Source organism: Mustela nivalis, assembly GCF_964662115.1.
Source record: "Mustela nivalis genome assembly, contig: HAP1_SCAFFOLD_143, whole genome shotgun sequence".
Taxonomy (NCBI): domain Eukaryota; kingdom Metazoa; phylum Chordata; class Mammalia; order Carnivora; family Mustelidae; genus Mustela; species Mustela nivalis.
In genome coordinates, this window is record NW_028136478.1 from 1,444,002 (window position 1) to 1,588,180 (window position 144,179).

Genomic DNA, 144,179 nt, shown 5'->3' on the forward strand with positions numbered 1-144,179 from the left:
GTATAAAAAGGCAGGAAGAGTGGCAGTCTTACAGAAGGTAATAGAAGCTCTGTGGCCATTCTCCATACCTTGCCCTGTGCACTTCTTTATCTATCTATTGATTTAAATCTTCTATTATATCTTTCAATAAGCTGGCAAACATAAAGTAAGTATTTTTCTGAGTTTTGTGAGCCCCTGTAGCAAATTAAAAGAACGTAAGAAGTAGGCCATTGGGACCTCCAACCTGTAGTTGCTCAGTCACAAGCACAGGTAATAACCTGGGGCCTACAGTGAGACTGGCATCTGAGATGGGGTTGGAGATAGTCTTGGAGGACTGATCCCTTAACTGATGAAATCTTACGCTATGTTCAGGTAGATAGTGTCAGAATTTAGTTGAATTCTTGGATATCCTGCTGTTGTCTGAAAATTATTTGGCATTGTTGGTATGATGTCCTTGAAAGACCCCCCCCCCCCCCGTCGTTAAGTAATTAACTGCTCTTTTGTTGTGTAAAAGTACCCCTCCTCCCCTTGCAATGAAAAGACCCTTCCCCCAGGGTTGAATTCAATGTAACTGCTCTTTTGCCTTTCTGTAACCGCTTGGCTTTTAGGGCATGACACTTGACTCCTGTTTGAACAAGATACCCTCTCCTAATAGCCGGGGCATGGTCCCGTAGGTCACGTAGGCAAGGGGGCTGCATGGTCCCCTAGATCACGTAGGCAAGGGGGCTGCATGGTCACATAGGTCACGTAGACAGGATGCCTTTCTGCCCAGTAATAAGGTCAAACTTCCCCTCTTTGTTTCCCCTTCCCGCTTTTCTCTTCCCGCGAGGGGTGTCTTCCAGGGCCAATCGACTAACACCAAGTATGCCTTTTTCAAAAGTTCGAACTGTCCACCAATCAGTTGCGCCCCACCCAAAACTTGTTTGTACCTTCCTATAAAAGACCCCGCTTCACTCCGGTCGGTGTGCTCGGTTAGCTGGAGCTGCCGACCACCCGCCGGTACCTGCGTGACAATAAACCTCTTGCTGTTTGCATCCAGTGGCAGTGTTGGATTCTTGGGTAAGGGGATCCGCGGTTCTTTCATCCTAAAACCCAAAAAGATATAGCTACCTCAAAATAAGAATAAGGTTGACAGCTTATATATAATAAGTGAGTATATCAGGGATTTAAAATATACCCAATAAATAATGTAAGGAATTAAGGAAAGATTTTGAAATAATAACAAGAATAAGAACCTAGTGGTACTAATAGATTAAATATATGTAATCTAGTTGAATTAAGAATACAATGGATAGAATACGTAATGGATTCAATAGAGATAAGAAGTCACTTAAGGACATAGTCATCTGGATACCAGCAAAGCATTAAAATTATCAATATAAAAGAGGTGTAAGATGTAGGTGATACGTGTGGAACAAAAGCTAGAGAAAAAATTAGATTTCCTTACTACTCATAGCCTGTTGACAAGTCCTTGAAGTTCCTCTGGGGACTCAGCTGCTTCCATGTGGACACATCTACTCAGGGCAAAAAGCATTCTTAGTCCACCCCCCCCAGGATACTGAAAATCTACTTTCACATGTAAAAATTACTTTGGAAACTTCTTTATCTCTATTCCCCACCCCTGCCCTCAAGATATACATTGGCAATCATCTCCCAAGCATATACCCACTGATACACATCAGAAGAGTCTCTTCCCTGAGTTTTTACTAAATAGTAAAAAATGACCTTTCCCTAACAATAGCTAGCCCCCTCAAGGTCCTGGAAACCTTGTTTATAAAATACCTTGGAGGCTTGTGCTATCCCTAACCTCCTCCCAAATTGAAAGTATATAATCAGCCACTCTTCATGACCCTCTCTCTCTACTCCAAATAAATGAATAAATATTTTTTTAAATAAAATAAAATAAATGACTTTTTTTTTAATGAAAGAAGAAAAAGGAAAGAAATATTTGAATATTAATGTACATCTATTTCTCAAGCATAAAATAGTCAAGACACTGGATTAAAACTTAGATACAAAAAAAGAAAGAAAATATTCATAACTATAGTTGACTCTATGAATCCCAAACTAGGGCATACATACCAAAGACAAAAAAAAATTATAAGTGTTAGAGAGAAAAAAAATAATTCATTAATAAAGAAACAAGAATCCGACTGACAGAAATTTTTTAAATAACATCAGATATAAAAAAGAATGAAGTAATAGCTTTATTATTTTGAAAAAAATAATCACAAATGTAAACATTTAGATCCTTATAAAATGTCATTGGAATAGGAAGGCATAATAAAAAAAAAATATTTTCAGGAATACAGACCACAGATAATTTGCCTTAATTTGTGTAGGCAGCACTTAAATACTAATATTTTAACAGTTAAAATGTACTCTATGACCTATGGGGTGGGGTAAAAGAGGATGACCAAGTCATCTTGAAATAATTCAGTTTTATGAAAAAAGTAAAAAAGTAAAAAGATCAAAAAAAGACTTGAAGAAAAGAGAGATAAAACATATGCATAATAAAAATAAATAAATAAATAAACAACTGGAGTGCCTGGGTGACTTAGTCGGTTCAAGTTGTCTGCCTTCAGCTCAGGTGATGATCCCAGGGTCCTGGGAGTCTGCTTCTCCCTCCCATTGAGAAAAATAATTTGACTTATTTATTTGAGAGAGATAATCTTTAAATTTTACTTATTTATTTGAGAGAGAGTGAGAAAAGAAAAACATGCACACCCGAGGGGGAATAACAGAGGGAGAGGGAGAAGCACCCCACTGAGCAGGAAACCCCCTGCGGGGCTCTATCCCAGGACCCGGGTATTATGACCTGAGCTATAGGTAGACACTTAACTGACTGAGCCACTCAGGTACCCCAATGAATACAATCTTTAAAAATAATAATAATAATAATAAGTAACATTTCATATAGTATGATTTTTTTTAATGTAAGACTTGGTATAAAAACAGGATGACATACTTGTCTAATAATAGCAAAAGACTTTGATAAGTTTAGATGCAGTAGTACATAAAAAATTTAACTTCTTTCATTAACTGATAATTTAATTAGATTAAATTAAAAGACATCAAGGGCGCCTGGGTGGCTCAGTGGGTTAAGCCGCTGCCTTCGGCTCAGGTCATGATCTCAGGGTCCTGAGATCGAATCCCACATCGGGCTCTCTGCTCGGCAGGGAGCCTGCTTCCCTTCCTCTCTCTCTGCCTGCCTCTCCGTCTACTTGTGATTTCTCTCTGTCAAATAAATAAATAAAATCTTTAAAAAAAAAAAAAAAAAAAAAAAAAAAAAAAAAAAAAAAAAAGACATCAAAATTTAGAGAATCTAATAGTCCTGATCTATTAATAAATGTAGCCATCCTGGGATGTAGCCATCCCAAAACAATAGTCTTCAGTAAGTATATAAGCATAAGTTGAACATTTACACAAACAGGCCATTATTTAGGCCAGAAGTATATGCCAATAAATTCCTAGAGTTGAATATCAGGCTATATTTTCCAAGAATAAGGCAATAAAATTAGAAAACAATGACCAAAATATTAAATTCATATAATTGGAAGTTAACTTCATACCTAAAAAGAAATAATACAGCTAATTCAGAAATTTTTAGAATTACAGTACTTTGGTAATATCAACTCTCAAAATGAGTAACGGACAGGTGGGGCTAGGGAGGAAGAGATCCATAGGGAACTTTGTGAACAGGCTCTCAGAAATCCCCAAAATATGGTGTGGGAAAACCAGAGTAAAGAGATAAATTGGACCACCCTATCCCAGGGAAGAGCACCCTGATCTAGGCATGTGGGATGGAGGACCACCCTGCCCTAGGTGTATGGAGTGGGTCATGTGGGGTGGGTGTCTCTATGATAAACACCTGTAACCAAAAAAGAATAATCAGACCCTCAAAAGGAGGTAAGCCATTGCAGGAGTTATTGATAGAGATGTTAAAAGGATTAAAGTTGCCTGGTTACCTTTTTATAAAAAATAAACCCTGAAGGCACTCATTGTTAACTGTGTGGGGACCCCTCTTAGTTGTGAGAGCTTTTTCTATATATTCACTTGATAAACTTCTGTCACTTCCTCACTCTCCATTGCCCACGAGATTCCTTCTTTGACTCCAAGAGACAAGAACCTAGCTCTCCCACATCATTCCCTAGAGTTAAGTATCAGGCTATATTTTCCAATGATAAGGCAATAAAACTAGAATAGAATGACCAAAATATTAAGTCCATGTAACTGGAAGTTAACTTTATACCTAAAAAGAAATACAGCTAATTCAGAAATATTTAGAATTACTGTACTACGGTAATATCATTTGTGAAAATAAGTGACAATAATTAAAGGTATGAAAGAAATCTAAAGGTTTAATTGTATTAATTCAAAAGAAAAACAAAACAATACAACAAAAACACCAAAGCATAAAACAACAAAACAAAACAAAAAGAATATAAAGGCAAAACCTAAGAACGACAGCAGTCATAACAAAATATTATAGAAACAAGCAAATTTTTGGAATAGATTAATAAGAAAGATTTGACCAATGAGTACTGGTCAGGAATACTCAGAGATGATGAAGATAAAATAAAATACTAAATGAAATGTATAAAAACTAAATTATAGACCTAAGAGACTGATTAAAAATGCTTCTAGAAAAAGAGTCTCATTTGAAGACAATAAAATTAATAGCACCATAGAGAAAACTGTATTTGTGACATAGGGGATCAATTAGAGATGATAAAGTATTTCCTTGAATATCAAGATAACAATTAGACTCAGTGGCTCAGTCAGCTAAGCCTCTGCCTTCACCTCAGATCATGATCCCAAGGCCCTGAGACTGAGCTTTACTCCCTGCTTGGTGGGAAACCTGCTTCTTCTTTTCCCTCTCCCTCTGCAGCTTCCCCTGCTTGTGTTTGTTCTCTCTCTCTCTCTCACTCTCTCTCTCAATAAATAAAATTTTAAAAGTTAAAAAAAATTAAGAAATAAGCATCAAAGATTAATCCATAAGGTAAAAATATTTATTAAAGTGATTAATTAATTTATATTAAAATTAAATATTTCCTTGCAATTAAGTGCAGTGTGGAGAAAAAGTTAACAGACAACTGACATAGGAATGAACAATACTTAAAATATTTAAAACTGACAAGGAATTATTAGATTTAGACTCCATGATGATCTCTATGTATGTGCATATAAAACACCTTAAAATACTTTGTAGGAATGTGCTACAGGAAATTAAAGAGACAGGGAGATAAAGGGGGAAAAATAGCTCAACTTGAAATGACTAGTTGGCTGCCACTGTGTTTTATTTACATTTTCCACCACTTTTTTGGTCAATGAAATTATTTTACATGTATCTATTATTATCTTGTAGGACATGTTACACTAATATCATTATTAATGAAGTTGAGAATAAGAATATTATGCCTCATTTCATCATAATTGTTAAAAATTATCCCTAAGCTGGTAAATGCAGGAAGCCAGAAACAAACAAATAATAATTAGCACCAGTTCAAAAGCTTGTCCACCTGGAACCTGTAAGAAAATCCAACTAGATCCTGAAAATAATGAGTGATTTGAGGAAACTGGACAGGGATATAGATTTCCAGATGCTTTTTACTTATAATGGCAATAGCAACTTAGACAAGGTAATGGAAAAAAATCTATTAATTGGCAGTAGGAAAATTATTAAAAAAATATAAACCATAAGCCAATGAACTTGGAAAAATTATGAAGAATCTACATAAACATAAAATGAAACAATATATATTTGCCAAGGCACATTCACATTTTAAAAAATAAGTTGAAAGGGGAACAATATGCCATAATACATATATCAATGTTTTTCATAGAAGTTTAGTATAAAAAATAAACATTTTAAATAATTTATTTGGAAATTGATATCACATATCTGAAAAACTTGGAAGAAGAAATGGATAACCATGACTAAACAAATGTAGCAGAAAAATGATTTACAATAATAGATAAAAGCTATTCAAAAATGTAGTGAATATTGGCCAAAGCTTAGAAAAATCGATAAAATATAAAATGTAAAATGAATTCATGAATGAAAAACAGAATCCCATTAAATCTAATTTGGAAAGAACTAATATATTTTTTTTTTTGCCTGAATCTGCTCTGCCTTTCATTAGGTGGGACACTGACCAAGCCCACTCAGCTCCTCTCTCATGCCCATTAATAGAAAAGTCAGGAACATTAATTACTTCTGGGATGAATTTTAACCACTGTGGATAGGATGCAGAAGCCAGTGGGTTAAACAGATTCTTTCTTGTTTCAGGAAAATAATTCTGAGATGTATTCTGTGCATTAGGATTGATGCTCAGTTGTCCACAATCATAATCCACTCAGTCTGAACTCATATATGTTTCTCCTGGACCACTTAGCTCTTCTCATTCTCTCCTCTTCCACGTGATCAAATCCCAAAATAATTATTTAGGTTGTGTATGCAAGTCCTGATTTTGAAGGGAAACTCAGTTACAGAAAGAGATGAAAATAAAGATACAGGGAAAAAAATGGGGCACTTGGGTGACTCAATTAGATAAGCATCTGACTCTTGATTTCAGCTCAGGTTGTTATCTCAGGGCGATGAGATGAAGCCCCTTTAGGCTCTGTGCTGGGCAAGGAGGTTGCTTAAGATTCTCTCTTCTTATCCCTTTCCTTCCACCCCTCACCTCCCATGCTGTCTTTCTCTTAAATAATAAGCACTTCTGAACTATCTTAGATTCTGTACCTTCTCTCCAGTCATGAACCTATCACTGTCTTTAACTCTTGAAAACTTCATTAGACAAATTAATGTGATGAAGGAAGCAATATGAGAAAGCCTATTAATCTGATGAGCATGGAACTGAACAAACCCTATAGATACTTTCCCTTTGATTTCTAGCCTATCAATACCTACAGTGAGTCACATACACTCAAGATTATTGTTTTTATTGTATACTTCATATATTCATTAATTTTTGACTCATTATCATTTTGTTGAAGTGTTAAACTATGGTAATAAACAAACTTTTAATTAACTTTTCCTCCTAGGATACAAATATAACTTGCACTTGAGCTTTAGCTAATTTTATGTTCTAAAATTGCCAAAACACAATGATCAAGGTTTCTAGATTATTTACTGTATTTTCTACTATATAATATTGTTCTATCTCTTCTGTATAAAGAAAATGAATGCTTGGGGCTCTTGGGTGGCTCAGTGCGTTAAAGCCTCTGCCTTCTGCTCAGGTCATGATCCCAGAGTCCTGGGATAGAGCCCCACATCAGGCTCTCTGCTCAGCAGGGACCCTGCTTCCCTTCCTTTCTCTCTGTCTGTCTCTCTGTCTACTTGTGCTGTCAAATAAATAAATAAAATCTTTAAAAAAAGCAAATGAATGCTTGATAACTAAATGAATGCTTTTCTGAATAAATTAAATATGGCAATAGCATTTTATTTTATCATGCTTTACATATTAAACTATAATATTATATCACTAGTCTACAAATAATCTACTCACATAGTGATTTGGAAGCTTTTATTTTTTTTATTATTTTTTTTTTAGATTTTATTTATTTATTTATTTGACAGAGAGAGAGATCACAAGTAGGCAGAGAGGCAGGCAGAGAGAGAGAGGAGAAAGCAGGCTCCCTGTGGAGCAGAGTGCCCGATGCGGGACTCGATCCCAGGACCCTGAGATCATGACCTGAGCCGAAGGCAGCGGCTTAACCCACTGAGCCACCCAGGCGCCCGATTTGGAAGCTTTTAGCAAAAGAATTCTTCCTCCTGATTGTAGTATAAAAGCCACAGAAATATACAGAAGACTCCCAGGATAGAAAGTTAAATCCAGTTATCCGTGATGCCTTGAGTAGGACCTGACCTATGTATGTCCTGGGATGCACTAGTAACTGTTACATGTGATAGGATTATATTTAATATATACAGTTTCATTTACTTCACAAAGGAGATATAAATTTGAGAATAAAATATTTGATGAATCTATAAAGTCTATATCTATTTGTAACCAATGTGGTAGAATTAAGATGTTAATTTGAAAAAAAAATTTCATTGAACACATACACATATTCAATTGTTTTTATATATATAAACAGCATTATTTATTTATGTAAATAAATGCATTGTCAGTAAAATCCATTTACTTATCAATCATAAGGGTACTTTTAAGTACTAAGAATAAGAAATATGTGAAAAGATAAGTGTTCATGAGTGCAGTTTGTGGTAATTAATACAATATGATAGGCTCATAAAAAAGATATATTACTTGAACTTAAAAGCTTCTATAATTAAGCAATGACCACTTGAAATTTGTAATTAGTCTTGCTGCAGTTTTTCCTTGCACTTATTGCCCTTCCCCAGAAGTTCATTAAGAATTTCTGTAAATGTCCTTATGTTTAATCTCATTCATAGATTCCACTGCTGCTCACAAAACAAAGCCAAAAAGAGAGGTGACTCTATGTGGCACTCCATCCACAAGCAATACATTCATAAATAATTAAAAAGCTCTCTACTTCATTTGTTACCCATTCAGCTGATAATTTAAATGAGTAACTGAGGCCATTTTATCAGCACTTTTAATAGAATGCGACTCAGAAACTTCACAGTGTTATTTAAGAAGAAATGCTCATGTGTTAAGGTTTTTATTTTTTTTTAATCAACAAAATAATTTTCAAATATTAAAACCAAATGTCTCCTTTTCCTCCAAGTTTCCTTGCTACATCAAAGTTATAAATAAATACATTACAATCGTATTTTGAGTAGTAGATAAAAACAAATGTTTTGAGGGGCGCCTGGGTGGCTCAGTGGGTTAAGCCACTGCCTTCGGCCCAGGTCATGATCTCAGGGTCCTGGGATCGAGTCCCACATCAGGCTCTCTGCTCCACAGGGAGCCTGCTTCCTCCTCTCTCTCTCTGCTTGCCTCTCTGCCTACTTGTGATCTCTCTCTGTCAAATAAAAAAATAAAATCTTTAAAAAAAACAAATGTTTTGAAACTGTCTGTGGGTTGAGTGTCTGGGTTAACTTGTATAAATATCTGATCTCAATGTATTTAGACTTTATTAGATGGTTGTTTTTAGACTATTTAAAAATACATGCTCAGATAATGACAACATTATTTTATTTATTTTAATAAATAAATTATTTTATTTAATTATGTTTAGATATTTATTTATTAAATTAATGATTTAATATTTAACAATCTAAATTTGAAATATTTTAAATTCTAAAAAATAGTTATTTAATTAAATCGATATATTTAATATAAATATTTAATAAATTATTTAATCATTATTATAATTATGCAATACATTATGTATTGTGTAATAATTGCATTTTAATAAATAAATAAATAAATGTATTATTTACATTATTTTATTTTACTTTATTTTATTTAGTTGACAAAGAGAGGGAGAACGCAAGCAAAGGGAGCTGCAGGCAGAGGGAGAGGGAGAAGTAGGCTCCCAGCTGAGCAGAAAGTTCAAACTGGGGTTCCATCCCACGACCGTGGGATCACCACCTGAGTCAAAGGCAGATGCTTAACTGACTGAGCCATCCAGATGCCCAAGGCTTTGTATTCTTCGCTTCTAAATATTGATGCTGCTTCATCTCTGGAGTTAGTAAATTGATGCTGAGAATTCATATCAAAGAATTGATAGTAGCTGTTAAGCAGAAACATGTAATTTACGGGAAAAAAAAAGAACAGAATGAAGAGAAAGGCCAAAAGTCAAAAGCATATTAATATAAAATTTAATTAGATAAATAAAGCTGGTATTCCTGAAGGGGGCTAATAAAAGAGCTGCAAAGAGCTGATAGGATTAGGAAAATTGTCCACTCCTGGTCATTTCATAATTTTAAACTATTCCTTATTAATAAATATACTTAGTTCCAGAAACACAACCACATAAGGACATTTCCACCAAGTTTCCTCTAACAGCATTTACAAATTAGACGTTTAAACAATGTAGTTTTTTACATGTTGCATCTGTATCTTAAAGTTTAAACACTTTCTGTGACACATTTTCTAACAATGAAAATATATATATATATATATATATATATATATATATATATATATATATACCTTATCCCTAAATGGAAAAAAAAAATATATATATAGAAACCTTATCCCTAAATGAAACCTTTCTTTGTTTCTTAGCTTAAATAGGTAAATTAGCAACAACAACAACAACAACAAACAGCTAATATTATAGAGGTAGGAACAATTTACCTTTTCATTCATTGCTATTTTCTAAAAATTCCTATTTTATTTTTTCTCAAGTCTGTCATAATAATTTTCTAAATCTCCTGCCTTATTCAATTTTTTTCTTTTAGTGGAAATCTCTATTTCATATTTATTTTCTCTTCCTCCACTCTTTGCTCTAATAATTCAATGTATTATTAGATTTTCTGTTTTTCTCTTTATCCAGATATATCTTTTCTTTCTTTCTTTCTTTCTTTCTTTCTTTCTTTCTTTCTTTCTTTCTTTCTTTTCTAAATAATTTGATTTGCTGGCATTTTACATCAGTACATGCTTTCTTATGGATGTTAGAAATGTCTGTGGAACTTCTAGAAGAATAAACTTTTTACCTTTAAGAAGTTTACAGTCTAGAGTGCCTGGGTGGCTCAGTTGGTTAAGTGTCTTCCTTCAGCTTAGGCCATGATGCCAGGGTACTAGGATCCAGTCCTGCATCAGCTGCCTGCTCAGCAAGGAGTCTGGTTCTTCCTCTCCCTCTGCCCCTCCCTCTCTCTCTCTAATAAATAAATAAAATCATTAAAAAAAAGACTTACTGAAATCTGAGACTGAATTACTAAATTCAGTCTTAATATAAGACAGCTAAACAAAGCAATGATCACAACTGGAAAATTTATTCAGATCATGGTTTAACATTTTTGGTTGACACAGGACCTCTTTCAGTAACAACTTTCCCTAAATATCAATTTCTTTTTAAGGCAAAAAATTTTGACAAGAAATCCAGATCCTTCTCATCATTTTCATATCAATTTAATGTGACATCCTCGGAGTATATAATCAAATATGTAATTATTCTATCTGTTGCCTTGTATATTGCCTGTATCTTTTTCAGACTCAAAGTTCCATTGAGGTAGAGTTTTTTTGTTCTGTTTTTAAAGCAGAGATTTTTAAAGTGTTTGATATATACAAGATGCTTAATAAGTGTTTACAAAACCTATGTATTTCAGAAGCCTTAAACAGGCTTTAAAATAATGTAGGTGATATTAGTAGTCATATCAAACAATTTGTAGGTTTCAGTCATGTAAATAACTACATTTCTCAGAGACAGAGAAACATACAAATGATCTGGGTCCAGTAGGATAATGCTAGCATGTGTTGTAAATTCTCTTATATGACCTTATTCTTGCAAGAATTGGTTATGTGGCAGAAAAAAAGGTATCACTATCTTATACTTTATGATTTAAAGAGATTTATGGAAGTTGTTAATTTCTTACACTACCCCTTTGTTTCAGTGGACCCAATTTCTGTGGTAATGGTGAGAGGAAAGTAGGCAATTTAGGCAGCAGCAAAAATCTCCTACAAGGCACTATAAAATAAGGCTTGTTCTAGATCATGGGTCTGTCCAAAGGGGAATGTTAAGGGGTAGAATGGATGATGGATGCATTGTGGACTTATAACTATAAGATTAATACTGTTATGCCCCAATAATGGGTCTATGATTAAAGGAGCAAGACTGATGTAAAGCGAAGGTCAAGCAAAGCCTTATTTCATGCCAAGCATCAAGAATCTAACCGAACGTTCAGAGCCACACCTCTTATGAGAGAAGGCAACCCTTCACTGTTTCACAGTCTAGCTTTTAAGGGCAAAGGCCATGAAGTCAGGCCTGGCCACGCACAGGTGACCAATGAGATTTTAACACACACAGGAAACTCCACAGTGAGGCTAGGTGACCAATTGAGGTTCAATTTACCCTAGTATAGACATTTGACCCAGCCTATTACACCTTGATTAGGATTGGTGCCAAAACGGTTCCCAAAGGGCAGAGGAGTGGGGCATACTCCTTAGTATCTAGGGAGACAATATGCAAACACCGCCCCCCCCCTCCCGCTGATTGATGTCTCCACCTGGCCTGACCCACCCTTGTATATGGGCTTTGTTACCTGGAGCTGATTTCCAGGTCTTGTTTTTAAGTGAATCCCCTGGGGGAAGGGGAGCAAGGACAGTTTCAGGGTTAACCTCAATGGAAGCCTCTTGCTAAAATATAAAAATATAAAATAGGTCCTTACATTACAACAACTCAGTAGGGAAAGTCCCTGTGTGGTGATAAAAGAAGTGATGTAACTTGCATTGCACATTTTATTTTTAAAACGTGTAAGTTGTATTTTTCCCTGCCATGAGATCATACTTTATCTTCATCTCTGTCTACTAGTTTAAAACTAGTTAAACAAACTCAACAATTTTTTTAAAAAATATTTTATTTATTTATTTAAGAGCAAAAGCCAGAGAGAGAGAGAGAGAGAGAGAGAGAGAGAGAGCGCATGAGCAATATGGGGCTCGATCCCAGGACTCTTGAGATCATGATCTGAGCCAAAGGCAGACACTTAACTGACTGAGCAAATGAGACTCCCACAAACTCAACAATTTTATAAAATTTTTATTTGTTGGGGTGCCTGGCTGGATCAGTCAGTAAAATATGTAACTCTTGATCTTGGGGTTGTACGTTTGAAATCCACCTTGGGTGTAGAGGTTTTTAAAAATAAAATCTTTAAAAAAATTTTTTTTTCATTTTTATATTTAAGCCGTTGTATGGCAGTGTTGATCACTATATTGTACACCTGAAACTAATATTAACCTTATTTTAACTAACTGGAATTTAAATAAAAACTTTAAAAATAAAATAAAAATAATAATCATAAAAATAAAAAGAGGAAAAATTATTTGGCAGGCAATTTTCTTAATTGAATTATTATTTATTATTATCATAGTCTGTGTGTGTCGGTGGGAAGTGGCTGGTATTCCAGTGAGTTCCATATCTGTGTTACACTGAGGTCCATGTCTGTAGTCAGTCTTTTTTTTTCTTTTAATTTATTTTCAGTGATCCAAAATTCATTGTTTATGCACCACACCCAGTGCTTCATGTAATAAATTCCCTCCTTAATACCCACCACTGGGCTCACCCAACCACCTGCCACCCTCCTCTTCAAAACCCTCAGTTTGTTTCTCAGAGTCCACAGTCTCTCATGGTTTGTCTCTCCCTCCGATTTCCCCCAGCACACTTCTCTCCATCTCCCAGTGTCCTCCACGTTATTCCTTATGTATTGAGTCTTATAAAAACTTTTATTTCTTTCCCTATTCTGCTTTGCATATGCTTACCTTAGATGTTAAAATGTTATAAACCCTCCTGCCTGGTCCATTTTCTCTCTCTTCTCTCATGATTTCTCATGCTCTCCCTGCCAACCCCACATGCCTTACAATATCTGGATATGACTAATTTCTTCCTGAGCTACTTTATTCTACTCTGCCATATGGTTGCCCTTCCCTCTTCTGTACCATAACTTCTATCCCCTGCATTTGTGCTTTAACAATACCTAATTCTTTTCACTACATCTGTATCTTTGAGGTCAATACTCAGTAGTGCAATCGCTGGGTCATAGGCTAGCTCTATTTTACTGGAAAGAAGGGCCATATGCACCCCAGTGTTCATAGCAGCAATGTCCACAATAGCCATTCTGTTGAAAGAGCCAAGATCCCCTTCAACAGACAAACGGATAAAGAAGATGTGATCTATGGATACAATGGAATATCACTCAGCCATCAGAAAGGATGAATACCCAACTTTTGCATCAACATGGATGGGACTGGAGGAGATTATGTTAAGTGAAATAAGTCAAGCAGAGAAAGTCAATCATCATATGGTTTCACTTATTTGTGGAACCTAAGGAATAGCATGGAGGACATTAGGAGAAGGAAAGGAAAAATGAAGTGGGGGCATTGGAGGGGGAAATGAAACATGAAAAACTATGGACTCCAAGAAACAAACTGAGGGTTTTAAAGATGAGAAGGATGTGGGGATGTGTGAGCCTGGTGATGGGTATTAAGGAGGGCACATATTGCATGGGGCACTGGGTGTTTTACACAAACAATGAATCATGGAACACTACTTCAAAAACTAATGATGTATTGTATGGTAACTAACATAACATAATTTTTTAAAAAAGGAGGGGGACAATACCTAACACTCAATCTTTGCTAGTTTCTTGTTTACCTCCTTTTAAGAGTAAGCTCATTAGTGGTTTTTTGTTTGTTTGTTTGTTTTTGTCTCAACTAAAAGAAGAAAAATAATACACATTATTTTGAAAACTTTTTGAACAGTGTACAAACGTTAGTCAAGTCCACAATGTCTCATCTCTTCTTCCTCCTAACATGGCTAAGTTGAAAAACCCTTTATCTGGGAAAAGACCATTCTCCTGCCACCTTGTGTAAGATTTTGGCTTTAGCTTAGATTATCCTTTCTTTCCTTTTCTGAAAATAAGTTGAAAATATTAATAGCCTCAGTTTCTTTTTCCAAAATATGACTGCTTCTTTACCAAGTGAAAAAGCAACTCATTTTGACCATAGTAAACAGCTTGGACCTACTTTTTTTGGCTCACTGTTTTAGTGAGACAAGTGGAGTGAAGATGACACACCATTACCAAATGTATTCATAATTGGTAGACCATACTTCTAACTTGAAGTTTTGTTGCCATTAAACTACGACCAGAATCGCTATAATTACAGAGGTAAATTCTTTATATTTACTATATTTGAAATTACCATATAATACCAAAATAAAATTATGATTATGTGAAGAGTCTGTAATATTAAGAAGATGACTTTGAAATTATTGCTTATCTAAATGAAATTTCCCATTTTATAATCTTGTATAAGCTTCCGTTGTCATTTCCTATTTAAAATCTATTGGAAGGCACTCTTATTTTCCCTTAAGTGGGAAGTCAAATGTGGAACAAATTCATCCCAAAGGAACTGATTCTATATTCCACTGAAGACCAGGTGGCTTCCATGTGGCATTTTGCCTCTTGCATATTGTTCATCTCCTACAACAAATGGGGGTATGCTCTTTAGTAAACTAATTCAACTCAATTAGAGACATTGTCTTCAAGGGATAACATCATAGAGACTAGAATCAGAATCATACTTTTGGGAAAATTGGGCCCAGGTTTTTTGTTTTGTTTTGTTTTGTTTTAAGATTTTATTTATTTATTTGACAGACAGAGACCACAAGTAGGCAGAGAGGCAGAGAGAGAGGGGGAGGCAGGCTCCCTGCTGAACAGAGAGCCTGATGCAGAGCTCGATCCCAGGACCCTGAGATCATGGCCTGAGCCAAAGGCAGAGGCTTAACCCACTGAGCTACCCAGGCGCCCCTGGGCCCAGGTTTTGATGGCTTCTTTCCTCAATCTTATAAAACCTATTTGAACTCTACTGGATGCCAGTCTGCTTAAAAATATTTGGTCCCTTGTAATTTTAACCTTCCAGAGTTCAATGCACCTGATTCATGTAATATCCTATAGTATTTTTGTCAAAGGAAGACTCTCAAAGTGTGTTTCTTGGGAGACACTTTTCAATTGGTTGCTTACATTTCTGCATTTATTATTTGTTCTAGACCGTCCTTTGAAGATGGTTGTATTGAATAGACTTGGAGGACAGAAATAGTATCTTTTTTTTTAACTTAACCTGTTGTGTTTGCAAATATTATCTGCCTCTGTTTTGATTCTTCTTGTGGGAACTGAGGCTCAGAACTGATATATAACTCCCACCCCTACACACACACACACACACACACAGAAACACACACACACACAAATACTGTTAATATTCTGGCTACCTCTAATGCTGTGAATAATAAACTATATTATTTCTGAACCATGAGTCTGCGTCTTCTATCAACACCCAAGAAACCACGGCAGACTCATACACCAGCTTTCAAATAAGGGAAAATAATCTCAGATGCTTTATATTTTTTGATAGTGTTACCTACTTCGGAACATATGACTGAACACATATAAAGCTGGAGCCATGACCATTTAGAGCTTCTTCTGTGGAAGAACTATGCATTCACTAGTAAACAAAAGTAGTTTTATCTTTTTTTTTTTTTTCCTCCTGGACACCATTTCCTCTCTCACACTGTTGCTCAAATTGGATGGAGTCTAAGGTCCTTTGAGGAAATTTTTGTTTAATGACTCAAAATAAAATAGGAAGAGTCTAAAGTGCTAAAATTAATTCTAGATAAAAGGTATAAGTCATGCCAGAAAGGATAGTAATTTTATCTAACAACTGCCTGTTCACCCCTTATTTGTTCATTAACTAATCTCCAAATTCCTGACTAAATCCCTTTTGTAAGCCAGAATGTGAGCTAAAAACTGGGATTTTAAAAAATTTTCATTTGAAATCCAGTTAGTTAACATATATGGTTGTATTAGTTTCATGTGTACAATATAACATATAGCACTCGGTGCTCATCATGACAAGTGCTCTAATTAACCCCCATCACTTATTTAATCCATCACTCCTTTCAGATCCTCTCAAGTAACCATCAGTTTGTTCTCCGTTATGAAATGTCTGTTTCTAGCTTTGTTTCTCTTTCTATGTGTTATTATTTTCCCCTTTGCTTGTTTGTTTTGTTACTTTTATTCCATATATGAGTAAAGGTATTTGTCTTTCTCTGACTTATTTCACTTATTGCAAATGGCAAGATTTCAGTCTTTTTTATGGCAGAATAATATTCCATTGTATATACATACCACTTATTCTTTATTTATTCATCAATTGATGGATACTTGGGTTCTTTCCATATCTTAGCTTTACAAATAATGCTGCTATAAACATAGGGGTGCTAGCATCCCTTTGAATAAGTTTTCTTAAATTCATTGGGTAAATACACACCAACAGGATTGTTGGATCACAAAGGACTTCTATTTTTAAATTTTATGGACATTCCATACTGTTTTCAAATATGGCTGTATCAGTTTGCATCACCACCAACAGTTCACAATTGTTACTTTTTCTTTTTTTTAAGATTTTATTCATTTGACAGAGAGAGATCACAAGTAGAGAGAGAGAGGAGGGAGCAGGCTCCATGCCTGGCAGAGAGCCCAATGTGGGACTTGATCCCAGGACCCTGAGATCATGACCTGAGCTGAAGGCAGAGGCTTAACCCACTGAGCCACCCAGGCAGCCCCCACAAGTGTTACTTTTTCACATCCTCTCCAACCCCTTTTGTTTCTTGTAGTGTTGATGTTAGCCATTCTGACAGGTGTGAGGTGGTATCTCTTTCTAGTTTTGCTTTGCAATTTCCTGATGATACATGATGATGGACATCTTTTCATGTATCTACTGAACATTTGAATGTGTTCTTTGTGGAAACACTTGTTCATGTCCTCTATCCATGTTTTTATTGGATTATTTGTTTTTGGATGATGACTAAAAACTGGATATTAAGTAACACACAAGACAGGTTTCCTTGAGCTTAAATTTTATTTGCATGAGTATCATTAACAGGAAAAAATATGCATATGTGTATGTACAAGTGTGTTTATGTATACATCTATCTATCTATCCTCTATCCCCTGTCTTCTAATTGTGGTAAATCCTGTAAGGTGGGGAATGGGATAGTCTGAAGAAATATGCTGCTGGATATGTTGGGTAAGCAAATTTAATTGCACTCAGATGCATTGGATATAAGTGAATCACTCAAATGAGTTATTTAATATTATATAGAAACAAATTAAAATTTTATGTAGTTGAAAATAATAGGTAGTTAAAATAATTTTTGTTGTTTGTTGTTTTTGTGTCTCTTTTGTTTATATATACTATGGTGTGAATGTTTATGTCTCCCAAAATCATATTACAAAATCTAACTCTGGAAGTGATAGTATTAAAACATAGGGGCCTTTGGGAGGTGATTAGGTTATAAGTGGGATTACAGTCCTTTTAAAGGAGACCCCAGAGAGTTCTCTTGATTCATTCATCATGTACGTTTACAGTGAGAAGATAGCCATCTATGAGGAAGTGGGCTCTCCCTGGATCTGCCCATTCCTTAATCTTGAACTTCTCAGTTCTAGAACTGTGAGAAATAAATTCCTGTTCTTTATAAGCTATTCAGTCTATATCATGTCCGTTATAGCAGCCTGCATGCACAAGGACACTATGACCTAAAATGAGAGCAATAAATATAAAGTTTCAGTAAAGTCAGTTGGTACAATGTTTTTTTACTTAGAGAAGACATGCTGCTTCATGTTAAACCTTGATATTGTATATGTTTCTTGAAGGGCCACTTCTTACTCCTTTGTGTGTTTTCCACAAAGTCCAGGATGATGCCTTACATAAAGGTAATATTTTATAAATACTGTTGGAAATATATACTTCTCTAAAATCTTATTTTGCCTACAGATTACTTGGATCCACTTTGCCTTGTGTAGAATATTTGAAATATATTAAGAACAGAATGTCTCTCTAAATAACATTTAGAATCATCATTAAAAGATTGGTAGCAGACTGAAGGAAAAGTCCAAGAAGCTGGCAGAAGCAAAGGACCAAATTTTTGACCTGGCAGAAAAGGATTGGTAAATAAGGAAACAAATCCAAAGAAAGAAGGAAGAATGATGAAACATGACAATGAGCTTAGGAAAGTCATTGACTCCAAGGAATAGAAAGAGGTGCTTATTGTAGGAGAAGTAGGAGTGAGAGAAAAAAAAAGAGGGCTGAACATGGATTTGAGAATTCAGAGCTAAAACTGTCCCTCATCTGGGAGCAGAAACAGAGATCCAGATTCAGAGGCAAGGAGGACTCACATCACCATCCACAGAAGCATAGAACAACAAGACATAGTTTCATTCCCTCTGCAAAAGCTATCAATGGAGGAATTCTCTTTACCTAAATATACGTGGGAGTGTAGTTTGTACATAGCCAAGTCACTTACCTCAAGAGGACAAACTATACCAGCTCTCGAAGCAGGCCAGATAGCTCAAGCAACACCAGCCCAAGCCAAAATCCATTTCCCCTGCATTTGTGAACAATGACAGAGCAGTGGTTCACGTCTAGAACTAGGACGTATTCAGAAGTCAAAGATTGTGTCATGGATTGTGCCTATCAGTTCAGAGGCGGCCTTCAGCTCAACTCATGATCCCAGGGTCTTGGCATCAACTCTGTTCTCAGGTTCCCTGCTCAGGGGTAAGTCAGCTTTTCCCTCTCCAGCTCTACACCCTGATTGTGATCTCTCTGTCTCTCTGTCAAATATGTGCATGTGCATTGTTTGACAAAAAGACAAAAACATAACCGGGGTACAAGGATTGACTGTGGCCAGGGGATGTTTTCTTTAATTTGGACCTAGATCTCTATGGAAGGCAGCCAGGTTCAGAGAACCTCCCACCATCCTCAAATGCCAGACCTTCGCTCAGAGCTCCAATGTTCATTCTCCAGTTCCTTGTCTTCCTGAATATCCTCACCAACCTGTAGCATACGCTGTCTGTGGCTCTCTAATGGCCCTTTGTTGTCCCACTGTTCATCTTCTGCTGCCTTCATTAGAACACGCCCATCTTCCACAAGAGGCATTGTTTGCTTATCCCATGAAACCATTTGGGGGATGTTCATGAGAGGGTGAAGGCAGGCTTGTGCTGTCACATCTACATGTACTTCTCCAGAGGGTATCTGCAGGACCCTGTGGGAATGCTCCAGGTTCTTTGACATTTGAATCCTCTTCAATGCGTCCTTTTGAAGATACAAGTTGTCTTCCTGAAACGGGTACGGACGTCTTTCAGATGGCTTCTTGGGCTATGGGTCTTTTCCAACATGCTCCATGCTTGCTCCTGTGGACTCCAAGTACATGAGTCCATTCTGGACCTAAGGTTCTAGGATGTAGAATCTGCCTTTGGTACATCGTCACTTTTGAAGATTTGGAAGTCATTTTGGCTCGATTTCTAGAGACGCTACAAGTACTCGTTATAAGGGCCGCTAGGCCAGAGGGAGTCATTTTGTGTTTCAGCAGTAAACTTATATTGAACCCATGCAGTAAACTAAATTGACCCTACTCCTCCCAGAGGAGCTTACTCTCAAAGCCTAGATACAAGGGTGAATCAGGCCAGGAGAAGACATCCCATTAGAGGGGCACACATATATCTACTAGGGTAAATTGAGATCCAATTGTCCACCCATGTGTTACCTAGCATTTTTGTTTTTGTGGTGTAGCAGACTTAGCATGACTGTGCAGTTTTTTCTGTATTGTTATCTCATTGGCCAACTCTGTATAGCCTGGCTAAACTACCGCTATAAATGTTAGTCTGTGAGGCTGGGAGTGGTTGCCTCTTTGCAAGAGAAGGCCCTGACCGGTCAATATGATTCTCGATGCTTTGTGCAAAATTAACGTTTGCTTGAACTTCACTTTGTATCAGTCTCGCTCCTTTGAATAAGGACCCTATCTTTGGAGGGCCACCCGAATTCAAATGATGAAAACTGAAACAGCATTGGAATTTTTGGAAAATCCTCTGGAGGTAAGATCATGGGATCCTGCATGGAGCTGCAGGCTATGGCCCACTGGTAGAAGTTGGCAGCAGCCATGCTCCCCAGAGCTGGTGTGGATGCGGAGATGCCCCATCCTCTGCTGGTGGATCGTATGGGGGTTCAATTCCCCCTGGGTGGTCAGGGGGTTCGAGTCCCCCTAGATGGTCAGGGGGCTCGAGTTCCCCTTTGCGGTTAGAGGGGGTTCAAATACCCCTAGGTGAACTCCAGGGGGTTCGTCCCCCTGGATAGTCAGGGGGGTTCGAGTACCCCTAGACATTCAGGGGGTTCAAGTCCCCCTGGGCGGTTTGGGGGTTCGAGTCCTCCTAGGCGATCAGGGGATAAAGAAAGCCCCCACCAGTGGCAGGTTATGGGTAAGAATCGTTGGGCCTATGGTTGTCTTTGCCTGGTCCTTTTGTTGTCTGTTGTATTGTTTGTTATGATTGAAGGAATGGGGCAAGCAGAGAGTAAAGGGACTCTGACTTTCATCTCTCTGTTCTTCATAATAGATGTGAGGCTTCTCACTCACTCATTTCGTGTGTTAAGGGCTATGACTGTAACCAACTGGGGTTAGTCTAAGAGTGAGTTAAGGTGCCCATGCTGAGGCTCATTGGAGCTGAGCATGGAATATGAGTGCCTAATGGACCACTATTGGTAAGCAGAACTGGCACTGTGGGATGAACCGACCTTGAGCCAAAGACTTTAAAAAATATTCCCCAGCAGCTGCCGAAACCCCCTTTGTTTTGGGGAATTATTTGCCTTCTCTGGCCTGATGTGGACTGCCTAGCCCCTCCCCCTTGTTGGCGGGAGAGCATGGCATCTGAAGTGGAGATAGTTATTTGTCTGTCTCAAGGTTTTAATGGGTAATTGTTAAAGTGGCTTCCAAAGTCTTTGGTAACTTGAAACTGTGAAGGGTTGCTTGAATGACAAATGGAATTAAATTCGTTGGACATGTAGGTCTTAACCAAATGAGATATAATGCTAGACCATTAGGTCAAAATCTCATCTTGACCACCACACACGCTATCGCGGACCTTCGTAGACTCCAACTGACTGATGGATGGTGAACACCCGAGTGACAGGGTATCAGGCCCTCCTCCTCAACAAACCAAGAGTGATCTCACAGCCACAAGTGGTGCTAAATCCAGCTACACTGCTCCCAAAGGAGCTGGCTGAACATCCACACAACTGTGCGGAGGTCCTAAACCAAGTCACAGGAATAAGACTGGATATCAGAGACATGCTCTTCCCAGATGCAGACATGACTCTGTTCATGGAAAGAGGTATGTGAGGTATGTGAGGGCTGTGGTAGTTTATCCTGAGCAGGAATTCTGGGCAGCACCCTGCCACATGGAACTTCGGCACAACAAGCAGAACTGATTGAAATCACTAAGGCACTGCAGATGGCTAAAGGTAAAACCACCAACATCAATACGGACCACAGGAATGTCTTTGCTACTCTCCATATACATGGAGCTACTTACAAAGTAAGGAGCCTATTAACAGCAGAAGGAAAAGGAATTAAAACAGAAGAGAAATATTGGGACCCAAAAGAGGTGGCTGTTATGCATGTCTTGCGACACCAAAAGGGGACTGATCTGATTTCAAAAGGAAACCAATTATCAGATCGAGATTTAAAGCAAGCAGCCTGAGAAACAATGCAAGAGCTGGTTACACACCTGGATCTATCCCTACCAGATAAACTGGAGTATTCAGAGGAAGATTTAAAGTATTTACAAAAATGGCTAAATTATATTATAAAGGAGACTGGGCTAAGACTAAAAGAGGAAATTTAATTCTTCTTCGAAGACTAGGTAAGAAATTAGTAGACCAGATACATCAGGGTACTCACCTGGGGTCACTCAAACTCAAGGAACTTCCAGGCTTCTAAATTACAATGTATGGTTCAGGATATAGTTGATAGATGTGCTCAGTGCCAGGCAGTTAATGTGGGAGGAACTAGAATTGGAAGAGGGAAAAGAGAAAGAGGTAGGGTACCAGGAATTTATTGGAAAATAGATATTACAGAAATAAAACCCAGAAAATATGGGGACAAGTATATGTTAGTTTTTGTAGATACCATTTCAGGCCAGGTTGAGGCTTTTTCCGAGAAACATGAGACGGCAGGAGTGATAGCCAGAAAGCTACAAGAAAAATAATTCCTAGGTCTGGGCTGCCTCTCACGGTTGAGTCAGACAATGGCCTTGCATTTTGAGTTCAGTCTCACAGGAATTGGCCAAGGCCCTGGGCACAAATTGGAAACTACATTGTGCCTATCAGACCTAGAGTTCTGGGCATGTAGAGAGAATGAACCGGACTCTTAAAGAGACCTTGACAAAACTAACCCTGGAGACGGGCAGTGGATGGGTGGATCTGCTTCCTTTCACCCTACTCAGGGCAAGATGTACACACTTTTTAAACAGGGTGATCCCATTTGAAATGTTTGGGAGAACCCCTGCTCCCGCTCTGTTTTCAGCTACAAAAGGTTGCCCTAGGAAAAATGACTGATCAGTCTGTACTCCAGTCACTGCAGGCATTACAGTCTGTATTAAAAAAAAAAATGCAGGGATCCAGACTGCCCACACTGGTATGGAGACGGAGGTGGAACCACTTCCTTTCCAACCCAATCACTTGGTTTGGATATGACATTATCAAGTGGGGAGCTTGGAGCCTCGCTGGATGGGACCTTTTACTGTTACCCTGACCACACCACAGCAGTAAAAGTAGAATGCATCAGGGCCTGGATTCACGCATGTCACATCAAACGAGCCAAGGATGAAGATGACCCCAAAAGGTGGAAGCCACAGCCAAAGATCCCGTTCACTGTGGACTAAATCTAAGACTGAAAAGACTATGAGTTTGTTGTTGCTCCTATTTTTACCTGTTTATGTAAAGTATAGGTAGTTAATTAGATAAAGGAAATTAGAAAAAAAAATGGAAAGGGTTCTATGAAGCGGTAAATGGGTAAGTCATCAGCCGACTGTGCACTAGTGTCATTTACACTAGTGTAAATATACAGCCGACTGTACACTAGTGTCATGTACAAAAGAAAATGAGAGCGATAAAAATGTTAGAATTACATGCTCAATAAACCCTTTATAACCAGAGAATGTAGAACTGGATGAAAAGTCAAGGATTGGACTAATCTCCAAAGAATAGGGAGGAATGTAAGAGCCTGGGTGGCCAGAGGGAATCATTTTGTGTTTATGCAGTATACATAGATTGACCTCATGCAGTAAATTTAGATTGATACTGCCCCTTCCAAAGGTATTTACTCTCAAAGCCTAGATATAAGGGCAGGTCAGGGCAGATGAAGATATCCAGTCAGTGGGGAGCTTATATCTACTAGGTAAATTGAGATTCAATTGTCCATCCGTGTGTTACTAGCAGTTTTTTTCTATGTCTGGCAGACCTAGCACCACTGTGCAGTTTTCTCTGTGTATTGCAATCTCAAGGCCACCTGTGTATAGCCCAGCTAAACTACATCTATACATGTTAGTCTGTGATGCTGGAGGGGGTCGAATTTGGAAGAGAAGGCCCTGACCAGTCAGTATGATTCTCGATGTTTGGAATGAAATTAAGCTTTGCTTGACCTTCGCTTTGTATCAGTCTTGCTCCTTTGATTAAAAACCCTAACACTTGTGTCTGCACTGTGGAAGACTCCAGACATGTCTATGTCATGATTGGGGGTGTTCCCTTTGAGCTTTCCTTGGGTGGCCCTTCTCCTGTTCAGAAGATTGGTGAATGGGTGGGAGGGCCTAACCCTTGTGCAGGGCTCAGATACCCTCCCCTGAGGTTTGCTTGAGGCCTGATTGTTACTTGACCTTTCCTGGCTAAGATGGAATGGTGGATTCTTGCCTTTCTCCGAAATCCAGAGGGCTGGTGCTGACAGTCAGGACCAAACACTACGAATCGGGCCATGGAGATGGTGATACCGACTCGCTTCACAAATTGCCTTGGTGAGAGACCCAGGCGGCTCCAGCGGTTTGGGATGGCTAGGGGTCCTATTGGCACACCCATGAATACTCCAACCAAGTGTAGTGATCAGGCATGGGTTTATGAGGATTGGTTGCTATGACCTCAAAGCGTTGTGACATCACAGATGCTGGCTTCACTGAAGCAGCTGTCCCTCTCCCATGACCTTGGTATCCTATGGCTTTAGGTAGGAAGCCCCGGGAAGGATAGAACAAGAGTCCTCTGAGCCTGATCAGGAACTCAGGTTGTCTTGTGGGTTAATGTCCCATTTCCCCTTTCTAGATAAATAGGAAAAAATGATGTTCATTATACCTTCCTTTAGGCCAACAATTCTCCAGAGACAGCAAGGTGTCCTATTTCCACTACAATTTCTAGATCTCAAGAAACAGTGAGGCATCTTGGGTACCAACAGCTCTCCATGGGGTTTGTCATCCTGTGGGTGAGCAAGTCCATTGTCAGTGTCTTTTCCCAACGGGTCAGTGATGACTAACGGACAGAAAGTCCCTTTTTGAGGAAAAAGGTGAGGGCATGGATATATGGTACTGCCTTTGTCCTCATCTCCTAGAGTTCTGAAACACAAGGTTAAGGGATTAGGGCTCTGTCTACCTGGTTTTCCCTTAACTTTGCAAAGTCTTCGAGGAAAGTGACGTTCTGATCAGAGCTAACTCTTCAGGAAGAGGCCTGGACTACATATATCTTAAGCCATGATTTTCTTTGCAAAGGTCAACATTGATAATGTTCTAGTCATACCTCCGTGTACCAGGAAAGAAGTAGCATATTTCTTGAAAGACACAGCTATCAAAGCTCCATTGAGAAACCGTAAAGATGGAGAAGGGATTTGCAAATTATATATCTGATAATGGACATCTACTCTGAATATTAAAAAATGAATAAAAATAAAAAACCTTACTAATAACCAAACAGAGTATCCAATTTTACATGTGAAGGAAATAATGGAAGAGACATGTCACCAAAAGGATATGGATGGCTTATAAGCACATGACAAATTTCTCAACATTTAGGCATTAAAGAAATACAAATTAAAATCATAATGAGACATGCTTACATATCTATTAGAATGGCTAAAATTATAAAGGCTAATTGTACTTCGTCTGAGCTAGATGGAGATGCAACAAAAAATCTAAACTGTTTTGGCATATATCATGATACAACCACTTTGGGAAATAGTCTGAACATTTTTTTAAATGCAAAATATGTTGCAGTTACACAAATAGCCATTTTACTTCTAGGCATTTAACCAAGAGAAACAAACCCTATGTTCATACAAGGACTTGTATATGAATTTCATAGCAGTTTTATTTTTAAGAATTGAAAACAATGGAAATGTTCATCAATGTCCATCAATAGAGCAAAGACAAATTATGATCTATTCATTAAAGAGATTACTATTCAACATCAAAATGAACTATTTACAGTTGGAGATTCTCAAAATAATGATGCTGAGAAAAGAAAAGCCAGGCAATGAATAGTATATATTGTGTGATTCCATGACTATAAAAAAATCTAGAAAATACAAATTTATATATAGTCACAGTTACCAAATATATTGGCGAGATTTTAGTGCCTTTTTCTGTGCTCCCATAGCTTCCTACACTTGGATCTCCGAGCATTTGTTACACCATGTGAAAATATGAACTCTTTTTCTTTATTCTCTTACTAGAATAAGAATCCTTGAAATTTTATGGACATTTGAACTCTCAGTTATTAGCAGAAATTCTATCACACAGTAAGTTTCCAAATATAAAAGCCAGAGTTTTACAATGACTTCTAAGCTTTTACATGATCTAGCCATTCATTTAACCTCTGTGACCTCTTTCCCTGCTACTCTTCAGTCACTCACAGTGGCCTCCTTGCTATTCCTCAGATATGCCAGGCATGATCCAACCTTATGGCCTTCAAGATAGCCAATTCCTTTGTCTGGAGTGACCTTATTGCTGATAGTTCTGGGCAAATTCATCACCTTTCCATACCTTTGTTCAATTGTCAGCTTCATTGTAACTACCCTGATCTTCCTATTAAAAATTTTAACTCCCCATCCCCTGCCTAGCAACCTTGATTTTTCTCACCCTGATCGAATTTTTCTTTTTCCTCATTATACTCATCAATTTTGAATGCACTATGCAATTTTTATTAAGGTTTATAGCTTTTAATTGTCTCACCCATGAAAATAAAAGTTCTACAAAGCCAAGTATTTCATTTACCAGTGTAGTCTGAAGTAATATCTGCCATATAATAGGTTCAATAGACAATTGGTAAATTTCAGAATAAATTAATGTTGAGAGTATACTGAATTTCATAAGTCATTTCAATAATTTTTTCCAAAATATAAACTATGTAAAACATACCTTAAATTTACTTTCAAAATATTTTATAGCATATAATGGACAATATATATAAGCCTTAAAGAAACAATCATATAAATAACCATTTCATACCTACTTAAAAACTGCATAATACCGCACTCCTAGATCCTCTCTGAACGTTCTAAATTAACCCTTCAAAGGAAATACATTTTTAAAAATAACAGATTTTTTTGTCAAATAATTTAATAAAATAAAAGTTTCATTCATCTATGTAGATCATAATAAATGTTTTTAATAAGCATGAAATTATAACTCTGAAGTGTGCTAAAATGAAACCACCTGCGAAGGGGGAGAGAACAAAAATAAACATCATTTTTCCAAATAAGAGGAATTTATTACTTTTGAATCCAAGCATGTGGATTTGTTCAAACTGGCAATAAAGGAATATGGAAACACAAACCATAGAAAGTCATGTTTTAGATTTCTAAAAGACTTCGAAGTGAAGAGTATACATTTTTTAAATGCTACATAATGCTACATAATGACAAGATGACAGGTTGTGACAAATAGCATTTTAAAAGCTCTACTCATAATGGAACGGAAGGTGTCATTTCCCTATAATTTTATATATATCATTAATTTACTATATCTGGATACAACATATTAACAAACAGATTTTCATCAAAGACTAAATCATTTTTAATGGAACATAATAATTTGAACCTACATGTATTAATCATTTTTTTCGATCTAACATTTATAGTCTCGCTAAACATTTTATCAGTTGTCGACAAAATTAAAAAAAAATTAGGATAAAAAGTCGTGTTTGGGAAAGTAGATTTTTTTTCAAATTTGCATTTAAATGAAAATATTTGATGATATTTTTAAAACTTTAAATGTAATTTTATATATATCTGACCTATCAGATGATATAAAATTTTTGGAGAAAATATGACATATTTTTTGATCTTGGTTGAAGGTATTAATAAAGAGCAACTGTTTGTATTATTTGTATTGTGATATCTTAGTTAATAAACATGAATAACTGGTATAAAATATGTTTTTTAAAAAATTTTATTTATTTACTTGATAGAGATCCCAGGAAGGCAGAGAGGCAGCCAGAGAGAGAGGAATGGAAGCAGGCTCCCTGCTGAGAAGAGAGCCCACTGTGGGAATCAATCCCAGGAACCTGGAATCATGACCTGAGCCGAAGGCAGAGATTTTAACCCAGTGAGCCACCCAGGCGCCCTAAAATATGTTTTTTTTTTTTAAATATATATATATAGAATTATACTTCTTGCCAAAATATGGAACTAGCTGGAACTGAATGCCTCCTTCAAAGTCAGCTCTGGAGAAATTATGCAAGTGTAATATGGAACTATTTCAGATATTAACCAAAAACAAAGAAATGATGATAAATTCCTTAAAAGACTCAAAGTTGCTCTTGACTGGTATGTTTCAAGCTCTATTCCTGGTTTGAAGACAGGTTTTAACAGGCCTGTCACTGTAGAAATCAGCTGGATGTTTAGAGGCTATCAGAACTGTACAAAAACCTTGAAGGGGTAAAGACTTGAAAATTCTTTAGAGAGATTAGCTCCCTAAGGCATTATTCCTACACACATTTTTCTCCAAACAATTAAGACTGATGGATGAGGGGCACCTGAGTGGCTCTCTCATCACGTGGGTGGTGGGTTAAGCCTCTGCCTTCATCTCAAGTCATGGTCTCTGGGTCCTGGAATCCAGCCCCACATCGGGCTCTGCTCAAAAGGAAGCCTGCTTCCCTCCCTGCTTGCCTGCCTCTCTGCTTACTTGTGATCTCTCTCTCTCTCTTTATCTCTCTCTGTGTCCAATAAATAAAATCTTTAAAAAAAAGGCTGATGGATGATAAATTATGAAAACTGCTCCCTCCAAATGATGCTTCTTCATAAGGATTTAAGAATTTAAAATTGTAAGAATTTAAAATTGAAACTTGATCGTAGGATTTATCTTATAGAATAACATCAAGTAAAGGCAGTTATTATTAGTTTTGAAGTATTTGTGATTCTGAATTCTTGGCCTCATTAGTAAATTTATTTTTAAATTCTCCCATGGAGTGGTGATTGGCCTTCAGTCTTTCATTGATGTACATCATTGGGTCAAATGAGATGTGTGTGCCCAGAACTATATATAATCTTCTTTGTATTTCGCTGGAGATGGCATTTCTGAGTTTTGTTCAATTGAATTTGGACAGATGTTTTAATAGTCACTTCTAAAGTTGGCCCTGGAGAATATCTTCCTTTTTTTCTCTTCCCGATTCTCTGAAAAACCCTGACTAATTCACATTATCACAGTGATATCACAATTCAAGTTTTTCCAAACACTATAGCTGCAAAATAGAAGGAAGCTACTCAGAATGTAATACTATTGTGAATGATTGAGAAAGAAAACATTATTATAATTAAGCTACCAGGTTTCAATGTATTTTATTGTTGCTTAGAAAATCCTAGCATACCCAGACTTTACAGAGATTTGATGATCCGAAGAGGAGCTGAACTCATGGACCAAAATAACTATGCATATAAAAAGTACAATTACTTACCTAAAAAAGATGATGTGGTTAACTTTATATGGCAATTCAAGTGTTATTGGAACAGGAATTTAAAAAATAGCTTAGGGGCGCCTAGGTGGCGCAGTGGATTAAGCCACTGCCTTCAGCTCAGGTCATGATCTCAGGGTCCTGGGATCAAGTCCTGCATCAGGCTCTCTGCTCAGCAGGGAGTCAGCTTCTCTCTCTCTCTCTCTCTCCCTCTCTGCCTGCCCTCCATCTACTTGTGATCTCTCTCTGTCAAATAAATAAAGAAAGAAAATCTTAAAAAAAAATTGAATGACTGTACTTTTAAAAAATAGCTTAAAAGGGGCGCCTGGGTGGCTCAGTGGGTTAAGCCGCTAGCTTCGGTTCAGGTCACGATCTCAGGGTCCTGGAATCAAGCCCCACATCGGGCTTTCTGCTCAGCAGGTAGCCTGCTTCCCTTCCTCTCTCTCTGCTTGCCTCTCTGCCTACTTGTGATCTCTCACTGTCAAATAAATAAGTAAAATATTTTTAAAAATAACTTAAAAGTATATGATAAAATAATGATATACATATACAAAGAAAAGATACTATACTGTGAATATAAATTAAGTGAAAATTGTTGAAATAAAGAATACAATAAATGGAGACTAAGATGAATATAGCTGTAAAATAAATAAATGAGTTGGGAAAAACAAACAAACAAACAAACAAATTAATGACTTCTGCCCAAATGCAGCAGAAAAGAAAAAAAAATAAAGAAAATATTTAAATAAGTACTGAGATAAATTTTGGAGAATTAAAGAAAGATAAAAATTACCAGACTTAAAATGATGCCAAACATGAGAAATCAGAAACAAAACAAAACAAAATCCACACACACACAAAACCACTCATATACATTATGGTGAGTTTTAAGAATATCAAAAACATAGAAGAGCATAAATGATGCCCAAGAGAAGAACAGATCACCTAAAATGTACAAGAATAATACTGACAGCAGAATTCTCAATAGTAATAGCATATAAAGGAGACAGCTGGGGGTTTGTATAGATGGAAAAGATATTTGAAACTAGATATTATACATCAAGCCAAATTATTGATTAAATTTGAGAGTACAGTAAAAATACAATGAAGCATGTTAGGTCTTAGAACATTAATCACACAGAGACACACATTTTAGAAAACTTCCTTGGAGGACAGCTCAATTTAGATAGAGAAAACAGAATTATGTACTCAAAGGCACATTTTGAAGGAAGGATTGAATATAGTCTGCACTGCAAATATTCTTTAATCGTATGTTCTGAATTTCCTAAATTTAAGAAGTATTTGTTCAAATATTTATCTTTAAATAAACCCTAGGAGACTTTTTCTTGGATTCTGGAAAATCAGTCCATTTGGATACAAATCTTTTTGTCACTGATGGAAATTTTGATATCCCTTAACAGTGGAATGCCTAATGTATTGTTACAGCAATTGTCATTTGCCAATACATGGGTGATGTGTGTGTGTTGTGTGTGTTTATTATTATTTTTGATGGTTTTACTCTTCTATGAGATTTTTAAGTAGACATAATTTTAATAAATTATGATTTGTTGAAATTTATCTGAGGTTATATATAATAAAATGAAATTTGTGTGAACTAAAGAAGTGTGTCTCCATTTTTTTGTTTTAAGAGTAGACTGGTCTTTAAAAATTGTCCAAAGAAGTACATTATATTCATTATTAAATTTGATAATATACAATAAAGTATTTATGGGCATATGGAACCATATCAAATTCTACTATTAATTCATATTAATAATTACCATAAGAGGAAAAAGGGATATTTTTCAAAATGAAAATTAGCGTATTTTTCAGAATATGATATAGTGTTATTCACTGAACAGAGGGAACAAATTTCAAAGTTTAACACAGTTTACAGAATGTTTTAACATAAATTGAAATTTAAATCTGACCCAATTTCACAGTTTTAAGTAAAATGGTAGCACTTATAGTTGGGGATGCCCAGCTTGCTCAGGGCGGAACACCGCCCCTTCACAGAAGCTGGGCAGCAGGGGATACCTCGCTTGCTCATGGCGGAATGCAGCCCCCTCACAGAAGCTTCGCTGGCTGGAAGCCCGGCCGGCCCAGGGCGGAATGCCGCCTGCTTCAGGAAAGCGGAGCACCCGGGAACGACAGGTTAGCTCAGGGTGGAATGAAAACCGCCTGCCTCCCTTATCCGCCATAGAGCCTTTCTCTTCCCAGAAGTGCCTGTTGCTAGTTAGAAGAGTTCTTTCAATGTGCTTGTTTAACTATAAACTTTATCCTCCTTCTTGCTTGTCAGCAAGATGGGATTAACATTTGACCTTCCTCAATCCTTCTATTGGCTATTGTTTTCTATCCAATAAAAGTGAGACTGTCGAGTTGCTCTTGGCAGACGTCCTTTTCGACTGTTGTCCCCTGCTCCCAGTCTTTTCCAGCTGACTGGTTCGTGCCTAATTCTTCTCTCGTCGCCATCTGGAAGCGGCACCCAAGCTTTCTTGGGCTTCCTGTTTTTGGTGTTCTGTTCCACTCATCTCTGCCACCGCCCCCAGGTCCTCAAAATGGTTTTCTATGGTATCTTCCAGAAAACTTCTGATGTCCTCTTTAGTATGTAGGCTACATCAGTAGGGAATAGCGTTAAAACCTCTTCTGTTCCATGTGGATATTCACGTTGTTGAGCACCGCTTGGTCAAAGTCTGCCCTTTTCTGTTGGTCTGTTTTCTCTGGTCACTTCAGGAGTCCTTTTGTAAGAAATCCTATCCCATCAGATGCTCCTCTCACTCTCTTTCTCCCTTACTCTTGCTCTGGCTTCTTTCTTCAGATTTGCCGGGGAATGATGAGTCCTTTTCATTCCTATGAAGATAGAAGAATTGGCTAATCCACAGGCACCATTTTTAGTGATATACAAGTGTATATATAATAACTGATATGGAGATGTACATGTGCACCTACGTATATATTCTATAATCTATAAAGTATGGAGGTTGGATTAAGTCTGAAGTCTCTCATACAGCTTGATAACCTGTGACTCTTTGATCAATAACTTCCATTTTCCCACAGGTCAGAGAAATGGGAAAAAATGCACATATGAACATATGTAGCACGTTAAAAAATGATCACAAATCCTATGACTCCCATTTCCCTTTGATTCACATGGGCTATGTGACTGTGTTAAACAGTGAAATAAACGTGTCAGTTTCAGGCCCAAGTCCAAAAGGAACCCCTCTCTTGGAACATTTGCTATTGGAGCACTGAGTGGACAGGAAATAAGTCCAACAACCTTGTTACAAAGACTGCACGGAAGTGGAGGGCCATCTGAGCCTCATCTCCCAACTGTACCCATCAAAGTGACAGGCATGTGCATAAAGTCATCCTGAATCCTCTAGACCAAGCAGCCGCCTGCTGAAGGCCACCACCCACTGACCTTAGTTAATGCCCTATTAAGCATAAAAATTGCCCCATGAGATCCTGCCCCAATTTCTGACCCCCAAAACATATGTAATATGACAAAAGGGTTGTTTTAAGCCCCCAAATTTTGAAGTCATTACATAACTAATTGGGTAACATGGCAAATACGTATCCAAACTAATGGAAATCAAGGAATATGTTTAAAGGCACCAAGTTATCTTAAAAAGTTCTCTGAACACACAGAAAAACAGAAAGAGACCCATAACTACAGAGAACAAATTGATCGTTTCCAAAGAGGAGGCAGCGGGTGGACAGGCAAAATGCGTGAAATACAGTGGGAGATAACAGGCTTCCAGTTACAAAATTAATAAGTTGCAGGATGAAAGGCATAGCATAGGGAATATGGTTGGTGGTACAGTACGGTGAGCACAGCACAACATACAGACTTGTCAAATCTTGTTGTTTTATATCTGAAACGAATGCAACATTGTGGGTCAGCTATAATTCAATTAAAAATCAAAGGAAGTTTAAAAAAACTAAAAGTGAGCTCTGTTATCCAAATAGGACATACGAGATGGATTTCCCATCATACCATAAATTGAAAACGACTTCTCTTGATAGAACAATGCTTTCCTTAGTCTTAGTCCCTACTCCCTCCACAAAAACAAAACAAAACAAAACAAAAAAACAAAAAACAAAAAAACAACTACTTTTGAAAAACATCTTGGTATTTTGAAAATTATAACTGCAGTGAGTGATGAGAGTGAAAACAAACTGATAATCCACGTTTCCTCATTTCTTATCCCTTTTATGAAGATGAACAGTAAAATCATAGTGTAAGAATTAACCAGAGAGAGGTCCATTTTCCACTCACTATAATCAAGCTGGAATTCTCAACTATTATTTAGATTAGTTGATTCTGGTGGCAAATGCAAATATGGTTTCACTTCTTGGGCACATGAGGAAGATTTGGTTGGTGAAACAGACATACCAGGTTGGCCCAGGCCTGCACTGCCAGGGTTCAGAAAATTGCAAGATACAACCTGACACTTAAAACTTCCCATCAACAACTACCGCTGCCCCCCCAACATCTTGTTTCTTCCCACAGACAGCTCATACTGAGACCTGTCCACTGTCAGCGTCAAGCTAAAGGGGGATGCCCACAAACTAGGTGGGAAATGAGAGGATGCAACTGCAGCTCTCTGGGGATGCCTAAGGCCACTGAATGCCCCGTCATGATTCTCCAGCACAGATGGGGGCAGCCTGCACCACGTGGGTGGAGCTTGAGGACACAGAAAGTACTGGAGTGGCAGTCAACAAACAAATGTGTTTGTGTAATATATAAACACCCATAGGGTTGTCAATTGGTGGGATTCACTTTTTCTAACTGTTCACCCCATGAAATACAACTTCAGGAAACCTAGAGCCCATGGATTATTGTTGAAGGTCACATTAGGACTCAATCAAAGTGTAACTAAGCGTAATCATACAAATAAATACAAATATCATTAAAAAATCAATACCACCTCAAACTTTCTTTTTCATTCCCAAATGAGCTTTTATGGGTTTTAATATCAATTAATGTGCTTATAGAACTGGTAAAAAAAAAAACAGTCAATGATGAAATTTTAAAATTACCACTCTGCTTTCCCTAATTTCTGTTGATGTACTTTTATCTCACACAAAAATGAATTACTAAGGAATAAATCATACTTCACTGAACATGTTTCAGCTGAAATGATGCACCAAGATGTACAGCTTTGGTCAGGCTTATACTGTTGTTGTCAACATAGTATATGGGGTGTAAGAGCTACTGTCTTTTCCTTCTCCCATGAATATTAGTCCTAACAGATTCTTCACGTGGAAAGAAAACTTAGTCTAGAAGATACACTAATTCCTCTCCTCCCTCGTGAAAAATACTATTAGAGGTATTAGTTTTAGATAGAGAAGCAAGTTCACTTTGGAAAAAAGCACACACACACAAAACCCTCCAACATGACCTTTAATACAGTGATAAGGGTGAAAGTGTAAACTTCATTTGGAAACAGCACTCAAAATACTGTTTTGAAGGGCCTTTACAACAGCGGTATACTCTTTGAAAAGATTTTTCAGATCAACTGATTGAATCATATTTAATTTACCTAGGGACAATTAGATAAAATTTAAAATTCCAAACAAAAACTTTTAGGACACAAATAAAATTATATGTGCTTTTATTCCTGCAACTATCTCCAAAATCTAATATTCAATGGTTTAAATTGCTGCATTTCTCATTTGCAATGCAGATGAAGAGAGGAACACAGCAGACACATGTGAGATTTGGTGTGAGGCATAAAAGGGAGCACAGGAGGCAACTGACCAGCTGAATAGCGACTGCCCCAAAGATGACCATATCCTGAGCCCAAGAAGCTCTGAGTACTTTACCTTACCTGGCAAATGGGATTTAGCAAGCATGATTAAATTAAGGTGTGAGGGGGGAGAGATTATCCTGGATTACCTCAGTGGTCCCAATGTAATCATGAGGATCCATAAGGAGACAGGAGGATCAGAATCAGAAGGCAATGTGAAGTTGGAAACAGAGGGATAAAAGGTGGTGCAATGAAGGGCCACAAGTCAGGGAATGCAGGCAGCTTTAGAAGCAGGACAAGGCAAGAAAGTGGATTCTCCTCTAGAGCCTCCAGAAGGAACATAGGCTGCTAACACCCCGATTTTACCACACTGAGACTGATTTTTGAACTTCTGACCTCCAGAACTGCAAGATAATCAATTTGTGTTGTTTCAAGCCACTGAGAATTTGTCATTTGCTACAGTGGCACTAAAAACTACTAGAAGAACTCACTGAGACATATTGAGTCTGTACAATGGCAGGGACCATTTCTAGGTAGGACTATCTTCAGGGTGTGGTAGTACTGGATCTGGAGAGTTGACTGCCAGCATCCTTCCTCCCTCCCCCTCCCTGAACCCCAGTGCACTGTGTGCCTCCTCCACTGCAGCCCAGGTGACTCACAGTAAGCTGGCCCCATCCACACTACAGGGAAGGGGTCTGTCATGGAAGCCAGTCATGTTCCTCCTGGGCCATTCACACAGCCAGCTGCATGACAGTCAGTGCCTTGTTACTGTTCTATGAGAGACAGTAACCTAGGTTGTCCCACACACACAAACGGGAAGGGCTTTACAGAAATATCTGGGTTGTCTCTGAATGTGAACAAGAAAAGCAGTGCCCCCACTGCGGGCAGCCATCACACAGTCAGCAGGGGGTGGAAGACAAACTGGCCAGAGGGAAAGGGCACAGTAGGGAAAAATGGAGAAAATCATGGAGACAGTGTGAATAAAACACATTCTCTGCAAGCACTGCCATGAGCTGCTTCTTCATGAGATTGAAGGTTTTTTTTTTTTTTTTTTTTTTTAATCTTTAAGACAGTTTGAGTTAGGATGAGACAACCATCCAAACTGATTCAGGAGGTCAGACTTTACGGAAACTAAAAAATCCAGATAATAAAAGTAGATGACTCACATGTGTGAAAAGTTTCCTTTCCCACTAAGGGCGGGGGGAAAACTAGAACCTTGAATTTGTGGCTATTCCATTATTCTTGCTATTTTTCATCACTCAAATGTATTTTTCAAGAATGAGGAAATTATTCTCAATAAATACAGTGATGGTTCCCTGAAAATTTGTAACCAAGTAGGGAACAGTCAGAGTCTCTAAACAGATTGTTTTGAATTGACTTAACAATCACACAAAATAGACTGATGAAATCCAGGGTCATTTCTGTTTCCTTTTCCATGAACTTCTCCTTCCTCTCATTTGGTCTGTTTTTCAATCGGACTGTTTGTCTTCTTCTCAATTTGTAGGCACGTCAGAGACATGAACTCCTTGAACAGCTGATGTTACAGATGCTTTTCACAGCCTGTTGCCCACATGCAGCTTTACTCTTTTTTGATATACAAATCTTTTTCAAATTTTTAAAATAAAGTGGCATGTCATTTCTTCTATGGCCTGTGGGTCTTATCTCTACCTAAGGTAGTCTACCACTTCCCAAATTTTTACATGCCCCTAGATTGTCTCCAAATTCTTTATCATTTTGTTTGTAGAGTTAGAACTTAAACCAATTTACAAGGTTAATCAACCTGAAATCTCCTTACATATGTGATAGGAAGCAAGAGTTCTAAGAAAGAGAGTTCTTTCAGCTCTGAGGGATAGAGCTTAAAGTCAATATTCAATGATACTCTGTCTCATTTTCTAGAAGGAACTGGTGGTTTCTGTTTGGAACTCTGACAATTTTTTTCTTAGTCCCTGAAAGTCAAATAGGTTTACGTCTGTTTTGGTTTGAGTCTGTTCAGCTAATTCTCCCTGGGACTTGAAGGCTTTATGAACTGAAGGCATGACTGTTTTTCAGCTCAAGTAAAAGCTGCATTAGTTCAGTTATAACTTCTGTTATTTTCTCCTTTTGTCCTCAGGGTACTTGCAAGGTAGATTTGGACCTGACCTCAGATCTTACTTATTCGTTTCTCATTTCCATCTCTTTGAAATTTTCCTCAGTGTTCTGGGATATTCCTTTGGAAAATCAATTTTGTGGGGCACCTGGGTGGCTCAGTGGGTTAAGCCACTGCCTTCAGCTCAGGTCATGATCTCAGGGTCCTGGGATCGAGTCCTGCATTGGGCTCACTGCTCGGTGGGGAGCCTGCTTCCTCCTCTCTCTCTGCTTGCCTTTCTGCCTACTTGGGATCTCTCTCTGCCAAATAAATAAAATCTTTAAAAAAATCAATTTTGTTCTCAGCAGTGATCATTACTGTTTACAGGGTTCCTATTACATGTTACAACTAGTGAATTTAAGTTTCAAATCTTTCTTGTATTTTTATGTTTTAAAAGATTTATAAAATTTATTTGACACAGAGAGACAGAGAGTAAGTGAGCACAGACAGGGAGAGTGGCAGAGGGAAAGGGAGAGGGAGAAGCAGACTCCTCACTTAGCAGGGACTCCCCACACCCCACCACAGGGTTTGATCTCTGGCAGACATTTAACCAACTGAGCCATCCACGCACCCCAAAGCTCCCTTTCAAAATCTTCAGTAAGTATTTTGCTGCTCTTTACTGTAACTGTATCCCCCTCAGACTTCTTGACAATAAGTTTGTCTAGCTCTGTAGTCAGTTCTTAATCAATGAGGACACGTGCTCTGGACCTCAGTTTGGTGCTCCTCCACCAAGATGCTACCTGCCACTCAGGTGTGTGAACTCTTGCAGCTCAGGCCTAGTCACACTTTTGGGAACTCTGGGGCATCAGCGAAGCTACTCTAAGGGGACCATGCTTTGTGCATAAAAGCAGGCCCCTGCCATGAAGCAGCCCCTCTCAAACCTCCCCAAGTTGTCCTTCCTTACACAGCACAAAGTCTCTAAGAAACTCAACCTGCTGGGAAAGCCCATTTCTCTATGACCAAGGACCACAAGAGAGGGAAGGTATACCATGGGCCCCACACAGAAAGAGGTCTTCACTGAAAGCCTTCTAAAGAGAGTCTGCCTTTTCTTCCAGGCATTCCATCATGGCACCTCAAAATCCTGAGATCTCTTCCACTGCTCCCTCTGAGATGCCAAGAGGCACTTGGCAGTCAAATAGGTCCTTCCCACAGCCCACCTACATGATTATTGAGGGCCTGCCTGGTGCTGGGGATGGGTGAAGGCAACACAGGCCCCTGGTCTTATGCTCTGATGTCACTGGCTCTTGAGCAAAGAAAGGAAAATGAGAGGGTCCAGGAGACTGCACACAACATCATGTTTTCAGAACATCTCCCTGGCCCCCAAAATCACCTTGTCATGGCAATGTCAGCAGGGCATGGCAAGTGCTATCTCAGAAGTCCCTCTCACACCTCAGCAACAGAGAGAGAGCCCACCCATAAACATAATCCCTAGAACCAGCATCCTTTAGGAACCCAAACCCCTATGAGTCAATTACTTTGGTATGTGTTAGTGTATTTTTACCTATGTAAAATATAAGAAAAAGAGGAATGACATACCTGTATGATTTGGGGCAGTACAGCAACTCGATTTTGAGTGTTTTGGATTATAGCTAGATACTTTTTTCCAAAAAGAAATTTATAATCCATTTAATAAAAACAATGTGAATTGCCATGTATGGAATTTTTATACTATAAATGTTTTCATTGTCTTAAGTTGTAGTAATGTACATACACTGGCGCTGGTCTCAAATGGGGGATGTCTGGAAGGAAACAGAATACATGATTAGGGGAGTGAGTGTAAGCCACCACCCTAAACAGTTCAATTTCTCACAAACATATACCTCAGCTCTATATTTGATTGGATGAATATCAACTAAAACTTTAAAATTAAAGTACCAGAAATTATTAGGGATGACATTTTTTGGTAGACTTGTTTCTGATTCTGCCTTGTGACCTGACAAAGGTGGGATGGTGACTCCTGTTACTGCTTGCTTATTATAGCTATGGCATACAGCGGTGGAAGTACTAAGTACTAAGCCACTAGAAAATTTGAGAAAGGATAAGCAATTCTAATAGTAAGGATATTTTCACATACATTATAACTAATTTAATATTTTAGGACTGAAACAAATCTAGAAGAATGTACAGACATTCTTCATCATTTCAGGTACTTTAACATCCAATACTACCCTAATCCAATCCATGGGACTTTAGTTTTATAGCCTTTTCCTTGTCGATGAATCTGAAGAATAGAATCAGTATAAACTACTTTATGTCTGAAAAAATTCATCTTTGAATTTTGACTTGACCAGCTCCACAGAATTAATAACAAGTCCCTTTCTTGGTGCAGCCACATTGGGAAACAGTGTGGAAATTCCTCAAAAAAATTAAAATGGAGCTGCCCTATGACCCTGCAACTGCACTCGGTATATACCAAGAAGATACAGATGTAGTGAAAAGAAGGGCCATCTGTACACCAATGTTCATAGCAGCAATGGCCAAAGTCACTAAAGTGTGGAAATAACCAAGATGCCCTTCAATGGATGAATGGATAAAGATGTGGTCCATATACAATATGGATTATTATGCCTCCATCAGAAAGAATGAATACCCAACTTTTGTATCAACATGAACTGGTCTGGAAGAGATTATGCTGAGTGAAATAAGTCAAGCAGAGTCAATTATCATATGGTTTCTTACTTCTGGAGCATAAGGAATAACACAGACGACATTGGGAGATGGAGGAGAGAAGTGAGTTGAGGGAAATTGGTGGGGGAGACAAACCATGAGAGACTGTGGACTCTGAGAAGCAAACTGAGGGCTTTAGAAGGGAGGCAGGTAGGGGGTTGGGTGAGCCTGGTGATGGGTATTATGGAGGGCACATATTGCATGAAGCACTGGGTGTGGTGCATAAACAATGAATTCTGGAACACTGAAAAGAAATAGAATAATAAAAAAAGTCCCTTTCTCCTTTAAATTTCATAATCAATACAAAAAGTTACATGGTATTGGACTTGAGCTACTACTTGCTGTATGTCCACCTCTCTTACTTTCTTTTTTTTTATTATTTTCAGCATAACAGTATTCATTGTTTTTGTACCACACCAAGTGCTCCATGCAATCCATGCCCTCTATATTACCCACCACCTGGTACCCCGACCTCCCACCTTTTATATACCTGGAGGCACTTGCATGAGGCAGACAAGTTCTCAATAAAGAACTTTAATTCAATATATTAAAGTATACTATGTTTTCCACAGTGAATATAGACTATTTATCAAATCAGAATCAAGTTCTGAAAAAAATACCCATATACAGATAGCTAACAAATACACAGCCCGGTACCTCTAAAGGTTAGTACTTCTACATATTTCAAAAGGCATCAAGTTTTTGCTGCTTTCCCCTGATCCAAGCATGCACATTTGTGTGTATGTAAGTAAACACCCAAAGACAACTGAATTAGTAGTCCACATTCACCACATGGATTAATGCCTGTTTTGATCTCTTTCCCTCCCAAATTGTTTCTGATTATTCACTTTAACTAATTTTGCCTGCTTTCCAATAATAGGGAGAAGAAAATTTGCTTCCCCACCCAGCACCAATCAAAGGGATACTTATGTCCTGTGAGCCTTCATATTTCATAGGGGAAAACAAACAAACAAACAAACAAACAAACAAAAACCCAAAAAACCCTGAGCAGTGAAACTAGAAATTCCCTCATGTTTCCTTCCTTTCTGGAGCTTACTGCCCTTAGGTTGCACAGTTGCCCAAATATTGGCCCCTCCATAAGAAGCTGTAAGTAGCACGTAGTGGATGAAAGATTCAGGGTATAAGGAAGGGCTACTCTGGGCAGTTGCATGGCCTGGGATGGTCTGCCTCACCACTGGGCAAGGTCTGGGGCCTGGGGTCACCGTACCACAACACCGTTAAGAGAAGACTTCAACGAGAATGTTTATTTCAACATCTTTGCATGAGAAAATAAACACTGCCTTCAATAAACAGTTTCAATTAAAAATTAAAATTTTAATACTTAATTTTAAATATAATTATACCAAGAAGAATCATGACACATGTTGAATTATTTTAGGAGCCACAGTCTTCCTGAGGTACAAATAAATAGTTTGTACAAATAGGTAAAATCATTTATTAGGAAACTTTAAACCTCTTACAATAAAGTTACCATTAAATATAAGAATAAAGTGACTATTTTGCTTAAAAATAAACAAAGGTCACTTTGAAAGAGAATGGCAGCTTCCCTGTGGACATCCTCTATACCCAGCCCAATCAGTACTTACCAAGTACAAGTTTGTAGATTTTGCTAACATGGTAAATGATGGAAATAAAGGAGGAAGACAATATTTTCAAAACAGTGTAAAAAGAACTTTAAAACAAGTATCTTGATTCTCCTTATTCTTCCACTCTAATTTGTAGCCTTTGGATAATATGTGGGAAAGAACATATATACATTTAAATTTTAACTTAAATGTCTACTGAAATAAAATGCTATCTTATTAAAATTCCTATCCGAAATTTAAAAAAAAGTCATGGTGACAAATAATGTTGACAATCCTGTAATGTAATCCTATCTTAAAACTCAAATTATGCTAAGAATGAATATTTCAAAACTAAATGGTTCACTTTGTTAAAAATATTCTTACTGAGTATTAAAAAAATCACCCAATGGTATCATGTTTTTAAACTCATTCTACTCATCATGCCTGTATTTTATCCTACCAGTTCTCTCTAATGACAGCATTCTTTCTTGTCTGCTCTCCTCTCTCATTTCCTTTCACCAGAACCAAAAACACAAAGACTCCAAAGTCCTGAGAGCAGACTGAAGTATCCCTTTGCCTTCTAGAAGCTGTGCATTTTGACCCTACTGGTCCATTCCACCTGCCCAATAGGCAAGATTGCCCAATAGGACAGTGCAGTCAGGAAGGGAGGCAAGGACAGAATCTTGAGGGATAGCAGAGAGAAAGAATCACCTTAAGAAAACTGGCAAGAATTCCTATCTTACATTGAGGTCTTCCATCCATTTTGAGTTTAATATTTTGTTCTAATAACACAACTCTGGGTGGGCTCCGAGATGGCTCCTCAGTGGGGACACATCACCAGGAAGACCACACCATGATTAGAATTTAGAATCTTCGGCACCCCCACCCCAACCCCTACATTCCCCCAGAGAGGGGAGGGGGCTAAAAGCAGAGCACATCTATGTAAGGAATCCTCCATAAAAATCCTCATAGCAGGGACGCCTGGGTGGCTCAGTTGGTTAAGCAGCTGCCTTCGGCTCAGGTCATGATCCCAGCGTCCTGGGATCGAGTCCCACATCAGGCTCCTTGCTCAGCAGGGAGCCTGCTTCTCCCTCTGCCTCTGCCTGCCATTCTGTCTGCCTGTGCTCGCTCTCTCCCCCTCTCTCTCTTTGATAAATAAATAAAATCTTTTTTAAAAAATCCTCATAGCAGGGGTTTCAGGAAACTTCCAGGTAAGTCAACATATCCAGGTACCATGAGGGGGATAAAACCCAGCTCCACAGGAATAGACATTCCTGTGCTTGGGACCCTCCCAGACTGTGCCCTTTGTGTCTCTGCATCTGACTGTTCATCTGTATCCTTTATCATATCTTTCATAAATTGCAAATGAAAACAAATGTTTCCCAGAGTTCTGCGAGCCACTCAGTTGAACCGGAGGAGGAGTTGAAGGAACCTCTGATTTGTAGCCAAGTTGTAGAGAAGTTGTGGGTAACCTGGGCTCCTCCTACTTATGACTGGCACCTGAATGTGATGGAACAGTCTCACGGGACTGAGCCCTTAACCTGTGGGATCAGATGCCATATCAAGGCAGACAGTGTCAAAGCTGAGTAAAACTACAGGACACCCAGCTGGTGTTGCAGAGTTGCCTGGTGAGGGAAAAATCCACAGCCTCAGCCACAGTGTTAGAAGTAAAGTGTTCTGTGTGAATATGGTAATATAAAAGCAGATGGGAGAACTGAAATGTTTGCTTGACATACACTGTCACACAAAATATTATGTATGCCAGGTCTTTGCTGATGTGATATAGCACATATTCAAGTTCTAGTGAAATATCATAAAGAGTCAACTCAAAAAACAAACAAACAAACAAACAAACAAGCAAACATACAAAATATGGATGAGCTGGGAGAAAATAAGCAATGTTTCCTCTTTCCTATCAAGAGAAAGACCATTCCTGAATTATCCAAGATTTTGCTTTTACCTGAATAACCATACAGTTCAATAGTACTTGAAGGAAAAAGCATGTTTGGTCCTCAGCGATCCTTTCCCCTGATATGGCCGGCAAGAGTGGAGTGATTCTTGTGGATATATCTTTGCTCCAGAGTGGGGAAAAAAAGGAGTTCTTTCACCAACGTTCAAAGGGTTTTTAAAAAATGGCCTTCATTAAAATACATCTGCCCCTCCTTTGGAACCTGCTCACGCTACACTCCAGGCCAGCGAGCATCAAGGGGTTGGAAATACGGTACAAACTCCCATGAAGCCACCTCTCCCTCTAAACTATTCTTCTCTCTGCCAAATTCTGCTTCGGTCAGCCTAAGGATCAAATACCTGTCTTTGGGCAATAAAGTGATGTGCATTAATCAATCATTGGCCCTAACTGGCAAGTTCCTTAAAAACTCATGGGACACAGATGGTTGCCATGACTTTCCCAAGAAGCAGCTACTGTCTTTCCATGAATGCGGCATGAAAATACAGGGCTGGGTGAGCAGATGAATGTCCACTCGTGAAACAATCATGCTGAGGACAATAAACAGTAGCTTTGGATGGCAGATTTAAATTTCATTCACAGCCAAGGAAACACTCCAGATACATGATGTGTCTCCACTTCCTGTTGTTCCCAACATCTGAGTCCTCCCTTCGCATTCCTGTTTCCACCACTTCAGTAAATGTCTCCCATCCTCATTGCATATAAAAAAGGCTCTGATTCTTTCTATTCTAATGTCTGTAAGACATTACTGTGAACAAGAGCAGGGGATAATTCCTCCTCCAAACCCATCTACGAAATAAAGGGTTCTATTCAGGATCCTGACAAGCTGAGGAATCCCTCAAGAGAACTTCCAGAGTCATTTCAACCTGTAAGGCTGGCTAAAATGTTCCTCACCATCCGCCACACCAGGGCTAGGACTGATGAGTGTCTCCACCATGCAGGTCCCTAAGGATGACATGATCGCTGGGAAACCAGGCACGAGGCAAGCAAAAATCAGCACCTGCTCTTCTGCAAAGTTTGTCTGAAGTGCTTGAAGCCACAGAAGAAACAGATTGACTCCTTCAGATCTTACCTAAAAACAAAATTAAAGGTGACAAAATTAAACACATGTTTATGCAGAGATGCACTGCAATGCAGATTCAGTTCTGAGAAAGAAAAACTAGAAGTTAAAGGTACCGTTAAACTCCTGCACCAAGTTCTTAGTGACAAGAAATCAGGCGTGCTGCAAGAAGCCCAAGGGTGAAGAGTTGGGGTCTGGAGCCACAGTGCCTGGTTCCAATGCAGGCTCTGCTTTTTGCTTTTTGCTTGCTTAGCTGTGGCCAGTGGAGAACCACCAAACTTCTCCCTTTGCATCAGTCTCTACCTCTGAAAAATAAGGATGATAAAAGAATTTACCACAAAGTGTTTGCACAGGGATAAGTGACTTTCAACAGTGCCTGTATCATCAACTGTCATTTAATCACAAAAATAATGCAAAGACAATCATCCTCCAAATTTACAGTGTGCTTTGAATAGTGTTTTTTCTATAATATGCTTATGTATCATGGAAAGTTCTTGAAAAATCTCCGAGCTAAATAAGACCTTAAAGACCTGGCTCAGTTATTTGACCTTGAAGCCCATTCATCAGGCATTTCTACACCAGCCCTCTTTTTTTTTTTTTTTTTTTTTGCCTGTGCAGTTAGCTACCTTGAGGGCTGCCACCAAATCATCACTTCCACAAAGAACCATTCAGAAATTTCTGGAACTCATATCATTGCTGGACTTCTGGCATAAGTCCATTGTTCCTGGTGGATGCTTCCAGTAGTAGAAAATGGAACATGCTCAATGAGGGCAGGGGGTTGTGTTTGACTTGCCCACTGCCATATCTCCAGCACCTAGAAAGGTGCCTGAAATACATAGCTGGCATCCAGTAAATGTGTGCAATAAATGAGTGAACTAGACAAAAATAGATATGCACTGGTAGATGTGGCCTGTGGAGTACAGCTTCAAAAGCAGGAGAGTATTGAGAGTCCTACATGGTAGGTTGCATGGCACTGAGTTAAAGAAAATGGGTCCTACAATCAGACCAAAGGTTAAACCTCGAAAGTTGTGCGATCTTGGACAAGTCACCTACAAGAACAAAGACCCCTGTCTTCTATTGATAACAGCTGGGAAGAGAGAATCCATTTCAGAACGAAAGGGGACACAGGACGGCTGTGTACGACACTTATATTGTGGTCAAGATGGCAGTGTAAATTCACTTCATGGGGTCCCACACCATCATCCCTCACTACCATTTGAAATACATGGTAATAAGAGATGAAATATATATATATATTTTTTTCAGTGTAACAGTATTCGTTGTTTTTGCACCACACCCAGTGCTCCATGCAATCCGTGCCCTCTCTAATACCCACCACCTGGTTCCCCCAACCTCCCACCCCCTACCCCTTCAAAACCCTCAGATTATTTTTCAGAGTCCATAGTCTGTCATGGTTCACCTCCCCTTCCAGTTTCCCTCAACTCCCTTCTCTCCATCTCCCCTTGTCCACCATGCTATTTGTAATGCTCCACAAATAAGTGAAACCATATGATAATTGACTCTCTCTGCTTGACTTTTTTCACTCAGCATAATCTCTTCCTGGAAGAGATTATATATATATATATATTTAAAAGATTTATTTACTTACTTATTTATTTGACAGAGAGAGATCAAAAGTAGGCAGAGAGGCAGAGAGAGAGAGGAGGAGGAAGAGGGCTCCCTGCTGATGCAGGACTCAATCCCAGGACCCTGAGATCATAACCTGAGCTGAAGAAACAGGCTTAACCCACCCACTTAGCCACCCAGGTGCCCCTAGATTAAACACATATATTTTTTAAAGATTTTATTTATTTATTTGGCAGACAGAGATCACAAATAGGCAGAGAGGCAGGCAGAGAGAGAGGAAGGGAAGCAGGCTCCCTGCTGAACAGAGAGCCTGATGTGGGGCTCAATCCCAGGACCCTGGGATCATGCCTTCAAGCCGAGCCGAAGGCAGAGGCTTTAACCCACTGAGCCACCCAGGCACCCCTAGATTAAATATTTTTTTTTTTAAGAGAAGAGAAAAGTTAGCAAGTGAACCTCGGTAAAAAACAAAACAAAACAAACAAAACCCAAAACTGACAAACATCTCCGTGAAGCAGCAACCGCAGAAATTCTCAGTGATGCACAGATGTGTAGCGACAGGAAAAGATGTCTGGAGGCTGACTTCAAGGAGGACAAGTCGCTCCCACTGGAGATAAAGGCAGACAGAAAGGCCTGCTCGCTTGCTGCCTGAAGCCACAACTTCAACTGGGCTGCGGACTTGATTGCACACCACTTGCTTCACCAGAACACTGTGAGGTTTCCAGTAGCTCATTACATCTAAACACTACTGCCTCCTTTAACAAGGTTTCCCTTCCAGATTGCCCCTGACTTACAGGGATAGGCAGTAGGTGTCCCTCCACGTGCTCCTTCCAAATTCTCTCCTCTCTCTGCTTTCTTCTGATCCACTTTTTATTTATGGGCTAGCTTTACAGGATATCCCTTCTGTGATTAAACAGGTCTTAATAATTCTACCTTTTGTAAAGGAAGCCTTCCCCAATTATTTAGATGTTGATAAATATTTACCTCTGAATCTCCATAAATCATCACTTTATATGGCACCAACATGTAGAAAATAAGAATGAAGTTACCCAATTTTCAGAATGAACCATACAAATGACAACCTACCATCTAAAGCCAGAGACAGAAAGCGAACATCTGCATAAACTAAAGTAATGCGGGTTCCTTATTCATTCATATTTATTATGCAAAATGGAAGTTTTAGGAAGATTAGAATAATGCATACTTGTTCTATTATATAGGCAACTAATCCTCTGTAGATGGTAATGTATCCATAACTCCATCTCCAATCTAGAATTTCTGAACACGAGGAGAGGGTATTAAAATCTCCTCTGTGGGAGGCAGAGCATTACAGTGTCTGGCTCTGGCCTTCCTGCTGCAGGATGAGACTTGCAATTAGTGATGGCAAATGGAATTCACAAAACATTTCTGGGCTTTAGAAGACATCGGAAAACTAGCAAAGGACTTAGAAAATGGTAGGAAAGGAAGCAGGAAGAGGGAGGTGGCAGAAACAAGTGAGCCAAAACCTGATCTGTAAGCAACAAGCTCAAGAGAAACAAATCAGGGTGCCAGAGAACAAATGCCATTTTCACTGCAGGATCTCTACAGGCCTGTGCCCTCCAGACCCCGTTCCCACCACACGGTAAGTTGGGGGAACTGATCCTGAGATTTCCTTAATAAACCAGGACCCTCAAATGGAACCAAAGTGATCCCAACCAAGAACACTCCCAGCCTCCTGGCAAAGGAAAGACAAACCCTCCAGGAAAAAACAGACAGACAAACAAACAAACAAACAAAAAAAAACCACCAAAAAACAGAATTAAAAGAGATTACATATATGTTCCAATAAATCTGGTCTCAAAATCCCTTCACAGAGCATGCAAGAAATGAGGCCACTGTGAGAGACAGAAGACTGAGGGAAAATGAAGACTTTAGACACTGGAATGATCAGATACAGAATAGAAAATATTACATGTTAATTGTTTAAGAACACAAAAGAGGTTTAAAAATAAAGAAGGATCAAGAGCCTATCAAAAGCAACAGGCCAAGTGTGAACATGGAACTGAAGGAAGTTAAACAGGGACCAAAAATCACTGAGACGTAAAACACAACAGAAAACACACCAGAATGGTGGGGCAGTAGATGAGCCCCGAATGAAGGACTTCACAACACTGCACCAAGAAGTGAAGACATTCCCCAGAATGCAACACAAGGAGGCAGGAGAAGAGGATGAACGCCAGCTTGAGAGACACGAACAACAGACGGGAGGTTTAAATAAGAATCCTGGGAAGTACAGCAGAAGGACAGAGTCAAAATTTCAGAAGAAAACAGCTGAGGATATTACAGAAATGATAAATCCAGAAATACAGGAAATGCACAGATACCAAGCAAGATGAGAAATCTTCAATTAAACATTTTGTGGTAAAGCTATAGAACACCAAAAACTAAGAAAAGGTTTTAAGGAAAAGGCATTTAAAGGAATGAACAGGGTGGAAACAGGGTTTAAAGCTGCTACAGTGGTAAGGAGATGCTAGTAAAATGGTACCTGTAAAGGGTGACAGGAGTATTTTTACTGCCACTACTGCTAATACTGTGTCTAATGCACATAACAACTGAAGACTGCGAAGGTTAAGCTGGAGCAGAAAAAAATTAAACGAATTATGACCCTCAAAAGAAGGATCATGTCGGGGCGCTTGGGTGGTTCAGTGGGTTAAGCCTCTGCCCTCAGCTCAGGTCATGATCCCAGGGTCCTGGGATCGAGCCCCGCATCGGGCTTTCTGCTCTGCAGGGAGCCTGCTTTCTCCTCTCTCTGCCTTCCTCTCTGCCTACTTGTGATCTCTGTCTGTCAAATAAATAAATAAAATCTTTTTTAAAAAAAAAGAAGGATCATGCCAATGAATTTCACAACTCTGGTGATCACTTTAAAAGCATCTCTTCTTTTTATCATAGCATTTGTATCATGTCCAGGATGAGATATTACAGCACACATGATAGAATATTTTAAAACAATAGTCCATTTTGCTCAAACTCCATGTTGAAAGCAAACGACTCTGTCAAACACTTTGAAGAAGGTAAAAGTAGTGGAACCATGTTTTGTCAAGAAAACCCAGGGAGAAAAGCAGGTAGTAAAACCAAGTAGCAGTATCGAGGAAGGGCAGCCTCAGGAAGAAAATGAACACCGTTTTCTTCTGCTTTGTTCTCTTTTTTGTTTTCTTGTTGTTGGTATCTTTTTTTTTTTTTTTTTTTGGTCTTTCCCAGAAATCACTTCATATATATACATTTATCTGTTCAACTTCAGTGAAAGTTGGGAGGAAAAGGTGCCAGAACTTTTGAATGGTTGTCTTCAGCTGAGTGCTTATTTTCTTCCTTCAGTTTCTCTGGGGTTTCCCACTATTCTTCAATAAACATGTGTTGCTTTCTGGCAGGGTAAAGCCAAATGCATTTTTAAAAGAAGTAATGGCAGGTCATCCGTCCATCCAGATCAGGAGAGAGCCCATACCAGAAAAGGCAGAGAGGGTAGTAGACTCCCCTCTGTGAGTTCCTGCCCTCTTGGTCTTTCCTCAGCCCTTGCTCTCTGCTATGTCTCTCCAGTCACACCCCAAACCCAGAGAAACAAAAGGACTCTTCAAAACTTAAACCCTGTGAGAAGGGCCACGCGGAGGCAAGGAGAGCCCTGTAAGACTCTGAGCCATGTGGTCTGTATCTGAGACTGCACATCTCCTTGAGCCACGTTCCATTCCCTCCATGCCTAATGTTGGCCTTGTGTTCTACAGAAGCAGTCAGGGCATCCATACACTCCTCTCTGTGTGCTTTTCTGTATACCTGATCCCATCTCAACCCACAACATCCAGCAGCATGCACCATCTGTCATCTCCCTTCAGTCAACCTGCAAATAGGTAAACACAGCCTGTAAAACCCACCCTTGTCCAAGCTATGTCTGGAGTTATGATCGTCTGTGTCTTTACCATCAAACTTTCTAAAAGGCTATTCTTGTGTGTGACCTCCATGGTCTCACGCCCAGGCACTCTATCTCTATGTCTGGCTTAGGACTCAACTACTCACCTCCCATTTTCTTTCAGTACTCAGTGACAACCTCCTTGATCTACCCCCACCCCCTAATCAAGCTGCTTTGCAACTTTTCACATCATCGAACATTGCTGACATTTCATTCCTTGAAATCTCTCTTCTCTAGACATCTGTGCAAAAATGCCTTCCTGGCATCAAAGCCATGTCCCTCCCCTTCCATCCACTACTCCTTTATTCTTCCCCTTTATCTGCCCAAGAAAAGAAGGAATTACCCTAAATCCTTAACTGTCACTCTCTCTACAAGGAATATATCCCTTGGCAACAGCATGATTGCATCTCTCTTCCCCCAAGCACCCATTCCTACATTTTGACTGTCCAACCAGAACCTACACCTGCACGTCCAACAGACACCTCAACTCAGATTGCCTAAAGCTGCACTCCTCCTCTTACCTCCTGCACCTGGCTCCCTTCCTGAGTTGCCATGACTGTTGTGGCAGTTGACACATCAGACTCAACATTCTGAAAGAACAGAGGCACCCCTAAGCCTACTGCAGCATTTTTTTTTTCCAGAGCCGAGATATGGAAGCAGCCCAAGTGTCCAGCAACAGAAGACAAAGTGGTACATACACACAATGGTATATTACTCAGCCATCAAAAAGGATGAGATCCTGATATTTACAACAGTATGGATGTACCTAGTGGGTATTGTGCTAAGCAAAATAAGTCAGACAGAGAAAAACAAAAACTGTATCTCCAGGGATGTATCCTTAAAAAATGCCCTACATATTCAAGTTTTAAGGCAGGACCAGAAGCAACAGTTTTAGCATATATCACCACGATATAAAATAAAATCTTTAAAAAAAAAAGGAAATAATAGGACAACAGCAATTAGGGTAAAAAGACTTAACAACTGTCTTGCTCAACATCACCAGCACCACACCAGCTACACGTCTGACCCCCAGACCAGCATAGCAGGTGTGAGGACAGGTCCAAGCAGAGAAAGTGTTACTTGTCACATTTTTTGAAAAATGATAAACAGAAGGGATGCCTGGGTGACTAGGCTGGTTGAGCGGCCAACTCTTGATCTCAGCTCGGATCTTGATCTCACGGTGGTGAGTTTGAGTTCCACACTGGGCTCTGCACTGGGTGTGGAGCCTGCTTTAAACTAAACTAAACTAAACTAAACTAAAATAACACCTCTGTCAAAAGTACGTGAATTCACAACTTACATGTAAGTCAAGTTCTACTTGTTCTAAGACAGCATGAAAACCAAGATGTCGTTAGCGAGACAGGAAGCAAGATAAATTGTGTATTCCATGTGCCGTGAGATGACTCCAACTGCATCCAAGTCAGCCATGGCCCTCCACACATCTGCAAGAGAGGGTATATTATCCACTTTAGCACAGAGGAAACCAAGGCTCAGAGAGGTTAAAAAAAAAAAAAGAGTCCAAGATCATAGCATCATTTAGCAGCATAGCCAGAATGTATAGGAATTACCTCAAAACAGGCCACACTAGTGGAAGAATACCTTAGTGTGGAGTTATGAAAACCCAGGTAGAACGCTGCCTCAGAAAGGCAGATAATCAATAAAGGAAAAATAAAGAGGCGCCTGGGTGGCTCAGTCGGTTAAGCATCTGCATTGGGCTCAGGTCATAAATAATCCTGGGATCTTGCCCTATGTCAGACTTCCTGCTCAGCAGGGAGTCTGCTTCTCCCTCTGCCTCTGCTCCCCATTCATTCTCATAAACAAACAAATCAATAAAATCTTACCCCAAAAAAAGAAAAAAATAAAGATTATAAGCTTACAATAAAGATATGAATGATGAGTCAAAGCTTTCAGTGACACACCCACACCTGCCTACAGTTCTCTGGCTAAAACATGGGTGGAATTGATGGGGTTAGAAGAACAGGAGGCACATAGGCCCGGACAGCACAGCCCCAGCAGATGCAGAATCCTGGTGTAGGTTTAGCTAGCTTTCATTGTCCTTTAAAATGTCAAAGCTAAAGAAATCTGGTAGGGTTATTGAAGTCTGATCCTGGGGGATGCCTGGTTGGCTCAGTCTTTTAGGCAGCAGCCTAACATGACTCAGGTCATGATCACAGGGTCCTGGGATCAAGTCCGACATCAGACCCCTTACCCAACCAGAAGCCTGCCTCTCCCTCTGCCTGTTGCTCCCCCTGCTTGTGCTCTCTCACTGACAAATAAATAATCTTTAAAAAGAAAGAAGAAAGAAAAAAAAGAAAAGAAAAATAAAATCTGATCCACAGTATAGAACAACACAAAGGATTGTACTTTCTTGGGCTGATTTCTGTTTGTTGAATTTAAGTAGGTTCCACAGCCAGCACGGACACTAGTGCAGGGTTTGATCTAAGGACCCTAAGACCATGAACTGAGCCAAAGGCACACAATCGATTAAGCCACCCAGGCACCCCACTTTCTTGGGTTCTAATGGGACTTTTCCTAGGTTCTAATCCTAGCTGTACTGGCTGCCAGGGGGAATGAAGTCCAGCACCACAAGAAAAGCATCCCAAGGCAGCAGTCCTCTGCAGAAGATTTGCTGGTGGCTGCCATCATCAAAGAGTCAGTGGGTGAAGTTGTTGAAGCACAGTGGGAACAATGATAGCCACTGCCTTTTGGGTGTCACTGAATCATCCTACTCATCTTCAGGAAGCCTGGCCCTTCTCCAGTCAACGCAGCAAAAGCAAACTTGTTAGAAGAACAGGGGAGGGGGTCATCTCCCTCCCTCCCAGAAACTGAAGCAACCAGCCAAACAGTGCAGCACTGGAGTAAAAATAAAAATATGAAGGAATGTGGCTGCACCTGGGTAGCTCAGTCTGTTAAGCATCTGCCTTTGGGTCAGGTCCTGATCTCAGAGACCTGGGATCTGAGACCCACATCAGGCTCCATGCTCAGTGAGGAGTCTCCCTTTCCTTCTCCCTCTGCCCCCGCTCCTAGCTCATTCTCTCTCTCTCTCAAATAAATAAAATCTTTAAAATAAGAAATTTAAAAATGAAGGAATGAATCAAAATGCAGAATTCAGAAACAGAACTACAGATATAAAAACTACATATAAAAACCTGATATATGACCCGGTGAGTGAGGAAGGATTATTAAATCATGATACTGTATGAATTGATTGCCAATTTTTTCTTAGAACATAGAGCACACTGCACTACACGAAAACGAAAACACAAAATTAGGATTGAATACAAAAACAAAATTATCAGTGTTATTCCATCAAGTGTTTCTCTAACCTACTGATCAAAACCTCAGTTCATCCTCCAAAAGAATCTGGGCACCACCTCAGCACACATGAACACATTTTCAGGCCACAGTTCACACTGCTCCAGTCCTCACTCTAAGTCCTGAGCCATGGGCTCCTCCAGGCAAAGCCACCACCAACTAGGCCCCTGCCCTAGAAATCCCCAAACCCAACCACTTTACAACAGGGAGACTCAGGGAGATTCAAATGGGCAGAAACGTGGGACTTTGACTTTTTTTTTTTTTTAATTAAAAGAAAAATACAGCAAGAAACATTTCTAGCACAAAGTGAAGAGCTAATCTTTCACAATGTCGAGAGTATTAGAATTATCAATACACCATCAGTAGTTTGATAGGTCAAACAGGCCAAAAGCTGGAAACACAAGAGGAAATGCTCACAGCAAACAGACCTGAAAGCCAGGGCCTGGACCGGCTGACATGGCTCTGCCGCTTACCACAGCGAGAAAGTGTAACTTTCCTGGGCCTCAACTTCCCTCCTGGCCAGCAGGAAAGTGGCAACACCACAAAATTCATATCTGGTCGGGGATTACGTGAAAGGAGAATGCTCAGTGAGAGCCCCGCCACACCGCCCGTCCAGCCACAGTCTGCGCCCAGTGAATGGGAATTTCCTCTACTGCAGCCACACGAAGAGCTGAAGGATCTGCACAGGATGCCTGTTTATTTACCAGTCACAAAACCACGTTCTGCCATAAACAGAGAGGGCAAGAGACCCCAAGAGATGGGAATATCCCTCACCCTTGCCTGGACCAGGCTTTCAAGACAAGTTGGAAAGCCCACAGCAGCTCTGCCACTGACTCTGAATGAGCCTTTGGAAGACAACACCATCCAAAACAACAGTTTAATTTACTTCTCTTTAAAAAGCAGTGAGACAAGGTCTTGGCCACATCTTCATAAATTAACAGCTTAGGAGGCTAAACCCCAATGATTTAGTTATGTCCCCAGCAGGCACACCTCCACTCGTGGGCAGCTTCAGGGAGAAAGGGTGCCTCCCCATCCATGAGGACACCCTCTGACATTCATCTGAAGATGCTTCCTACCCATGGGCATTTACTCCCTGGAACCCCCCCCCCATCTAAGTTCCTCTCTGGATGCTGCACGAGGCAACTTCCTCACACCCCCATCACCACTGCTGACACCGCAGCTACCCCCGAGCCTTCAAGCAGGGTGCACCTGTCTTTGCTGCCAAGCGTCCCATCAGCCCAGCTCCATCACTGATTTCTGTACCCATAATTAATTAACTTATGCATGTATGTATTTATTTATTTTTACAGCTTCATTTATTTTAGGGAGAGATAGACAGAGAGAGAGAGATACAGAGAGAGCACACACACACAAATACAGGGAGATAGAACCTCCAGCAGATTCTACACTGAGAGCAGAGCACACCTCAGGGCTCAATCCCACCACCCTGAGATCCTGACCTTAGCTGAAACCAATAGTTGGATGCCTCAACGACTGAGCCACCAGGCACCCCTCTGTACCCTTAATCTTAAGAAAAGACAGACACCGCTTCTTTCTGTCAGCCACGGCCTCATAAGCCATCTGTCACACAGCCAAAGTTTCCAGAGGGTAGGACCAGGTCTGCAACACCAGTGATGCCAGAGTATCTCCATAAAACTACAGTCTAGTGAGTACCAGGCTCTGCTCTAAGCTCCTAATATGGCCTTCTATTTTGTACCCCTCACAGACCTACATGCTAGGTATTATCCACAGTGCACAGAGGAGGACACTGAGGTCCATGGCTTACCCAAGTGATCTACTTTTATGTGGCAGCAGCAGGGGCCTGAACCCAAGTCTGTGACTCCAAGGCCCCTCCGTCAACTCTGTTACTCATGCAGCCCCAACACAGTCATCAAATACCTCCCTAAACCCTCATCCCTCCTGTGAAAAAGCATGGTCTTCTGCCATTTCCCAGATGGGAAGAAAGCCGGCCTGAGCCAGATATAGTGACCTGCCCATAATGGTACAGGCGATGTCCCCTCTGTTCTCCCCCCAACACCCATGTCATTCTGCACGAGGCCCCATGGGGTCCTTCATGCTTCCAGTGGAAAACTCTGGTGAGACCACCAGTCTCCTGGCAGGCCTTCAACTTGACCCTGGAGGACAGGACCAGTTAGGAGAAAGCGGCTAGTTAAGCCTCTGAAATGGGGTCCTACCACCCAGGAAAAGCCCCTTATCTCCAGGGCATCGCCCGTGTGAATTAGCTGGATATGTAGAGGGCTCCTCAAGCACCAGCCTTGCTGAGTCACTTTCTCTAAGGTGGTGGCTGAGACAAAAAGGACCCAGGAAAGAAAGGCATAGGCTGTTGTGGAACTCCAGTGCCTTGGCATCAACAATTAATGTGAGCAGCTGCCTCTGCTCACCAGATCTGCATTTTATGTGGGGCACACTGTTCAAAGTTTACACCCCCCATCTCTGTAACCTTCACGACAACCCCTGGAGCTCCCTGCACCATCATTACCACCTCACAGACAAGGAGACAAGGCATGAGGGGTGTGTAGAATGATGCAGCTCTGTGCTGGGGCCAACCGGGGGAGGACTCCCACAGGCTTGCTCTTCCCACTGCTGCAGAAGCAGCTGAAAACAATGAGTTTTGCAGTTTGCATTATGTAGAGTGGAAAAGTCAACCATAAAGGTCATTCAATTTTTAAATGGGTTATTCCTCAGGATAAAAACAGTTCCAAAAAATAATTTCCGAGAAGTTCAACATATTCCTCCTTCCAGGTGCCTGGAATGTGATGGAATGTTGTTAAAATAAGTTCTGGCCCATCAGTATGCCAGACAGAAACTGGAAGTAAGCTGTTGCAGGTCCCCAAAGGCTCCATCACAACCCTAAGGAGAAGACATATAACTTTCACTGTCCCAAAGTGGTTATGTTTAAAAAAAAAAAAAAGGCACAGGTGGAACATTTTAAATTACAGACTTTCAATGCAGGGGCAGTGGGGGCGGGGGGGGTGTCCCCCAACTACCCCCAAATATTTCAGCTATATATAGTGACTTACCAAAGTGACTCATCACAAGTACCTACAAGGCGACTGACAGGCAACTGACCGGCAACTGACTGATGAGGAAGGTATTCGGACTGCTTAACAAAACCAACACAACTTAGAATTTTCATGATTAAGAAGAGAAAACCATTTATTAAACACTCGCCAGGCACCAAACCCGCTAGGCACTGTCACACGCTCTACTCATCACAAGGCTGCCAAACTCAGTGCAGAAACTGAGGCTGAGTAAGTCACCTAAGATCATGCAGCACCAGAAACTGGATTCCAACCAGTTCTGACATCATAGCCCACCCCAGCTTGTTGCAATGCTTCAGAACCTAAGCTTTGTGATGATCAATAAACTGCATGCTTAACAATGTTTACACATCTCTGTTAGAATTCAGGGAAAGGTTTATAAAAATGACATACACAAGGGGAAAAAATAATACAGTTTCTGGAGGCAGGCTTCCCAGGGTTCAAATCTTGGCTCCTCCACTTGCAAGCTGTGTGACCTTGGACTCCTTTAGCTCCCCTGTGCCCATATTTCCATGCATTAAAATGGTAGCCATAACAGACCCTATCTCCTAAGGCAAATAAAGCATTTTGGTGTTGTTGTTCTTGTTTTAAGATTTTATTATTTATTTGACAGAGAGAGAGAGACAGGGTGAGAGGGAACACACACAGGGGGAGTGTGAAAGGGAGAAGCAGGCTTCCCACTGAGCAGGAAGCCTGGTGAGGATTAGATCCCTGCACCCTGGGAGCATAACCTCAGCTGAACAACTGAGCCACCCAGGTGCCCACAAATAAAACATTGAGAATCATTCCTGGCATGAGTTAAACCTCAGAAGGTGTGGGCTAGTGTTACTTCTTGCTGGCCACTAGATAGAGTCAGCAGCCTCAGGCCCACTGTTTTAGCAACTCATTTGCATAAACAAAGCCCAGGCTCAGCCACTTTGTGCTTACCCTATGATTTCTTCCTGTCACTAACATCTCTCCTCACTCCTGCTCTGTGGCACTAAGCTCTGGGCCTCAACTTCCCATCTGTCAAATGAGGTGAGGAGCCCAGCTGATCTATCTGAGGTCCTTCCAGCTGGGCAACCTAGGGTTCTTGGTAACTCAGGGCCCAGAAATTCAGAACCATCCTAACACAAACATTACCAGATGACACTCACTCAATTTCCTCAAATCTTCTCTTCCGTGTTATGTATAAATGCTTATTTTCATGGCAAATCTTCTCCAAGATCCCAGAGCTCCACGAGCACCCAGAATAGGCTGGGCAGGCATCCCCAGTGCTGAGGCTGGGGACATGATGGTCAGAAGCTCTGACCTCCAGGGGAGATGGATTCCAAATCAAGCTGCTCTGATAAGCAGGTCTTCCCTGTTAGAGAGGATTTCAACAGAGCACAGTTAAGAGGAAGTGCAGGTAAGAAACTCAGAACTTGGCCCACCGGACAGAGGGCAGTAGGACAGTGGGCCGGAGGAGTGACAGAGGGATTGAGAGGAATGCCACGATCAACAGAGGCCAGCCAAGGCAGCACTGATGCTCAATGTGAGAAGGTGGGCTGGGGATACACTGTGAAAATGGCTTCAAAGGCAGGAAGCAAGCCCAGCTCAGCACAAAGCAAAGTCCTGAGCAGGAACCTTCTGGGACCAGGTTGGACACTAAGGTGAGCTGAAAATGGCTGTGGCACCCAGTGCAGTCTGAATCTCACCCATGCCCCTCACAGGCTGGGTGACCCCGGACCAGTTATGCTATGTCCTTTAATGTTTCCTAAAGGGTATATTCACTCCATAACCCTGAGCCATGTTCTCATTTCGGTGAGTGTGGGAGGCCGCAATAAGGCTTGAGACGAGAACCAAACCAGACCCTGACTTGTGCCTCCTTTAAAGTCCAAATAACCTAACAAAAGGTTTAGGACGGGAAAAGTTCAGTAGCACTGGGCAAGAGTCTGTGCTATGTGTTGTGCGCTCACCTACGTGACTTCCCACACGCTTACTAAACAAATGAGAACAATTCGGTTGGGCTAAAAAGTTCGTTGCTGGTCCTTGCTGCCTTAGTACAACCCATAATTTACTTTCAGGTTTGCTGTATTTGTACTGGCATCAGCCATTTGGCGTCATGAGGAACCATAGTTGCTTAACTAAACACAGATGTAATGTCACTATATATATGGCCTTAAGGCTTTGAATAAACTTAGCACTGTTGGACATCCTCCTCAGTGCTCCTCCTGTCCCCCATCTCTCTGCTTCTCGAGTTCTTTTCTTCATCCTCTTACCCTCATGTTCCTGGTTGATTTGTTGCGCCAGCCACGACAGGTGAGGATCTGATGGTGCCCACTATCTACAGAGATCCAATATATACAACTAGGACAGCCTGGAGGGGGGTGGGCAACCCAGGCTGGACAGGGAGTTAAGAAGGAGTCAGGAAGGGCGCCTGGGTGGCTCAGTGGGTTAAGCCGCTGCCTTCGGCTCAGGTCATGATCTCAGGGTCCTGGGATCGAGTCCCGCATCAGGCTCTCTGCTCAGCAGCGAGCCTGCTTCCTCCTCTCTCTCTCTCCGCCTGCCTCTCTGCCTACTTGTGATCTCTCTCTGTCAAATAAATAAAATAAAATAAAAAATCTTAAAAAAAAAAAAGGAGTCAGGAAGAAGTCATTCCCACACTTGAGGCATGGGTTGGTACTGACCAGAGACACTGGGCAAGAGACAGTGTCCTAGGACTGCTGTAAGACTAGCCGGGTCCAGGCAAAGCGCCTAACAGTGTGTAGATGTAACCCATCTGTAAAAGGTGGATGGGGGGTGGTGGTTGCAGCTGGTTGAGCATCTGACTCTTTGTTTTGGCACATGTCCATTCACCTGGCCCATTCACCTGTGCCTGCATGTGTTCTGTGGTGTGCTCTTTATCTCTCTCTCTCAAATAAATAAATCAAAAAAAAAAAAAAAAGGAAGTCAGGAAGGATCAGGAGACCTGCTGTTAAGGTCCCAAAGACTCCACCCTCCTCAACTAGCCTCCGGAAATAAAGTAAGTGGATGCCCAGGAGCCTCCTGGACACAAAACTTTCCAAAGCAAAGCTTTCAATTTCATACTGGAGAAAAGGTTGCTGTGCAAATTAAAGACAAAAAAGCCGGCCATGGTGGGGTGGGTTTGGACAGGGTTGGTCCTGTAGGGCTCTGGCCACTAAATGCCCACTGCCCAAGCCAGGAGCCTGGAGTCTGTGCAGCCAGTGCTTCCTGAGGCTTCCACATCATAGCCTCACTCTGAAGTTTCCTCCTGGAAGCTCCTTACCCAGGGAGGCCACCTGTCAGCACCCCCTCACACACACCCCAGCTTCTGCCCCTCCATCCAGCTGGAGTGAAGGATCCCCAAGCCTGCTCTCTCTGGTCTCTCCTGCACAGAGAGGAGTATGTGCCCTGGAAAGGAGGGTCCCTGAGGATACCTGAGTCCTTGGCCCAAAGACAGCTGGCTTGAGAATGTGGGGTTTCGGTGCTCTAGGCACAGCAGTTCCTAGAGGAAACAGGGTAGGGAGCTCCAAGGTGGAGGGGAGTCCCGGGAGTCTGAGATCACAGATGCCAGTGGCCCCCAAGTGGAAGGGTTTCAGTAACTCCAGAGGTGAGAGGGGCCAGGGGTCATGCCTGGAGGTGGACAAGGACCACCAACAAGGGGTAGGGGGCCGGAGATGGAAGTGATCCCAGGGTGGTTGCAGGCCCAAAGTAGAGGTGTGGGGGTGGGGGTGGGGGAAAGGGGTCCATGGGCCAGAAAAAAATGGTATCCTGGGGCTCCTGGGTAAAAGGCACTTGAGGTGGAGGGGGCCCAGTGGGGCCCAGGCTGCGCGGGCTGAGCCAGCGCCTCTCAGGCTGGGGAGCCCGGCGATTCTGAGGGACAAAATTTTCCATCAAGTTCTGGAAAAGAAGCCTGTCAGCACAGGCGTCTCTCCGGGGTCCAGACGAGCCCAGTGGTGCTGGGCCCCTTGATGTCAGTAGGGCCCCACGGGTTCCCTGGATACCGAGAAGTGGAGCGAGGGCTGTGGGGCAAGGGCTATGGGGCGTAGGAGCACCAGGCCGCCAGGAGCCTGTCCGCCAGGCCCCCCTCCCGCTCCCTTGGACGAAGCAGCAGGTGGCAGCGGGCAGCAGGGCCCCAGTCTCCCTCTCTGCCTAGCGCCCCTACCCCTCCCCAGCCCCTCAGTACCTGAGTCAGCGGGGCACCGATGCACTCCCCTGCGCCTTGCCCAGCCAGCCCAGAACCCCTGCCTTCCCGGGAGGCGCTACTTGCGCAGTGAGTTTGCTGGGCCCACAGAAGGCGGTGGGCGGGGCAGGCAGGTGCGGGCGAGCTGTGGCGGGTGGGGGGCGGCAAACAGCAGTGCAGGCCTCTCTGCAGGCCCGCGCGCCCTCGCCCAGCCTCCTGTTCTGTCCTGTCCGGTGAGGGGGCTGGCTGCGCCCCCTGCTGTTTCCCGCTGCTCTTCTGCTGACTCCAGGACCCCAGGCCCTGCCCAGTCCTGGCTTCCCTGCCGCTCCCTGCCGCTGCTTGAGCTCCAGGCTAGGCCCGCTGCTGCTCCTGGGTGGCCGAGCTGCGGCCCCGGTGCGGTGTGGCTGGCCCTTTTCTCTCCCCAGGGCACAGTGGAGCCACGAGGGAAGGCCTGAGGGCATCTTCCGTCTGCTCAGTGCCAGTGGACACTCTCCAGGGGCCTCTCTACCTGGTGGGCTCCACCCATGGCCATCTTGGAACCCCTGGAATCCCCTTCAGAGACCAGGTGAAGCCCTCCTTGGGGAATCCAGGCTCCTGGGACCAAGGCGAGTTGATCTTGTGTACTGCTGTGTTTGTTCCCTGGCCTGGCATGGATTGACAGTTGCTGAATTGATCTATTCTGGGGTCATCAAGGGCAGAGCAAAGAGTTCAGGGCTGGGATCCCCAGGCCTGGGGTCCACACAGGCTTGGAGCCCTCTTGGCTGTCCCTGACAGAATGACCAAAGAGGAACCCTCAGAAACATGGATCTGCCTTGAACTGGCAGAGCATTCAGGGACAGGAAGGGGAATGTCTCCTTCGCAGAGTATCTGGAAGCCTGAAGTGGAAGATGGATTTGTCTGAGCCATGGTCATTAGTGTTGGGCCAAGAAACCCCTGGCTTGCTTCTCCTACCTGCATCCTAGGTCTAAAAGCGTGTCTGGGTGGCTCCCTCAGTGCAGCATCTGTCCAGGGTCCTGGGATCCAGCCCTGCATCTGGCTCCCTGCTCAGTGCAGATCCTGCTTCTCTTTCATCCTCTCCCTCTACTTGTGCTGTCAAATAAAATAAAAAAAAAAAAAAGTTAAGAGGGGGGACAAAATGGCGCGGAATTAGAAGGCGTCTTTTCAACTTGTACCCCAAAATGAGCTGATTACCTACCAATCACCCATGAACTCCAATCACCCATGAAATCAGCCTGAGATCAAAATTATACATGTGTGGATCTCTACACGTGGAGAAGAAGCCAGTGGGCAGGTAAAGCGGAGTGGGAACTGTGAACTGATATCAGAAGATAAACAAAAGGGGGAGGGAGCTACCAGAGGCAAACAGTTGGAAAGTAATACCCCAATACAAGCGAGAGTGCCCTGCTTCTGGGGACCAGCATTAACTCGGAGACTGGTTGAAAGCACTCCAAAAGAGCAAAGCATCTCTGGGGAAATTGTGGGAATCGGGGCGGCTAGGGACAAGGGCTTAAGTCCCTGGTCCCAGGACAGCCTCCCTTGGCACTGAGTCAGAGAGAGTGCGGCAGAGAAACCAGCTCTTGGTCCCTAAGCTGCCAGTGCAAGGAGAATGCATGGGGTCCGCTTCCTGTGAGGGAATGGGAGCCACACCATGTGGCAGAATGCAAGAGTCCTGCTATAGAGCCTGAGATACTCCCCTGAAAGAGGTATAAAGGCCCAGCCGGTGCCCTTTGATAAACACCCTTGTTTCAGAGCCTGCATCAAACTCTCGCCCCAGAGAGGTGCGCGAAGGCCCAGCCTGGTGCTCTCGGACCTGTGCCTCATTCTCAGAGCCTGAGACCCGCGCGCGAACCTCTGCCTTCCCTGAAATTGGTGCATGTAAGGTGGGCGCTCTTAGATCCAGAAAGACCGGGCACTCCCAGCCCGGGCCAGCGGGAAAATCTCAGTGTGCGATTGCTGCTTGGAACCTCTCTAGCGGTCTAGAGGTGCCCAAAGCTGCTGCTGCCGTGCTTTTGGGTACAAGCAAAAGATCCTCCATCCCCAGGGACAGCGACTTGGAACCTGCTCTGCCAGCGGCCAAGGGGGAACTTATTTGGGCTCTGCAGCCAGACTCAGGCTTCTCTCTGAGAGGGAGATCAGGGTGCGGTTTGTTTTCCTCTAAAACTACAAAAACCATCAAAAGCGGTCAAAGTGAGAAAAAAAACGTGAACAAACAAAAAACCGCCAGAGAACAAAAGCCTGAAAAAAAAAAAAAAAGTTTCCTCAGAGCCCACCCCCTTGAGGGGGGCGGTAGGACTTAAGTCAGGGAACATCATTGACTGAAAACCCACATGGCAGGCCCCTTCCCCAGAAAACAAACCAAGAAAGAAAAAAAAAAAAAGAGAGAGAGAGAGAGAAAAAGTACTACAAGAGAACTACCACTACTACATAGGAAACTTTTATCTTTCATTCATTCCCACTATTCTGGTCCTTTTTTTTTTATATATATAGGTAATTTTTTTAACCCCAGCAGGATGGTGGAAGGGGTACATGGCTGAGTGCCTCCCGGGTCTGACCCTGTGTGACGCCACCCGGTGCCTGCAGCTGCCCTCTGGAAGGTGTTGCTTTAGTGGCAGAGCCGGAGGGCACTAAGCATGTGTGTGTCTCCAAATTCCTGGGCACCACATCACAATGCCTTCCTGAGAAGCAGAATCAAGGACAGTTGCTGATCTTCATTCCTTCCTACCAAAGGTATCTCATACACCATAATTGGAAGTTGGAGCCGGGGGGCGCCTGGGTGGCTCAGTTGGTTAAGTGTCTTTCTTCAGCTCAGGTCATGATCCCAGGCTCCTGGGAAGGAGTCCCACACATTTGCCTCCCTGCTCAGCTCCCCTGAGCCTGCTTCTCCTTCTCCCTCTGCCATTTCCCCAACTTGTGCTTTCTGGCTCTCTGTGTGTCAAATAAGTGAATAAAATCTTTTTAAAAAGTTTGGACCAGGGGGCGCCTGGGTGGCTCAGTGGGTTAAGCCGCTGCCTTCAGCTCAGGTCATGATCTCAGGGTCCTGGGATCGAGTCCCGCATCGGGCTCTCTGCTCGGGAGGGAGCCTGCTTCCCTCTCTCTCTCTCTCTCTCTGACTGCCTCTCCATCTACTTGTGATTTTTCTCTGTCAAATAAATAAATAAAATCTTAAAAAAAAAAAAAAAAGTTTGGGCCAGGGATGCCTGGGTGGCTCAGTTGGTTAAGCCGCTGCCTTCGGCTCGGGTCATGATTCCAAGGTCCTGGGATCGAGTTCCACATCGGGCTCCTTGCTCGGCGGAAAGCCTGCTTCTCTCGCTGCCTCTGCCTGCCTCTCTGCCTGCTTGTGTGTACTCTCTCTCTCTATCTCTGGCAAATAAATAAAATCTTTAAAAAAAAAAAGTGTGGGCCATACTCTTTAGCCATTCTACTTTCCCTGGGGAAATTTGCCACCTCCCTGAATTTACCTGCATCTTTCCCAAAATCTACTTAGCTTCCTGCCCTCGAGACCATAATGAGTCTATAAATTTTCAATAGTGTGAACTTACACTTGCTAATATTTGCATAACATGCACTTCTTTCGATCTCAAAGAAAAGCTTCACACCACAATGGTCTCTAATCTCCAATTAGTTTCTGTTCTGGGATCCCACTGGAATTCTATGCGCCTGTCCCCTAAGATCCCATAAATTGTGGTCCAGTTTCCCAGCCAGCCAAGGAAAGCACATGGGAAATCTTGCTGAAGTATGAGTAAGAGCCAACGAAAGGGAACATATTTATCTGCCTCGAATGCTGGGACCTGAGGAAAGCAAGTTTCATTACAGACAAATCAGGAAGGAGGTGCAGATTGCTTTTTATGTCACTCTGGAGTGGAGGTCTGCTCACTCACAGAAGCTCAAAATCTTCACAAAGGACAATGCCCCCCACCCCCAAAGTCAGCTGGGGATTCTCAGGAAAACTTTAATTGAAAGTATTACGGATTCTCCAACTTCCCAAAATGCAGGAGGAACATCTACAAGCAAGACTGTCACCACTTTTAGGCAATTACACTTATTTACCTTTTTTCTTCCTAGAAAATCATCCTCTCTCCCAATCCATGATCTTCTTTTTATAACAGTTTCCTAAAGAAGGAAACAGGTGTCCTCCCATTCCAGTTCCATCCAAAATAATAAAATAAAAATCTTTAAAATTTAAAAAAAATTGTGATTTGTTGAGACAGAGCACATATGCAGAGGGACAAGCAGACTCTCCCACTGAGCAGGAAGCCCTATTTGGGGCTCGATCCCAGGACCCTGAGACCATGACCTGAACGAAGGCAGATGCTTAACCAACTGAGGCACCCAGGAAGCCCCAAAATAATTCAATTTTTAATCACTTTGCCATAGACACTTTTGGGTGGCTTTGAAACACCAGAATCTCATTGACTTATCAGTGTCCTCTTCACCATCTCAGAAAAGGACTGGGTGCCTCTCAGAGGCCTCTCTCCCCTCCTGACCCAGGTCCCAGCCAAAGGTCCTTCACATTAGAGTATGAGGAACTGAGCGGGATGGGGTGTGGAAGCACCCTGGGGTGGGGGGCTCTGGGGCCCTCCCACTCCCAACTTCAAAGACAGCGCCTGCTTTCCCCTGCCTCATATAGGTACCCTGGGTTTGCCCTCTTTAAGGTTCCTGGTTGCTGCAAAGGTCTGAAAATCTCCTAAGTAGCACAAAAGCCATCATGTGCATTTTGGCCACACGGGACAGAGGGAGTTTAAAGGAAGAAAGATAAAGCTCCCCAGAATGAGCCAGCAGCTCTGGGCTTCCCCGCACATCTTTCCTGACCTTCAGAACCCTGGGAAGGAGCCCCTTGGTGCAAAGTCACAGGGGGAGCCCACGCACAGCCCAGGCCTCCTGCCCCAGGTCCTCTCCAGCCATAAACTGACCCCCTAGCCCCTTCCAAACCGTCTACAGCCTCAAACCAATGACGTGCGGTTCAGCACCCAACTCCAGAGCGCAGGATGCACGTGGCTTCCCAGCACCCTTCCGTGGCCGCTCCCAAAATCACCGTGGGAATGTCGCAGCAAGGAGACAGGGAATCGATTTTTATCCTCTGGGTTGTCTTCCCTCGTCGCCCCTCAGGAGTCCCCACGCAGCAATGCCGCGTGGGCCCTACTGCTCTGAATCCACTTCCCTGGAGGAATCCGCTTTTCTTCAGCATCTGTGTCTGCAAACCCGGCTCCTCTAACACCCCCCACCAAACGTACCAAGAACCAACGGGGGAAGAAGTTCATTTCTGGCCGACAAGCCTTTAATCCCTGAGAGCTGTGGCTGATGCAGGAGCAGCTTTTCTCCAAATGGTGATTTCGATATGAGGTCGTTTTGCCTGCCGGCCCCCAACATCCCTGACGTGTGGCTCCCAAGGGCCTCCCTGCGGCCAGGCCTGAGAGTGGAGCCCACCCTTGGGCTCATTTTCCACCGCGCTAAATCCAGGCAGCGGCCCCGTCTCACGACAAAGGGTGCTGAGTAATGAGGTGCTGCCACCAGGAAGAGAGGCAGCAGGTCAGACAGATCTGGAGAATGACACTGACCTTCAAGGGCCCCTCACAAGGGAAATACCATTAAGTAGCAGATCTGAACAGATATACTGTGTTCCACATTCACGCCGTAAGGATGGGGTTTCCTCGAGCCCTAATCAAAGGAACTCTTTCACCTGAGATCACTTGACCAATCGGTGACTCAGTTTCCTTATACTAAAAATGAGGATAACAATACATCACAAGATTGTTTTGAGGAGCACACACGTTACAAAGTGTTTAGAGGCACCTGGGTGGCTCAGTGGGTAAGCATCTGACTTCAGCTTAGGTCATGATCTCATGGTCCTGGGAGAGGGCCGTGTCAGGCTCCTTGCTCAGCGAGGAGTCTGCATGTCCCTCTCCCTCCCTCTTCACTTCCTGCCCTCTCTCTCTCTCTCTCAAATATATAAATAAAATCTTTAAAAAAAACCGAAGTTCTTAGAACACGATATGCACATAGTACAGGACACACAAGCACTTGTTAAACAGATAAAAGGGTACAAGAGGCTGGCTTCCCTTCAGATTTCTAATAGGCTCCTGTCTGGGGGTCTCTAGCTCTTAGGAAGTGGGGAGGCCTCAGAAGCCCAAGATTGTAGAGTTCCTCCGAGGCCAAGTTCAGTTTTCTATGCAGGACAGAAAACCTGTAAAACACATCCCAGACTTGCTTCGCTGCCTTCCTAGTAGGGAATCCGTTCCCTCAAGAGTGGTCCAACCTCTCTTCCACTATTTGGGATGTAGAAAACGTTTAGACATTTCTCCATTGGTGCTGATTCCATCCTCATTTTTAACAATCTAGCTGTGTGTTCATCTGGTCTTCTGTTAGTTCCTTTATTCAACAAACATAGAGGACTCACCGTGTCCTAACTGTGACCAAGACATCCAGCATCTCATCCCACAAAGGAAACATATCAGCAAATGTGGCAGCAAAGAGGGATGGGGTAAGGCAGTGACATCTGAATCAAGATCAAACTAACAAGCAGAGCCTGCCATGAAGAACATTCCAGGTATGGGCCCCATAGGCATGAAGGCGGAAATGAATAGATTATGTGCAGACAGCAGGACAGGGGACTAAGGGGACACTGGAAAGGAAGGCTGCGGAGCAGCTGTCGGCATTGGAGGCCTTGCGAAGGACTCTGGAATTCCCTTTGGTTTCAGCCAGAAGCTACATGAAGGTTTAAGCGGGGAATCATCAGATTAGCTTATACTTGTAAAAGATCGCTCCTCTTCCACAGAAGACATGGGGATGGGGTGGGGGTGTCCACGAGCCTAGAAGCTGGAAATGGAAGCAGATGAAGTTTCCAATATCCTGGCCAAGGAGTGAGTCTGTCGCAGTGAGAGTGTCAAGATTTGCAGTTCTAAACTTTTTAGTAAAGTGGCTTATTAAACACACAGCTAACTATTGCCCGGGGTTCCTACTTTTGTAATAAGTTTTTTCTGAAACTCAAAAAGGGGAGAGGGGCTCTCTGCACCACGTGCCAGTCAGGGCGGAACATCATCGTGACATTACAGGGTGTTTTCAGAGCCTGTTATCCTTTTAGTACGACATCCCTCCCACCCCGAGACAACACCGTGCCTCTTTCCGCCAACAGAAGTTGAGTTTTTCCCTTTCCCTCTTCCTTCTTTCGAGGGCAGAGCTCAGGGCTTCTCCAGAGATTCCATCCTAAGTTCATAGATCTCACCGAGCCGACCACATTCCCCTCCCTGTGGGCGCCAGGAAACGCCAGAAACATCTGTATCTGCACCTGAACATGGGACCTTGGATCCCAGCTACAGTTTCTTGTGCTGTGGTAACAAGGACATCATGTCGCGTTTCAGGACATTTTCGTATATAAGGCCTCGGGTCGGGATGCTCAGGGTAGGAAAAGGGTGGGTTCGCCCCTGGGCAGAGTGGCATACCTTCTCTCTCCTCCTGGCCTTTGCCCGAGTTGGAGATGCCCTGTTCCTTCCTCTTCACCTGAGTAATCATTATCTCTGCTTCCAGAAGCAGCTCAGGGGGCCACCTCCTCCCCAACCCCGCTGGACCAGGTGACCCTCCCCAGAATTCCATATAAATCCCTGTTAACGTTGATCCCACTGCTTCCCAGAGGCTCTTTCTCCTTGTCTTTACTTTGTCTCTCCTGCTGGACCCCAGGAGACAGGTCTCACTCATCATTTTATCCCAGCAGGGTTCAGTATGTTGCTGAATTAACACATGGCATGTCCCGCACATCGCTGGCAGCTGGATGAACTAGAACACAGTGTGGCAGCATGTACTGAAGCAGGGGTTCTCAGAGCACCAGGGGATTCAGTCTGTGAACCATCTGCCTTCGGCTCAGGTCATGATCCTAAGGTCCTGGGATCCAGGCCTGCACCGGGATCCCTACTCAACAGGGAGTTGGCTTCTCCCTCTCCCTCTGCTTCTCCCCTCCCTCTCAAATAAATACATAAAATGTTTTCAAAAAATAAATTTTAAAATAAATTAAAAAAAAATTAAGCAGTTGTTCTCAGCTGCAGGTGATTTGGCTCCCCAGGGGACATATGGCAATGCCTGGAGAAACGTTTGGTTGATGTAATTGGAGGAAAGGGCGCCACTGGGCATTTGGTGGGGAGAGGCCAAATTGGAGGTGGCCAACATCTGGCCATGCACAAGACAGGCCTCAGCAAAACATCACCCAGTCCACGAGGTCGACAGGGGAGACCCGCATCTAATCTAGGACCTGGAAAACCTTTTCCTAGCTTTACATGATCAAGGGAAATGTATCTGTCCATCAAAACCACAAGAATGTCTAAAGCAGCTTATCCTCGGAAGCCTCAAACTGGATGCCATGTAAAAGACCATTAACAGGAGAACGGATAACCGACTACAGTACCTACGTGATGAAAGACAACAGACGATAACGAAATTTAAGATGCCACATACGCGACAACAAGAAGGAATCCACAGATGTCCTGAGGAACCGAACCACCAGAGCAAGGTAACAGGCAAACTTGATCGCTGGTGATGGAAGAGAAGCAGGGGGCAGGGAGTGACTGACTGGGAAGGAGCAGGAGGGAACCTCTGGTGTGCTCAGAATGTTCCTGATCCTCATCTGGGTAGTAGTTACACACAGCGTGCCGCATGCTAGGACTCATGTGCTGTGTGTGTGTATTACACCTCAGCAAGCTTTACCAAAGGCAACAGTCCTCCAAGAGCCCCGGCGGGCAGGATTCACACACTGGAGCAGGTCCTCCGAGCATGACTTTCTAAGGATTTCGGTGCACAGCCGGCAGGAGCATTGTAGATATGTTTATGGAGACCTATTTCACCACAGACACCAAAAACCTTACAGTGGGTCCTTGATTCAATTCTGCTTTGGTCATTTTCTGCTAAGGATTGTGCTACAGATGTGCACACAGACTTAGGTTTCAAGAATATTTATCACAGCAGAACAAATACAAGAGGGAGGCAGCAACAACACGGACCCAGAGGAAACTGTGTGATACCGCGGACTCATTAAAATCGACATTTAAAAATGTAAATGGAAAACGACTACAATATATTAATTACAATTAAAGAGCAGGTCACCCAACAAGCTGACACCTAAGATATATGAAGAATATACTCAATATGATTAACTATGATTAGCTAAGGTCATGAGGGGTTATGGGATTTCTTAAAATTTTATCATTTTCCCCTAAAATGTACATATATTACTTATTAATAAGAAAAAATACACAATCACACTTCTTAAAAATAAAGGTGAGTTTTCAACTCTAAAACTGAGTACCAGGGGCGCCTGGGTGGTTCAGTGGGTTAAAGCCTCTGCCTTCGGCTCAGGTCATGATCTCAGGGTCCTGGGATGGAGCCCCGCATCGGGCTCTCTGCTCAGCAGGGAGTCTGCTTCCTCGTCCCTCTCTCTGCCTGCCTCTCTGCCTACTTGTGATCTCTATCTGTCAAATAAAATAAATAAAATCTTTAAATAAATAAAATAAAACTGAGTACCAGACCCCACACAACTCCCAGATTCCTCATGGATTCAGAGCCCTGCTGCCTGCAGAAGCTCTCTATCGACGCTCATCACAGTGGCTGAGACAGATTAAATAAAGAGATAACATTGCAGATTTCCTGTCTCTTATCCGACTGTGCAGATTGGTTACACAAATCCAAATCCATACATGCATTAGATCTCACTGAACTGCGTACACCCTGAGAAAAAGACCCTGTAAAGCAATTCCCTGTAAAAATACAAAAGTATTTCTGACAGCAAAAGTTTTCAGATGCTGTAAAGAAAAAAAAAACTAAAAAGGCACAACCTTACCTGATTAATCAAGTCTCCCTCGAGAGAAGGCTACCACTTCCCCAGGTAATCTCATCGCCTCAGACGAAACCATGTTTCTCTGTGAAATGGAGGTGATCGCAGCTCTCTCGGAGTACTCGCAAAGGTTTGGCGTGATTATGAAACGAAACACTATGACCGGGGCCCGCTGGTTGTGGTCACCGTCATGCCCACAGCCTGAACACCACCTCCCTCCAGGAAGCTCCCTTCTCTGAATTCTGTGTGGTAGGGGCACGTGGCTGACTATTAGGGAGCACTGCATAAGGCGTACCCTGTCGCTTGCCCAGACGCCCAGCTCCTCCCGGAGCCACCGAATGCCATACAGAGCTAAAGCTGGGAGCAGTGGCTCACCGTGGACACCAATGATGAGGGCTCAGGTACCTCAGCTCACAAACCCATTACAAGCATATACATTTAACTCTAGCTTTAAGATGTTTCTCCTCTTACTTCTCAGTCAAAAAAGACTTTAAGCCGAGTAAACCAACAACAAACCCTAAGATAAAACATTTAACCGTGTTAATTTCCTAAGGTCTACGGTCGTCTTCAGCTTCTCAAGGTCACACCTCCCTGCTGAATGATTACCGAGGGTTGCTGACAGGGTACACAGAAAAAAAAAAAAAAAAAAACTCTTAGGATGTCCAGCCTCTAAGAGAAAAAGCAAACAGCTCAGAATGCAGCCAGCCACGGCAAAGGAACCACCGACAAAGCCAAACACAGAGGAGCCCCTGAGCATCTGGGAATCTGCCTGTTCCTTTGCCTCCTCAGAGGAAACGAGTCACAAGACTGCTCAGAATGGGAAATGAGAAGGGCAGAAGCCCAGAAACCAGCGCGTCCTGAATTTCGTGCTGCTTCCAAGGAGTGAGCCCGCCTGCTGTGCTGCTGTGTCAGTTATTTACACAGTGGGCAGGTGAGGCTGACAGCTTGAAGGGGTTATTTTAGAGGGAGAGCTGTAAGACTGATCAGGAGAAGGTTCTGGACCCTGGGGTCCCAGCACGCATCTCCAGCTTCCAAGCTGACCCTCCCTTCAGACAGGGTTTAAGAGGCAGCAGGGCAAGCATGGTCTTTGTATTTAAATCACCTCAAGGGGGCCCATATCTCCAGGCACAACCAGAAGCCAGGGAGGAGAGGGAAGGGGGAGAGGGAGAGGGTACCTCCACTCCTATCTGCTGGCTGCACTTCTGGAGCGCCTGATCCAGGAAGCTAAATGTGTGGACAGAACAGAAGGAAGAATCTGGGAAGACTGGAAGACTAGAAGAGCTGTTCGTGGACTAGTCTCAACCTGAACCACAGAAACACCTCTGCCTCCCTGCCCTCCTCCCCTCGGCTGGGCACCAGGTGCCTCCCTACTGCACTCCAGATGCAGATCCAAGCTCAGGGGTGCCCAGTGCCGATGCCTCTCTCCGGCGCAGGGACTCTAGGGCATCAGCGGGACTCCTAGACAGCACCTGTGATCTCTAATTTAAAACCAAAACCAAAATCCCCAACCAGCCCAATCCAGCACAAGCAATACATATTTATGTGTAAGACACCTATGCACACATACACATTCACTTATCTACACACACACACACACACACACGCTTTTGCAGCAGAAGGCAGGCATGAAACCTGTTCCCTAAGTCCTTTGCTTTCCTCATCTGCTTCTAGCAGCAACAGCCATTTCTGCTACAGATTTTCCTATTCGAGGGTTGATCACAGATCCAAATGCCACCATCCTGTTTGCCACCCTTTCCTACCCCACCGGCCCGCTGACGTCTGTCAGTGAACCAGGGAACAAAGATGGAAGACAGGCCCAAGCTGCCTTCCTAAAGTGGGGTTATATTTGACACTTTAATAAACCTCAGAGCCTGAGCCTCTCTGCTCTCAGACTGGCCAGGGTGCAGCTCTCACTCTTACCAAACCCGTCCATCTCTCCTCCCCCCACCGCGGGGCACAAGGGTTTTCTCTGCACGGCATCTATTTCCAGGCCCCATAAATCATATCCCATTGTTCCAGGCCATCTGAACTCATGCTTAATAAACCATCCACCTCACCCTTCCGCCACCACCCCGAATTTCCCACAGGGAAAGACTGTTTCAAGAAGAAAAGGAAATTCTTCATTAGGGCTGGATTTTAAAAGCAAGCTTCCACAAAAAACCAGAAAACAAAATTGGGTATAAATACCATCCAATAACTACTAAATGTCTTTGGTTAAAGCACCTGCCTGCCTGTGATTCTCAGGTCCAGATGTGAGCTCAGTGCACATCCAAAGGAAGCAGAATTTGAACCTGATGCTAAATGACAAATGATCCTGAACTTCATGACCATTTAAGTGCCACAGTGGCTAGACTAAATTGCTCTGATGCAGAATTTCTCCCAAGTATAGGTTACTGAGAAACAGAATATTGCTTGAAAATGTATTTAGGTGCGCTCATCCTTCTCAGACCAACACTCATGGGCTCTTAGTCATAACCAGGCTTAAGCTAACACGATTCCCCTATTTTCCCCAGAGAGGGAGGGAAACAAGAGGACATGTCTCTCATGTTCCAAGATCAAAAACTGGATCACAGCACTCACAGCATCAAGTCTGCCAAACCAGAGCTCTGGGTACGTACAATTCTTAAAGAGCTAATTGAATGGAAAACAGCCATCTGGGGCTGAAAACCCTTATGACATTCTGGGAAATGTATGGGCTTTAAAAGGATTATGCAGGGTGATGGGACTTTCAAAATTCCCAAACTCTGAACTGAAGCCTAAATGAGAATATGTTAAATTCACCCATTCCAAAACACAGCACAGTTGACTCGGACCCTAGAGCCCAGCTGTAGCTCAGGGTGTCCACACTGCAGCCTGTCTGTGGGAGGTCTGCAGACCACTCCCTGCTGAGAGAGTCCAGCCAACCCAATCAGCCTACCAGCAGGCTGTGGCACAAGGTCCAGATCCTAGCCCAGGCACCAGCCAGGGTTCCCTTTGGCCTGCCCTCTTATGGTTGAACAACAATCATGGAGAGCCACAGGGAGAGCGGCATTGGGTCCAGTATGGCCACTCCCTGGTCCTCCACAACACTGGTTGCACACTCTTCAACACAAGAAAATGGTGTGCAGAAACAAGGGCCTGCCACAGTAGGCTGTCGAGCAAGGAACAGAAAGCATCAGGGGACAGGTGGGACTGCTGGCTGGTCTCCACCTCTCCCAGAGGGCAGAGGCCGCAGAGCTTCTGCAGGCTAAGCAGAGACGTGTCAGAATTACCTTCCCAAAAAGTAGGCAGTAAAGGAGGATTTCAAGCAGCCACAACCACCAGCAGGCCTGCGACCTCCAGATATCAGGGGCTTGACCATGACCGTGTTGGTAAGCAGAACACACAAGTGCCTTCTGGAGCGAGAGAAGACAGCTTAACGCTGATAACTGGTCCTCTCACTCTTCTCTGCTCTCAGCAAGTGATCCTGAAAGGGATGGACAAAGTTGGTCAGATTCACTGGAGAAAACACGAGCCAGTGAAGACGTCCCGGCTCGCACTAGGCCTCCCTCCAAAGGCTGGCTGCCCCACCCCTGGCACCTGGGTAACGCTGCTCTGGGGCCATCCACACAAAACGATTTACGTAGTACCCCCCACCCGCAACAAACACACACAGACACAGACACAGACACAGACACACACACACACAGACACACACACACACACACACAAGCTGCATCGGGCTTTAGAAACCTAACTCAAACGCACCCCTAACAACAACCCCACAGGTGTGACTGGGTTGGACACTCCCAGCAAGGAAGGGAAGGCCCTCCCCTTGGGTCCTTGCCAGTGGCAGGGTGCCACCTGGGCCTCCGCCTCATCCTCTCCATCCGCGAAGAAGTCGGAGCGGCCCCCACCAACCACCACCACGCAACCAGATTCTGGCACTTCAAACCCCCGCTGCCAGGGCCCCATCTGTGTGCTGACCGAAAAGCCGCCCTCAAGCAGCCGGCCCGCGGAGCATCCGGAGTTCTCCCAGCCCCGCGCTCACGCCTCCCCAGGCAGCCCCCGCACCCGCGGGCCGCGCCTTACCGCCAGTGTCCACGAAGCGCGGGGGCGGGCGGTCCCGCAGCGTGGCACTCCAACCCGCGCTGGCCTCGTCCTCGTCGGACTCCTGCCCTTCCGGGGCGTCGGGAGGCAGCAGGGGGCCGGGGCCCTTGTGTTTGGCGTCCGAGGAGGCGGCGGAGGAGGAGCGCGAGGCGGCGGAAGTGGAGCGCGAGGCGGCGGACGTGCTGTAGAAGGCGTTCCCGCCGCTGTCCGGGCCGGACTCGCGGAACACTTCGTCCCAGATGTGCAGGCTCTCGTGGCGCGCGAGGGCCGCCTCGAGCAGTGCCAGCGCCCTCCTCCGCGCGCTCCCGCCGACCTGGGCCCTGGCCCCGGCCGCCGCCCGCGCGCCCGCCCCCCAGAGCGCCTCCCAGCCGCACGCGCCGGGCACCGGGCCCGCGCCGCTGATGAAGTCCCAGAACCTTAAGTCAGGTTCGGTGTGGTGAGGAGGTTCGGAGCCGACGACTAAAGAAAGAATTCTTAAGATGTCATTGGTGCAAAATGGTGGTTTATTAAAGCACGGGGACAGAACCCGTGGGCAGGAAGAGCTGCTGCCCCGGGTTGTGAAGGTGGGCATGTTATATACCCCACGGTTGGGGGGAGGTGGTGAAGGAATGGGGGATTTCGACAGAGTTCTCACATGCTAGGGAGGGTCTACAAGGTGCCGGGGGGGAGTCTTTGCCATTATGGCTTGATTAATGTCGTCTTTAGGTCAAGCACTAACATCAAGATAATGGGGGATTCTTGGTGGGGCATTATGATCTGGCTATCATTTACATTCCTTTCTACCCCAGTCTCCTCCAGTTTATGGTGGCAGGGGGACATTAGGGCTTCAGGAATCAAGAGTTATTCGCCTCTGGAAATTTGTGCTATTGATAAGGTAACCTCCCTGTTCAGGTCTCTAGGACATCTTGTAGGGCAAGGGAGATTCCTGTTCTGCAGGATTGTGATCCCGGCAAGTTAACTATTTATCGTTTTATGGCAGTCATGGGTGCCTGAGGAATGCCACACATATGGAGGGGAGCGGGTGAAGAGGGGGTGCAAGGCGCCAGCTTTTGCTTCGTCCTCAGCCAGCCTCCTGCTCCCTCATCATTCCCCCCTGAACAATTTTGACCCTTAAATCTTTAAGGTGGTTGAAGGTGGAAGGTCTCATCTTCTGTAACTTCTTCGTGCTGAATAGGGGTGTAGAGCTGTCCCTACCTGCTCGGGTCAATATTGGTCAGGGTAGGAACGTATAAGGGAGTTACAAAAGGTGGAGGCAGCTGAGTCCAGCGCTGACAGTGAAGAGGCATCCTCGCGCGCGACAAGGATCGTCTGTCGTGGTATAGTCATTGTAGCAATGGAGTCTCGGCACCAAGTGGAGAAACATGGAACAAAGCAACATATTAGGATTAATAAGGCGATAAGAATAAGAAGCCCGAAAAGGAGATTTGACCATAGCCCTCCTCCAAGCCAGGAACTTAACCAATCACTAAAAGAGAAAGAAGGATCTTGTAGGGCCTTAATCTGGGTATTCATATCTTTTATTAGTCCTGTGACATTTTTGTGATAGTCTGGGATGTACACACAACATTCTGTCTTGATAATGCATGTGTGCCACCTTGGGCTGCTGTCAGAACTTCTAAGGCCATCCTATTTTGTAGGACTGCCTTGCGTATTTGTGAGACTTTGGTATTAAGGAGGGAGATGCCATTTAGTGGATCATTGAGTGCCTTTGTAGTATATTTATTAAGGGCTTCTACATGCCACATGACATCCTCTAGTCCCGCAGATGGAACAAAAATGGATGCTAAGTGATCATACCATTTAAAAACAGATTGTGTCCATCTTTGTTTCAAGTTGGGGAGATTAGCTGGAGTGGTGATGGTTTTAGTAATGCACCCATGGATCCAGGCAAATCCTAAAGTACAGCGACCTATCCACCCTGGAGGAAGCCAGGCCCACAGGTTAGTTCCACATATCCAGTGGGTTCCATTTGGAGCTGGCCATCTAATTCCAGGTCACCTTACCCAATCAGTAGCAAAACATTCAGTAGCCTGGAGTACTATTATTTGGGAACACATTTCTAATGATAGCCATCCTCGATACTGTGTGTTATTTGTCCAAGTATCCTACGTATGATTCTTTTGTTCCCAGCATAAAACTGCCTTTTAACTGAGCTGTCCAATCGTGGGTGTGAACCACAAATATGTATCCCAGATCTGATATATGCCATCTTCAGTATAGCGATAAGGAGGGTTTTGTAACTTAGGCCCATATTTGATTGGGGAGTTATGGCTTGATAGCAATCCCCTTTCCTTCCAAATAGCTCCATGGGCATGTAGTACCAGGAAAGCATATTTGGAGTCAGTATAAATGTTAATTCTTAGACTTTGGCAATTGCAAAGTGCTAGTGAGCACTATGGCACACCTAGCTTTTCTTATTTTTTCTATGAAAACTACTGTCATCAGAAAACCAACTGTCATTCATATTTTTAACAGGGGCATCTTAAATCTGGCCAGATAGAGTAAGCAAGATCAATAACCTTTTTTGCTCTATAGAGAAAGAAGTACAGTGGTCAGGTTCAGGCATACAGGTAACTAGGTTTAAAGTTTGACAAGTTTTATTTCTGGCATATCTGTTAATGTAGCCCAGTATTTAATAAGTTGGCCTTCATCATCCATTGGTGGCCTTTGGCTTCTAAGACAAATCTGGACCTGATGTGACATCATTATAGTCAACGACTGTCCCATAGTGAGCTTTGAGGCTCCTTTTATGAGGGCTGTTCTATGCTTAGCTAAAGCATCTATTTGCAATTGCACCTCAACAGAGGTGGCCTCTAGGATAAATATGACTAAGGGATGAAACCAATAAGACGACCTTTGAGTGGTCCAGCCTTAACAATATCCTGATTACAGAGGATCACTGGCAAGTGAGAAAACTTGTCAAGAGATAAGGGGAGTCCGCCATGCATCATCCAATCCACTCATAAAGAAAGTGGGATCATCCATTATCTCCGCAAGTCCATAGTTAATCCTATGGAGTGTGATAGGTTGGCTTTTAGGCAATTTCATTATCCCAGCCACACATAAGGTGTTAGTTAAGTTATACAATTGCAGGGAATCAATCCCATTTTCCAGTTGTTTAATCATGTGCAGTGGGGTCTGCTAATATCCCCACAAAATAATAAGATCGACTAAAGAAGCTATTGTGCAACTTCTCTGAAGTTTACCTCAAATTGTATAGCTTAGGTAAACATTTAAAGACAATCAAATCTAGAATTCAACATCCATAAAGGTGTGTTATTAAAACATAATTTTTCTCTCTAAAATAACCCTCATTTCCAGAGATAGCCAAATCAGGACTAATTCACTTGTGAAACAAGTCCAGTGTTAACAAACTTGGCCTATTATTTACATAAGCCCAGCAAGAACAGTGAGTGTGATCAATAGATCTTTTAGAATCTGCTTTGCTGGAACTTTGTATAAGGAATCTCTAGGTTGAACTTTTAGTAGCCTCTCCGGGCCAGAAGCCAAGCCCTGTACTTGCCATGAGGCATGCCTGCAATACCTTTGGGCGAATTCCTCTTCCCGAGACTGCACCTACCAAGGAGTGACATTCTTTACTCACCTGGTGGGGCTGCTGGGAACTCTGTAAGCAAGGTATCAGGCCAACAGTCCCAAGGGGCTTTATGGCTCCAGGTTTCATAAAGTCAACCTTAGTTCCTTAAAGCTGTCTGGTCATATCTGAGTCTTTTCAAATATGACATCCCAGTCAAAGCCTTGGTAAAATAACCAGTTTCCAATTCTTTCCTGTTACAAGGAGAACAGATTCTTATTGAACTTATGCAAATGACTGATTGCCATGGAAGAAAGAATACTTACTGAGATCTTTTGGTTTCAGAGGGTTCAGATAGAGAGAAAATTTGAATGCCTTGAGCACTTTTACAAATGAGCACTTTTACATCTCTATAATTTACAGATAACTTAAGAAAAAGTATCCCTAGTCTGGAAGAGCAAACATTAGAGAGAACGAGCAATGTTTAAAGTAAGACAAAACATTAAGAGACACAACACTATAATCTTTTAGTTCATTTAGTCCCATGTTACTAATTCTGGTGAATGCACCTTTAGTCAGTTTTGGAAATTCTTACCCATTTCAGTTTTAGGATTTTCAAGCATATCAAATATCTGTATTTGTCCTGAAAGTCCTTTATAGGAATCTACTTGAAGATAAAACTTATTTTACCAGAGAATTAAAACAATTATAAATGACAAAAACTCAGAATGGATATGGTTAGAGCTAAAGAGATACGGGCGTTTACAATTTAGCTGCAAGGAAATCAGATTATTTCTGTGATACATAACATTTCCATAATTACAGTATCAAGCGATGATCTCTCAAAACGTTAAAACTTTAGGAAGTGCGTAGAATCTCTAGAATAGTTATAGCATTTTCCCAAATGTAGCCCAAGGTTTATCATTGGTTCAGTAGTACTTCATGAGCAACTTCACATACCAAGGAAAAGCCTGAGTTAAAGAGATTTACGATTTAAATCTTGTCAACATTTGCTAAAATCTTAGAAAGTTTTAAAGCACATGCCTAAATATAATTAGGGATGTTAAACACCTGATAAAACTGAACATAGAAACTCGTTTTTCTGGGCAGGCAAAGAGAAAACCATTTACATTTTCTTAACAGCAGATCGATTGATCTAAGAAAACATTGTCCTTTTGAACAGAGAATTTCAGTCTTGTACCAATGTACCTTTAAAACCCATTCATTTCAATCTTAATCCATTCTTGACCATAGCAAAAATTCCTTTTCTGAAGATTTCCCTTCACAAACCTTCTACAACTTTCCTTTGCATTCAGGTTTTGTCCCAAGCCATTTCCTTCCAAACAACCATCTCATTTAGGACAAAATTACCTTCCTTTACCTTCAACAAAATGTATTCCCATTCCTTAAATCTTTCTTACATATCTCCTACTTTCCTACATACAGAGTTTCCCTTTATTTCCATCAGTCTTAGTTACACTAAGCAGAACTTTGTATTCTTAGAAACACCTTTAGTTATTAACCAATTGTGAACTGTTACAACAGAATTCTTCAGGTGGCAATTTATGAATCAGTTAAGTGGCAAACAAGTTTACCAACAGATTTAAATACTCTTAGTTTCTTTGCAGTAAGAAGTCAAAAGCACAAACCTACATCCAGAAATTAACGACTTAGCATTTTATCCTATTTGGTTAAGACCTAGATGTCCACAATTTAATTCCATTTGTCATCCAAGCAAAACTTTAAAACTTTCAGGTTACCAAAGACTTTGAAAGCTACTTCAGCAATTACCCATTAGAAATTTGAGACAGACAATTAACCATCAGTTTAGTCATTTCTTTGCTAACAAATTTTAACAAATAACATGAGCTTATTTGACCTTCAGTAAACTTTGGTAGAATAAAAGCTTCACATTTACTGCTGTTAACTTAAAAGACAGGTCTTAATTAAACCAACAAACTTAACTTAGTTCCAATAGTGATTTATGTTCCACCTGGGCCCACTCCACTTTGAATGTTTACCTGAGACATGCGTGGGAAGATCTGGAGTGGAGGTGTTAGGTCCAGGGGGGGCTCTTCTCGCTCCTTGACAGTGAAGAGAGAAGGAGCCGTGGTGCATAATCTAGAGGCCAGTCATGCAGGCTGCACACACGTTGGTACAGAAACACGTAAGGGGGAAACAGAAGAAACAAAGTGCTGCCAGGAGGCAGAGAAAAGATTCCCGGTTTTAGAGCTCATAAGCCCCAACAGAGGAGCAGACGCCATGCTTTCCCACCAGCAAGGGGGAAGGGGTTAGGCAGTCCAAGTCAGGCCAGAGAACACAGGGAAACTTCCCCGAAACAAAGAGAGTTTCGGCAGCTGCTTGGGAATATTCCTTATGGTCTCTGTTTCGAGTTAGACCAACCCCAGTTGGCTCCAGTTATAGCCATTAACACGGGATGTGAGTGAGGGAGAAGCCCCCACATCTATTAAGAGAAACAGAGGAATAAAGCCAGAGTCCCCTTTGCTAGGGATGGCCCAGCAACCTGGGTTTACTAGAAGAAGCCATTACCAAATCTCCCCTGACTCCTGGGTAGCGTCCCACGCAGGATATGTCAGAGGTTCCTGTGTGTCAAAAGCGACCAGAGGCATCCCTCAAGATATCGCTATTGATCACCGTCATGCCTTAAAAGGCCCTGGAGGGGTGCCGGCGTCCCTCCACTTCCCCATCGCATCCTAGGCTACAGATGGGTGCCTGGTGAATGGACTAGGAAATTGTGCCATGCCAAGCCATTGTCTATCCTGAAGACTGCATACTGTTTTGCCATATTAACCCATGGAAATACTAGAAAAGTTTGGCAAGGGGAAATTACCCAATTTCATAGCTTTAGGCGGTTTGCAGATGACACTGACGAGAAACAGTAAAGACTGAAATCCATCATGGTCTAAGCGACATTCCAACACATGTGGTCCTTGCAGCCAACTTCCCTAGGAAACGGTCCCCGGTTGCATTTTAATTCAATCGGGTACTGGTTTCGGCCGGCTCCCAGTGGAGGTTCCGCGGCCAGAAGTGGCTAGACCGGGCATGTGGAGGGGATCACATTAGATCAATCAGGAGGAAACCTCACACGGGAGTCTTAAGATTGGCAGCCATCCTGGTGACTTAGGTGGCTGTCCCGTGCCCAAGAGAGACAACTTTCTATAAGAACAGGAATAAAGTGAGGCCATCAAGTTTCTGGGTCTTATTGCCATTCTGGCCAGGGTACTAGCTTACAGCCAAAAGGCAGACGCTCTCCTCCCTGTGGAGTAGCCACGGGCTAGAGGATTACAGCCTGAGCAATTGACATGCAAGTGTTCCAATAAGACCATACTCCTTGAAAAAGCCCTGGAATGAGAGTACAGGAAAAGGAGAGAAAGTACTCACCAATTTGCACCGAAGCTCAGAGTCCAAATGTAAAGACTCACAAATCTCCTGGCTGGCTCGCCAAAAATGATGAAGTCCCAGAACCTTAAGTCAGGTTCGGTGTGGTGAGGAGGTTCGGAGCCGACGACTAAAGAAAGAATTCTTAAGATGTCATTGGTGCAAAATGGTGGTTTATTAAAGCACGGGGACAGAACCCGTGGGCAGGAAGAGCTGCTGCCCCGGGTTGTGAAGGTGGGCATGTTATATACCCCACGGTTGGGGGGAGGTGGTGAAGGAATGGGGGATTTCGACAGAGTTCTCACATGCTAGGGAGGGTCTACAAGGTGCCGGGGGGGAGTCTTTGCCATTATGGCTTGATTAATGTCGTCTTTAGGTCAAGCACTAACATCAAGATAATGGGGGATTCTTGGTGGGGCATTATGATCTGGCTATCATTTACATTCCTTTCTACCCCAGTCTCCTCCAGTTTATGGTGGCAGGGGGACATTAGGGCTTCAGGAATCAAGAGTTATTCGCCTCTGGAAATTTGTGCTATTGATAAGGTAACCTCCCTGTTCAGGTCTCTAGGACATCTTGTAGGGCAAGGGAGATTCCTGTTCTGCAGGATTGTGATCCCGGCAAGTTAACTATTTATCGTTTTATGGCAGTCATGGGTGCCTGAGGAATGCCACACATATGGAGGGGAGCGGGTGAAGAGGGGGTGCAAGGCGCCAGCTTTTGCTTCATCCTCAGCCAGCCTCCTGCTCCCTCATCACCGCGGCCCGCCGCCCCCCACCAGCGCAGCCCGCAGCACAGCGCCTGCCGCCCCACGCCCGGCCGGCCCGCCATCTTGGCCGCCTCGGGCCCAGCGCCCTCGGAAGCGCCCTCGGAGCTCGGGCGCCGCAGGCTGCAGGCCGCGGAGGGACGCAGAACGCGAGGGCGGGAGGCAGGGGCTGCGGCCGGGCCCAGGTGCCGCCGCTACCGCCGCCGCTGCGTCTCCTCCGCGCCCGCTGCGTCCCCGCGCGCCCTCCCGCCGCACCCCGCGCTCCCTGGACGACCTTCCCGGGCGCGAGCCGCCAGAGACGGCCCCGCCTCCTCGCACATCCGGCCCGCCCGCCGGCCAATGGGGAGCAGGCCGGGGCGGGGCCCGCGCGGGGCACGCCCCACACCCCTCGGCCGAGCGGGGCAAGGAGAGCAGCTGCGGCGGCGGTGGCGGCAGGGGGGAGGGCGGCCGTGGCTTCCTCGCCTGCGGGACGTGTGGCCCGGGACGGCCACCCGCAGGGCCCGCGCGGCCCCGCAGGGGGAAGGGAGGAACCGAGTGGGTGTCGGGGGTTGGGGGGGACGCAGCCGGTCTTCCCGCCGCCCCAGCCGGCTCACGGAGCGTGAAGCCCGCGCTCTTGGTCCCCTTCCGCAGTTGGCGCCGGCGGCGGCGGGGAGCTGTCCGCCCCGGTGGTTCTGAACCAGGCGCTGCGGAAATTCCAGGTAGGCGCCGGGCCTGAGGGTCACGATTCCCGTGGCTGCTGTGGCTGCTGCTGCTTCGGTGCTCCACAGCCGGCTGTACCTTGAGCTCTTGCAAGCACAAGGGCTATCTGGCTTCCGGGAGCCTTGCTCTAATAAGGAGCCCTCCTCGCTGGTTCATTCCTGGGGTCAGGTGGTGACTCAGTCTCGCTTCAATACCCCTGTAATTTGAGGGGGTCAACATCCGATCTTAGTCATTCCTTCCGTCTTTGACCTTTGACATCTTTAAAATCAAAATATTCATTACCTTCCAAATATTAATTACTCTAACACCACCACTGCAACATCTTCACCCATACATTTGACACACTTGTCTGTTAAAGTACGGCACAATCACCCAGGCTTCAGTGTTCTGATAAACAATAGATCAGAAAGGTTTCATCCATCCCTCTGCCTTGGCCAGGAGTGCGTGGCACTCATTCCATTGATGACGATACACGTGATCAGGCGTTTCTTGCTCCTCTCTCCCTCCCACAATAATGCAATAAGTCACAATGATGGTAATTGGGCCATAAAGTCACTTGCACTCTGAAATAAAATAAATCCACAGAGATGTGAAGGGCTTGCAAATCCTACTGGGTATTAACTAAATAAGGATTACACGACAGGGAAAGGCATATTGCTATTTCATGCATAAAGGATGCAGATGCATAAAGGGTGAAGATGTTGGTACCACCAGCTAAGGTCGTTCTAACAGCAGGTGAGCAGCTTCTGCTCTCGGCCTCCCCTCGCAAGCCCCTGTTTCCTCCTCCCAAACCAGAGTCTCTGTACCAGCATGAATTCCTGATCATCACTGAAAGATGATATATAAAAAGGAAAGGATTCACATGACATTGCTTTGTATATGAATTGGCTGATATACGTGAAATTGTTTGCAAAGCATTTCAACTCCGTTGGAAGAATTGTGTCACAGAAAAGAACTGGTTTCCAGCACTTCTCTATACTGTGTTAACCAGGGAAAGATTCTGAAGAGAGTTCATACAGGTAATCAGACTTAAAAAGGTCATTGACACATAGATTAAAGACGAAAAGTAAGATTGCGTAGCTCAAGTTCAAATTCTGCAATTAGGAATTCTGTAATACTCCTGTAAAATTTAATGACATATATTTTAAAAAATAATTGAAAGGGATCAAAACACTGAAATACATAGGCAAGAACTCCTCTTCTCCAGGCAGCCAATGAAAAAGTCAGCAGCTAAAGTAAGTATTTTAAAAACAGTGGCTAGCTTTGCTACCCAGAGGAAGCAGGAAGTAGAGCAGTAACAGTTACAAGGATGGAATCAGTCTTCCATTGTGCCAAATCTGCATTTGTATGGTGCTAATCCCAAAGAAACCTTAGAGTCTTTGTGCTTATGAGCTCTCAAGTGCTTGTAGCTCACAGAGCATGCAACACTGGGAGAGGATTATATGGTCACAAAAGAAACAGACTGGGAAATCAAATTGTTATCCAAACCCTGGCCCAACAAAAATGAGATGGCTATGTCCATTTAGAATCAAGGGTTTAGCAACCAAGTGCTACTTTGTTTAAACAAATGTTTCCGACCAAGAACAGTAAAAATACTTCAGCCTTTAAAAACAGGTGGCTGATTCTCCTTGTGAAAGGAGGGGAGGAAAGGGAAGAAAACAACTGGAAAACAAAAACCAAAAAACTTTCCCATCTGCTTGGCAACCTCCTACTCGATGCTATGATTATGGTTCTACATCATTAAGTTTTACAAGTAATGTTTTCTGACAGGATAATTATAGAACCAGCATTATACTGAGATCTTTTAACTTTGAGTCATTTAAACATATCTTCCAAATAATACAACTTTGTAATATAATTAATTTTAAGATTAATTATAATTAATATTGAGCTTTTGGTTCATAGTCTGCACAAAAGGCTCCAGGGTAGTAAGAACAACCCATTTCTGTAGTAGATTCCTTAGGCTTTGTTAAGCCAGAGAGGTTCATGCTCTTGTGAAACTGGGGATAATAGCCATATTTCATTGAGTCTTGGCCTCCTTTCCTGGTATAGTTTAATAAGAAACAAAAAATGCTACCATTCAAACTATGATACAATGTTTTCTTTTCATTAATATTTTAATTTAAATGTATTCAAAAAGCTCTTTGGTAAGTATTTAGACAGATTTTTATTACATATGGCCTTAATGCATACATAAAATAAAAGTTAAAATTTTTGGTTAACGTTTTTCCAAACCTCACATTAAGAATCTCACTACTTTTATTTACTTTCTAACTGAGAGATTTCAGTGCCCAGATTTTTCTCACAATATGTTCCTCTGAGCCACCCAGAGCTTTTGTCATGCTGCACTTAAAAAATTATTATTAGACATATACCTGACATTCAATGTTAAATTAGTTTCAGGTGTACAACATAGTAATTTGACAATTCTATACATTACTCAGTGATCACCACAGTAAGTATATCATCACGTCACCATATAAACTTATTATAATATCATTGGCTGTATTCCCAATGCTGTACTTTTCATCTCCAGATGAGAACAGGAAATTATTTTATTTATTTTATAACAGGAAATTTGTACCTCTTAATCCCCTTCACCTATTTCACTCATCCCCCATCCACCTTCCCTCCCATAACCACCAGTTTGTTCTTTGTATTTAAGAGTCTATTTTTGTTTTGTTTTTTTTTGTCTGTTCACTTGTTTCTTTTTTTATATTCCATATAGACGTGAAATTACAGGGGCCCCTGGGTGGCTTAGTGGGTTAAAGCCTCTGCCTTTGGCTCAGGTCATGATACCATGTTCCTGGAATCGAGCCCCGAGTCGGGCTCTCCGCTCGGTGGGGACCCTGCTTCACCTGCCTCTCTGCCTGTCTCTCTGCCTACTTGTGATCTCTCTCTCTTTCAAATAAATAAATAAAATCTTAAAAAGAAAAAAAAAGGAAGTGAAATCATATGGTATTTGCCTTTCTCGGTCTGACTTATTTCTCTTAACCTAATACCTTTTAGATCCAGCCATATTGTCACAAATAGCAAGATCTCATTCTTTTTTATAGCTGGATAATATTCCATTATATATCTATATACACCATATCTTTACCCATTCATCTACTGATAAACACCTGAACTGCTTCCATATACTGGCTATTATAAATAGTGCTGCAGAAAACCTAGGAGGGCATATATCTTTTTGAATCAAGTGTTTTTATTTCCTTTGGGTAAATATCAAGTACTAGAATTACTAAAGCATATGGTAAATCTATTTTTAATTTTTTGAGGAACCTCCATACTGTTTTCCACAGTTGTTGCACCAATTTACATTCCCACTAAAAATGTACAGAGGTTCCTTTTTCTCCACATCCTGGCCAACACTTGTTCTTTCTTGTCTTTTTAATACTAGCCATTCTGACAAGTATAAGGTGATAGATCTCCCTGTGGTTTTGATTTTATTTTCCTGATGATGAGTGATATTGAGCATCTTTTCACATGTCTATTGGGTGTCTGTATGTATTTTTTGGAAAAATGTCTATTAAGTCCTCTGCCCATTTTTCAATTGGATTATATGTTGGGGTTTGGGTTTTTTGGGGGTTTGGTGTGTGTGTGTGTGTGTGTGTGTGTGTGTTCTTTACATATTTTGGTTATTAATTCTTTATTTTATTTATCATTCACCACTGTCTTCTCCCATTCTGTAGGTTCCCTTTTGGTTTTGTTGCGGGTTTCCCTTACTGTGCAAAAGCTTTTTATTTTGTTGTAGTCTTAATAATTTATTTTTGTTCTTGTTTCCCTTGCCTAAGCAGACATACCCACAAATAATGTTGCTAAAACCAATCTCCAAGTGATTACTGCTTATTGTCTTTTAGGAGTTTTATGGTTTCAGGGCTCTCATTTATTCATTTAATTTTTTTTTTTTTAAGTAAGCTTTACACTGAATGTGGGACCTAAACTCACAGCCTCAAGAATAAGAGTCACATGCTGTAAAGGCTGAGCAAGACAGGCACACCTCACACTTCACATTTAGATCTTTGATCCATTTTGAGTTTCTTTACGTGTATGGTAAAAGAATGTGGTCTAGTTTCATTCTTTTGCAAATGGCTCTCCAGTTTTCCCAACACTGTTTTTGAGGAGACTTTCTTCTGTTACATATACTTGCCTCCTTTGTCAAAGATTAATTGACCATATAATTGTGGATTTATTTCTGGGCTCTCTATCCTGTTTCCGTTGATTTATGCGTATATTTTCTCCCAGTACCCTACTGTTTTGATTACTATAACGTTGTAGTATATCTTGAAATCCAAGAAACTGATACCTCCAGCTTTGTTTTCCTTTCTCAAGATTGTTTTGCATGCTACACTTCTTATAAAAGTATTCTGAGGTCATCCATTCTGCTTGGTTTGATGCTGGTAGGGTTTCTCTTTTTCTTTTTTCTTTTTTTTTTTTCCTTATCTGAGATTTTCATATAATAACCAGTTTATTTTCTTTCTTTAAATGGTCCTCAAAAGGCCTGTGGCTTGGCATGCCAAGGGATGTAGATGATCAGTTGTGCCCTAGGAGCAGTAACCACATGGCACAGGGTTAAGCTGTGGTAACTTTATAGGGACTTCCACCTGCTCAGCCCCAACTATAAGACAATTCCTGACATTGGAGATGTGAAAGAAAATGGGAGGGGAGGGGCATCTTAAAATCCATAAAATATGGCATATTGTCTCCTGTTTGTACTTTTACAATTTCTGATTTTGCAAATGGCCAAGCTGCCGCAGGGAACAAAAATGAGGTCCTAAGGTGGCAGAGACTGACCTGGCCAGCCCTGTACTGCACAGGCTATGCGTTACTGGATCAGTATGAATGGAGAAAGCAGGGCTGAGTCAGGGAAGCTGCTGCTTCTCCCTACATTGCCTTCATCACTCACAGGGAGGGGGCCCAAAGCCAAGGAGGACCTCCTGGAACTGAGACAGGGGAGGGGAAAAGAAAGCTGAACGATGCCACAGCTGCTGAACCATGACCAAAATATGGGGGAGAAGGCTGGAGGCAAATGTGCATGGTACACCGTGACATTTGGAGTCCTAGGTGACATAGAAGCTTAAGGATCCAACCTTGCTCAAACTGATTTTACATGATGATTTTATCTACTAATCAACCCAGAGATGCAGAGGCTGAAATAGGGCAATACTATAGAAAATGCTTGAGAGAAATCTCTCTTATGATTGAGATAACCTGATATTTCCATTGATTCATTCATTCATTCATTCATTCATTCGTTCAACAATTATGTACTGAGTATTATGTATCAAATCCTCTTCTGAACACAGAATAAATAAGGAAAAAAACCCACAAATACCATTTTTATAGCACATGCATTCAAATAGAAGAGAGAGAACAGACAGTAAATAAATAAATATATAATATGTCAGCTGTTGATAAGAAGTCAAAAGTAGAGAGGGACAGAAACTATGTTGATTGTGATGGTGCTGGTGCTGGCTGTGTGTGCAGTTAGGGGAGATTACTCTGATAAGAAGACATTGGCAGATCCTTGAGTGGATTCAGAGAACAAGACGGGTACATTTAAGAAGAGGAAACAAGTGCAACGCCCCAAGAAAGGCACGCACTTGCTGTACTCTGTTAAACACTAAGGAGGCTGGTGAGCGGAGGCAGAGACAGCTGAGTGAAGAGGTAGGAGATGAATTGAGAAGGAAGTTGAGTGTTAAATTTTGTAAGACTGAATTTTGTATTGAGTGAATTGGGGAGCCATTGGAGATCTTAGAGCAGAGAAATAACAAGGTCTGACTTTTGTCTTAAACGGATTGCTTTAACTGCTGAGTGGAAAATAAACTAGAACAGAGCAAAGATGGAATCCAGAAGACCAGATAGGAGACTATTACAATAACTCATAGAAGCCGGTGTTTTGGACCACAGTGGGAGTAACTGAAATGTGGAGAACTGGTCAGATTTAGAATATATTTTGAAGATAGAATCCACAGCTTCTACCAAAGAATTAAACATGGGCAGTGAAAGAAAGAGATGAATCAAGAATGACTCTACAGTTTCCTGTTTGAGCTATTGCAAGACCAGCAGAGCTCGAGAAGAATAAAAGCTTGGTTTTGAACATGTTGGGTTTAACTCATCTAGGTAGATCTGGAAAGCAGGCAGTGGAAGAAAGCTCAAAATCCAGGTCTGGACTGGAGGTGGAGATGTGGAGTCATCAGGAGATAGATGGTAGAAGAGGGACAGTCACCAAGGACTCAGTGTAGACAGAGGAGAAGTCTGAGGTTGGGTCCTGGAGCACATTCATAATCAGAGATCAGGGAAATGAGAAGGAACCCCAAGTGGAGGGGCATGTCCTCACTCAGAAGGGATTGGAGTAAGGGTTCCACCCAGGAAATCTTAGTGGGATTCTGTGGGTCTTCTTTCCTTACCGATTTTTCTTTTCAAGATTTATTTGAGAGAGAGAGAGAGAGAGCAGGAGCACACACATGCAGGGGGAAGAGACAGAAGGAGAGGGAGAGAATCTCAATCAGATTCCCCGCTGAGCATGGAGCCTGACGTGGGGCTCGACTCCATAACCCTGAGCTCATGACCTGAGCCAAGATTCACACGCTTAACCACTTAGCCACCTAGACACCCACCCAGTTTGTTTTTCATTCTTTTTTTAAAATAATTTATTCATTTATTTATTTGACACAGAGAGAAAGAGAGAGAGAGAGAGATCACAAGTAGGCAGAGAGGCAGGCAGAGGGAGAGGGAGAAGCAGGTTTCCTGCTGAGCAGAGAGCCTGATGCGAGAGCCCGAGACCCTGAGACCATGATCTGAGCTGAAGCCACCCAGGTGCCCTCAATTTACTTTTCTCAGTGAAGTCATCAGAATGGTCGGTCATCAGCTGTATCTGATGGAAGGTGTTCAATTCTCACTCTGAACAAAATGGCTGTACATTAGAATCACTGGGAGAATTTTAAAAGCACACTTATATCCAGACCCTAATTGGATATTAATCTAATTGGTTCTACACCAATTAGATCAGGTCCTTTGGAGGTGGGCACTCCTGTGTTTTAAAGTCTTCCAGGTGATTCAAAAGTGTGGCCAGTGTTGAGAAGCCCTGGCTTAAGGTTGGAGGAAAGAAGATGTGAAATAGTCAAAATATTTCACGAGAAGAATGGAGATTCTGTCGGTCAGAGAAACATACTTGGATTTGTGGCTGAGAATTTAATGTGAAAGGGGCGCCTGGTAGGCTCAGTGGGTTAAGCCGCTGCCTTCGGCTCAGGTCATGATCTCAGGGTCCTGGGATCGAGTCCCACATTGGGCTCTCTGCTCAGCAGAGGGCCTGCTTCCCTTCCTCTTTTTGTGATCTCTTCCCTTCCTATCTCCTACTGTGATCTCTCTCTGTCAAATAAATAAATAAAATCTTAAAAAAAAAAGAATTTAATGTGAAAGCTTCCAGCATTGTTGCTTTTCTCACCAACCACCTTCAGCTGCCAGGGGCAGACATAGGGTGGACAGAAGGTTGGGTTTTTACCAGGGTGGGGTTTTATCAGGTATGTATGATGTATGATGGAGGTGAGAGTATGGGACAGGGATTATAGTTATGGGAGTGGACTCTGTGCCAGCTGCGGAGGCCTGTGAGAATTTGGGGTAAGGATCAAGAACCACAGAAAATGAAATAGGGGGACGCATGGATGGCTCAGTTGGTTAAGCAGATGCCTTCCACTCAGGCCATGATCCCAGCGTCCTGGGATCAAGTCCCACATCAGGCTCCTTGCTCGGCAGGGAGCCTGCTTCTCCCTCAGTCTCTGCCTGCCACTCTGTCTGCCTGGGCTCGCTCTTGCTCCCTCTCTCTCTCTGACAAATAAATAAAATCTTAAAAAAAAAAAGATTCTCTTCAAAAAAAGAAAATGAAATAGGTAAATGGATTCTTCTGAGTGACTTAGATAATTAATACTTCTTGAAATAATTTAGTGCAGCCAGACCCCTGCAAAGCAGCACAAACAACTCTGATGAGTGCTTCAATCTACCACTTCTTCCCAGGGCTTCAATCAATTGCTTTCAACAAGTGAACATTGAGATATTTAGAGCAAAGGAAAAAAAATAAATATTGGAAGTTCGCATTTTTTTAAGATTTTATTTATTTATTTGACAGAGACACAATGAGATAGGGAATACAAGCATTGGGAGAGGGAGAAGCAGGTTTTTCCTCTGAGAAGGGAGCCCGATGCGGGGCTGGATTCTCAGGCCCCTGGGATCATGACCTGAGCCAAAGAGCAGATGCTTAACAATTGAGCTACCCAGGCTCCCCTGGAAGTTAGCTTTTTACATTCTTGGAAAATGGGATTTTGTACATTTATGTCCTTTTTCTGTCCCCTTGTGGATATTTTCCCTCTTGAAGCACACCCAACCCCTGCTCCACAGTTGTCCAATAAAAGAAAGGGATCTGAGTGCCATCCCCAAAGTTCACTTGCGTTTAAAGGAGAAACAATCCTGGGAAGCTGTTTTACACAAAAGAGTAGATTGCTCAGTTGTAGAAACTCAGCTATTATAAGAAAACGGGAGAGATATTCGTTACTAGAAGGGGGACTTGCTCAGCGTTTCTAAATTCACATTGGTAGATTGTTGAACTGTTGTAGGCTGAGTGTTAAAATCACATCTTTCCCTCCGTTTTCTTACAGAGACAATGATGGTTCTTCCAAGATTGTCTGTGAAAGGCTAGGCACCTGCAAAACCACACATTTGACCTGAGCCATCACCCAAGTAGAATGTAATCCGCTCTCAGATCATAGGAGAAAAAAGAGAGAGAGAGAATCCCAAGAAGAAACACTCACGTCAGGATTTTCATCAAATTTAGTGCACGTCTCACCATTTATCTTCATTTGCGGTAATTTTTTAAATAAACACTAATGTCGAATTGCCCTGCGTTACAACGAGCAACTCAATTATCAGAAAATCACGAGTCTCCAACGTTTGTTCTAATTACTAAAGCAGAAGAGTGGACAGAGTTTAGAAAATTTTCAACAAGGCTTAAACAAGAGAGATTTTCCACTTTTTTCTAATCAGGTCAACATAGATACCACTTTCCCTACAACCTTGTAGGCAGTTGGTATTTTTCAGAGATATCATTTGGTTCTTTATAGAAGGCTTAAAGTTGGAGGTCCATAAAAACGATAATCAACTTTTATGTGTGCCTTCTATAGGCCAGGAACTGTGCTAAATGAACAGTATCTAATTTAATCCTCCTAACAAGCCCTGTGAAGTCAATACTACTGACTATTCTCACTCCAAGGGGGGGACAAAGCAGATGCTTCGAGAGTTGAACTCAGTTTTCCAAGTTCATACAGCTCGTATATGATGGAATCAGGACTTGAGCTCAGTCTAATGCCAGGTTGGACCCTCAGTGGCAGCTACTGTAGTTTTTTTGACCATCACCTGCTTCCCTCCCCCACCCCCGCCCCCATCTCATTCCCATTTAGGGATAATCAGCCATACCTAAATGACAGTGGCCAGGCAGGAAGGGTGGCTACTGGGTTTAATTATTTATATCCAGGGGGAAGAGCCGCCTCGCCCCATACGTTCTGCTTCAGCTCTTGCCCTGCCAGGGGAGTAGCCATCCTTCAAACCATCAGTGTTAATGGCTGGTGAGGGATGAATTAGGCGGCAGGGGTCACACACAGTTTACTAGTCATGCATATTTCTTTCAGAATACCTAAGTACCATTCCCTTGGAGATGAGAAGAAATGATGGGAGGGATGTTAAAAGGGACTCCCAGAAATATTTCTGGACCAGTCATGATCACTAGCCCTTATGATACTCTTGGAGTCATTTTACTGGTTCTTGAAATGAGTGCACTTGCCCTAGGATGGCTTGGCCCGTCCCAGTAATCAGAAGCTCCCAGGATGGGTCAAAGATTACTTTATTTGCTATAATTCTGCAAGTTGAATGTATCTCTCAGCCATTTCCTGTGAATGCTATTATGGGGCAGGCACAGGGGGATGACTATGGGACAGAAACATATCAGGTGAGAGGGATCCTATGCTTTTGTATGAAGGAGAAGCCCATTCTCCTTGGTGATGGGAGTTTTCCTTCTGCTCTGACTCCTGCCCAGCCGGGATCAGTGGGGAGCCTCCTCCTTTGGGCGACAGGTCTCTTTCTTTCTAATTCTTCTTTTTTTGGGACAAAAATCAAGACTACCCTTCTTTTCATCTTTCAGCTTTTTCATCCTGGCCAACGACACTCAAACACCCTCGCCCCCAATTTGGGCTGCTAGACTATGCCAAGAGGCCACATACTGGATATATTACCTCAGGCCCAGTGTTTGGACTTCACTGAACCTTAATTGTAACATCTGAGAAGGGTTGGGGAGGCAGATGTTGTGAGGATTCATTAAGACACTGTTAAATTTTTATCACGGAGTCAAGAAAGATCTCTTGTTAGGAATGTGTTCAATCTTACCAGGATAGAGGGCAAAATAGCATTTTACATATATTTTTTTAATAAAGTATTTCTTTTTAAAAAATTATTTATTTGACAGAGAGACAGAGCAGGAATACAAGCAGGGGAGTGGGAGAGGGAGAGGAAGTCTTCCTGTTGAGCAGGGCCTCCATCCCAAGACCCTAAGATTATGATCTGAGTGGAAAAACGACGCTTTAAGGACTGAGCCACCCAGGTTCCCTGCAAAACAGCATTTTTTAAAAAGATTTTATTTATTAATTTGTCCGACAGAGATCACAAGTAGGCAGAGAAGCAGGCAGAGAGAGAGGGAGAAGCAGGCTCCCCGCTGAGCAGAGAGCCCAATGAGGGGCTCCATCCCAGGACCCTGGGATCATGACCTGAGCTGAAGGCAGAGGCTTTAACCCACCGAGCCACCAGGCACCCTGGAAAACAGCCTTTTAAACAATATTTTTATTTTTATTTTATACATATATATGTAAACAGAGAATTGAATGTATACATATAAATATAACTTGTAAACACATTTGATATATATTTATGTTTATCCTAGGATGCAACACTGCCCTCCTGAGCAGCGCAAGAGGGTGGGTTTTTACAAAGAATCACCAAACAGCTTGACCCAACTGAACGGCCTGCCTTGCGCTGCTGCTTAAGAGAAAGCCTTGAGTTGGTTAAGGTTTGACAAATACTGAGAAAAACCAGTCAATTAATATGTTAAAAACACTACCCAACCACAGTATGAACCATTTAGACATATGGCTTTAATTTTGACTTTAGTCTCCAAAGCCTAGGGGTCCCTGGGGAAAGGGGGCAGAGGGAGAGAAAGGACCAGCTTCTCTGTGGGCCAGGTTTCTGGGGTTGCTCCCAGCCCTGCCCCCAGAGGGAATGCCCCCACCCAGGGCTTTGCTCCCAGAAGGGCCCCTCCCCCAGAAAGCCCCTTCCCAAATGGCCCTGACCTTTGGCCACACCCTCAGAGGTCCCATTATCCACCCCCAACCCCCTCACACCCCCCTACCCTGCCAAGCACCGCCCTCAGAAGGGTTCTAAGGTGAAGTCAGTGTGCTTCTCTCTCAATGTCTAGGAATTACTCAGTTTTATTTTTGACTTTGTGTTTTTTGAGCGAAGTGGGTGGTGTAAGGACCTACTTTATATTTTAATATTTTAGCCAGAGGCTTCCATTGAGGTTACACAATAACCTTGTTGTTTAACCCTTAAGCTGTCCCTGCTCCCCTTCTCCCAGGGGACTTACTTAAAAACAAGTCCCGGAAATCAACCTCAGGTAACAAAGCCCAAATACAAGGGTGGGTCAGGCCAGGTAAGACATCTGATCAGTGGAGGGCTGCATACTGTCTCCCTAGCTACCAAGGAGTATGGGTCCCGCCCTTTGTGAGTCTTTTGGGCGAAAATCCTAACCAAGGTGATAGGCTAGGTCAAATATCTACTAAAAGGTAAGTTGTAATTCAATTGGTCACCTAGCATCACTGTGCAGCTTTCTCTGTGTGTTACAATTTCATTGGCCACCTGTGCATGACCAGGCCCAACCGCATGGCCTATGTCCTTAAAAGCTAGTCTGTAAAGGAGAGAGGGGTTGACTTCTCTGTAAGAAAAGCGGCCCTGGCTGGTCAGTTTGATTCTTGATGCTTGGTGCAAAATAAAGCTTTGTTTGACCTTCGCTTTGTATCAGTCTCGCTCTTTTAATCATGGACCCATTATTGGGGCATAACAGGTGGGATAGTGGAGCACGTACATAGTGGAGGGGACAGCCCACTGTGGGTATCCACCATTCCTTGCCTGTACTGCTCATTTGCATGTACTGCTCGCCCTGCCCGGTGAGCACAGCATGGAAATGGACACCTCGTGAGTGGTGGTCAACGAGACTCACTGACCACGTGATGTCTATGACCGAGTCAACCGGAGCTCGCCTTCCCTACAGACCAGAGCTTGCTCTGAGCACCGGCAGGAGGCGGTGGCCTCTTGTGAGCAGCCCAGAACCCTGTCTTGTCCTTTCTCACTCATGTCACCTCCCTGTGTTAGCCAAGCCTTGGAAGTGGTGACTTAGGAGGGAAGGAAAAGAAAGGCAGCCCCTGGCTCCTGATCCTGTCAAGTTCCGTACTCATCAGGAAGCCGAGGGCAGCAGGGTTGGTGGAACAGGTGTGAGTCCCCAGGTGAGGTAAAGATGGCAGAGCTGGTCTTGTGCAGGATTTCTACGGTTCTGATAAGAAGAGGGCACGTGGGTGTGCCCCAGCTGTGGAATTCCCTGCGTGATTATTTAACACTGACATTGCACCCTGCGAAGATGAATGGCATAAATCATGCCCATAATCACATTATAAAATTTTTATTTGCTTGGAATGACATTAAATGCAAATAGAAAACAGCAGCCATGCCCCTTCAGAAGACAGATGGTGGAGGAAATGAGCTTTCTATTTTAGTACCTTTAACAAACACTTCCTCCCTGTTTTTGCCCAAAGGGCCCTATATCTTCATTTTGCATGGGGCTTGTAAATTATGTAGCCAGCCCTGGGGACAGCTGTGCAGTGTCTCAATGACCCAGTGCAGGGAATGGCAGGAGCCTCCCTCCTTGATACAGTAGTATTACACAAGCCCCTGAAGCTGAAACAGAACTTCAGGATAAAGTCTGGTGGGGAGGTCCTCAAATTTCTGAGTCATGGGCTGTCGTAAACAAAATAACAGCTGGGTGGCTTAGGCAACATACAATTTATTTTCTCATGGTTCTGGGCGCTGGAAGTCCAAGATCAAGGTGGCAGTAGGGTTTGATTCTTCAAACGTCTCTCCTTGGCTTGCAGATAGCTGTGTTCTCCACTCTGTCTTCAAATGATTGTCCTTCAGTCTGTACTGTCTGTGTCCTAATCTCTTCTTCCTGTAAGCACACCAGTCCTGTTGGCTTGGTGCCCACCCCCAGTGAGCTCGTTTTCCCTTTATCACCTCTTTAAAAATCCTGTCTCTGAATACTGCCACATTCTGAGATGCTGGTTGTTAGGACGTCAACGTAGGAATCTGGGGGCATCCAACTAAGCCCATAACAATAGTCAAAACTGGATCTGAAACTGAAATATAGACACATTTTAAAATGCTAAAAGTGTATATATATAATTTTTGTGGTAGGCCTGAGATGGTTGGTAGGCTGAGATGTATTTGTAACCTTTGAGGGAAACATCCTTTGGAATGATCAAAGAGAGCTTCTATGTAATTCCATACATCCACAATTAAACCCCAGAGCTTTTTAATTTGGAATTTGGCTGTTTTGTGCTTGGTGGTAACCAAAACCAGCCTAGGGCTTTTCTTTTGTTTTGGCAGAAAAGTAGGAGGCAGAGGACTTGAGCATTTAGACATCTTGCTGCTCTTTGGTTTAATCATACTCTACTGAGTTGCCCGAAACTAATTAAGCTCTTGGCTCTGTAGAGGAGAGATGATGTTCCTTACATGTCATTGGCCACAATGTTCCTTTTTTAAATTGTTGTTAACATTTGTGTTATTTTTCAGTATAAGAGACAAGCTTTACCTTAGTTTGGGCTGATGTAACAAGAGCACCATAAACTAGGTGCTTTAAAGACATACTTATTTCTCTCAGTTCTGGAAGCTGGGAAGTCTACGATCAAGACCCTGGAAGATTCCGTGTCTGTTCAAGTGCCCACTTCCTGGGTCACAGATGACCATCTTCTCCCTATAACCTCCAAGGTGGAGGAGGCGAGGGATCTCTGTGGGGTCTCTCTTATGGAGACACTAATCTCGCCCATGAGGACTCCACCCTCATGACCTAAACATCTCCCAAGGACCCCATCTCCTAGTTATGTCCCTTTGGACATTGAGTTTTCAACTTATGAATCCTGGAGGGATACACTGTCTACAGTGAGCTTCGTCAAACATCTTTTATGTTCAAGGCACTGTTTTTTGGCAAAATTAATCATTTCCTACACATCCTTTGAAGCAAGAGTATTTCTGCACTTTGCCTTCCTTTAGAACCTTTCTCTAGAGAGGATCCTAAAAAGTTCAGAAAAGATGCAGAAGAAACCTGCTGGTTAGCTCGTTTTTCACAGTAGAGCAGAATTCATTTTGAAGTAGGTTAATCTTAGAAATCCAGGCGAAGACACTTCGCTTGAAAATCATCTCAAATGATCAGTTAGTTTTGTTAGTAGGAGTAATAGTAACTATAAGATCAATAGAACAACTTTTTGTTCTACTGTGGGCCTACTGTGTGCTGGCTACCTCGGAGCACCTGAGTCGAACCATCTCGTGATCCTTTCAACAGCCCACTGAGGGTCACACTGTCTTCTCCTCCACGTTATGGATGAGCCTTAAGTCTGGGCCAGAAATGACACAACTTTCCCAAAGCCATATTGCTACTGAGGGGCCAGCTGGGATCTACGCCCACTCTGGTGCCAGAGCCTGTGATTGCAAACGTGGGCTGCACTAGCTGTTCAGAACAAAGGACTGTTCATGGAGGTGACACAGCTAACCCGTGAGACCCACCACCCTTTTCCCTAAGGTCATCCCGGTACAGCCTGCAGTGATGGCCCGAGTTAAGCATTTGAACTTGGTGCTGCAGAGGGCGTGTTTTAGGGACAAGATTGGTGTTAAGGGGGTCTAATGAAGCCCAGAGGGAATGGAAGGAAACAGGACTTGGGGAAATATCTGGGTCCCTGGAGCAGTGATCTCCTTTTATTACTGTGCACCTCTCTTTCACAAAAATAAATAAATACATAAATACATACATACATACATACATACCTACATACAAAAAATATTTGCGGACATAGCACAAATTTAAGCAAATTTTTGATAAATTATAAACTCTACTACTCTACTAAATTATTATAAAAGGCATGCAAAAGCTAAACAGTTAAATGGATGACATGAAATATGAATAAAACTTATAATATTTTCTTCCAGCCCCTTACTGGACTATTTGTCAAACTCCCTTTGGAGAAGACTTTTTAAAGATTTGTTTATTTATTTATTGAGAGAGAGAGAGACAACACGTGTGTGCACATGTGAGTAGGGGGGGTGGGGCAAAGGGAAAAGGAGAGAAGCAGACTCCCCATTGAGCACAGAGGCCTCACTAAGGGCTCAATCCCATGACCCTGAGATCATGACTTGAGCCAAAATTTTGAGTCAGACATTTAATCAACTGAGACACCCAGGTGCCCTGGAGAAGACTTTTTAAGAAAGAGATAGGACACTGGATTTATAGCAATAATTCCTAGAATTAATCTTTAAAAGTTGGAAGATAGAAATGGTTTTTTTAATTTTTTTTAAAGATTTTCTTTATTTATTCATAAGAGATGGGAGGCAGAGACAGAAGCAGGCTTCCCGCAGAGCAGGAAGTCCAGAGTGGGACTTGATCCCAGGACCTGGGATCATGACCCTAGCTGGAGATAGACGCTGGAGATACTGATAAACCAAACTTTAGGGAAAAATACTGAACTTTACTGGGAAGATGAAGCAGAACAACAGCATATGGCAGCAACATGAGTTTTAGATAGTCGTTGGTCGCCCAGAAGGCTTAAGGTGGAGAGAAAAACAAAAGGCTGTAGTGACCCAAAATTGTCCGAGTTGTGACCCAGGAACTTCCGGGTGACATAAAGATTTGTTTATTCATTACACGGACAGCGCCATGTGGGGACAGAGCGAGGGGGAATGAGAATTCCATACAAACGTGTGAGTGGCTCTTCTCCCATCTCCAGGGGGGAAGGAAGAGTTTGGGTTTACTCCAGTAAGCATGGTGATGAGTTGGTTGACTAGATGTCTGGACACCTGAAAAAGCCAGCTAAGGGGGCTTCCTGGCCATCTTGTCAGTGTCTTATTGAAAGCTTGTCATGTGCAAGACTTTCTTTTAACAGGTTGCCAGGTGAATTGATGTACAAATCAGACTACCGGCCGCCATGTGTCATTGCTCAGGTGGTCCATGACACAGTGCCCTGCCACTAAGGGGATGCACTTAGCATTACAGACATCGTTCTGTCTTTGTTATTTTGAAATTTAGAAAATATCTTATTAATTTGTTCACCCCAAAGAGGCAATTTATTGCTTACTATGACAGTCTTTTGGTAGAGGACACAAAACTGCTTTCTTTGTTATGAAAATCAATGTGTTACACCAATTTTCTGAAAGATAGAAATGAATTGCCTTCTTCCAGCTGGGTCAGGACATAAGTGTACCCTATGTACTGGTTTTTCAATAGATTCCATTTACAGATTGTACATGTCTCTCAATACAGAAGACATTTGCTCACATTTATGTGTAGAACATTCCCGAACCTGGTCCAGGTTGCGGATGAAACCGTCACTCTGACTGGCAAGGCATAACGAAGAAGAGTTTTCCTGTAAACAATATGTGGTCATGGAAGGAATCAGCACTGCAATTCGTGGCTGATTCCAAAGGCTCTAAGAGGTGGTAGATGCACAGGCAAAGTGGTGACTTTTGCAGAGGAAGCAGGCTGGGGAGAGATAGCAAAACAGAAGTTTGAGAGGGCCCTAAAATCCCCTCCTGTGGGATTATTGGCCATTGAGCTTGAGAAAGGCTATGGTGAAAACTTGAAAGAGCATCAGATCAAACCCTTGGCCACTGGAGGTTGAAACTGACTTGAGCAGCACTATCTCTATTCTTGACCCAAGGCCACAGGATGACAAGCTTTGCTTTTTCAATGTGGTCTCAAGTCTCTATACTGCCCTATAAAGAAAATAATACAAATAAATGCTGAGAGTGTAAAGTGTAAGCAGAGCTCCCCTTGGCCATTTCCTAAGTTTTGTCCACTCCGAAGTGAGTATCACTTTGGTGAGTGCATTGCAGGAAATGGCCTTAATGATCAATGGCAGACCTCCACTCCAGAGTGACATAAAAAGCAATCTGCACCTCCTTCCTGATTTGTCTGTAATGAAACTTGCTTTCCTCAGGTCCCAGCATTCGATGCAGATAAATATGTTCCCTTTCGTTGGCTCTTACTCATACTTCAGCAAGATTTCCCATGTGCTTTCCTTGGCTGGCTGGGAAACTGGACGACAATTTATGGGATCTTAGGGGACAGGCGCGTAGAATTCCAGTGGGATCCCGGAACAGAACCTAATTGGAGATTAGAGACCATTGCAGTGCAAAGCTTTTCTTTGAGATCGAAAGAGGTGCATGTTATGTAAATATTAGCAAGTGTAAGTTCACACTGTCTATTGAAAATTTATAGACTCATTATGGTCAAGAAGGCTGGAAGATAAGTAGATTTTGGGAAAGATTCAGGTAAATTCAGGGAGGTGGCAAATTACCCCAGGGAAAGTAGAATGGCTAAAGAGTATGGCCCAAACTTTTTAAAAAAATTTTATTCACTTATTTGACACACAGAGAGCCAGAAAGCACAAGTGGGGGGAATGGCAGAGGGAGAAGGGGAAGCAGGCTCCCCGCTGAGCAGGGAGGCAAATGTGTGGGACTCGATCCCAGGACCCTGGGATCATGACCTGAGCTGAAGGCAGACACTTAACCGACTGAGCCACCCAGGCACCCCCTGGCTCCAACTTCCAAAGATGTGTATGAGATACCTTTGGTGGGAAGGAATGAAGATCAGCAACTGTCCTTGATTCTGCTTCTCAGGAAGGCATTGTGATGTGGTGCCCAGGACTTTGGAGACAGACACATGCTTGGTGCCCTCTGGCTCTGCCGCAAAAGCAACACCTTCCAGAGGGCAGCTGCAGGCACCGGGTGGCGTCACACAGGGTCAGACCCAGGAGGCACTCAGCCACGTACCCATTCCACCATCCTGCTGGGTTTGGAAGAGTGCTATCTAAGTCCCTGCTGCTGAAGGACCATCCAGAGTGACATGTCCCATGGGGCATGCCGGCATTCCTTTACCCCTTCAGGTTGTTGGCAGCAAGGCTGGAAAATTTTTTAATTGCCTGGGAAAATGATAGCAAACAGCTCCATAAAGGAGTTTCAGAACGCAGACTTCATACTATGTTTTGAGTACATTTCATTTATTTGGCAGCTACTGACAGGGTTCTTAAGTGCCAGGTGCTGCTGCATTAGAAACGGACTTGAGAAGTTAAGAGGAGGGGGCTCCAGCCCTCAACCAGCACAAAGTTGATCAATGGATGCATGTGACAGACAGAGCACTGTGACGGGGAGTACTAGGTGCTGTCATAAGAAGGGTATGCCTGGAGTTAAAGGAATACTCGGGGGGAGCCAGCACCAACACTCGGGGAGAGCTGTGGGAAATATGATGGATGCAGATGGCTCCAGAGGAAACCAGAGAACTGCTCAGATCCCTGCTTCTTAACAGCTCCAAGTGCCCGCCGCTTCAGAGTGGGGGCTGGACGAGCAGGGAGCTGGGGTGGGCGCAGCGATGCCTAAGTTCCGACCTCAAGCCCCTGCGCTGTTTCAACTGTCCCTTTAGGAGTACAATGACATAGGATGTCACCAACGGAGGATCTACCCCTGCATCCTGGTACTGGGAAAGCACGCGAGGGCTGCGGAGCTGAAAGCAAGAGTTGGCAGTTCCAGTAATGTGTGCAGGATTTTAAAAAACTATATACCGGAAAATATCCGGTCTTATTTGCATGTGTTTGTATCATGCACAATTTTTAACTGCAATCCTCCTTTTACCTTCTTCCCTGTTGTTAAGACTCTCCTCTCCTCACCGCTGCCTTTGTCCCTATAATACCTGTTGACAGCCTGGTGCTCATCCATGAGTTCATTCACCTCTATCCACGCACGCATGGGGCTCTGTCACTGTTTAACAAATATGGGCTCATTTTATCTACCTCTTGATCTAGTGCTTCCCAGTTAATAATCCCTCCTGCATAACGTCCTTCTGTTTTTATCTTCATTTTTATAAAGAATGGTTGCTCACCTTTTATCAGGTGCCTTTATTTTTTTATCAAATGCATTTATTGCTATGGTCTTAAGAGTTTTTTCACAGTTAATTTAGTGATGAGGTAAATCTTATTGATTTTCTGGTCTTGAGCTCCCTTTATTTTCCTGGAATGAATCCAAGTTGGTCTCAGGATATAGTCCTTTGATAGATGCCTGACTTCTGTTATTTGCTAACATTAGTTCAGTTTCTGTTAACTAATCTGTCCTAAGCCAGATTTGTTAATAGCTTCCCCGTTCCTCCCTCTCAGGTTTGGGTATTAAAATTGTGCTCAGCTTCATCAAGTGAATTGACTTATTATTGTTTAATTGCCTGTTGCCATTTAACAGTAGAATGACAGTTATCCAGCTGCAAACCTGTCTGATCTTGGAACTCATCTTCTTAATTTTTCATTCTTGAATCATTTGGATGATTTTGTTTTCCTAGGAAATCATCGTTTCTTTTAGGTTATCAAATTGATTAGTATAAAGTGCCTTGCAGTTTAGTGATTCTTTTATATTATGCTTTTGCTTTTATATCTCTGTTCCCAATTCTTATCTGTTTTGCAACTCTCTCCCTCTCTCTGTCCCCTCCTCCCTGAAACCCCCCTTTCCCCATTCCCCTTCCCTCTCCCCACCTCCTCCCACACCCCATCTTCCCCCTCTCTTATCCTTAATAGGGCATGTGAAGTTTTTTTTATTATTATTATTTCATTAGTCTTTCATAGAAACAACTTTGAGTTTATTTGCCCCTGATATTTTTTATTAGTTTAAAAATTTATCTTTATTATAACTACTTCCTTTCTTTGGATTGAGCTGCCCTTTTCTGATGGGTTTAAATGAGTACTTTCTTTTATTTAAAAAAATGTTTGAAATTGAAGACATTTGACACTAAAGTCTCCTTAGAGTATAACTTCTGGTGTCTTCTGTAAGTTTTGGTATGAAATAGTCTCCTTTCCATTGCTTTCAAGATTTTCTTCAGTCGTCTTATGATTTCTTCTTTGACTGAAGACTGTATTTCTTAACTTGTATGTAGTTTCAATTTTTTGTTACCAGGTTATCTAATTCTGATTCTACTGGATTGTGATCAAAGAACTGTTCTTTAAATCTTTAATTTGGAAGGCTTGTAAAAGTTTACTTTGTTGCCTAGTATGCAATTAATCTTTACAAATATGGCTTTCCTTAGGTGTTAGAAAGAAATGTTTTCCGAGGGAAATAAGGATGTCTATTTTCTTTTTTTTTTTTTAAGATTTTATTTATTTATTTATTTGACAGACAGAGATCACAAGTAGGCAGAGAGGCAGGCAGAGAGTGAGAGAGAGGAGGAAGCAGGCTCCCCGCGGAGCAGAGAGACCGATGTGGGGCTCGATCCTAGGACCCTGGGATCATGACCTGAGCCGAAGGCAGAGGCTTTAACCCACTGAGCCACCCAGGCGCCCCAGGATGTCTATTTTCTGTGTGTCCTTGTTTTTCCCTCCTTCTAGTAGATACTCCCATTTGAAAAGCTAAAATTTTACCTTGTTATTGCATTTTTAGAGTCTTCAGGTATTATGTTGTTAGATGTATACCTGCTTATACCTTTACACCTTCTTTCCAAACTCTGCCTTTAAAAATGTCCCTCTTCATCTTAGTACCTATAACTTTAGACCCAACTTGTCTGCGATGAATTTTGCCATTCCGGCTTTCTCTTTTGCATGGTATCTCCTCACCTGATACATTCTCAATCCCTTTTGCATTTTAAGTATGTTTCTTGAACAGCGTGGATCTGTAACCTCCTGATAGGCGCTTTAATAGAAAAAGTCAGTCTGTACACATTTAAATTAATGATAAACAGTCATAATTTTATTCCTCCCATCTTATTTTGTTTTTATTTTCCCCATTTTTGATGTTTTTAATCAAGTTCATTCTTTTTGTACTTGATAAATAGAGAAGTTCTTTGCATTTTTCGATGACAGCTTAATTGAGATATAATTCACAGGCCATACCACTCACCATCTAATGTGGACAATTTAATGGCTTTCACTATATTTAACTATACTATACTGAACTACCTACACATTTTCATCATCCTCAAAAGAAAACTTTAGCCATCACCACCAGTCTTAGGCAACCGCTAATCTACTTTCGGTCTCTGTAGATTTAGCTATTCTGGAAATTCCATATAAATCAAATTATGCAATACGTGGTCTTCTGTGACTGACTTCTCTCAATCAGCAGAATGTTTTCAAGGCTCCTCTGTGTCGTGGCACATATCAAAATTCTATTCCTTTTCAAGGCTGAATAATATTCCACAGGCTGGATGGATCACATTTTATTTATCTCTTCATCAGTTGATGAACATCAGGGTTGTTCTCACCTTTTCGCTATTACGAATAAACCCTAAACCTTCATGCACAAGCTTTTGTGTGGGCATAGTTTTTTCTTGGCTCTATACACAGGAGTGATATTGGTGTGTCATAGGGCAACTCTGTGTTCTGCATTTTGAGGAGCTACTAAACCATTTCTAATGTGGCTGTGCCATTTTCCAAGCCCACCAGCAATTTACAGGTTCCAGCTCTTCACATCCTTCCAACACCTGCTTTTGGGGTTTTTGATAGTAGCCATCCACGTGGGTGGGAGGTGGTATCTCACCATGGTTTTGATTTGCATTTCCCGAATGATTAGTGATGTTGAGCATATTTACACGTGCTTATTGTCCCATATATTTTATATATACCTTATATGTATCTTTAAATATATATTATATATTTCATATTTTATTTATATTTAAATACATATTTAAGAATGTAAATATATTTACATAAATATGTTTATATAAATATATGATCATGTAAAATATATTTATATATACATTTATATATTAATGTATACATTTGAATATTAGAGAAATGTATATTCAAGTTCTTTGCTCATTTTTTAAGAGATTTTATTTATTTATTTGAGAGAGATTTATTGAGAGAGATCACAAGCAGGCAGAGAGGCAGGCAGAGAGAGAGGAAGAAGCAGGCTCCCTGCTGAGCAGAAAGCACGGGGCTTGATCCCAGGACTCTGAGTTCAAGACCTGAGCGGAAGGCAGCAGCTTAACCCGCTGAGCCACCCAGGCGCCCCTCTTTGCTCATTTCTTAACTTGGTTGTCTTTTTATTTAAGTTGTAAGAATTCTTGGGTGCCTGGGTGGCTGAGTGGGTTAAGCCGCTGCCTTCGGCTCGGGTCATGATCTCATGGTCCTGGGATCGAGGCCCGCATCGGGCTCTCTGCTCAGCAGGGAGCCTGCTTCCCTCTCTCTCTCTCTGCCTGCCTCTCCATCTACTTGTGATTTCTCTCTGTCAAATAAATATAAAAAAAAATCTAAAAAAAAAAAAAAAAGAATTCTTCACACAGTCTGCATGCATGTTCCTTATATATAACCTGCAAATATTTTCTCCCATTTAGTGGCTTGTCTTTTGACTTTGTCAATGGGGTCCTTGGAAGCACAAAACTGGGATATTTTGGTTGAGTCCCATTTATTTGTTTATTATTTTTTTTAAGTTGCTTGTACTTTGGTGTTTGGCTGAGGAGCCGTTGTTAGATTCAAGACCACTAACATTTACCTTTGTGTTTTCTTCTGAAAACTTTATCATTTTACTTTATTTTTATTTTTAAAAGATTTTATTTATTTGAGAAAGAGACAATGAGAGAGAGCATGAGCGAGGAGAAGGTCAGAGGGAGAAGCAAGCTCTGTGGAGCTTGGAGCCTGATGCAGGACTCAATCCGGGGTCTCTGGGATCATAACCTGAGCAGAAGGCAGCCGTCCAACCAACTGAGCTACCCAGGCATCTCGAACTTTATCATTTTAATGCTTACACTTATGTCTTTGATGCATTTGGGGTTATTTTCTCTGTATGGTGTTAGGCAGGACTCCTGTTTCATTATTTGCATGTGGCTGCTTGGGAGTAAAATACTGTTCTTACCCCCATTGAATTGTTTGGGAGTCTTGTCAAACATTAGTTGACTGTAATTTATTTTCCTTTTTTTTCCCCATTGAGGCATTTCACGTGCCATGTATATTATATTTCTAGGAAAAAGGAATCCCAGGATTTTCCCTCCTGCCTGGATTCTTCCTTCTTCATGGTGCATGATGCCAGAAGAATTTTTCCATGCAGTGAAACCAAACTGAGGGGATGGAAATATTCTGCCACTTTTCTAGATCTTTCAGTTATACAAGTCTAGGGCTGGTCATGCCACACTTGTTTAACTTGCCCGTGAGGTTCACAGCAGTTTTCCCAGCTCTGTGGTCATCAATAATTTCAAATTTGCCAATGTACTCATGCTTCGTCATCACAGTGAGGAAACGGGACGATGACTTTGGTGCAGGGCCTCCCAAGAACCTGACCTTTGCCCCCCCTTTCAGCAGTGTTAATGTTCTTGAGGGCATCTGTGGGACATTTGTTCACACTGTTACTGCGGCACGGAAAGATGGCAGAAAAAGCTTTTTTCCCTTTTATTAATATTTGGTCTTGTTCTCCTTCCCTTTCTCATAACCGAATGCATATTTTCCCTTCGTCATTTGAAAACTGCATACTGTTCTCCAGCTGTTTTCCCCAGACGAGACCTTGTGTATCAAGAATCCTTATTTCACGGTTATTATACACAATCTTAAAGATTTATGACTGTCCGCTTATTTTACACATGCATACACACGAAGCACTAAATACGGACTTTATCTGAATGGCTAAATGTTGGCCAAGACAGAAGCCAGTTGTAGTGGGAACTGATAGGATAAAGATATAGTCTGAAGTTTTTGTTCTTTAAAAAAAGCCTTCATGGGGCGCCTGGGTGGCTCAGTGGGTTAAGCCGCTGCCTTAGGCTCAGGTCATGATCTCAGGGTCCTGGGATCAAGTCCCATGTTGGGCTCTCTGCTCAGCGGGGAGCCTGCTTCCTCCTCTCTCTCTCTCTGCCTGCCTCTCTGCCTACTTGTGATCTCTCTGTCAAATAAATAGGTAAAATCTTAAAAAAAAAAAAAAAAGCCTTCATGGGGCGCCTGGGTGGCTCAGTGGGCTAAAGCCTCTTGCCTTCAGCCCAGGTCATGATCCCAGGGTCCTGGGATCAAGTCCTGCATCGGATTCTCTGTTCAGTGGGGAGCCTTCTTCCCGCTCTCTGCCTGCCTCTCTGCCTACTTGTAATCTCTGTCTTTCAAATAAATAAAATCTTAAAAAAAAAGGCCTTCATATTTTATTAAAAATTTTAGGTGTCCGAATTCAAAAGGTTAACAATATAGTACAATAATAATAATAATAATAATAATATATCATCTAATAATAAAATAATAATAATTTCTCCTGCATAGTCACTGCTGCACACTAGTAAAATGAGATGTTTCTTTTCTTTTCTTTTTTAAAGATTTTATTTATTTTATTTATTTGACAGACAGAGATTACAAGTAGGCAGAGAGGCAGGCAGAGAGAGAAGGAGGGAAGTGGGCTCCCCGCTGAGCAAAGAACCCGACGTGGGGCTTGATCCCAGCCAAAGGCAGAAGCTTAAACCACCCAGCCGCCCCGAGATGTTTATTTTCATTTGGGATTATGGAGGGGCAAGGTGTTTTTGGCTCTCCTGCTGAAGTAGGGACTCAGTCAGCATTGTCTCCACCTTTTTCCCTAATAGTATCTCTGGAAGATGAAGACGTCCCTCCATCTCCCAGACATGAGGGTTTGACCAGGACATGGGATGTTATAAGCTCATTGACAGTCTCATGAACTAAGCCCTGGTTTATTGGTCACAGTCGTTCTCCAAGTATTTTCAGGAATAAACTTCAGGTGTTGCCCTTACTCTAATTTTTCTTTCTGAGATTTCTGACTGCAATCGCTACTTCCTGCAGTCACTCAAGGAGAAACGAGGCATGTGACAGCACAACAGTGTGTTTTTCTTTCAAGATGACAGAATCACTCTTGATTTCTGTACGCATCTCGGATTTTCATATACGAACATGGATTTTGGTGTCTACCCTGAGGAGATAATACATATGGTGTGAGCTACACATGTATTCTCATGACACGTCACCTGGGTTACCCAGAACTTTCTGGGCCCGGCAGAAAGGCAGAAACCCAGGTGAAGTCCTCATTGTTCCAGTAGGCTGTCAGCCCTCAAAGGCCTTCTGGATGTGTTTGTGCATCGCAGTGTCTGCTGTGTAAGATACAGAAAGAGCACAGTAGTTCAGGGGGAAAATATTTAGGAACACATTTTCCAGGAGGAACCAGGATTCAGTTTGGGTGACTCTTGACCATTTTTCATCTTCTGACGACTGAAAGTGGTAGTTAATCTACAGTCATGGTTTTAACATGCATTTCGAATGTAATGTGAGTTTCTATCAACATAAAACTATAAGAACTGTCTTCCTAAAGGGCATTCATGTAAGGCCCGTTATTTTCCAGCTTGATTAATGAAAACAAAATTTTTCTGTAATGCTTTCTTCCTACTCTGTATTAGTTTTCAGGACTGGATTGAAAGTGATTTATTGTGGATAGGGTTATACCTGCTCGTGGAATTTTTTTCTGTTCCTGGGTTTTTAAATGTGGCAGAGTTGACTTTCTGATTTTAATTCATCTTCACTAGATGAAGAATTCACAAATAGGACTTTTTCTTGAAATAACCATAGCCTGGGGGCGCTTGGGTGGCTCAGGTCATGATCTCAGGGTCCTGGGATTGAGTCCCACATCGGGCTCCCTGCTCAGTGGGGAGCCTGCTTCACTCTTTGCCTCCCCCTCTGCTTATGCTTTCTCTAATAAGTAAATAAATAAATAACCTAAAAAAAAAAGAAGTTGTATTTGACTGGAGCTTCATGTGGAGTGACAGATCAACAGAAAGACAAAGGAATAAGAGACAGGAAGCAATGAAGGAAAACACAGAGGCGCACAGTATAGACAGATGTTCCTCAGCTTATGACGGCCTCGGCTTCTAATAAACCCATTGTTCAGCTGGAAATCTCTTTAGTTGAAAATGCATGGAAAACACCTAAGCGACTGAACATCAGAGCTTAGCCCCGCCAAACTTAAATGTCTTGAGAACACTTACAGTATTGCACAGTTGGGCAAAATCCTCTAACACAAAGCCTATTTCACAATAAAGTGTCTGGTATCTCATGTAACTTACTGAACAATGCACTGAAAGCCAGAACAGGACGGTTCAAGTGTGTTGGTTGCTGACCCTCGTGATCACGTGGTTTGCCTGGGGGCTGTGCTCGCTGCCTCTGCCCAGCATTACAAAAGAGGACCCTACTGTAGATCGCCAGCCTGGGAAAAGATCCAAACTAAATGCATATTACTTCTGCACTATTATAAAAAGTCAAAAAACCATAAACTGAACCAAGGTGAAGTCAGGGATCTTCTGTACCAGGTGTGTTAGGGAAGGTCAAGTGCTCCTGTCTGGCCAGGAACCATAGTGGTATGGGGGAGTTCTACAGCGGAGAACCACTAGGACTCAAGCACCAACGGTCACAGGTTACACCAGGAAGACTGGATGCTCTTCTGTGGGCGATGAGAAGCCACGAGCGATTCAGGAAGGCTGAAGAGCTCTGGGCAGGTGGGACAGCTGAGGGCTGCAATGAAGAGGGACAGGTGGAGCTGGGAGACCAGGTGGGGAGAGCCCGCTACCCTCGAACAAAAGGCAACAAAGGTCTGGACTGGGATGATGGAGATGGTGGAAGGTAATGGGATATTCATGAAACAGAACTGGAAAGCCATGGAAATGAAATAAGAGAGGGAGGGAAAACCGTTCATGACTTTAATTGCCATCAGTATAAAACATGTTGAATTAAAATGAATTGGTATTTCTAGACCGATGATGACATCACAATAATGGAAGGAAACCAATTTTGATTTTGAGCCTGGTTAAGGAGACAGTATAGACAAGAGAAAAGCAGAGGCTCTGGAGTCACACAAATGTCACCATTGAGATACGTCCCCACTCTTCATTCCCTTCCCTGTAAACCCAGGCAAGTGACACCTGCCTCACAGCACTGGTAACAAATAGGGAAGAGCACACGTTCCCACGTTCCCGGGTCAGACAGGACAGCCAGGGATCAGCGGCACATGAGGAGGTGACAGGTGGTCACTAAACTGAGCTCAGGTGCATACACAGCATTTTACGTCACCTTGAGATGGCTCCTCTTGTGACCTCTCGAAGAAGGTGGCAGTGGTGAGGAACGAACTCCAGGAGCTTATTAGCATACATGATCTTCAGGCCGTCTGGATGAGACTCAACGATCTGCTCTACAATCACCTAGCAGAAGGAAGAGCGTTTTATTTTTATTTATTTATTTGTTTGTTTGTTTGTGTTTTTGTTTGTTTTTAAAGCACCTAAAAGAGAAGTATGAACTATACACTACAGAGAAAAGAATCGTGTAAACCTTAAAAATGCACTTCGTCCTTCCTCCTCCCCACTCAGTATGCTTTCTAAACAGGAGGTAAGTAACATTGGCATGAAAATCTAGGTCCTGGGATTTGGGAATACTGCTCCAACCCTGGGGGACACAGAGGCTGAGGGACAGAGACTGGCCTGAAGCTAAAACATCACACACACTCATCTGCTTCCCTTCTGAGCTTAAAAGCAAAATACTGTATCTGCAGACAACAGCTCTGTATCATCTTCACCCTGGCCTTATCCTCTACCGTCTCCAGAACAGGGAAAGGGCTGAGATGGAAAGTGATGGAAGAAAACACATCTTATTTTGCTTTAGTATTTAATTTTTTTTGGTGAGGCTGAGTTGCAGGAGGTGAATGACAAGCATACAAACTTAAAATACAAACGTGGCCACAGTTCATTTAATGACATGGAAACGTAAAGTACTTCCCCAATTTAGCATATTAGATTCAGTTCAATGAAAAGAGCATAAATTAAATAACTAAAATATTTTCATTTAGTGACAAAGAATAATGTGATCTTTTTCACCCCCACAGAGAGAGCTATGAACTATAATAGGATACATACAAAGAACTGACAGATCATTTACTTTTAGTAGTCTTAATGAAGCTGAGAAGATTACTGAAATTAATCCTTCAATTTCATTTCTATCACTGGGATACTGTCTCGTTTTAAAACTGGAAGCCTTTCATCCTGAAGTCATGGTGGGTAGCTTTATACTTACCAGACAGAAAGAACACTCGCACTGGCAGGTGACTGGAAGGAAGCCCTCAAACGCTGAGACTGGCTTCATGACTTCTGTCCGCTTGAACTAGATGAAACCGACGCTCTCTAAGTTGGAAGCTGCTGATTGCTGGCGGCCTCACATGGTGCAGCCCATACTCCGGCCGCTCAGAGGCAGGATACACTGACTCCCTGTATTTTACTGTATCCTTATAGGTCAAGAACACTGGGTAACCAAGTTCTGGACTTAAGGTACTACCCGGCTAACTCGCCCTTCAAAGCCCTTTATCTTTGAATATTCCCTCCCTCCCACCTTCCTAGCCTGGCAAACTCCCCCATGGTCTTCAAGACTTAGGCCACATCAATTCTGCGAAGACGCTTCCCCTCACAGACTTTCCCTGCGCACAGAGCTGTCTTCCAGCTCCTCCAGTGGGCACGGGTGCCTTGGTGGGGTCACGCTTTTCGGCAACTTCATTAACGTATAACTTATGGAAATGGAAATTGACCTGAAAATGTTCTGATCCGTACCTTCTTCCTAGGCAAGTCCCTCACCCCTACTAAATTAAGATGATCCCTGAGTTATGGCATCACTGTAAGAGACCAGAGCGCATGCCTGATTCCTGCCATGCTGATGGGCACCAAGCGGGACCAACCTTTTCTTACAACCAGAAGATCAGGAACTAAGAGCATCTTCAAGGAAGAGCCCTGAGCTCTCTCTCACCCAGTCGAGAAACAAAGCCAGATTAGATGCTCTGTGTTTGTGGAATGAGGTGCATGGGGGCACAAACCTCATCCATGTATGGTTTCACCAGTACTTGACCGACTAACGCCTCTGCATCCCGTGTCTTGTCAATTGTAGCGTAAGTCTGGAGGCAGTGCCGTATGATGTCCACATTGGAAGTCTGAAGCCCTTCTAGCAGCAGGCCTCCCAGGGACTGCTGCAGCATGGCCGTAATGTGGGCTATACGCTGCAAGAACAGAGAGACCAGGAAAGAAGGTCCAGGTACCACAGTTTCTAAAAGCTCAAATATATGTGTATAATTTATATACATATGTGTTATATATATAAAGCGAGCCTCTAATTCTACCAGAATATATGTAAGATTAAAATCCCAACATTTCCTAGAGAATAACAATGAATCTCTTCTCCCCATGATTGCTTTCTTTCTTTTTTTTTTTAAAGGTTTTTATTTATTTATTTGTTGAGAGAGAGCACAAGCACACAAGGAGACACAGGCAGAAAGAGAAGCAGGCTTCCTGCCAAGCAAGGAGCCCAAGGTGGGACTCAATCCCAGGACCCTGGGATCATGACCTAAGCCAGAGGCAGTGGCTTAACTGACTGAGCCACTGAGGCGTCCCCTCCCTATGATTTCTTTGAAAGTAAGTCGGCTTCATCAAAGTGAAGTTCAGACAATTACGGAATGACAAAAAGTTATTTGCCTCTTAAGCTACGGAGTAAATCTGACAAACGTGCATTTAAACCCAGTCAAGGGCTTTGGATAAATGAACTCTGACTACATCATATGATGTGTCAAGTTACATGAAATTCAGAATTAATTTTACTTGCATAGTTTGGAGACTACGCTTGTGTCTTTACACAAAATCTATCTAGTGTGACATAATGGAAGCAGGGTCCCAAGCAGGAGACACTGAAAAAAAAAGAATTCAAAGCTAGCTTCAAAATCCTGTAGAGTAGCAATTATCAGGGGCAATGCTAGGTCAAACCAAAATCATCCAGGAAATTCGCAAACAGCAAATTGAAAATCGAAACCAAAGCTTGCTGGTCTTACTTTGTCCAGAAGAGGCATGCCTTTGCTCTGAACAGCATGAAAGTGTAACTGGTTAAATTCTGTGGCAATTCTCTCCAAAATCTGTCTAGTCCAGAGAGGGCTAGTAGAGACAATTAGAGAAATGTAATTCCCAAAGTTAAAAACCTGCCACCCCCACCGCCCCACATGCCTTACAGCGCTCAGGCACCTGCACCTGAAGGCCATCAATTTTCCTGACAAACTGTCTGTGCAGCAGGCCCCAGTGCAAGGGGTGAGGAGCGGGGAGGTCGTAGAAGCCACCGACGCAGCCTGGCCCAGGCCACAGGGCCCAGGCAAGAGGATGGAGCTATTTTAGGTCAGTGTGGGTACAACTGCATGATTCCTCCACGTTCCTCGGGCTCTCCCATTTGTGCCCTTCTTCTCCCTTCTTCTCCCATTCTCTAACCCCCTTCTCTCTCTTGCCCTGTCCTACCGTTCATACCCGAAGCCCCCTCTTCTTCTCTGCCTGCCTCATTCTCCCTCCCAAGTACCTCCCCAGTACCAACTACTGCTGTCTCCTCAATCAGCTAAATCTGACCGCCTAGCAGCAACCTGGGAAATCGCTCAGAGCAGCGGACTCCAAGTTTAAATTTACCCAACGGCAGAAAGAGCAAGCTCGGTGCTCCGGGAGCTGGTGAGAAATCAATCACAGTGCATCTGCCATCAAGTGGACTGGATACACTTCCCTCTTGCCCCCCACATTAGAAAGCGTCAACCCCATTCAAAAGGAAGTCGAACAGTGAAAGAAAAAAAAACACACAACAAAGGCCCCAAAGCCCCTGCTGGGCTCTATGAGGCATCCCACATCTGAGGATGGGCAGTCAGGTAGTAAGGAAACACACTGTAAGAAAACCCAAAATCGCTGGAGACCTGCCATGGTGTGCCCCATCCCAGAGCATCAGAACTGGTGTGGAGGGAAGGCAAGCGCTTGGCACGACCAATGCAGAAGCCTAATCCCAACCTCTACTGACTGATCCCATGTGCATTTCCTATTTATCCTTTTCTCGGCATTTCTGGGCCTGGCAGAGCATGATGGATTTACTGTGCACTGACGCTGCTCTGGCTTTCCTGACTCTAGAGCTCAGAGCTGCTCTTCTGGAGAAAAAAGTCCTCCAAGGTAATTCTGAGCAAGAAAGTGCACAATGTCTGTTTATCAAGGACAGTGTTGCAAAGGGACAGGATTGTAGACACAGAGCTCACTGAGGTGTTTCTATCCGATGAGCACAGCAGCAACAGCAAAGACGGGAAGAACACTGGAGGGCCAGCTCCCCAGGGGCCGAACGTGGACATGGCTGGAGGGGCTGCAGGCGCTGCCAAGGGCCGCAGTGAAGCAGAGCCGCTGGAGACACACGGGCTGCAGAAGGGCCGCGTGCAGACTGTCTGCTAAGTGTGGACGAACGGGGCAGAAGCACGAGTGCAACGGGCTAGAGACACAAGCACAGTGGAGGCTGACCACTTAGTTGAATGCCTTGATGTGAAAGGGGACAGAGACCTAGGACCAGAGAATCGCTTCCTTTGGGATGTGTCCGTTCTTAATCTCCATCATGAGACATGCGGAGCATATGGTCTCTCAAGTTCCTTCCAAATCTAAAACCTTAATTCCTAAAATTTAGAAACCTAACTCCGCCTGCAAGGGGAGGGACTGTTAGCGTCACACAACAGAGCACTCAGGGCACCAGGCGACCTTGACGCAGGCAGCCCAGCTGGTATGTGTAGGACCAGCCCCGGCTACTCCCACTGCACCACTGTGCGTCTCACAGTGCTGACAGGACCTAACTACTCATTTTCTGAGTCACTCATCTACCCTGGATGATTGAAAATTCACACCAGGAAGGGAACAAGACAATCACAGTGTAACAAAGAGAGCCATCATCTTTTTCCTATTTCATAAGTTTTTCCTTTCCTGTTTGTAAATTTCAACTGGATATGTCCTATACTGTTTCATAATAATATAATGCTGGTGCAAAATACATCAATGGTAATACTCTGGGCATGTCTAGGAAAAAAAATGAGATGGAGAAAAACCAAGATGAATGGTAGGTATGCCTTAAAGATCAACAGGACTTTGCTAGTCCTCAGGGAAGGTGATTCCAAATATACTTTTACACTGCAAGCATAATGACGTGTTGGAACTGTGGTCTATAACCAAAGCGTTTATAGGAACGTGTTATAGATTTTACCATTTCATGCTCTCCACTCTCCTGGAGCTACATTCTAGCCACAAACCTGGATTTTCTTCTTGTTCAGAAATGAATTCTAACTAAGCCGTCCCCGCCTAATTAGATTGGATGTGAAGTATTAATTTATGTGCTACTTAGTTAAAAAAAAATGTTTACCTGCTTGCTTCTAGTGCAGAGGTTTCTTTCGAACTTTGTGAATTTAAGATTTTTTCAATCTTTTCCACTGATCAAATAACTTGTATAAGCCTCAACACACACATCTATAAAAATAAAAATTAAGCAAACAAAAAACGTCACCATCTTTACACTTAATCATCTTTATTTCCCATGCTAAATGCAGGAAAATATAAGACCAAAAGTTAACTTCAAATATATAGGGCATGCTATATTTTGAATATTTCTATGAAACACAGAATTCTCAAGAATGCAAGTCTTAGTTCTAGAATAAGCATACTTCCATATTCTATTGCAAGTTTATAGAGGAAAAAAAAAAACCCTAGACTTTGCTTTCTCATATTCTATACTCTTATTTCTTTTTTTCCCCATCCTGAATCTTTCTATGGGCATTTCTTTCCTATTTTCTTAAAAAAGATTTGTTTATTTGAGAGAGAGTGAGACTGCATGTGCGCGTGCAGGGGAGGGGCAGAGGGAGAGAGAGAATCTCGAGCAGACATCCTGCTGAGCACAGAGCTCAATGCGGGGCTCAATCTCATGATCCCGAGATCATGACCTGAGCCAAAATCAAGAGTCGGACGTTTAACCAACTGAGCCACCAGGCGCCCCTCCATTTGTTTTCTTATGGCCCTTTATTCATGTTTTAACTTTGGCTTCCGATTGTACTGGCCCTCTCAGTTTACATGTGCATATACCTATATGCCCAAGCACCAAATCATTAAAGACCTTTTACACTACAAATATTATCAAAGAGGTTGAGGGACATTATGAAAACTCTCATCCTTAAAGAACAAAAAAATACAAAGTCATCCATTCAATAAATAATAATAATAATGAACACCCCTGGGAGCTCGATATTCATTCCGACGGGGGGTGGGGGGGCACGAGAAAATAAAGCAAGAAATACACCCTGCTCTCACAAAGCTTACTGTTTTGTCTGGAAGCGCACGACAAGCATTCTTTGGACAAAAGCTGTGAGGAGATCCAGAGGCGAATTAAACAGAAGGTCCCTCAAACAGGCTTCTCCCCACTGAGATTTTAACAAATATGCTAATAATACACATAGAAAACATTGTACAGAGCAGCAGGCGAGAGTCAGAAGCCCAGACTTCCAATGCCCGCTGTGCCCCTACATCGTTATGCTCATGAATGATATCGGGGACACTTGGAACTGGAGATAGCACTAAGGGGCACACTCCCGGGGTGAGCCCTCAGATGTACAGAGCCATTGCCTGTCTCACACACCTGAAACTAAGCCAACACCGCATGCTAAATACTGGGAATTGAAAAAATTAAAGTGAACACCAGAACATAAAGAACACAGGATCAGAAAATAACAGCAAACCTACGGCAGAATCCTGAGTTTGCTTTGGAAAGCCCACTTCTCCCCTAGTCTCTAATATAGGCCTATTTTCTTTACAGGGCCGCTGACAATTTATACAGTCATTAACTGTCAAGCGCTGCACTGACAACAGTTATCACTGTTTCTTGTTCTGGAAAAAGTGGGTGATCTTGAGATCGTGTGGGTACCTCTGAAATTCTGTCTTCTTATTTCAGGTAGATAACGTGACATAATGCATAAAATGCACATGCGTGAGAGCTTTGAAAAAAAGCTAAATTAAAAAAAAAAAAGAAAAAAAGCTGAATAGTGCTGACAAGTTCGCGGAGACAAGAGGAGAGGGCTTCAACTGGCATGCAGCATAAGAAATCTACTGGAGGGTACCTTTTTCTTCCTTATGTCCTCTTGTTTACACATTCGTTCATCTACTGCCCGAATTCCTTCACTGACTGATGACCTGAGACTCTTTAAAAGAATAATAAAGAAAATGTATTACAGACATTGTTTTGTCACATTATCAATTTCCTACATCTCATTCAATTCCACAGAAATTAATACCTGTGCACCAGTACTATGCAGATATTGACAAAAAAAAAAAAAACATGATATACCAGACACAGTTACTGTTGAGGGGACTCATGACCTGGGGGCATAATGACACGAAGGCAGGGTCGCATGGCTAGAAGAAGAATGACATATACAGTGAAAGTTATGGGGATGAGGGGGCTTAGAATGGAGAACAGATAATATGAAGCAAAGTACAGGAGAGTCTGGAAATGCGACGGGGCTCAAATCGAACTATGAAAGCCATGTGTACACAGCTGCCGAGGTGGGGAGGGGATGGGGAGCAGATGTAAGTGCACACACACTCAGGGGCTGGGTCAGACAGGCACACAGCCATGTGCACTGCAGGCTTCCTTCTGGAGAGAAGCAGAAATAGGAATGGAGGGCCAACTTCACTGAGATGAAGTCTTTAGATTCTGCATATTTTGGAGAACGAAAGAATGTCAAAGCACTGATGCATGATGATGAAATGTGGGTATGGAAATACCAGGAATCAAGAATGAAGAACAGAAGACCAGAAAAAGGCAGAGCACAGAGGTAGAGAAACATGTCCAGAAGCTAATGAATAAAGAGATAATTAGGAATTAGGGCCAAAACAAAGGTTAACAGAAACAACTAGAATGAAGTAGGCAGATCACAAAAATTCCACAGGAAGGTGAATTAATTCACTCCATCAACATTATGAAACACCTCCTGGACGTCAGTATTGTGGCAGCCTACAGGGATGCAATGAAGACAGATATAGTCGTATCCCTCAGTGATCTGAGAATCTCACAGAACAGCTTCAGAGTTGGGACCAGAAAGGCAGGTCAGGCCTGTGGCTGAGCAGGACCAAAGTGGCCATAAAAACAGGCCATGGAAAAGGGAGGGTATATGGTGATGGCAGGGGGACGGGAGCCTGTGTGAGTAGAGCAAATCTGCCTCCAGGGAGGGGGTTCGAGAGAAGAGTGGGAGGCCAAAGGAAGGCTAGGCTTGGGAAACAACACCACTATGAGGCCCCGGGAGGAAGAGGCACACCAAGGAGGCAGTGGGAGAGCCCCACAGCGGCTGGTGTGGAATCCAACAGCGGACCATGAAAATCCCTTCCATTCCAAGGAAAAGTATCTTTAACAAGATTTTGTAAAATTCAAATGAGACATAAACCATGGAAAGTATTGGCTACCTCAAGGCACAACTCAAGATTTTTACCTGTTTCACGAACTCTTTCCTGCCTGCTCCTCCCCTAGGCTTCTCAGCACTGATATTTCCATTATTTCGCATTTTTCTTGGTTCTAACCATGTACTGTGTCTTCCCTTAAATTATGTTCTCTTTATATTCTCTCTAGGATGCAGGCACTGTCTTAGGGGAGGGACGCAAGAGGCCACTCAAGCTAGAGGAGACACACAAGGAAGGATGGTGTTGTTTTGACAAGTTTACGACAGGGCATCAGAATGGACAGAGGCCGTAAGACAGGGCACCAGACACAGACGGGGGGGGGGGCCGGAGGGGAGACAGGGCAGCACAGTTTTCTGTTAGAAGTGATGCCACAACTGCCCCTCCACTGTTCACCCAGGTGGAGTTCCTATTCCCAATGGCTTAGAGGTGGGGAGTCCCATTCCCACAACAGAGATTTTTCTGAGAGAACATGCAAATGTAACATTTATTAAGTATTACATTTTATTTATATTATCCTTCAGTTCCATTAGGGATTACACAGTTTTTGTAGATCAGCCCAGGAACCTAACCACACGTAGCTTACATGCGGTGGGCGGGGGGGATCTTTACAAGATTAGAAACTGTTAAAATACAAGTCATTCGTAAGTTAGAAACCACTTACATATGACCAAAGTGGCATTAATAAGTTGAATTTGGAAATATGCTTCCTCTCCCCTGACATTTTAAGGTTGTCTACTCTGAGAATAGGTCTTCTTCAATTCGAACATGTTTTTTTAGGTTTTTAGCATATGCAAAAACAAAATCATTTACAACACTTCTGAAGGTGAATATTATAATCATGAACCGTTAAAATACAACCAAACTAACAGATGAAAAGAGTTCTTAGAGAAAAGCCGACGAGGACAAGAGGCGTCAGAGCAGACTGTTTTCATTAATTGGGGACTTACCAGAACTTCTCATAACTGTCGCAAAGGCACAGAAAGTTGATTGAGGGCTTTGTCCATGCCAACCTAAAGGGGCACTTCCCCTCTACCACTGTTGCCAGACTAACCTTACCTATCCTGCAGGGTCAGGTCGGCCTGGCCCTTTATATGTTGCTCTCCTCTGAGTGGTTAGTTTTTCATAGAAACCGTGCTTTGAATTTGTCAGGATTTACCCTGGATTATCAAAAACCTTTCCTTGTGCCAGTGAAGCCTAAGAAACAGTCCTAATGAGAGAACCAGGAACTCAAACAGATCATATTTATCCTGAATGTTCTGTCCAAAATGAAAAATTCCTTTCTGAGGAGCCTCAAGATCTCTGAGAATGGAAGTTTAACCAACTCTGTCATGTAGGGGCACCAATTCCGATTCTGTGTCAATTGTCCTACTTTCCCAGCTAGTAATTCTCTACCTCAGAAAGCCCACTCTCAACCATTTCCTCTTTCAAAGGCAGTTGCTCTTAGAGTATGCACATGGCACTTGGGGCCTGCTGCTCGTTGGCTACTGACCTCTGTACCTTCGGTCTAACAGCTGCGGGGCATCAAGATGAGCACGTCTCTTGTTCTAGGACTTAATATAGTTTGGGGCACATGGTAAGCAATAATCACTTCTTTAGTTGATCCAAGTGTTGGATCTTTCTTAAGTATTCTACTACCGCAATTTACTTGTTCTAAGATTGGTTCCCCCCCCATTTTAATATCTCTTAAGGTGGCACTCACCTTGCACTTGATGACATATCCTACTTTAACTGACAGCATTTCTCTTTCTTAGTCGAACATAAACTATAGTGCATCTTACACTTGATGAAAGCTAGGATGCAATGAAATACTCTATTATGGTTACGATTCTGATATTTGAAATCCTCCGGTAGCTCCCTGTGCCCCCACAGTGTAGTACCTCACCTCCTCGCCATAGTATACAAACCTTCTCACCCCAGTGTTAACCCCGGGGCTCAGCCTCCATCCCCAGGTGATGCTGCCAGATCAGCTGTCGGTTGTCATGGACTTGCTGTAGTTTAACGAATGCACTGTTCTGCCTCCTGGCACTTTGAAACTTGACACACTCATCCTCATTCTTCGCTTTGCCCTTGTCTATCACCTCCCTTGAAAGTCTGTTCCTAAGTGGCTTTTCCCAGCTCCCACCTACCCTTGGCAGTCTATTATTTCCCTGTGGTAAAGCCTGTCACACTGCACCATGGACATGCCCTTTGTCCCCCTGAGAAGAGAAAGGGGACAATGAGGGCCACCAGCATTTGCAGCTCTAGTGCAGAGCCCCATGCCTGGCTTGCAGGAAATGCCAGATCATGAAGACAAACGGAGATCATCCTCTGGCTAAAACCAGCTCTTCTTTGCCTACCGCAGGATCTGGATCAATAAAGAGCAGCCAGTTATTATTGCTGTTTTTCTAGGGATTTTTACCCCATATATTTCCCAGGTCTCTACTCTTTTTGTGGCACTTTAATTCAGGCTTCAACCACTTCCTAGTCAGATCAGGTGAAATCATTTTCCTTCCCATACCCTCGATGTATTTCACATCTAGTAATTCTTTATTTAAAGACCTTATTTACCCATTTGACAGACAGATCACAAGTAGGTAGAGAGGGAGGCAGAGAGAGAGGGGGGAAGCAGGCTCCCCGCTGAGCAGAGAGCCCGATGTGGGGCTCCATCCCAGGACCCTGAAATCATGACCTGAGCCGAAGGCAGAGGCCTAAACCACTGAGCCACCCAGGAGCCCCCATATCTGGTAATTTTTAACCAACGTGGATTTGCTGCATCAAATAGTTCCTTCTTCTTCAAATATAAATATATAAATAAAGTGATCAAGTCACTCGCATGTCTTAGGAGAATGTCATACCTTTAGTAGCAAACTTGAAATCTTGGCCATTGGTTTTGATTTTTGTTTTGGTTAGATTTGGTTCGGTTTTTGTCATTTTAAAAATCCCTCCAGCCCTTGGCTCTGTCTGACCTGATTGCTTTCAGCTGTTTCTGCAACAAAATTGTCCGGGCAGCGAAAACTCTCATTGTTTACAGTGGCGCCCCCTTCTGAACACTTTGTTAATAAAAAGCTTTTTTTTTGTTTGTTTGTTTTTCGGCTATGGTAAATGTGGAACAACAATGAGGTACTTCAAAGAGGTGAACCACAGATAAATTTCTCTAAGGGTGGGGTGAGGGTTACTCAAAAAGGAACTTGACAAGGCTTTTAAAGATATCGACAATCATTATAACATAACGTGACTGATTGTTACCGCGCTCTTAACTGGGCAAACACTTGTTGGCTTCCAAGAAAAACTAACATAGTTGAAATGGTTCTAGTGGCCTTCTAGCACAGGGTATGATGGGGTAGGTATTCTAGCCACTGGCTGTGCAAGGCATGAGGCCTGTTAGTGATTCTATTTTTTCCTCTGCAGATTGGGTCTTTCTACATTCCAGGTCCTTTCTACCCCAATAAATAATGCGGCGATTCTCTCAGTGAGTTGTACTTTGGGTTTAAACAGCCAATTGTCTCTTAAAAAGGTCTTTTGTTTAAATTCCTTTAAAGAAAACTCCTTTCAAAAAAATTTTTTTATTTTTTATTTTTAAATCCCATATGTTTACTCTGATCATGGAACTTTGTCATTTTTACCATTTCTGCTGATTAAAATATTCTTTTTTTTTTTTTAAAGATTTTCTGTATTTATTTGACAGAGAGAGAAATCACAAGTAGGCGGAGAGTCAGGCAGAGAGAGATAGAAAAGCAGGCTCCTGCTGAGCAAAGAGCCCGATGCGGGGCTCAATCCCAGGACACTGAGATCATGGCCCGAGCCGAAGGCAGAGGCTTAATCCACTGAGCCACCCAGGCGCCCCTGATTAAAATATTCTTCATCATTAGCACCTACTGCTCTCCTCTCTTGGTGGTCTCTCCGGAAGGGGTCTTCTCTAGCTCTTCTAGCAGGAGATGGGCAGTTCCCAAATACCCCTGTTGCCAGACTAACCTTACCTATCCTGCAGGGTCAGGTAGGCCTGGCCCTTTATCTGTTGTTCTCCTCTGAGGGGTTAGTTTTTCATAGATACCGTGCTTTGCTTTTGTCAGGATTTACCCTGGATTATCAAAACCCTTTTCTTCTGCCAGTGAAGCCTAAGAAACTGTCCTAATGAGAAACCAGGAATTCAAACAGATCATATTTATCCTGAATGTTCTGTCCAAAATGAAAAATTCATTTCTGAGGTGCCTCAAGATCTCTGAGAAGGGAAGTTTCACCAACTCTGTCATGTAGGGGCATCAATTCCGATTCTGTGTCAATTTTACTACTTTCCCAGCTAGTAATTCTCTACCTCAGAAAGCCCACTGTCAACCGTTTTCTCTTTCAAAGGCAGTTGCTCTTAGAGTCTTCACATGGCACTTGGAGCCTGCTGGTCGTTGGCTACTGCCCTCTGTACCTTGGGTATAACAGCTGCAAGGCTTCAAGATGAGCACGTCTCTTGTTCTAGGACTTAATATAGTTTGGGGCACATGCTAAGCAATAATCACTTCTTAGGTTGATCCAAGTGTTGGATCTTTCTTAATTATTCTACTACCACAATTTACTTGTTCTAAGATTTGTCCCCCCCCCCATTTTAATATCTCTTAAGGTGGCACTCACCTTGCACTTGATGACATATCCTACTTTAAATGACAGCATTTCTCTTTCTTAGTCGAACATAAACTATAGTGCATCTTACACTTGATGAAAGCTAGGATGCAATGAAATACTCTATTATGGTTACGATTCTGATATTTGAAATCCTCCGGTAGCTCCCTGTGCCCCCACAGTGTAGTACCTCACCTCCTCGCCATAGTATACAAACCTTCTCACCCCCAGTGTTAACCCCGGGGCTCAGCCTCCATCCACAGGTGACGCTGCCAGATCAGCTGTCGGTTGTCATGAACTTGCTGTAGTGTCCCGAATGCACTGTGCTGCCTCCTGGCACTCTGAAACTTGACACACTCATCCTCATTCTTCGCTTTGCCCTTGTCTATCACCTCCCTTGAAAATCTGTTCCTAAGTGGCTTTTCCCAGCTCCCACCTACCCTTGGCAGTCTATTATCTCCCTGTGGTAAAGCCTGTCACACTGCACCATGGACATGCCCGTTGTCCCCCTGAGAAGAGAAAAGGGACAATGAGGGCCCCCAGCATTTGCAGCTCTAGTGCAGAGCCCCATGCCTGGCTTGCAGGAAATGCCAGATCATGAAGACAAACGGAGATCATCCTCTGGCTAAAACCAGCTCTTCTTTGCCTACCGCAGGATCTGGATCAATAAAGAGCAGCCAGTTATTATTGCTGTTTTTCTAGGGATTTTTACCCCATATATTTCCCAGGTCTCTACTCTTTTTGTGGCACTTTAATTCAGGCTTCAACCACTTCCTAGTCCGATCAGGTGAAATCATTTTCCTTCCCATACCCTCAATGTATTTCACATCTAGTAATTCTTAATTAAAAACCTTATTTACCCATTTGACAGACAGATCACAAGTAGGTAGAGAGGGAGGCAGAGAGAGAGGGGGGAAGCAGGCTCCCCGCTGAGCAGAGAGCCCGATGTGGGGCTCCATCCCAGGACCCTGAAATCATGACCTGAGCCGAAGGCAGAGGCCTAAACCACTGAGCCACCCAGGAGCCCCCATATCTGGAAATTTTTAACCAACGTGGATTTGCCGCATCAAATAGTTCCTTCTTCTTCAAATATAAATATATAAATAAAGTGATCAAGTCACTCGCATGTCTTAGGAGAATGTCATACCTTTAGTAGCAAACTTGAAATATTGGCCATTGGTTTTGATTTTTGTTTTGGTTAGATTTGGTTCGGTTTTTGTCATTTTAAAAATCCCTCCAGCCCTTGGCTCTGTCTGACCTGATTGCTTTCAGCTGTTTCTGCAACAAAATTGTCCGGGCAGCGAAAACTCTCATTGTTTACAGTGGCGCCCCCTTCTGAACACTTTGTTAATAAAAAGCTTTTTTTTTGTTTGTTTGTTTTTCGGCTATGGTAAATGTGGAACAACAATGAGGTATTTCAAAGAGGTGAACCACAGATAATTTTCTCTAAGGGTGGGGTGAGGGTTACTCAAAAAGGAATTTGACAAGGCTTTTAAAGATATCGACAATCATTATAACATAACTTGACTGATTGTTACCGCGCTCTTACTGGGCAAACACTTGTTGGCTTCCAAGAAAAACTAACATAGTTGAAATGGTTCTAGTGGCCTTCTAGCACAGGGTATGATGGGGTAGGTATTCTAGCCACTGGCTGTGCAAGGCTTGAGGCCTGTTAGTGATTCTATTTTTTCCTCTGCAGAATGGGTCTTTCTACATTCCAGGTCCTTTCTACCCCAATAAATAATGCGGTGATTCTCTCAGTGAGTTGTACTTTGGGTTTAAACAGCCAACTGTCTCTTAAAAAGGTCTTTTGTTTAAATTCCTTTAAAGAAAAGTCCTTTCAAAAAAATTTTTTTATTTTTTATTTTTAAATCCCATATGTTTACTCTGATCATGGAACTTTGTCATTTTGACCATCTCTGCTGATTAAAATATTCTTTTTTTTTTTTTTAAAGATTTTCTGTATTTATTTGACAGAGAGAGAAATCACAAGTAGGCGGAGAGTCAGGCAGAGAGAGATAGAAAAGCAGGCTCCTGCTGAGCAAAGAGCCCGATGCGGGGCTCAATCCCAGGACACTGAGATCATGGCCCGAGCCGAAGGCAGAGGCTTAATCCACTGAGCCACCCAGGCGCCCCTGATTAAAATATTCTTCATCATTAGCACCTACTGCTCTCCTCTCTTGGTGGTCTCTCCGGAAGGGGTCTTCTCTAGCTCTTCTAGCAGGAGATGGGCAGTTCCCAAATACCCCTGTTGCCAGACTAACCTTACCTATCCTGCAGGGTCAGGTAGGCCTGGCCCTTTATCTGTTGTTCTCCTCTGAGGGGTTAGTTTTTCATAGATACCGTGCTTTGCTTTTGTCAGGATTTACCCTGGATTATCAAAACCCTTTTCTTCTGCCAGTGAAGCCTAAGAAACTGTCCTAATGAGAAACCAGGAATTCAAACAGATCATATTTATCCTGAATGTTCTGTCCAAAATGAAAAATTCATTTCTGAGGTGCCTCAAGATCTCTGAGAAGGGAAGTTTCACCAACTCTGTCATGTAGGGGCATCAATTCCGATTCTGTGTCAATTTTACTACTTTCCCAGCTAGTAATTCTCTACCTCAGAAAGCCCACTGTCAACCGTTTTCTCTTTCAAAGGCAGTTGCTCTTAGAGTCTTCACATGGCACTTGGAGCCTGCTGGTCGTTGGCTACTGCCCTCTGTACCTTGGGTATAACAGCTGCAAGGCTTCAAGATGAGCACGTCTCTTGTTCTAGGACTTAATATAGTTTGGGGCACATGCTAAGCAATAATCACTTCTTAGGTTGATCCAAGTGTTGGATCTTTCTTAATTATTCTACTACCACAATTTACTTGTTCTAAGATTTGTCCCCCCCCCCCATTTTAATATCTCTTAAGGTGGCACTCACCTTGCACTTGATGACATATCCTACTTTAACTGACAGCATTTCTCTTTCTTAGTCGAACATAAACTATAGTGCATCTTACACTTGATGAAAGCTAGGATGCAATGAAATACTCTATTATGGTTACGATTCTGATATTTGAAATCCTCCGGTAGCTCCCTGTGCCCCCACAGTGTAGTACCTCACCTCCTCGCCATAGTATACAAACGATCTCACCCCCAGTGTTAACCCCGGGGCTCAGCCTCCATCCACAGGTGACGCTGCCAGATCAGCTGTCGGGTGTCATGAACTTGCTGTAGTTTCCCGAATGCACTGTGCTGCCTCCTGGCACTCTGAAACTTGACACACTCATCCTCATTCTTCGCTTTGCCCTTGTCTATCACCTCCCTTGAAAATCTGTTCCTAAGTGGCTTTTCCCAGCTCCCACCTACCCTTGGCAGTCTATTATCTCCCTGTGGTAAAGCCTGTCACACTGCACCATGGACATGCCCGTTGTCCCCCTGAGAAGAGAAAAGGGACAATGAGGGCCCCCAGCATTTGCAGCTCTAGTGCAGAGCCCCATGCCTGGCTTGCAGGAAATGCCAGATCATGAAGACAAACGGAGATCATCCTCTGGCTAAAACCAGCTCTTCTTTGCCTACCGCAGGATCTGGATCAATAAAGAGCAGCCAGTTATTATTGCTGTTTTTCTAGGGATTTTTACCCCATATATTTCCCAGGTCTCTACTCTTTTTGTGGCACTTTAATTCAGGCTTCAACCATTTCCTAGTCAGATCAGGTGAAATCATTTTCCTTCCCATACCCTCGATGTATTTCACATCTAGTAATTCTTTATTTAAAGATCTTATTTACCCATTTGACAGACAGATCACAAGTAGGTAGAGAGGGAGGCAGAGAGAGAGGGGGGAAGCAGGCTCCCCGCTGAGCAGAGAGCCCGATGTGGGGCTCCATCCCAGGACCCTGAAATCATGACCTGAGCCGAAGGCAGAGGCCTAAACCACTGAGCCACCCAGGAGCCCCCATATCTGGTAATTTTTAACCAACGTGGATTTGCCGCATCAAATAGTTCCTTCTTCTTCAAATATAAATATATAAATAAAGTGATCAAGTCACTCGCATGTCTTAGGAGAATGTCATACCTTTAGTAGCAAACTTGAAATCTTGGCCATTGGTTTTGATTTTTGTTTTGGTTAGATTTGGTTCGGTTTTTGTCATTTTAAAAACCCCTCCAGCCCTTGGCTCTGTCTGACCTGATTGCTTTCAGCTGTTTCTGCAACAAAATTGTCCGGGCAGCGAAAACTCTCATTGTTTACAGTGGCGCCCCCTTCTGAACACTTTGTTAATAAAAAGCTTTTTTTTTGTTTGTTTGTTTTTAGGCTATGGTAAATGTGGAACAACAATGAGGTATTTCAAAGAGGTGAACCACAGATAATTTTCTCTAAGGGTGGGGTGAGGGTTACTCAAAAAGGAATTTGACAAGGCTTTTAAAGATATCGACAATCATTATAACATAACGTGACTGATTGTTACCGCGCTCTTAACTGGGCAAACACTTGTTGGCTTCCAAGAAAAACTAACATAGTTGAAATGGTTCTAGTGGCCTTCTAGCACAGGGTATGATGGGGTAGGTATTCTAGCCACTGGCTGTGCAAGGCTTGAGGCCTGTTAGTGATTCTATTTTTTCCTCTGCAGAATGGGTCTTTCTACATTCCAGGTCCTTTCTACCCCAATAAATAATGCGGCGATTCTCTCAGTGAGTTGTACTTTGGGTTTAAACAGCCAACTGTCTCTTAAAAAGGTCTTTTGTTTAAATTCCTTTAAAGAAAAGTCCTTTCAAAAAAATTTTTTTATTTTTTATTTTTAAATCCCATATGTTTACTCTGATCATGGAACTTTGTCATTTTGACCATCTCTGCTGATTAAAATATTCTTTTTTTTTTTAAAGATTTTCTGTATTTATTTGACAGAGAGAGAAATCACAAGTAGGCGGAGAGTCAGGCAGAGAGAGATAGAAAAGCAGGCTCCTGCTGAGCAAAGAGCCCGATGCGGGGCTCAATCCCAGGACACTGAGATCATGGCCCGAGCCGAAGGCAGAGGCTTAATCCACTGAGCCACCCAGGCGCCCCTGATTAAAATATTCTTCATCATTAGCACCTACTGCTCTCCTCTCTTGGTGGTCTCTCCGGAAGGGGTCTTCTCTAGCTCTTCTAGCAGGAGATGGGCAGTTCCCAAATACCCCTGTTGCCAGACTAACCTTACCTATCCTGCAGGGTCAGGTAGGCCTGGCCCTTTATCTGTTGTTCTCCTCTGAGGGGTTAGTTTTTCATAGATACCGTGCTTTGCTTTTGTCAGGATTTACCCTGGATTATCAAAACCCTTTTCTTCTGCCAGTGAAGCCTAAGAAACTGTCCTAATGAGAAACCAGGAATTCAAACAGATCATATTTATCCTGAATGTTCTGTCCAAAATGAAAAATTCATTTCTGAGGTGCCTCAAGATCTCTGAGAAGGGAAGTTTCACCAACTCTGTCATGTAGGGGCATCAATTCCGATTCTGTGTCAATTTTACTACTTTCCCAGCTAGTAATTCTCTACCTCAGAAAGCCCACTGTCAACCGTTTTCTCTTTCAAAGGCAGTTGCTCTTAGAGTCTTCACATGGCACTTGGAGCCTGCTGGTCGTTGGCTACTGCCCTCTGTACCTTGGGTATAACAGCTGCAAGGCTTCAAGATGAGCACGTCTCTTGTTCTAGGACTTAATATAGTTTGGGGCACATGGTAAGCAATAATCACTTCTTAGGTTGATCCAAGTGTTGGATCTTTCTTAATTATTCTACTACCACAATTTACTTGTTCTAAGATTTGTCCCCCCCCCCATTTTAATATCTCTTAAGGTGGCACTCACCTTGCACTTGATGACATATCCTACTTTAACTGACAGCATTTCTCTTTCTTAGTCGAACATAAACTATAGTGCATCTTACACTTGATGAAAGCTAGGATGCAATGAAATACTCTATTATGGTTACGATTCTGATATTTGAAATCCTCCGGTAGCTCCCTGTGCCCCCACAGTGTAGTACCTCACCTCCTCGCCATAGTATACAAACCTTCTCACCCCAGTGTTAACCCCGGGGCTCAGCCTCCATCCCCAGGTGATGCTGCCAGATCAGCTGTCGGTTGTCATGGACTTGCTGTAGTTTAACGAATGCACTGTTCTGCCTCCTGGCACTTTGAAACTTGACACACTCATCCTCATTCTTCGCTTTGCCCTTGTCTATCACCTCCCTTGAAAGTCTGTTCCTAAGTGGCTTTTCCCAGCTCCCACCTACCCTTGGCAGTCTATTATTTCCCTGTGGTAAAGCCTGTCACACTGCACCATGGACATGCCCTTTGTCCCCCTGAGAAGAGAAAGGGGACAATGAGGGCCACCAGCATTTGCAGCTCTAGTGCAGAGCCCCATGCCTGGCTTGCAGGAAATGCCAGATCATGAAGACAAACGGAGATCATCCTCTGGCTAAAACCAGCTCTTCTTTGCCTACCGCAGGATCTGGATCAATAAAGAGCAGCCAGTTATTATTGCTGTTTTTCTAGGGATTTTTACCCCATATATTTCCCAGGTCTCTACTCTTTTTGTGGCACTTTAATTCAGGCTTCAACCACTTCCTAGTCCGATCAGGTGAAATCATTTTCCTTCCCATACCCTCGATGTATTTCACATCTAGTAATTCTTTATTTAAACACCTTATTTACCCATTTGACAGACAGATCACAAGTAGGTAGAGAGGGAGGCAGAGAGAGAGGGGGGAAGCAGGCTCCCCGCTGAGCAGAGAGCCCGATGTGGGGCTCCATCCCAGGACCCTGAAATCATGACCTGAGCCGAAGGCAGAGGCCTAAACCACTGAGCCACCCAGGAGCCCCCATATCTGGAAATTTTTAACCAACGTGGATTTGCTGCATCAAATAGTTCCTTCTTCTTCAAATATAAATATATAAATAAAGTGATCAAGTCACTCGCATGTCTTAGGAGAATGTCATACCTTTAGTAGCAAACTTGAAATCTTGGCCATTGGTTTTGATTTTTGTTTTGGTTAGATTTGGTTCGGTTTTTGTCATTTTAAAAATCCCTCCAGCCCTTGGCTCTGTCTGACCTGATTGCTTTCAGCTGTTTCTGCAACAAAATTGTCCGGGCAGCGAAAACTCTCATTGTTTACAGTGGCGCCCCCTTCTGAACACTTTGTTAATAAAAAGCTTTTTTTTTGTTTGTTTGTTTTTCGGCTATGGTAAATGTGGAACAACAATGAGGTATTTCAAAGAGGTGAACCACAGATAAATTTCTCTAAGGGTGGGGTGAGGGTTACTCAAAAAGGAACTTGACAAGGCTTTTAAAGATATCGACAATCATTATAACATAACGTGACTGATTGTTACCGCCCTCTTAACTGGGCAAACACTTGTTGGCTTCCAAGAAAAACTAACATAGTTGAAATGGTTCTAGTGGCCTTCTAGCACAGGGTATGATGGGGTAGGTATTCTAGCCACTGGCTGTGCAAGGCATGAGGCCTGTTAGTGATTCTATTTTTTCCTCTGCAGATTGGGTCTTTCTACATTCCAGGTCCTTTCTACCCCAATAAATAATGCGGCGATTCTCTCAGTGAGTTGTACTTTGGGTTTAAACAGCCAACTGTCTCTTAAAAAGGTCTTTTGTTTAAATTCCTTTAAAGAAAAGTCCTTTCAAAAAAATTTTTTTATTTTTTATTTTTAAATCCCATATGTTTACTCTGATCATGGAACTTTGTCATTTTTACCATTTCTGCTGATTAAAATATTCTTTTTTTTTTTTAAAGATTTTCTGTATTTATTTGACAGAGAGAGAAATCACAAGTAGGCGGAGAGTCAGGCAGAGAGAGATAGAAAAGCAGGCTCCTGCTGAGCAAAGAGCCCGATGCGGGGCTCAATCCCAGGACACTGAGATCATGGCCCGAGCCGAAGGCAGAGGCTTAATCCACTGAGCCACCCAGGCGCCCCTGATTAAAATATTCTTCATCATTAGCACCTACTGCTCTCCTCTCTTGGTGGTCTCTCCGGAAGGGGTCTTCTCTAGCTCTTCTAGCAGGAGATGGGCAGTTCCCAAATACCCCTGTTGCCAGACTAACCTTACCTATCCTGCAGGGTCAGGTAGGCCTGGCCCTTTATCTGTTGTTCTCCTCTGAGGGGTTAGTTTTTCATAGATACCGTGCTTTGCTTTTGTCAGGATTTACCCTGGATTATCAAAACCCTTTTCTTCTGCCAGTGAAGCCTAAGAAACTGTCCTAATGAGAAACCAGGAATTCAAACAGATCATATTTATCCTGAATGTTCTGTCCAAAATGAAAAATTCATTTCTGAGGTGCCTCAAGATCTCTGAGAAGGGAAGTTTCACCAACTCTGTCATGTAGGGGCATCAATTCCGATTCTGTGTCAATTTTACTACTTTCCCAGCTAGTAATTCTCTACCTCAGAAAGCCCACTGTCAACCGTTTTCTCTTTCAAAGGCAGTTGCTCTTAGAGTCTTCACATGGCACTTGGAGCCTGCTGGTCGTTGGCTACTGCCCTCTGTACCTTGGGTATAACAGCTGCAAGGCTTCAAGATGAGCACGTCTCTTGTTCTAGGACTTAATATAGTTTGGGGCACATGGTAAGCAATAATCACTTCTTAGGTTGATCCAAGTGTTGGATCTTTCTTAATTATTCTACTACCACAATTTACTTGTTCTAAGATTTGTCCCCCCCCCCCATTTTAATATCTCTTAAGGTGGCACTCACCTTGCACTTGATGACATATCCTACTTTAACTGACAGCATTTCTCTTTCTTAGTCGAACATAAACTATAGTGCATCTTACACTTGATGAAAGCTAGGATGCAATGAAATACTCTATTATGGTTACGATTCTGATATTTGAAATCCTCCGGTAGCTCCCTGTGCCGCCACAGTGTAGTACCTCACCTCCTCGCCATAGTATACAAACCTTCTCACCCCCAGTGTTAACCCCGGGGCTCAGCCTCCATCCACAGGTGACGCTGCCAGATCAGCTGTCGGTTGTCATGAACTTGCTGTAGTTTCCCGAATGCACTGTGCTGCCTCCTGGCACTCTGAAACTTGACACACTCATCCTCATTCTTCGCTTTGCCCTTGTCTATCACCTCCCTTGAAAATCTGTTCCTAAGTGGCTTTTCCCAGCTCCCACCTACCCTTGGCAGTCTATTATCTCCCTGTGGTAAAGCCTGTCACACTGCACCATGGACATGCCCGTTGTCCCCCTGAGAAGAGAAAAGGGACAATGAGGGCCCCCAGCATTTGCAGCTCTAGTGCAGAGCCCCATGCCTGGCTTGCAGGAAATGCCAGATCATGAAGACAAACGGAGATCATCCTCTGGCTAAAACCAGCTCTTCTTTGCCTACCGCAGGATCTGGATCAATAAAGAGCAGCCAGTTATTATTGCTGTTTTTCTAGGGATTTTTACCCCATATATTTCCCAGGTCTCTACTCTTTTTGTGGCACTTTAATTCAGGCTTCAACCACTTCCTAGTCCGATCAGGTGAAATCATTTTCCTTCCCATACCCTCAATGTATTTCACATCTAGTAATTCTTAATTAAATACCTTATTGAACCATTTGACAGACAGATCACAAGTAGGTAGAGAGGGAGGCAGAGAGAGAGGGGGGAAGCAGGCTCCCCGCTGAGCAGAGAGCCCGATGTGGGGCTCCATCCCAGGACCCTGAAATCATGACCTGAGCCGAAGGCAGAGGCCTAAACCACTGAGCCACCCAGGAGCCCCCATATCTGGAAATTTTTAACCAACGTGGATTTGCCGCATCAAATAGTTCCTTCTTCTTCAAATATAAATATATAAATAAAGTGATCAAGTCACTCGCATGTCTTAGGAGAATGTCATACCTTTAGTAGCAAACTTGAAATATTGGCCATTGGTTTTGATTTTTGTTTTGGTTAGATTTGGTTCGGTTTTTGTCATTTTAAAAATCCCTCCAGCCCTTGGCTCTGTCTGACCTGATTGCTTTCAGCTGTTTCTGCAACAAAATTGTCCGGGCAGCGAAAACTCTCATTGTTTACAGTGGCGCCCCCTTCTGAACACTTTGTTAATAAAAAGCTTTTTTTTTGTTTGTTTGTTTTTCGGCTATGGTAAATGTGGAACAACAATGAGGTATTTCAAAGAGGTGAACCACAGATAATTTTCTCTAAGGGTGGGGTGAGGGTTACTCAAAAAGGAATTTGACAAGGCTTTTAAAGATATCGACAATCATTATAACATAACTTGACTGATTGTTACCGCGCTCTTACTGGGCAAACACTTGTTGGCTTCCAAGAAAAACTAACATAGTTGAAATGGTTCTAGTGGCCTTCTAGCACAGGGTATGATGGGGTAGGTATTCTAGCCACTGGCTGTGCAAGGCTTGAGGCCTGTTAGTGATTCTATTTTTTCCTCTGCAGAATGGGTCTTTCTACATTCCAGGTCCTTTCTACCCCAATAAATAATGCGGTGATTCTCTCAGTGAGTTGTACTTTGGGTTTAAACAGCCAACTGTCTCTTAAAAAGGTCTTTTGTTTAAATTCCTTTAAAGAAAAGTCCTTTCAAAAAAATTTTTTTATTTTTTATTTTTAAATCCCATATGTTTACTCTGATCATGGAACTTTGTCATTTTTACCATTTCTGCTGATTAAAATATTCTTTTTTTTTTTTTTAAAGATTTTCTGTATTTATTTGACAGAGAGAGAAATCACAAGTAGGCGGAGAGTCAGGCAGAGAGAGATAGAAAAGCAGGCTCCTGCTGAGCAAAGAGCCCGATGCGGGGCTCAATCCCAGGACACTGAGATCATGGCCCGAGCCGAAGGCAGAGGCTTAATCCACTGAGCCACCCAGGCGCCCCTGATTAAAATATTCTTCATCATTAGCACCTACTGCTCTCCTCTCTTGGTGGTCTCTCCGGAAGGGGTCTTCTCTAGCTCTTCTAGCAGGAGATGGGCAGTTCCCAAATACCCCTGTTGCCAGACTAACCTTACCTATCCTGCAGGGTCAGGTAGGCCTGGCCCTTTATCTGTTGTTCTCCTCTGAGGGGTTAGTTTTTCATAGATACCGTGCTTTGCTTTTGTCAGGATTTACCCTGGATTATCAAAACCCTTTTCTTCTGCCAGTGAAGCCTAAGAAACTGTCCTAATGAGAAACCAGGAATTCAAACAGATCATATTTATCCTGAATGTTCTGTCCAAAATGAAAAATTCATTTCTGAGGTGCCTCAAGATCTCTGAGAAGGGAAGTTTCACCAACTCTGTCATGTAGGGGCATCAATTCCGATTCTGTGTCAATTTTACTACTTTCCCAGCTAGTAATTCTCTACCTCAGAAAGCCCACTGTCAACCGTTTTCTCTTTCAAAGGCAGTTGCTCTTAGAGTCTTCACATGGCACTTGGAGCCTGCTGGTCGTTGGCTACTGCCCTCTGTACCTTGGGTATAACAGCTGCAAGGCTTCAAGATGAGCACGTCTCTTGTTCTAGGACTTAATATAGTTTGGGGCACATGGTAAGCAATAATCACTTCTTAGGTTGATCCAAGTGTTGGATCTTTCTTAATTATTCTACTACCACAATTTACTTGTTCTAAGATTTGTCCCCCCCCCCCCATTTTAATATCTCTTAAGGTGGCACTCACCTTGCACTTGATGACATATCCTACTTTAACTGACAGCATTTCTCTTTCTTAGTCGAACATAAACTATAGTGCATCTTACACTTGATGAAAGCTAGGATGCAATGAAATACTCTATTATGGTTACGATTCTGATATTTGAAATCCTCCGGTAGCTCCCTGTGCCCCCACAGTGTAGTACCTCACCTCCTCGCCATAGTATACAAACGATCTCACCCCCAGTGTTAACCCCGGGGCTCAGCCTCCATCCACAGGTGACGCTGCCAGATCAGCTGTCGGTTGTCATGAACTTGCTGTAGTTTCCCGAATGCACTGTGCTGCCTCCTGGCACTCTGAAACTTGACACACTCATCCTCATTCTTCGCTTTGCCCTTGTCTATCACCTCCCTTGAAAATCTGTTCCTAAGTGGCTTTTCCCAGCTCCCAACTACCCTTGGCAGTCTATTATCTCCCTGTGGTAAAGCCTGTCACACTGCACCATGGACATGCCCGTTGTCCCCCTGAGAAGAGAAAAGGGACAATGAGGGCCCCCAGCATTTGCAGCTCTAGTGCAGAGCCCCATGCCTGGCTTGCAGGAAATGCCAGATCATGAAGACAAACGGAGATCATCCTCTGGCTAAAACCAGCTCTTCTTTGCCTACCGCAGGATCTGGATCAATAAAGAGCAGCCAGTTATTATTGCTGTTTTTCTAGGGATTTTTACCCCATATATTTCCCAGGTCTCTACTCTTTTTGTGGCACTTTAATTCAGGCTTCAACCACTTCCTAGTCAGATCAGGTGAAATCATTTTCCTTCCCATACCCTCGATGTATTTCACATCTAGTAATTCTTTATTTAAAGATCTTATTTACCCATTTGACAGACAGATCACAAGTAGGTAGAGAGGGAGGCAGAGAGAGAGGGGGGAAGCAGGCTCCCCGCTGAGCAGAGAGCCCGATGTGGGGCTCCATCCCAGGACCCTGAAATCATGACCTGAGCCGAAGGCAGAGGCCTAAACCACTGAGCCACCCAGGAGCCCCCATATCTGGAAATTTTTAACCAACGTGGATTTGCTGCATCAAATAGTTCCTTCTTCTTCAAATATAAATATATAAATAAAGTGATCAAGTCACTCGCATGTCTTAGGAGAATGTCATACCTTTAGTAGCAAACTTGAAATCTTGGCCATTGGTTTTGATTTTTGTTTTGGTTAGATTTGGTTCGGTTTTTGTCATTTTAAAAATCCCTCCAGCCCTTGGCTCTGTCTGACCTGATTGCTTTCAGCTGTTTCTGCAACAAAATTGTCCGGGCAGCGAAAACTCTCATTGTTTACAGTGGCGCCCCCTTCTGAACACTTTGTTAATAAAAAGCTTTTTTTTTGTTTGTTTGTTTTTCGGCTATGGTAAATGTGGAACAACAATGAGGTACTTCAAAGAGGTGAACCACAGATAAATTTCTCTAAGGGTGGGGTGAGGGTTACTCAAAAAGGAACTTGACAAGGCTTTTAAAGATATCGACAATCATTATAACATAACGTGACTGATTGTTACCGCCCTCTTAACTGGGCAAACACTTGTTGGCTTCCAAGAAAAACTAACATAGTTGAAATGGTTCTAGTGGCCTTCTAGCACAGGGTATGATGGGGTAGGTATTCTAGCCACTGGCTGTGCAAGGCATGAGGCCTGTTAGTGATTCTATTTTTTCCTCTGCAGATTGGGTCTTTCTACATTCCAGGTCCTTTCTACCCCAATAAATAATGCGGCGATTCTCTCAGTGAGTTGTACTTTGGGTTTAAACAGCCAACTGTCTCTTAAAAAGGTCTTTTGTTTAAATTCCTTTAAAGAAAAGTCCTTTCAAAAAAATTTTTTTATTTTTTATTTTTAAATCCCATATGTTTACTCTGATCATGGAACTTTGTCATTTTTACCATTTCTGCTGATTAAAATATTCTTTTTTTTTTTTAAAGATTTTCTGTATTTATTTGACAGAGAGAGAAATCACAAGTAGGCGGAGAGTCAGGCAGAGAGAGATAGAAAAGCAGGCTCCTGCTGAGCAAAGAGCCCGATGCGGGGCTCAATCCCAGGACACTGAGATCATGGCCCGAGCCGAAGGCAGAGGCTTAATCCACTGAGCCACCCAGGCGCCCCTGATTAAAATATTCTTCATCATTAGCACCTACTGCTCTCCTCTCTTGGTGGTCTCTCCGGAAGGGGTCTTCTCTAGCTCTTCTAGCAGGAGATGGGCAGTTCCCAAATACCCCTGTTGCCAGACTAACCTTACCTATCCTGCAGGGTCAGGTAGGCCTGGCCCTTTATCTGTTGTTCTCCTCTGAGGGGTTAGTTTTTCATAGATACCGTGCTTTGCTTTTGTCAGGATTTACCCTGGATTATCAAAACCCTTTTCTTCTGCCAGTGAAGCCTAAGAAACTGTCCTAATGAGAAACCAGGAATTCAAACAGATCATATTTATCCTGAATGTTCTGTCCAAAATGAAAAATTCATTTCTGAGGTGCCTCAAGATCTCTGAGAAGGGAAGTTTCACCAACTCTGTCATGTAGGGGCATCAATTCCGATTCTGTGTCAATTTTACTACTTTCCCAGCTAGTAATTCTCTACCTCAGAAAGCCCACTGTCAACCGTTTTCTCTTTCAAAGGCAGTTGCTCTTAGAGTCTTCACATGGCACTTGGAGCCTGCTGGTCGTTGGCTACTGCCCTCTGTACCTTGGGTATAACAGCTGCAAGGCTTCAAGATGAGCACGTCTCTTGTTCTAGGACTTAATATAGTTTGGGGCACATGGTAAGCAATAATCACTTCTTAGGTTGATCCAAGTGTTGGATCTTTCTTAATTATTCTACTACCACAATTTACTTGTTCTAAGATTTGTCCCCCCCCCCCCATTTTAATATCTCTTAAGGTGGCACTCACCTTGCACTTGATGACATATCCTACTTTAACTGACAGCATTTCTCTTTCTTAGTCGAACATAAACTATAGTGCATCTTACACTTGATGAAAGCTAGGATGCAATGAAATACTCTATTATGGTTACGATTCTGATATTTGAAATCCTCCGGTAGCTCCCTGTGCCGCCACAGTGTAGTACCTCACCTCCTCGCCATAGTATACAAACGATCTCACCCCCAGTGTTAACCCCGGGGCTCAGCCTCCATCCACAGGTGACGCTGCCAGATCAGCTGTCGGTTGTCATGAACTTGCTGTAGTTTCCCGAATGCACTGTGCTGCCTCCTGGCACTCTGAAACTTGACACACTCATCCTCATTCTTCGCTTTGCCCTTGTCTATCACCTCCCTTGAAAATCTGTTCCTAAGTGGCTTTTCCCAGCTCCCACCTACCCTTGGCAGTCTATTATCTCCCTGTGGTAAAGCCTGTCACACTGCACCATGGACATGCCCGTTGTCCCCCTGAGAAGAGAAAAGGGACAATGAGGGCCCCCAGCATTTGCAGCTCTAGTGCAGAGCCCCATGCCTGGCTTGCAGGAAATGCCAGATCATGAAGACAAACGGAGATCATCCTCTGGCTAAAACCAGCTCTTCTTTGCCTACCGCAGGATCTGGATCAATAAAGAGCAGCCAGTTATTATTGCTGTTTTTCTAGGGATTTTTACCCCATATATTTCCCAGGTCTCTACTCTTTTTGTGGCACTTTAATTCAGGCTTCAACCACTTCCTAGTCCGATCAGGTGAAATCATTTTCCTTCCCATACCCTCAATGTATTTCACATCTAGTAATTCTTAATTAAATACCTTATTGACCCATTTGACAGACAGATCACAAGTAGGTAGAGAGGGAGGCAGAGAGAGAGGGGGGAAGCAGGCTCCCCGCTGAGCAGAGAGCCCGATGTGGGGCTCCATCCCAGGACCCTGAAATCATGACCTGAGCCGAAGGCAGAGGCCTAAACCACTGAGCCACCCAGGAGCCCCCATATCTGGAAATTTTTAACCAACGTGGATTTGCCGCATCAAATAGTTCCTTCTTCTTCAAATATAAATATATAAATAAAGTGATCAAGTCACTCGCATGTCTTAGGAGAATGTCATACCTTTAGTAGCAAACTTGAAATATTGGCCATTGGTTTTGATTTTTGTTTTGGTTAGATTTGGTTCGGTTTTTGTCATTTTAAAAATCCCTCCAGCCCTTGGCTCTGTCTGACCTGATTGCTTTCAGCTGTTTCTGCAACAAAATTGTCCGGGCAGCGAAAACTCTCATTGTTTACAGTGGCGCCCCCTTCTGAACACTTTGTTAATAAAAAGCTTTTTTTTTGTTTGTTTGTTTTTCGGCTATGGTAAATGTGGAACAACAATGAGGTATTTCAAAGAGGTGAACCACAGATAATTTTCTCTAAGGGTGGGGTGAGGGTTACTCAAAAAGGAATTTGACAAGGCTTTTAAAGATATCGACAATCATTATAACATAACTTGACTGATTGTTACCGCGCTCTTACTGGGCAAACACTTGTTGGCTTCCAAGAAAAACTAACATAGTTGAAATGGTTCTAGTGGCCTTCTAGCACAGGGTATGATGGGGTAGGTATTCTAGCCACTGGCTGTGCAAGGCTTGAGGCCTGTTAGTGATTCTATTTTTTCCTCTGCAGAATGGGTCTTTCTACATTCCAGGTCCTTTCTACCCCAATAAATAATGCGGTGATTCTCTCAGTGAGTTGTACTTTGGGTTTAAACAGCCAACTGTCTCTTAAAAAGGTCTTTTGTTTAAATTCCTTTAAAGAAAAGTCCTTTCAAAAAAATTTTTTTATTTTTTATTTTTAAATCCCATATGTTTACTCTGATCATGGAACTTTGTCATTTTTACCATTTCTGCTGATTAAAATATTCTTTTTTTTTTTTAAAGATTTTCTGTATTTATTTGACAGAGAGAGAAATCACAAGTAGGCGGAGAGTCAGGCAGAGAGAGATAGAAAAGCAGGCTCCTGCTGAGCAAAGAGCCCGATGCGGGGCTCAATCCCAGGACACTGAGATCATGGCCCGAGCCGAAGGCAGAGGCTTAATCCACTGAGCCACCCAGGCGCCCCTGATTAAAATATTCTTCATCATTAGCACCTACTGCTCTCCTCTCTTGGTGGTCTCTCCGGAAGGGGTCTTCTCTAGCTCTTCTAGCAGGAGATGGGCAGTTCCCAAATACCCCTGTTGCCAGACTAACCTTACCTATCCTGCAGGGTCAGGTAGGCCTGGCCCTTTATCTGTTGTTCTCCTCTGAGGGGTTAGTTTTTCATAGATACCGTGCTTTGCTTTTGTCAGGATTTACCCTGGATTATCAAAACCCTTTTCTTCTGCCAGTGAAGCCTAAGAAACTGTCCTAATGAGAAACCAGGAATTCAAACAGATCATATTTATCCTGAATGTTCTGTCCAAAATGAAAAATTCATTTCTGAGGTGCCTCAAGATCTCTGAGAAGGGAAGTTTCACCAACTCTGTCATGTAGGGGCATCAATTCCGATTCTGTGTCAATTTTACTACTTTCCCAGCTAGTAATTCTCTACCTCAGAAAGCCCACTGTCAACCGTTTTCTCTTTCAAAGGCAGTTGCTCTTAGAGTCTTCACATGGCACTTGGAGCCTGCTGGTCGTTGGCTACTGCCCTCTGTACCTTGGGTATAACAGCTGCAAGGCTTCAAGATGAGCACGTCTCTTGTTCTAGGACTTAATATAGTTTGGGGCACATGGTAAGCAATAATCACTTCTTAGGTTGATCCAAGTGTTGGATCTTTCTTAATTATTCTACTACCACAATTTACTTGTTCTAAGATTTGTCCCCCCCCCCCATTTTAATATCTCTTAAGGTGGCACTCACCTTGCACTTGATGACATATCCTACTTTAACTGACAGCATTTCTCTTTCTTAGTCGAACATAAACTATAGTGCATCTTACACTTGATGAAAGCTAGGATGCAATGAAATACTCTATTATGGTTACGATTCTGATATTTGAAATCCTCCGGTAGCTCCCTGTGCCCCCACAGTGTAGTACCTCACCTCCTCGCCATAGTATACAAACGATCTCACCCCCAGTGTTAACCCCGGGGCTCAGCCTCCATCCACAGGTGACGCTGCCAGATCAGCTGTCGGTTGTCATGAACTTGCTGTAGTTTCCCGAATGCACTGTGCTGCCTCCTGGCACTCTGAAACTTGACACACTCATCCTCATTCTTCGCTTTGCCCTTGTCTATCACCTCCCTTGAAAATCTGTTCCTAAGTGGCTTTTCCCAGCTCCCACCTACCCTTGGCAGTCTATTATCTCCCTGTGGTAAAGCCTGTCACACTGCACCATGGACATGCCCGTTGTCCCCCTGAGAAGAGAAAAGGGACAATGAGGGCCCCCAGCATTTGCAGCTCTAGTGCAGAGCCCCATGCCTGGCTTGCAGGAAATGCCAGATCATGAAGACAAACGGAGATCATCCTCTGGCTAAAACCAGCTCTTCTTTGCCTACCGCAGGATCTGGATCAATAAAGAGCAGCCAGTTATTATTGCTGTTTTTCTAGGGATTTTTACCCCATATATTTCCCAGGTCTCTACTCTTTTTGTGGCACTTTAATTCAGGCTTCAACCACTTCCTAGTCAGATCAGGTGAAATCATTTTCCTTCCCATACCCTCGATGTATTTCACATCTAGTAATTCTTTATTTAAAGATCTTATTTACCCATTTGACAGACAGATCACAAGTAGGTAGAGAGGGAGGCAGAGAGAGAGGGGGGAAGCAGGCTCCCCGCTGAGCAGAGAGCCCGATGTGGGGCTCCATCCCAGGACCCTGAAATCAGGACCGGAGCCGAAGGCAGAGGCCTAAACCACTGAGCCACCCAGGAGCCCCCATATCTGGTAATTTTTAACCAACGTGGATTTGCTGCATCAAATAGTTCCTTCTTCTTCAAATATAAATATATAAATAAAGTGATCAAGTCACTCGCATGTCTTAGGAGAATGTCATACCTTTAGTAGCAAACTTGAAATCTTGGCCATTGGTTTTGATTTTTGTTTTGGTTAGATTTGGTTCGGTTTTTGTCATTTTAAAAACCCCTCCAGCCCTTGGCTCTGTCTGACCTGATTGCTTTCAGCTGTTTCTGCAACAAAATTGTCCGGGCAGCGAAAACTCTCATTGTTTACAGTGGCGCCCCCTTCTGAACACTTTGTTAATAAAAAGCTTTTTTTTTGTTTGTTTGTTTTTCGGCTATGGTAAATGTGGAACAACAATGAGGTATTTCAAAGAGGTGAACCACAGATAATTTTCTCTAAGGGTGGGGTGAGGGTTACTCAAAAAGGAATTTGACAAGGCTTTTAAAGATATCGACAATCATTATAACATAACGTGACTGATTGTTACCGCGCTCTTAACTGGGCAAACACTTGTTGGCTTCCAAGAAAAACTAACATAGTTGAAATGGTTCTAGTGGCCTTCTAGCACAGGGTATGATGGGGTAGGTATTCTAGCCACTGGCTGTGCAAGGCTTGAGGCCTGTTAGTGATTCTATTTTTTCCTCTGCAGAATGGGTCTTTCTACATTCCATGTCCTTTCTACCCCAATAAATAATGCGGCGATTCTCTCAGTGAGTTGTACTTTGGGTTTAAACAGCCAACTGTCTCTTAAAAAGGTCTTTTGTTTAAATTCCTTTAAAGAAAAGTCCTTTCAAAAAAATTTTTTTATTTTTTATTTTTAAATCCCATATGTTTACTCTGATCATGGAACTTTGTCATTTTGACCATCTCTGCTGATTAAAATATTCTTTTTTTTTTTTTTAAAGATTTTCTGTATTTATTTGACAGAGAGAGAAATCACAAGTAGGCGGAGAGTCAGGCAGCGAGAGATAGAAAAGCAGGCTCCTGCTGAGCAAAGAGCCCGATGCGGGGCTCAATCCCAGGACACTGAGATCATGGCCCGAGCCGAAGGCAGAGGCTTAATCCACTGAGCCACCCAGGCGCCCCTGATTAAAATATTCTTCATCATTAGCACCTACTGCTCTCCTCTCTTGGTGGTCTCTCTGGAAGGGGTCTTCTCTAGCTCTTCTAGCAGGAGATGGGCAGTTCCCAAATACCCCTGTTGCCAGACTAACCTTACCTATCCTGCAGGGTCAGGTAGGCCTGGCCCTTTATCTGTTGTTCTCCTCTGAGGGGTTAGTTTTTCATAGATACCGTGCTTTGCTTTTGTCAGGATTTACCCTGGATTATCAAAACCCTTTTCTTCTGCCAGTGAAGCCTAAGAAACTGTCCTAATGAGAAACCAGGAATTCAAACAGATCATATTTATCCTGAATGTTCTGTCCAAAATGAAAAATTCATTTCCTAGGTGCCTCAAGATCTCTGAGAAGGGAAGTTTCACCAACTCTGTCATGTAGGGGCATCAATTCCGATTCTGTGTCAATTTTACTACTTTCCCAGCTAGTAATTCTCTACCTCAGAAAGCCCACTGTCAACCGTTTTCTCTTTCAAAGGCAGTTGCTCTTAGAGTCTTCACATGGCACTTGGAGCCTGCTGGTCGTTGGCTACTGCCCTCTGTACCTTGGGTCTAACAGCTGCAAGGCTTCAAGATGAGCACGTCTCTTGTTCTAGGACTTAATATAGTTTGGGGCACATGCTAAGCAATAATCACTTCTTTAGTTGATCCAAGTGTTGGATCTTTCTTAATTATTCTACTACCACAATTTACTTGTTCTAAGATTTGTCCCCCCCCCCCATTTTAATATCTCTTAAGGTGGCACTCACCTTGCACTTGATGACATATCCTACTTTAACTGACAGCATTTCTCTTTCTTAGTCGAACATAAACTATAGTGCATCTTACACTTGATGAAAGCTAGGATGCAATGAAATACTCTATTATGGTTACGATTCTGATATTTGAAATCCTCCGGTAGCTCCCTGTGCCCCCACAGTGTAGTACCTCACCTCCTCGCCATAGTATACAAACGATCTCACCCCCAGTGTTAACCCCGGGGCTCAGCCTCCATCCACAGGTGACGCTGCCAGATCAGCTTTCGGTTGTCATGAACTTGCTGTAGTTTCCCGAATGCACTGTTCTGCCTCCTGGCACTCTGAAACTTGACACACTCATCCTCATTCTTCGCTTTGCCCTTGTCTATCACCTCCCTTGAAAATCTGTTCCTAAGTGGCTTTTCCCAGCTCCCACCTACCCTTGGCAGTCTATTATCTCCCTGTGGTAAAGCCTGTCACACTGCACCATGGACATGCCCGTTGTCCCCCTGAGAAGAGAAAAGGGACAATGAGGGCCCCCAGCATTTGCAGCTCTAGTGCAGAGCCCCATGCCTGGCTTGCAGGAAATGCCAGATCATGAAGACAAACGGAGATCATCCTCTGGCTAAAACCAGCTCTTCTTTGCCTACCGCAGGATCTGGATCAATAAAGAGCAGCCAGTTATTATTGCTGTTTTTCTAGGGATTTTTACCCCATATATTTCCCAGGTCTCTACTCTTTTTGTGGCACTTTAATTCAGGCTTCAACCACTTCCTAGTCCGATCAGGTGAAATCATTTTCCTTCCCATACCCTCGATGT